Here is a 139,048-nt window from a genome sequence, read left to right as displayed (position 1 = left end):
CCAAAGCGACGTAATACCACTTAAAAGTATGACAGTATATTTATGGACACGGTGTATAATAATCATTATAATCATGATAATAATAATATTTATAATAACTATTATAATCGAATAAAAGAAACACAATTCATTACAAATTATTGTTGTTTTATAAATGGGGTGAATTTGCTACTCGATTCACCAGATGCCTCAATTCCTAGAAGAACTGTTTTTCATATAGTTAGTGTGTATATGCACAGTTTTGTTATTATTTTTAAGTAACCTCGTTCAAGAAAAGCTTGAAAAGTTAGGAGAAAATGTTATTTAATGCGTTTATATTGTTTTAATCTCTCACATAAAGCTCTAATTTCTGTAATTTTCAAAACAGTGGAACAATATGTGATAAAGAGTAATGTGGTTCCTGTATTACAGCGAGAAAAAAGAAAATAGATAAATAGAGAGAGAGAGAGAGAAAAAAGGAAATAGAGAAGGAGAACGCGATATGAACATTAGTGTACAAAAAGCCTCCCTGATGGCGCAGTGGTAGCGTCGTCGCCTTGTAATCAAGTGGTCTCGGGTTCGATACCCGGTGGAGTCACATAGTGGTTCGGATCACACTTTACGATTAGCCTAACTGTGCATAAAGTGGACTTGAAACACCAAGTTAATCACTCAATCAATTAGTGTACAAAAGTTATGTGTGACGCCATTTTAGGCGAGGCATGAATTCCCTACTCGTTTAAAATATTGGACGTCTGTGAAATTTCGTTACCTTACGCTGATGAAGTCATTAGACGAAACTGTATTAGGTAAAACGGGAAGTCATCAATAGAAGACAAAGAGTGAGAAATATAAAAAGTAAAAGAGAGAGACAAGAGAAGACAGAAATTGAGAGAGAGAGTAAAAAAAAACACGAGAACGGAATATCAGATAAAGATGGTGAAAGAAAGAATAAAGAAACAAGAGAATGAAATATCAGATAAAGCCCATTAAAGAGAGAAACGAGAAAACAGGATATGAGAACATAAGAAAAGGTAAAAATTAACGCTATAAATGCTATGAGAAAGAGAGAGTGGTCAGTCAATGTGACGTTCTATGAAGCCAGAGGTCCAAGTTCGAATCCTAGGCAAGGCATGGCTGTTTCATTGCGTTTGCCCCAGTAGCACCAACTTCTCACACACCACATAGATATGGGATATAAAAACCTAAAATAATTCAGGTGCCAGCCCCTTTTTCCCAAGAACCAACCATTTTGAGGGGGGCAAATACGGTCTAGGAAAGCCACCAATCCAACTAAAAAAAGCTACACATTTTGAAATATTATCTTAAAACATTTAATTTATTAATTAATACATTATTGGATTAAAAGTAATCACTTCTTGCGCCGGAGTGACCTTCCGAAAGAAGGTAATACCAAATCGCTGCAGGTTTTAAAAATTTGGATAGCCACAGTGCAAAAATTTATAAAGGCGTGTTTATTATTTTGATTTCATGATACACGTAATACAGAAGATACACAAATATAAAAAAAAAACATACTGTACTCGTTATTTTAAAGAGAGGTAATGGAAATTTCCTTAGACGAACTCGACACCTTAAAAAAATACATATTTCTTTAGGATTGAATTTGAAAATGCCGGTATTTTTCTACCCCTGTACACGCACGCACACGCACGCACACACACACACGCACCAGGAGCGTATACTCTAGGCTAGCTAGGTTATCTGCGAAGCCTGAAGTCTAGAGAATAAAATACAGGAGGAAAATCGATCAGAAATTGTAATTATTATTATTCATATCAGTGAAATGATGATGCTGATTTTGAAGTTGGCAACCTGATTTCTTTATGAGTTGGCAACCTGATTTCTTTATGAGTTGGCAACCTGATTTCTTATGAGTTGGCAACCTGATTTCTTATGAGTTGGCAACCTGATTTCTTAGGAGTTCTATTCATAGTCTAGGACCACGTGACATAGCGAGATATCCCAGATCTTGTAATCAGTATACGCCACTGACACACACACATATAGGGGGGAGAGATTAAGATAAACGATATTTGGGGTTGCTTTGTGTTCCATCGTCATTTCAGCACATCACAATGCATCCTCATCGTCACACTTAAAATTTCCGATGTAGAAAGATAGAATAGGAAACAGGGAAGATGGTAGTAGAAGGAAAATAAATGAAGAAAAATAGAGGAGAGAGAGATGAGAGTACAAGTAAGAGGAAGTGAAGGTTGAGAGACAAAAAAAAGAGAGAGAAAGAGCGATAAGTGAGAAAACATCAGAGAAAGAAAAGACAGAAGAAGGTGCAGAGAGAATGTGTAAAAAGTTAAAAGTAAAGTAGAATTAAGAAAACTATAAATAGATGGAAAAAGACCAAAGAAGTAAGGGAAAACTCGAAGGATGGAGGCAAAAGAGAGAGGAAGAGAAGTTGGAAGATGAACAAAACATGATGAGAAAGAAAGTGTAATGAGAGTCAAAGACTTACTTGTCTCAAGATAAAGTACTGAAAGATATAATCAGGAAAGGAAAGTTTTCCTAAAGCGAAACCTTCAAAGAAATCATATCTTAACTAGATAATAATTAAATGATAGAAAAATCACGTACTCAACGTGATGGCGAACGTCATCCCTATTTTCCTGCGGGAAATATGTGTCAGCAGAATAAGTTCAAGGTCCTGTAACAATAGACCAAGCAACGAGTGATTAAAGAAGCAGAATCATTGTGAGGCGTGTGTTTGCTTGCAAAACAGTTATAGATGCATGCATATATGCACTGCCAGTTGTTATTCTCATGATTTGCTTAATTGATTAAACTTTGGTTGGTAGATTATACACTACGCAGAGTGAAATGTTTCATTTTGAGAGATTAAAAATTGTACAGTAGACAAAACAGATTGGCATATTATCAATCTCCAATTATGATCTAACACACACACGTATACACTCACACATAACAAACACCCACGTTTATGTATACACGTGTGTTATATCATAATTACATATCAAACATACGCACACGCACACACACACATATATATATATACATATATATATAAATATATAAATATATATATATATATATATATATATATATATATATATATATATATATATTGTATGTATTGATTGATTGATAGAGGAATCAGGTTATATTTTTATATTCTACCACTTAATCCAAAGGCCTCCCCGATGGCGCAGTGGTAGCGTCGTCTCCTTGTAATCAAGGGATCCCGGGTTCGATCCCTGGTGGAGGCACATAGTGGTTCGGATCCCACTTTAGACTCTAGGTCCAGTCTCGATAAGCCTAACTGTGCATAAAGTGGACTTGAAACACCAAATCAATCAATCATTTAATTCAAAGAATAAATGGATCTACAGTTTCCAAAACTTATAGTTTTCTTTGTGAGAGCACTAAAAATCTTTTTTTGAACAATTGTGTAAAAGGTAATAACAAAATACAATAACTTCGATTTTCAGTACACTAACTGTACAACCTCTACTAATATTTCTGGCGACGCCCGTGTTTGTAAGGGATGAGCCTCCCCCTCCCGAAGTAAGATTCTGGCTACGGGCCTGCTCGTTAGTCTGCAAAGTGGACTCCATGGTGTACTACGTGGAATAAGGTTGGCATTGGGTGTCTTGAGAAAGTGTCACCCCTTACACCTCACATATATGTGTGGGAGGGGTTGTTAGGGGTGACCTTTTGTGAAGGCACCCACATGTCAAACCCCCTAACATGAAGTACATTCTGGACTGCATTTTGGAGACTGGCGAGGCTCTGGCGTCTTGACTCACAGCCAGTATAAAGAAGGAAAGACAAGAAAAGCAAGAAGAAAAGAACGAATACAAGACAAGATAGAAAAATGAGAGCTAGATAAGGCAGAGAAGGTATGGCATGATTTTATTCTCATATTTTTCACAAGAGCGGATCGTGTATTTTCCTTGAGCGATAAATATTTGTATGGCGAAGAACCTAACTTATTTTACAAAAGTTGTCCTTCCAACATCTCTTTTCTTTGTTACAGGTTTCTTGACGTCAATCCTGCCCTAGTTCTTAGAAGATCCATCTCATAAATAGCATCTTTACTTGCCGAGATCTCCAACTTATTGTTAGAAATGATTGTCAGAGAAGACCAATGGCCGATAATATGGTACGGGATTTGCTGATAAAAATGTCCTTCCATCCCTGGTTATCCACATTTTTATGTAAAGAGTGTTATCAGAACGATTACACTTCTATCATTAAATCTACTGCATCATTATCTGGTAAGGTTCAATGTAATATTATCAGGCAACAAAGAGGTCAACTCCTATAGAAAGATTAATTGTTTGTAATGGAACAAATGACCTTGATATCTGTATATAGAGCAGGAGACACGTTTTTGAGGGATGCTTCTGTGGAGCAATGCAGGGTGGTTCATATGTTTGGGAACACGCATTTTATACAAATCAATGCACGATATAGGGAAGGGATGGGGTATGTGATCAACATGGCGGCTATTTTGAAGTCCGCAAAGAATCCAAGAGAGAAAGAGATAAGTGATAGATAGTTATAGGGAAGAAAGGGGGAGAGAGAGAGGATAGGTAAAATAGAGTAAAAGTGAAGTAAGAGATCAAAATAGAAGAGGGAGTGAGAAGGAAATTGGAAGAAGAGCTTAATAAGAAGGAAATAAAATTAATGGGAAGTTGAAGGAGAGAGAGAGATGGATTGGATTTATGTTATTTGGACTTTCGGCTAATCGCGACGATAATTAACGTCCCTTCATCGATTTCATCATATCATCACTCATCCTCATCTTCGCGATTAGCCAAAAGTGGAAGAAAAGCGAAGTAAAATAAACCAAATCAATCAATCAGTCAATCAATCAATTATGAAATTGATGAAGAGACGCTCACCAAGTAGGTATTAGCACCCGGGACCCCTGGCGTTGTAGCGCGCTGTGCTAACCACCAGAGGCGTCTCGTGAACGCATGCGTCAATTGTGGGAAAAAGGACAACTTGCTCTGCGACGACATTCATGAGCATTTCTACATTCTAATTTCTTGATATATAAGAAGTATTTATTTTACACGAGAGCGCTGAACTAAGCTTATATTACACTTCATGGATCTGAAGTGACGCATGCATCAATTGTGGGAAAAGAATTATTACTTTCTTTCACTTCAGATCCAAGAAATGTAATAGAAGCTTAGTTCAGCGCTCTCGTGTAAAATAAATATTTCTCCTATATGAAGAAATTAGAATGTAGAAATGCTCATTAATTTCGTCGCAGAGCAAGCTGTCCTTTTCCCCACAATTTACGCATTCGTATCATGCACCGCATGCGTTCACGAGACGCCTCTGCTAACCACTCTGCCACGGAGGTCAACAGATCGAGAGAGAGAGAGTAAATGGTGAAGATAGATGGAAAGAGAACGGCAAAAATTCAGTCAAGTCGTGAGGAAAGGAGATTAGCAGAACATATTACCATGTGCAGTGCCTTTAGCAAGGGTATGTTGTTTTGCCTATAGATGGCATTGTTAAATGTAAGGGGCGTGACCATGACGTAAGATAAATGACGGAGGAGAGGGTAGTCAGTTCTGAATCTCTTCCGCCTACGAGTTTAAGAGGACTAGCGAAATAAGACAACGGTAAGGGAGTAGTGGTGTTTATAGTGGTTTCAAGTTTCTTAAAAAGAGTTGGGTAGTTTTGATAAGCATGCCAGTCTTTGTTCTATTCAGGCTAGGTCCGTTCTGGATAAAAATCCAAAGTGACCAGATGTGGTTGGCACAACTTTGGGCCAAAGATACATACATATTGGACAAACGTAATATCAAACTGTTGGTCGACGATAATCCGAGGTTTTTAGGTTGAGTCAGCGTAGTGAAAATGCAGATAGGCTCACTTGTTTATGTAGCATGAGTACTTATTGTGTTCGTTGCTCTAAAGTTACTAAATAAGCAGTTTATTTGCGCATAGTGACTGTAGAACTACCGTCAAACGGGGTAACTTTGTCTTTGAGGGTAACTTCGTCATAAGACCGATAGATGTAGGCATAGGCGCCGACCCCATGGGGCTTGGGGGTCTCGAGTCCCCCCAATGTTACCGATGTGGGGGCATAGCCCCCCAAATAATTTTGCTTAAGAGAATCTAATGTATTATTTTACTTCTCTTGTAAAGTTTACTCTGAATTGTGCGACATGAACTTAACTTTAAATACACATTTGAAATGTTCTAGACCATCAACTTTGGGGGGGGGGGCTATGACCAGAGACTATATACTAAGTATATAATTATGAGTATTGTTAACATTTTTACTAAAAAGAGTTTCAAAAGAAGATGTGCATAAACTAGGAGAGTGGATGGGACATTCGGACTACAAATGGCTCTCACATGACATTCAGAACGAGATAATTGATATATTAGGGAGATTTGTTTTGCGCTCCGTGGTAGCAGATATTAAAAGTCGGGAATATTTTGCTATTATGGTTGACGAAACTTGTGACATATCCATCCGCGAACAATTGACATTTTGCATTCGAACTGTAAATGAAAATTTTAATATTTTTGAGGAATTCATGGGCTTTTACGAGATTCCGAACACTGAGGCCAGAACTTAAAAAAGGGAGGGAGTGAGTCATTCATTAATTTATTTCAGTGATCAGAGGCCCCCCCCCAATAATTTTGACAAGTCGGCGCTCCTGGTAGGTAAGAGTCACATGCTGGTGGAACAAAGGGAGTGTGAAGCCACACACGAGCTGTTATGGAGCGGACATCACGGGAGGAAGTGCGTTGTGTGCAAGTGCATGTTTGCAGCATTTTCTCGTGCACGATGCCGAGGACATATACTATAAGAAGGTAGAACTACGTATACCTCCGATCAGGTGCAGGAGGCTTCACGACTGATCGGAAAGGGAAACACTGTCGCGGAAGCGTGACGATCTTACCTCTTCATGGGGGTAATTTTGACCTGCTAGGAACGTAAGCAGAGATGACGAAGTTACCCCATTTGCTGGGGTAACTTCGTCACGAAAATGCTGACGTATTTGTCTCCCCATATATTTTGGAATTTATTTGATATTCCTTCAGTACATTTATAAAGGACAAAGTGTTACCCGCTTATAATGTTCGTGTTGTCACTCGCCACGGATTTTGCAGGGCGCATTAGAATATGCCAAAATCTGTACGAAGTTTGACCCCGTACCCCGTTTGACGGTACATAAGGAAATTATATAACACAAAAAATTTGCATACAGAAAATGTAAGCATGATTATAAACTCGAATCACAGTGGCCGGCCTCCGTGGTGGACTAGCTACCACAGAGCGCTTCGACACCAAGGGTTCGAATCCCGACCATGGAACGGATGTTCTTTTGCGTGTGTCCCTTCATTTTCGCGATTAGCCAATAGTGGCAGAAAAGCTAAGTAAAATGAACAAACTCAATAAATCAATCGATAGAAATTCTGGCGAAAAACACTTATTTAAGCATTCGTAAATAGTTGAAGAAGTCAACGCTTTCTCTACTGTAATTCGATCTCCTTGCTTGATATTACCTTAAAATGATCCGAAACAAAATGGTTACTCTACATTCTGGCAGGGGTGCCCACAGGGAGGATTCATCAACCGCTTGCGTCATGGGAATTTTTTTGGGGGGGGGGGAATTTTATAGTTTAGCTACCATAACTTCACACAAAAATGGGCTGATCGTTTCGTTTGATTGCTTGTTAATTATTTTTAGTTATGGTTATTACATGTTCAGCATCTACTTCATGATTTAACAACATCCACAAGAACACTATTTCCTGTAGCAAACATGAAAATGAGCCGTGCTTTTTCTTTCTGAAGGGTTTCGGATGTCATGCACCTTTGATTGTTGGCATCTCGGCCAGTTGTAAACAATGCCTGGTGTTTTAATTGTTGTAGTTCCGAGTCGGCTAATAACGTCCGACATGTGGACGTCATTTTTAGTGTTGAATTATTTCAGACACGATTTGTTTCTTGTAAGCGTTTCCTTAGCTATGACTTACTGGATAATTGTAAAATACTGTCAGATTTCGTTGTGTAAAGCATAGGCGCTTTCTGCCCCCCCCCCCCAAATTCGCCGAGGGACAGATATGTATATTTACATATATCAAATATTGTTTATGCCAACCTTTGCCCCACCCCAATTTTTTTTAAAGTTGCTGCTTCTGGTGTAAAGCTTACGAATATCAAAATTTAATGTAAAGAAAAATCAAATTATCGACATTAAAATAAAAATCAATTACTGTGTGTTTATCCAAACTATATTTGTGTGTGTGTGGGGGGGGGTTGTGATGAACAGTTCCTTTGTGAGGGGATTTTGATGAACGACTTTGGGAGGATGCGTCTACAGCCTTGGGGGGGGGGGATGGGCACCTCTGCATTCTGGTACAGTATGTAACATTGTCATTCGTACACATAGAATTTCCGGGGAAAAAATTTCATATCTACTAGTAAATATAATCATTTTCATATGTACCTCGAAATTAATGTTAATGAAGGTTTCACCAACAAATGTCAAGAAAAATGTATGTTCAAAGTGTATAAAAAGAGCATATAATTTGTGTGAAAAGAGAAAAAAAACACGCTGTTTCATGCAACATTGTTATTCGTACAGGCAAGACTTTCAATCTTCCTCGCATACAGCACCACCGCTATTCGGGCGATTTCGTGCAGTTTGCAACTTCGTTACACGTTTGAACATGCATGCGCGCTCCCCGTCAAGCGGAATGCCTGCGTAGGTATTGTTGTAGGCATATTGTCTATCTATTAGTGTGTTCGAAATGGGCAAGGTGAAGGAACTTAGTTCCGATCTGAAGGATGTTATTATAAATTTGGCCCTTAGAGGTTATTCGCTAAGAAAAATTGGACAAACAGTCAATAAATCACACTTCACACAGAATGTGCCGAGAAAACCAAAAGAGAGACGGTTGAATAAACGTGATGAACGCTTTATTTTAAAAAGAGTGCGAGAAAACCCCCGACTAAGTGTTCCTCAGTTACGACCGTTAGTAGAAAATGTTGTTCGCAAGATGATGTCCGATCAAACTGTTCGACGTGCCTTGTGGAAGCATGGATATCATGGCAGAATACCACGAAAGAGGCCGTATGTAAATAAGGTGAATCGCAGGAATAGACTTTCATTCGCGAAAGAGCACATCCACAAGGACCAGGAATTTTGGGATAGTGTCATATGGTCAGACGAATCCAAGATTAATATATACGGGTCAGATGGCATAAATAGGACCTGGAGAAAATCAAATAAAGACAATGATCACATTAACAGTTCCAACAGTTAAACACAGTGGTGTGTCATTAATGATTTGGGGCTGTATGTCGTCCAAAGGTGTTGGTTGGTACCATCCAGTATATTGATGGTATCATGAATGCATATGTCTATTTGGACATATTGAAGAACAATGTAAAGCAGAGTGCAAAAAATGGACATGCCGCCTATCTACAGATTCCAACAAGACAATGACAGTAACCATAAGGCGCGAGTTAACATGAATTGGCTAATATGGAATGTGCCCAAACTACTACAAACACCAGCTCAAAGTCCAGACTTAAATCCCATTGGGCATTTATGGGCAATTTTGAAGAGGCGAGTTCATAAAGCAGGCGTCAAGTCCAAACAAGAGTTGAAAACTGTTGTGCAAGCCGAGTGGAATAAAATAAGCTCTGAAACATGTCGGAAAGTGGTTAATTCTATGAAGAACAGGTGTCAAGCAGTAATTAAAGCCAAAGGATACGCATCAAAGTATTAGAACTGTCAGTCAATTTGCTCTGAATATACTTTTTTCTTTTACATTATTATGTGTACGAATAGAAAAGTTGTACAAAAAATGGCATGTTTCTCTTTCAGTTTCATTTAATTTATTAATGTCATTGGTTATACAGAATTTGGGTAAGATTTTATGTTCCTAATGATATTAGTTATTGAATTGTAAAGAAACAATTTCAAAAGAGTGTATTTCCTTTCAGATATTAAAGCATTTTCTTTGAAAATCCGTGTCTACGAATAAGAATGTTACATACTGTATATTGTGGCAGTAGGCGACGCGAATGACATTGGGATGACAAAGCAATATGCACGCGGCCATATTGTCTTCCCTTTTAGACTCCGTCGTTAATTGGATCAGCAATGCAGAGGGAATTCTGGGAACGATCATCAACGCTTTCCTCGAACCGGAAAAGGGAGCAGGGATCGAAAATAACATCAAATGGCGATTCTTAGGAACACAAGAACATCGCCATAAATCAGCAGCTAGTATGCATCTGACCTGAATCAAAATCAATACGTCTCAACCTGCGAACGATATAGACGCATTTCCATCCTTCAGTCGTTTCAACGTACGTTCACAGTGCAAGCCGAAAAATATTGTCCACGTCCATAGCTACTTTGGCCCACTTTTATTCGATTGAGATTTCCTTTTGGCCCGACGAACGCTTTTCGCTTTACCCGGGCGGTTTTTTTAGCCGAAGGTTGAACGGTGGCGCCCTCCCAAGGTCGTCCCAGTGACTCAGGCCTCCGACCAATGACCTTGCGGCCAGGTCCTTCACACTGGATCGTCTATCACGTGACTCGACCAGCGCGCAATCGCCGCATTTACAAACAAAAACGCCGCCTCGGTTCCGCATTCGGGTTCAAATGCTAATGGTCGCCTTTTCGAGTTCTATTCGAGCCACTTCCGTCGGAATTCTTGTCTTCTCTCTTCCTTTCTTGGTTCTAAGTTAATGATTGCAATTACATTTGACTTTGCAGCCAGAGAAGATAAATAGAGAGCAAGCATGAGAGAAATTGAAACTATACGAGGTGTATGTAATGCTAGCGCTGAAGGTGGGCGTGTGCAGGGAGGTACAAAGGGGTCCTTGACCCCTTTCGAATTTTCTCTATTTTTTTCTCTGCATCTTCTTTCTCAGTTCGTCTTAGTACCTCTTTCTTCATGTTTACATTCTTCCTTCCATGATTATTTCTTCTTCTAGGTTTTCTCTCCCATTTTATGTTTCTTCTTTATTCATTCTCTTTATCGATCTTCTGCTTTTCCTCTCCCTACTCTCTCTCTCTTTCTGCCTGTCATTCTTCTCGTCGTCTCATATTTCTCGTTCTCCCACTAGCTTCCCTTTCTTTCTCTCTTCCCCCTTAATTTCTTTCTTTCTCATTTTCCCATTTCCTACTTCTTTCTCTCTTTCCTAGCTTATTTGTTTCTTTTTATGTCTGTCTCTCTCTTATGTTGTTCTTCTTATTCCTTCCCTCTCTCTGTCTCTTTAAATCTCTTCATTTTTACCGCTTTTTCTGTGGCGGAGTGGGAGATTTTTCAGCTTCAACTTCTGAATTGGACTTCATTTCTCGCTCTCCCCTCTGATTGGCTGCTGGAAAGTTATGGTTTGATAATATCTTGTTTTACTGTCGCTTGCGTTATGCAAGGCGATGTACGCGACTTATGCAAGTAGTACAGTATAGAGAAACTGATCTGTCTGTAGGCGCACTGTTCTGGGACCAGTCACGAAAATTGATTGCTGGGAGCCCTAAGAATATTCTAATAATATTTTCAGTATATTCCAGAAAGTTCCCTCGTGTAGCGAAGGTCAGTCCTCACCAAGGTCCTACCGTCAATTACCCCCACCTACGAGGACCAGCAGGTCGACGCGAAGGCCAAGGGAGACAATGCCAAAAGTTCCTGGTTGTTGAAAAGTTGAGGGCAGACAGACTGGCAGCTTGGTTCAAGGACATTTTCTGTCAATGTCTATGCTCTTGGGCACCTTTGCCACATGAAGGGAATTTTCCCTTTATGCAGGAAATTTTCCCTTTTTGCAGAAAAAATCCCTTCTTGCAGGAAAATATCCCTTTTCGCAGGACATTTTCCCTATTGTAGGGAAATTTGAACCGAATTTTAAGCGGAAAGGGGGGAAATGGGAAATTCTATGGAAAATACTTAAATTTCAGGGAAATTTGAAGACAGACTCAGTATTCATTTAGTACAGGTTATATTTTTACCTTCCGATTTCATATCCATTATTTTTTCTCTTCCTTATTATAATACTTTGACTACAACCCTATGTACACTTATTTATATTTTGCTTACTTTACATAATTTTTCTACATATTCGGTAAATAGAAACGATGAGAATGAATAACGAACTTATGAATTGGACAATGAACCTGACCGGGGTTAGGGACTGAGAAGTGTGGTCCATGTGATTAATTTTTTTATTAAACATTTTTCATGTAGGAGATATGGGTCAATGACTACTACTTACTATTATTTATCATTATTATTATTATGTGAGTTCTTATATGAAGGGAAAATTGTGCAAAAAAGTAAATTCAAGCTAAGCTGATTCCTTATTCCGTAATTCTTTAAATTTGTTGTAATAATATAAATATGTGAGGTAATTTCATCATACCATCACTCATACTCATCTTCGCGATTGGCCAAAAGTGGCAGAAAGTAAATTGAACCAAATTTATCCATCAATCAATAAATATACGAGAACAAACGTGCATTACGTACAGAAACATAAATAAACCACATGTAAGTCTTGATATATATACCTGTATATATGTTATTACAATTGAAGAGCTTGGGTGTAGAACATGGTGACATTTTGTTGATTTATGAGTTCATTAAGAAAAAAGGTTATTAGAAGCTATAGTGTAGATAAATTGTTTTCGTGTTGGGTTTACCGATTTTAGAAGGCTTCACTGAGACCAATGCAAATTGTATGACATGGCAATTTCACTCGAAAATTGAAGGATGGCACATTTTACTTTGTAACTCAAAAATTACCAAAATGCCACTTACCATGTTTTACACCAGAGCCCTTGAATTAATGACCAATCATTGTTCGCGCCCGTCATCCAACAAGAAACACTTTTCTTGTTTCGGCCGCTGTTTGTAGCAGTTCCAGGAAGGTAAGGGTGCTGTATGTAGACTAATACACATAAATGAGACACTCAATTACATCGAACTGATGTATTCGTCGCAAAATATACATCATTTGCAGCTAACCTGCAATACATCTCTTCCACAGCGTCGCTTCTCTCTTCACAGACTATTCACTCTCTCAATTTCAGTAGGCACTAGTATCCAGAGAATAACATGGAGGCCATCTTGGCTCCAAAAGCACAAGGTACGGAACAATCATTGATTGTTTGGAAGAACATTTTCAACAGAAAGTAACCGTAGTAAAAGTAACTTACAGTTACTTTTAAAGTTCCAGTAACTGTAACTCAGTTACTTAATAAAAAAAACTTTCCGAGCACTGCTCTATACAAGGCATTGTTGGCTAACAATAGGTTGTCATGTTTAATAATTTGCACAATATAGTCCTTATACCAGGTCTCCAAACTCATCGAGCCATTGAGATGCTTCCCACATTTGAAAATACATCCGGACAATTGCGATGACGAACAATTGCGATGACGGACAATTGCGATGAACACAGTTAGAAAGTGAAAGGACGGGTGGACAATTGCGATGACATTTTAAATCTTCTATCAAATTGAAGGGTGACTTAACATCCAGTACAATACCTCTTACAAGAGAATTATGTGAAATATTGATATTTTCGGCTGAGAATTTGGTTCAATCAAGTCTTTGAACATGGGCTAGAGCCAACAGACACCTTTTGAAGTCACCCGTTTCCTCATATGTGGGAATACACTTTCCAACTCTCTCCTCGATTTTAACGTCACGGTTCTTCCTTTTCTGACCTTCTAGATTAAGTTCCATCTAATGTTGGTGTCTTCTGCTTGGCTCTTGAGGCAGGCTAGAGCATCATGCATTTTTGGATGCGGTCTTCCAAAGCACCGATTATTTTGTTGTTCCAACCTTCTACAGCATTATTAGTTCTGTGGAGCCTTTGGTTAGGTTAGGTTAGGTTACGTTAGGTCCTGATCGTCGTAATTGTCCTACCATTAATTTGTGAAATGACCTTCACCGTCAAAGCTACCAAGCGTGGATTGAATTTCTTACGATCATCTGTTGGTTTATAACAACTTTTAAGATATATATAGTCAATTTTTACAGCACTAAGACGCCAGAGGCCACAGGTTCGTGGTAATTGCCCCCCCCCTTGCACTTTTTTTTTCCACTTTTGCGCCCGCACTATGCTAAACCTTACCTACGAGGGAAAGGTTCTTGCCCCCCCCCCCCCCCCCCAGGTTTGGCACTTTGCCTCACCAACCCCTAGTTTTGGAACCTAATCGCCGTCACTGCGTCTATATGCACCTAGTTTCTTTCCGTTTCCTACGTACATTTTTATGAAGATATTTAGCTTTATTTCCATACCCATATGCTAGTACGTATCATGAGTGCCAGAAAGAGAGTCCACGTCCCCTTCCCATACAAAATGAACGTCAAGCCACACATATAATTTCATCCCATCCACAGTATGCTAAATTACTACAAGGGCGTTGCAGAATATATTACCTTAGGAGTAATATAAACAAATGAAAATTATATTAAAGAGGAAATAAAAAGTAGGCTTAATTCAGGAAATGCATGTTACTTCTCTCTTCATAAACTTTTGTCTTCTCGTTTAATATCCAAGAAACTAAAAGTTAAAATATACAAAACCGTAATTTTGCCTGTAGTATTATATGGATGTGAAACTTGGTCCCTTACATTGAAAGAGGAACATAAATTGAGAGTATTTGAAAATAAGATCCTTAGGAAAATATTTGGACCTAAAAGCGATGAGGAGACAGGTGAGTGGAGAAGGTTACATAATTTAGAACTACATAATTTGTATTCATGTCCAGATATTATTAGAATAATTAAATGAAGAAGACTTAGGTGGGCAGGCCATGTGGCACGAATGGGAGAGGAAAGAGGAGTTTACAGGATTCTTGTTGGGAAACCTGATGGTAAGAGACCTGTAGGAAGGCCAAGACGAAGATGGAGGGACAACGTTGAGATGGACCTAAGGGAAATCGGTAGGGATGGAAAAGAGTATATAGATCTTGCTCAAGATAGGGAAAGATGGAAGGCCTGTGTTGCTGCAGCCATGAACCTTCGGGTTTAAGAAGGCTAGAGAGTTAGTTAGTTAGTTAGTTAGAACTGAAGGGGTGTTTTTGATTTGACTTGTTGTTTTAAGTCCACTTTATGCACAGAAAGGCTAATCGAGACTTGACCTACAGTTTCAAGTGGGAACCGAACCACTGTGAGATGTGCCTCCACCGAGTATCGAACCCGGGACTCCTTGATTACAAGGCGACGACGTTACAACTGCGGAGAGGGGGCCCAGGAATTTTTGAGGTGACAATGCCTAGTTTGCACCCCCGTCCTGGTAAAAAAAAAAGTACTTTGCTTGCCCTTACCTATATAAACCCCGTCCCAGCTAACTGTAGAGCAGGGCGGCGCATTTAGGCAGAGGAGGAGGAAATTCGAGTGGTGAAAGCGCAGCATTTCTAACTGCACGGTCCTGACCGTACATGTATGGAAATTTCATGTCATGTACGAACGTACGGTCCAGACCTTAGTGCGTATGTACGGCTTGTCAAACTTTGCTCTTGCAGTTTTATCCCTAATATTTCCCTAAGAAATTCTTAAACCAATCGTACGGACCTCTACACAAAAATACGGTCCGTTTGCCACGTGCGTTCGGTATTATCCTTTACAAAAGTTTGCAACGCTGCATAGCGAAGGAGGAAATCGGGTAACTCCCGTCGTCCGTTACACAACCCCGTTTCTCTCACTGTTCATTGGTGGAGCCGCGTCGCGTCACTACTTGCGCAGAGACTTGTTCTCGTTCACCTGGTCTACAGTTAGCTGGTACGGACTTTAGAAAAAATCCTGTGGACGTCATGTGCTCGTTGTGACTTGTGACTGTGTAATCATTTATTGTTGATTTCTTTGTGGTTTACTTTGCACCGTATGGAATAAAATCCTATCATAATAACATTATGTTAGCTTATCTTTGCCTGCCGTCACCAGAAAGAAGGTAATACGATAATTTTCATTTGTCTACTGCAATTCGGCTTTTAATTCCAATAAATTAGGAAAGAAAGTACAATGATGTTGCTTGAAATAAGATTGAATTTTGTTATTTAGCGTCGCGTTTTTCCACTTTTGGCTAATCGTGACGATGAGTGGTGATATGAAGAAATTGATGAAGGGACGCTTACAAAGAACACTCATGCCCAGGCCGGGATTCGAACCCTGGACTTCCAGCGTGCTGTACTAACCACTCCGCCACGGAGATGGACACATTGTAATAAGAATATTATCAGAGGTCTGGATAACGGATATCGGATTTCAAATTATTCTATATCCGTTCCGGATGTAACGGATAATCCGGATATCTGAACATCCGGATAAGCGGATAAGAAGAATATCCGGATAATCTAAATATCCGAAGAATTCGGATATCCTGATAGTACGGACATCCGGATAATCCGAATAATCGGATAATTTGGATATCCGGATAGAAGAGATATGAAGGATTTGTAGAAAATCCGTACAGTGAAATACAAAAACGACGAATGAAAGAATAGCCCGTAAAACAGGTAAACAAAAAAAAAGTCGGGATAATGTAAACATTCGGATAACCAGACATTTTGGAAAATCCGAATATACAGATAATCCGAATATAGGATATCCGGATAATTCGGATATCTGAATAATTCTGATATCCCGATAATCAGGATATTTGAAATCCGGATACAAATTTATCCGATATCCGATTTGGCTATCCCTTTATATTGAGTAGTGTCAAGACCAGGAGCGTATATTCTAGGCTAGCAAAGTCTAGAGAATGTAATACAGGAGAAAAATCGATCAGAAATTGTAATTAATATTATTCATATCAGTGAGATGATGATGCTGATTCTGAAGTTGGTCTCCTGATTTCCTATGAGTTGGCAACCTGAGTTCTTATGAGTTGGCAACCTGATTTCTTATGAGTTGGCAACCTGATTTCTTATGAGTTGGCAACCTGATTTCTTATGAGTTGGCAACCTGATTTCTTATGAGTTGGCACACTGATTTCTTAGGAGTTCTATTCATAGTCTAGGACTACGTGACATAGTGAGATATCCCAGATCTTGTAATCAGTACGCCACTCAAGACTCAATCCTTTGCAGAGCTTCCTTTCTCTTCATTAGCCGGCCTCCTTTGCGGAGTGGTAAGCACATCGTACTACGACGCCAGGGGTCTCTGGTCCGAATGCCGGTCTGGCATAGATGTTTCTGATTGTCCATTCATCAATTTCATCATATCATCACTCATCCCCATCTTCGCAATTAGTCAAAAGTGTCACAAAAGTGAAGCAAAATATATCAAATCAACTTTCTTTTCATTGGTCGCCTATACACGTACCCGTTATGCATCGACGCTTTCGTCACATATCAACTCCTTTTTGAAGCCACGTGGTATGATCGAAAGAGAAGAAGATGAGAGGAGGAGATCAATTATTTTTCAACATCAACGATCGTGATCCCGGGATTAGAGTCCTTAGTCCCGAAATCCCGGGATTATTCAATCTATACTCGTGATTGCGTTCCGTGTATTTGAAACCCATGTGCCCATACGAAGTGGGTGACAGAAGACAGGAAACGGAGAGTAGTGGAGACAAGGACAGCAGCACTTGAAGAAGGCAAGAAGAGGAGAGGAAAGATGAAAGCATATATTTGTAGAGTTGCGCAAACAGTAGATTGCTATGAGCTCAAACTGAACACATCTTCAAACAAATATGATAAAATGTGATTGAAGTTCATTCAACTCTAATATGTTTTCGTAAGAAGCCGAAATGTAGTGGCATACTGTATGTATCTTATATGATTACAGAATTACATCTCCGCTGAATTTTCGGGACTCGTTCAGTCCGGATTGTTAAGTAATTTTCCTTCCATTTGTTACATTTTGTGCAGAATTTAACTTCATTTATCTTCCACGTAACTCGTTACTTTCCGTTGGAATTTCCATACAGAATGTACCCATTTGATTCTCCATGATTTATACAGAGACTTTATAACCAATTTATTTATTCTCCATGATTTACCACACAGGCTTTAACTATAGTTTTTTCACATGACTTTTCATGACAGAGTTTAACTAGTCTTCCTCCATGACTACGACGCCAGGGATCCCGGGTTTGAATCCTGATCTGGGCATGGATGTTTGTGAGTGTCCATTCGTCAATTCCACTCATCCCCATCTTCGCAAATCAGACAAAAGTGGCACAAAAGCAAAGTAATAATAAAGCAAACAATCAAAGCAAAGCAAATTTCTCCATATTTTCCACCCACACCGTAACCAGTTTATTCTCCATGACTTTCCATAACAGTGTGTTACCAGTTTATTCTCTATGATTTTCCAACCAGTTTATTCTCCATGATTTTAACGTTTATTTATTCTCCTTGACTTTACTCACAGAGTTTAACCAGTTTGTCTCCATGCTTTTCCACGCAGACTTTAAACCAGTTTATTCTCCATCATTTTCCATAACAAAGATTAACCAGTTTATCTCTAGTGCTTTTCCATACAGAGTTTAACTAGTTTATTCTCCATGACTTTGCATACAGAGTTTAACTTTATTCTCTATTATTTTCCACACAGACTTTAACCAGTTTATTCTCATGACTTTCCATACAGAGTTTAACCAGTTTATTCTCCATCACGTTGCATGCAGAGTTTAACTTTATTCTCTATTATTTTCCACACAGACTTTAACAAGTTTATTCTCATGACTTTCCATACAGAGTTTTACCAGTTCATTCTCCATGACTTTGCATGCAGAATTTAACTTATTATTTTCCACACAGACTTTAACCAGTTTATTCTCATGACTTTCCATACAGAGTTTAACCAGTTTATTCTCCATCACGTTGCATGCAGAGTTTAACTTTATTCTCTATTATTTTCCACACAGACTTTAACCAGTTTATTCTCATGACTTTCCATACAGAGTTTAACCAGTTTATTCTCCATCACGTTGCATGCAGTTTAACTTTATTCTCTATTATTTTCCACACAGACTTTAACCAGTTTATTCTCATGACTTTCCATACAGAGTTTAACCAGTTTATTCTCCATCACGTTGCATGCAGTTTAACTTTATTCTCTATTATTTTCCACACAGACTTTAACCAGTTTATTCTCATGACTTTCCATACAGAGTTTAACCAGTTTATTCTCCATCACGTTGCATGCAGAGTTTAACTTTATTCTCTATTATTTTCCACACAGACTTTAACCAGTTTATTCTCATGACTTTCCATACAGAGTTTAACCAGTTTATTCTCCATCACGTTGCATGCAGTTTAACTTTATTCTCTATTATTTTCCACACAGACTTTAACCAGTTTATTCTCATGACTTTCCATACAGAGTTTAACCAGTTTATTCTCCATCACGTTGCATGCAGTTTAACTTTATTCTCTATTATTTTCCACACAGACTTTAACCAGTTTATTCTCATGACTTTCCATACAGAGTTTAACCAGTTTATTCTCCATCACGTTGCATGCAGAGTTTAACTTTATTCTCTATTATTTTCCACACAGACTTTAACCAGTTTATTCTCATGACTTTCCATACAGAGTTTAACCAGTTTATTCTCCATCACGTTGCATGCAGAGTTTAACTTTATTCTCTATTATTTTCCACACAGACTTTAACCAGTTTATTCTCATGACTTTCCATACAGAGTTTAACCAGTTTATTCTCCATCACGTTGCATGCAGAGTTTAACTTTATTCTCTATTCTTTTCCACACAGACTTTAACCAGATATAAAGATAATTGTTTACAAAAATGTAAAGAATTGAATTGTCGTATGGACTTCATCATCCTTGGCCCCTGCCTAGCTATAATGACCTGAATCCATAGAGGAGCACATAGTGAATTTTATAATTTCCTGCGATGGATTGAATCTCTGGTTGCATTCCACTCTCCTCACTACCGGTCTGGTGTAAGCTTTTTTTGCTCGCCTCTTGCGGACCGAACCAAACCACTCCTCCAACCAGGTATCCGCGAGACAAAGGAGTTCAAATCAGGTCAGTCACTTCGCAAAGCGCAGGTCATGGTTCTGCCATTATCACCTCGCGATATAGTTTTGTATATTGCTAATAGGTTGCAATAAATTTTATTTTGCAAAATTCAGTGATTCGCAAACAATGAAAGGTAGGGTTTCTTATTTTACGATTACAAGTTCTTTGCAAAATAATGTGATTTTAATAATCTATAGGCTATACTTAAGGCACGACTGGACCCTTTGGCTATTGCCAGAGCAGTTTTCGAAATTTCCTTTCCTCTCGAAAAATCCCCATCATATTCCAAAATCTGGAAAATTACAATTGCTCAGAATCTTCGTGTGGTTTGCTTGCACTGTAACGTAGATAATCGCGCACTTTCTATGTGACCTTCGTTACTCGCATGTTCAGATGGGGAACCTCAATGCTCGTTGTGACTTTGGAAATGTCGCCATGTATAGTAGTGATGCGATAGGGAAACATGTGAGTGCGTTCGCATGTTCGCAACATTATGTGTGTACGTGCTCTAATGCTGAACATATACTTCAAATAGGCCTATTATTGTCTACTTCTTAACAATAAACTGGATAAGTACCGCCTCTTTCACAATATATGTGTTATGTAAATGATTCCAAAGCGACACCTAAGCAGAAAACCAATAGGCTACATATTTCTTTCGTCAATTTCACATTTTGCACATATAATGCAAATAATTGTGTTGTTAATATGTATATTGTCCTCCTTCGTAGCCATGCGGTCTAAAGCGCTGTGCTTTGGGTTTATTGAGTTTATTGAGTTTATTGAGCAATTTTCACACCGATAGTACCCCTGGGGGCATTGGTGCATGTACATTACAAAAGACATGTTGACATCGCACATATATATATCTATACATCAATTTGGCAATTTTTTTTTAATAATAATATAACATAATATAATAGTAAAACACACAATGACAAATTAACATGTAAACATGTAAAAGTACATGTTATATAGTGTATACAATCTAAATTTATTTTATAAAGTTAGTTAATTCTTGAAATTCTTGAACTGAATATAATGTGTATTCCAATAACAATTCTTTCACTTTACTTTTAAAGATTGTGGTTCTCTCAAAATTTTTGTAACTTTTTGGTAATATTGTGTATAACTGGATGCCTGAGTAAAAAGGTCCCGTTTGGAATGCAGTTAGCCGCACTTTGGGAATGTGGAAGTTATCTTTTTGTCTGGTATTGTAATCGTGAGTGTCTATGTTCCTTGGATAGTTCGATTTTGTTTCGTGTATGAAAGTAAGTGTTTCAAGTATGTACAGACTTGGAAGTGTTAAGATACGGAATTTTTTGAAAAGCGGTTTACATGTATCAGTTTTATGTGCATTTGCCAAAATACGCAATGCTCTTTTTTGAATTTTAAAAATCCTCTGCGATTGAGCCGAGTTTCCCCAAAATTGGATACCGTACCTCAAAATACTTTCGAAGTTTGAGAAATAGATATTTAGCAAACATACTGTATTGAAACTATTTTTTAAGGTTCTTAATTGGTAACATACGGTGTTTAGCTTCTTGCATAAATGATCTATGTGAACTTTCCAGTTTAGACACTCGTCTATAAATATTCCAAGAAATTTTGTATTGTTAGTGGCTGTTATAACGGCATGCCCTACTGTGAAATTATATTGCTTAATAGAAGAGTTTTTGGCTCTAGATACACCAAATTTTATTATATTAGTTTTTTCGTTGTTCATAGAAAGTTTGTTTGCTGAAAACCATCTTTGTAGTTCAGTAAGAGCTTCTTCCGTTTTTTGAATTAATGTTACGTCGTTAACAGAATCTACCAAAGCCGTAGTATCATCAGCGAAAAGAGTAATTTGGGCGGTATCAACATTTGCTGGAAGGTCATTTATGAACAATAAAAACAACAGGGGTCCTAGTATCGATCCTTGGGGGATTCCAATAACCACATCTTTCAATTCGGAGTAATATGTTGTTTGCGTCCCATTATTGGATATGCTATTTATTGCAACGCTCTGTTTTCGCTCCGACTGTGGACGGCATGGGTTCGAGTTCGCCTGGGTTCAGTCTCTGGGTTCTCGGCTTGTGTAGAGGACCGGTGCACCATCGTGAGGAAATTGGGGAGCTACGAGTGAGTACCTTAACCCGGTCATGAAAATCTCCTATAACTGCTGGGGGGTCGACATGCTGACTCCACGCCACCCCAGTCGGGAGATAGGCCAAGGTCCTTACGGGCTGTAGAGCCAAGGGTTATTCATGTGTATATTAGCTTGTAGAATTCCGTAAATTCATACCTTGCCTCTGTAATAAATTCTGAGGTTCATATTTTGAAATGCGAAAATTCAAATATCACTCGCTTACCGTAGTCTTCGGGGTGAAAATACCCTTTTTGTAATGAAGAAGTTTTCTCGGGATTCCGGATATCACCTGGGTGATACCCCGAGAAAATTTCTTCATCATTCGCAGCCAGGAAAGCTTCAAGAATTAGCCTTTCTGTAAGTTCCTTAGCAACGTCCGTTTCCATGGTCAACAACAAACATGGCAAACACGAAAGTATTGTTGCATGTGTAAACATTTTTTTAAGAAACTACGATGGAGCTATTTCGGTATGGAGTTCTAAATTTGGAAAATTTTCGAGCATTCGGCGAAACGAATCGTTAGTACAAGTCAATTGAGTTCCAAAACCGGGGGAGGGAGGGGGGCAAAGTGCTAAAACTGGGGGTGGGCAAAGACAGTATATTTCCCTTTGTAGATAAGGTTTAGCATAGTGCGGGGGCAAAAGTGGCTAAACGTTGGGGGGGGGGGGGCAACCGCCCCCTCGCCGCCACTGGTAATTGAAGGAAAATATTAGGACAGGTATACTTGTATAAAAGAATTAACGGTGTATTAGATAATAGCTCTTCTTTCAGTCAAATACAAAATTGTAATCTACTCTGACATCTAAGAATTTAACTCAGAAATACGAGCTACAACCCACCAGTACTTAGATTTTTCATTTTCACTTGACAGATATGAAATAATATTAGACACGTGAACAGTGGCGTGTCCATTAATTTCGAAAGGGGTTACGTATACTTTTTTTTAGTAGTCATCATTTTGCCATCTTTTCCTGCCTTTGACGTTCTTTTTTCTTCTTCATTCTCTTTTCTTTCTTCTTTCTTATTATCTTCTTCCGCTTCTCCTTCGCCTTTGCTTTCTCATATTCATTCTCTTCCGTTCTGTTTCCACTTTCAGCTTAAAATCAAGTCATTTCCACTCTTCCTAATTCTTCTTCCCTATTCGTCATTCATTTTCTTCTATTTTCTTGCATTTTCCTCCCTTCTCGTTCTCTTTTGCACCTTCATCATCACTTTACCACCATTTCCCCTTCCTCTTCCTTTCTTCTTCTTTGTTCTGACCTCCGTGGCGGAGTGGTTAGCACATCGTGCTACGACGCCAGAGGTCCCGAGTACACATCCCGGCCTGCACATGGATGTTCTATTGTGAGTGCCTCTTCACAAATGCCATCATATCATTACTAATCCTCGTCGTCGCGATTAGGCAAAAATGGCGAAGTAAAATAAACCAAATTAATCTTCCTTGTTATATTTCTCTCATTTATTCCTTATTTGTCTTCTTTTCTTTTTCCTTTCAGAATTTCTGGATGGACTAAGGCGGGCCACACAGGAAAAATGGCGGTCCTGTTCTTCATGAAGAAAGTTACATTTTCCCAATGTTTAACATTGACTGTATTTCAACCAGGGTTGTTAAAGGTCCAAGAACCCCCATAAATTCTAATGGGTTCTATTGGGTTCCGCTGCAGGACCGGAAATTTTTTTCTCGCACAATTTAAATTCGGTACAAGTTGCGTATTGTTTCATTGAAAAAAGGTTCCAGGACCGTATTTAAATTGATGCGGGAAAAAATGTTCCTGGACCGAATTTAAAATCACCCGGAATGAAGGTTCCTGGACCGTATTTAAATTGACCATGGCAAAACTGTTCCTGGACCGAATTTAAATTCATTCTGGAAAAAAATGTTCCTGGACCGAATTTAAAATCACCCGGAATAAAGGTTCCTGGACCGTAATTAAATTGACCATGGAAAAATGTTCCTGGATCGAATTTAAATTCATTCTGGAAAAAATGTTCCTGGACCGAATTTAAAATCACCCAGAATAAAGGTTCCTGGACCGTATTTAAATTGACCATGAAAAAAAGGTCCTGGACCGAATTTAAAATCATTCTGGAAAAAAAATGTTCCTGGACCGAATTTAAAATCACCCGGAATGAAGGTTCCTGGACCGTATTTAAATTGACCATGGCAAAACTGTTCCTGGACCGAATTTAAATTCATTCTGGAAAAAAATGTTCCTGGACCGAATTTAAAATCACCCGGAATAAAGGTTCCTGGACCGTAATTAAATTGACCATGGAAAAATGTTCCTGGATCGAATTTAAATTCATTCTGGAAAAAATGTTCCTGGACCGAATTTAAAATCACCCAGAATAAAGGTTCCTGGACCGTATTTAAATTGACCATGAAAAAAAGGTCCTGGACCGAATTTAAAATCATTCTGGAAAAAAAATGTTCCTGGACCGAATTTAAAATCACCCGGAATGAAGGTTCCTGGACCGTATTTAAATTGACCATGGAAAAATGTTCCTGGACCGAATTTAAATTCATTCTGGAAAAAAATGTTCCTGGACCGAATTTAAAATCACCCGGAATAAAGGTTCCTGGACCGTAATTAAATTGACCATAGAAAAATGTTCCTGGACCGAATTTAAATTCATTCTGGAAAAAAATGTTCCTGGACCGAATTTAAAATCACCCGGAATAAAGGTTCCTGGACCGTAATTAAATTGACCATGGAAAAAAGGTCCTGGACCGAATTTAAATTCGTTAGGAAAAAATGTTCCTGGACCGAATTTAAAATCACCCTGAATGAAGGCTCCTGGACCGTAATTAAATTGACCATGGAAAAAAGGTCCTGGACCGAATTTAAATTCGTTTGGAAAAAATGTTCCTGGACCGAATTTAAAATCACCCTGAATGAAGGCTCCTGGACCGTAATTAAATTGACCATGGAAAAAAGGTCCTGGACCGAATTTAAATTCGTTAGGAAAAAATGTTCCTGGACCGAATTTAAAATCACCCTGAATGAAGGCTCCTGGACCGTAATTAAATTGACCATGGAAAAAAGGTCCTGGACCGAATTTAAATTCGTTTGGAAAAAATGTTCCTGGACCGAATTTAAAATCACCCTGAATGAAGGCTCCTGGACCGTAATTAAATTGACCATGGAAAAAAGGTCCTGGACCGAATTTAAATTCGTTAGGAAAAAATGTTCCTGGACCGAATTTAAAATCACCCTGAATGAAGGCTCCTGGACCGTAATTAAATTGACCATGGAAAAAAGGTCCTGGACCGAATTTAAATTCGTTAGGAAAAAATGTTCCTGGACCGAATTTAAAATCACCCTGAATGAAGGCTCCTGGACCGTAATTAAATTGACCATGGAAAAAAGGTCCTGGACCGAATTTAAATTCGTTAGGAAAAAATGTTCCTGGACCGAATTTAAAATCACCCTGAATGAAGGCTCCTGGACCGTAATTAAATTGACCATGGAAAAAAGGTCCTGGACCGAATTTAAATTCGTTAGGAAAAAATGTTCCTGGACCGAATTTAAAATCACCCTGAATGAAGGCTCCTGGACCGTAATTAAATTGACCATGGAAAAAAGGTCCTGGACCGAATTTAAATTCGTTAGGAAAAAATGTTCCTGGACCGAATTTAAAATCACCCTGAATGAAGGCTCCTGGACCGTAATTAAATTGACCATGGAAAAAAGGTCCTGGACCGAATTTAAATTCGTTAGGAAAAAATGTTCCTGGACCGAATTTAAAATCACCCGGAATGAAGGTTCCTGGACCGAATTGAAATTATTTACAGATAAAAGGGTTCTTTACGGTCCAGAAGCTATTTGCGCTTGTTGATTATAACTCTCCTGGACCGGAATTGAATTTATTTAAAATTCCTCGACCTTCAACATCCCTGATTTCAACGTATGGAATCATTGAGACCGAAGCGACGGGCGACAAGAGACACGTAGCAGAGTAACTTACCGACAGTGTGTCATTGAGTGTGTTTCATTTCAGTTACATTCCTAATATCGATTTGCTGTTTTGTGGATTGCACAACCCGCAAGTATACACTCAGTCTGACGTCAGTCAAGTGTGTTGATCCTTTACCAGAGATTTCGTTTTTTTTATTTATTTATGTGCAAGGTCCTTGCTGCCCTACGTAACGATTTTCTTTTCCTGCGTGTGTGCTGTCTGAAATTATCAGTGGTTGCTGGCCCAGGTAACTTTTCCACACTTGTGGGCCTCGTCGCTAGAGGTTTTGATAGCGTTAACCTTGGTCGTGTCACACTGTGCCTGATATAAACTTGGCCACGGCTTTCACGGCAGTGTTTCCAACTTCTGTTTCTATAATTTCCTGCAACTTGCCAAAAATTCCCTCTTGAACCTAAAATTTTCCCCTTCAATTAGTGATCAGATCACTCTTCATTCCGCACGGCCATATTTCTAGGGAAATAATGGGAGGTATTCAGATTTCAGTAATAAGTAAAAATTTAAATATCTGGAATATTAATAACAACTATTGATTATGGATATTATTCACTAATGATAAACCCGTTAACAATTACATTCTTATTGTCTTTAAATACTTGTGAATTAATAAAATGTTAATATCCAAATATATCTCTGTACCTATCGGCCTCCCTGATGGTGTAATGCTGTCGACCTACGTGGCGGTGTGGTTAGCGCAGCGCGCTACAATGCCAGGGGTCCCGTGTTCGAGTCCCGATTCGGACATGGATGTTTCTGTTTGTTCCAATGAGAATACAGAGAATGTTGAGAAAATTGATACATGTGAAAATTGAGAAACGTTGGAAAACGGGGGATACCACCGATTAGGGGTATTCCTTTGCACATCTATATATAAACTGATAACGTCGTCGCCTTGTAATCAAGAGGTCCCGTGTTCGATACCCGGTGGAGGCACTGCTTTTACTTTAAACTGTAGTTCGATTTGCACTAATTATATTAACAATAACAACATTATTTTTAATTTACTTTTATTTTTTTATTTTCTAATTTTTCAAGTTATATATTGAATACGTGTATATTTTACATTTTTTAAAAAAAATATACACAATTTTATTACCATTTAATGTTTATTTTTAACATAATGATTTCTGATACAGTTATTCTGAAGATATGAATAAAACCAAATTATGGTAGTTATGTCTGTGGACCACCTATGAACTATTAGTTATATTTTCAAAACGATATCATATATGATACTGATGAAATGTTGATGCGATTATTCAATTAATGTAAAATGTTTATCGAACAAAGGGATAGAGTTCGTACCCGTTAAACACCATCATTATGTTCGCACAAGCTTGCAGATCATGTATTCCTGTATAAAATAGCCAATGGCAACTTAGAAGGGACCGTCTTCTTCAGGACATTCACTTTCGAGTGCCGCCTCACACCACAAGAAGCACTTAACTTTTCGCTTGTCAGAAGCAAAGATCATGCCTTATCCAGCGTTCCCTGTTCCACAGACTAGCTAGCAAATACAATAATAGAGCAAATCAAGTAGACATTTTCGAAAATCAGGCACATTTTGGAAGTCTGTTGTGTAAAGATGTGGAAGTCATTTTGTCGCATATTATTTCCTCTTGTTATTATACATTCCAATATAAAATGTCTAATGCTGTTTGGAATCCTCTGTTAAATAAATGAATATGCGTGGGTGTCTGTCAGTTTCATCTCATCATCACTCACCCTCATCGTCATGATTGCCGAAAGAGGCAGAAAAGTGATATGTAATAAAAATCCATAAGGAATAGATATTTTCATACCCCCCCCCCCCCTCCGCCTCTTTCCAAGGATATAGAATGTTTGATGTTCTAAATAAAATGTCCTGTTTCATGTTTAAACTCAAATTCCAAAATTACGCAGAATTCCTCTTGTTTCTCACGAGGAAAAATATTCTTCCTCCTTTTCTCTTTTAGCGTGGGAATTTCCCCAAAAGTAGTGACATTTTCTTTGGTATGCAACACTTCTTTGAAGCGAAGTTCTCTGCCTTCCCCTCTCGACATTATCGACCGAATGAAGTCGATGACCGGAGGCAGGCTGTGCGCAGGCGCCCAACGCACACGCTCTCCCATCCTTCCTTCTACAAATAATACCCCCCCCAAAAAAAAGCCACATCCAGTTCTGGCACGATTTAGATATCCCCCACCCCCTCCTCCTCTCATGTTCCCGTATCTCCCCTTTGAACAACTGTTCCGATTCTATTTCGGAGCCGACTTCCACCAAACTCCTGCTGGCGGAGGTCAAGGACATTGGAACAGGATTAGTATTTCTATTGCCAGGTTTCTATTTGTTTTCTTCGTATATTAATTACTCACTTGTGTTTTATATAGTCAACACCTGGCAGTCAAGAACGTATTTAAGGGGGGGGGGCAGGGGGTCCGAAAGACTTACCAAGTACTGCAAATATACTCCTTTAGCATTTGTTGTACACTCGATACCTGTTACTTTTCCCTGAACGTATTAAAAGTCAAGGATTATATCGGGATCATACAGCTTTGAATGACATTACAAAGAAGATTTATGTACACTACTACTCATTAATATGCTTAAAATATTAATCAGAAACTTTACTTTTCTCCAACTGCATCTAACATCATTTTTGTTATTCAATAAATATTCAATTCTTCATCAATTTGACATTAATTTCATTGCCACTTGTTTTTATATGAATTATTTCGATCTTCACAACAGGTAAGATACATAATGAATATGCGCTGTTATATCTCTATTCCTTTACTGTCTTTTTACCTATTCGTGTAATAATAATACAATATTAATTAATATATTGTAATTAGTATTAATTTGGTTTAATGCAATTCTTTAATTTAAACATTATTATTATTATTATTATTATTATTATTATTATTATTATTATTATTATTATTATTATTGGGACACTTGGTTCGGACCCCCTCCCCCGAAACATACGTGCCTCATGGCAATGATATACAAAACTTAATACACGATCTATTCTCTTGGCAATATTATGAGCAGGGGTATGCAACACTGAAAATAATTCAAGCGCCAGCCCCTTTCTCTCAAGAGACAGCCAGCACTTGTTTTTAACATATGAGCTAAGAAAGCCACGAATCCAAGTAAGATAACAGCTACACGTTTTGAAATGTATGCTTAAAACATTTGATTTACTAAATAATTAATTGTTGGGCCAGAGTGGCATTCCAAAAGAAGGTTCTACCTGTAACAGTATAAATAACAATGCAATAGGTATTTTAAAATTCTGGTAGCAATAATAAAATATTTATATTAGCATGTTTATTATTTTTGATTTAATGATATACTTGACACAGAAAACACACAAACATGAAAAACATATACTGTACTATTTTTTTTTTTTTTAAGAAAAAGGTAATGAAAATTTCCATAATTGAACTTGAATTATTTAAAGAAAAATCTTCTTAGAACTGGATTTGAAAATTCAAGCGCGAGATTAAAATTTTCAGGCGCCATGGCGATCTCTGACCAAGATTTTCAAAATTGGAAGTTGGAAGAAAATGTATGAATATGAACATGTTATTGGAATATGCGAACTAAATTCCAACATGTTCTTGCGTATACGTTTCTTAAAAAACAATCTCTCTCTGGTTTTCTTTCTCTCACACTCGTTCATGTAGTCAGGAGCGTATATTCCAGGCTAGTTAGGCTATCTGCGAAGACTGAAGCACAGAAAGTAAAATACTGAAGAAAAATCGATTAGAAACTGTGAATTAACCTCATTTCAAAAAGAGGATAATGGCAATTCTGAAGTTGGCAACCTGAATTCTTAGGAGTTGGCAACCTGAATTCTTAGGAGTTGGCAACCTGAATTCTTTGGAGTTGGCAACCTGAATTCTTAGGAGTTGGCAACCTGAATTCTTTGGAGTTGGCAACCTGAATTCTTAGAAGTTGGCAACCTGAATGTTTACAAGTTTGCAACCTGACTACCGTTGGGATGGCAACGTGGCTTCCTTGAAGTCAAGAATGAGCCTAGTCTTTTCCCTCCCTCCATAACCTAGGACCAGGTGTCCAAGTGACCTGGTCCAGGTCTTAGACCCAGCATACGCCACTGCAGTATACCACTTAGTGACTTTAGACCCCATGAACAACCAGCGCTTAATTCTGTCTGTTTACAGTCTTATTCCCCAGCCTCTAATCTCTCTCTCAATCTGTCTCTCTCTCTCTCTCTCTCTGCCTCTACATTCCGTGGTGAACCTTGGCATTCTTCAGAATCAGCTTCCAATCCTGTATGTACACAATCATCCTTCTACAGTTTCCAATCTCTATCTCTGCCACCCCATCTATTGGTGTACCTTGGCATTCTTCAAATTAGCTTCCACTCCTCTGTGTAACATTCTTCCCTCTCTAGCGCCTAATCGCTACTTATTTCTCTGGCACCCCAGCCCTTGGTGAGTCTTTGTATCCTTTACAATCAGCTTCCGGTCCTCCATGTTCATAGTTTTCTTACTAAAGTTTCTAATCTTCCTATTTCCCTCTGCCACCATAGTCCTTGGTGAGTCTTGGAATTCTTTAGAATCAGCGTCCAGTCCTCTACGTTCACATTCTAACTTCTATAGCATCTAAATCTCTCTCTATCCCCTTACCACCGCAGCCCTTGGTGTGACTTGGAATTCTTCTTAATAAATTTCCAACCCATTATGTATATAATCTTCTTCCCATAGCTTCTAATCTCTCTCTCCTCTTCTGGCATCAGGGTCTGGTACGGGGCACACCCGGCTTCGACCAAACACCAAAACAAAATGTTAAAAGTGCTAAACCTTGCCCAAAGGATTGGACTGCAAAATTACTGTTGAATTTGTGCAGTGCACAGCTAATATACGTATGCAACAAGTAGAGCCAGTTAAAAATAATGTAGTTATAATTATGCAAAGGATTTCAAGGTGCAAAATTATGGTCGGGAAAGGGAAAGAAAGGTTCTGAAAATGTTTTCAAAAAGGTGCAAAAAAGGTGCTGATAAAATGCCTTTATGCAATGCTCTTTTTTCTGAGCCCTCTATATATAATGCGCGCGGACCGCGTAGAGAACTGTGTATATAATGAGCGCGGACCGCGTAGAGAACTGTGGTTCTGCCGAATAGGTTTTGTTGAAATTCGTGTTTTCTCTCGCGGGTTTTGCTCCATTATCTTGGGAACTATTCGCGATTAAAATTAACCGATATGCCATCTGGTGGTATTTCCAGGAAGTACTCTAAGTAGGATACGTTGTGTTGAAGTCGTTTAAAGCATGGGGAATATGCGAGAGAGTAAGGTCTACTGTTAAGGACTTTTTTTTTGCTCTAAGTCGTTTTATGGGTCAGAACAAATTAAAAGTTTTCATGTGTTTCCACCCTTTGGAATCAACAAAATGAACTTTGTTAATAAATCAGTGAAAACGTAATTGACAGAAGATTGGTGTGGGCGATATAACACTGTAATTCGGCAAGGAAATTACGAAGAATGCACGAGTCTGCTTACTTTATTTTTCGAGAGATAAATATATATTACCATGAAAGTAAAGTTTTAAAGCGTACTTTGTAAACAAAGCTTTTTTTCCTCGAAAAATCATGAAGCGTCTTACCCAATGCGTCCATGTATTACCGGTATTACGTAGGTGTGAAATTTGGAACAAGTGCTAGTCGATTAAGAGAGAAGATGAAAATACGCGTAGTTTGAGAATGAATTAATATCAAATGTAACCAGAAAAAAAGGTGGACATGATAATGTTGCTGTTTCATGCAGTACGATGTCCTTTTTCAGTGAGTACCTATAGCCTGGTCATGAAATCGTGAATATTATTATTAAACCAGCCTTTCTCTTTCGAGAAAGAACTGCAACGATTATGTTTGCAATTTTCTCCTGTCCCAGCTTTTCAAGTACAGGCCAATTTTAATTCCTTTATTTTCAAATAATTTCCGAGAACCCCAGTTACAACATGACGTGCAGATGATACAGCACTGCTTTGGACAACCAGTGCGTATACATAGTTTCGTCTGCATTTTCCGTGTTATTTTTGCCTATCATAATTAAATGCTTCGTTCTCAGTACAGCTTCACGTTTGTTACAGTACCTGGAATTCACATCGCATTCGCAATATTTAAAAATAATGCGTAATTTAAACGTTTCTCCTCCATAGCAGCCATGACAACACGCTGCTGTTTCGTACTACTACTGCTGAATGTAAACAAAGATTTATCCTACTTAGAGCGGCCATATTGGAAGCGACACTAGCGCTCAGGTGGTAATTTTAATCGCGAATTGGGGCTGCAACGATTATATTACACCATTTTATAGCTTTCGTTCTGCTCTACAAAATTAAACTATAGGATTGTATGTAGCTGCTCAAGAAGTGAAAATCATTTACTTTTCTGTCCAATTTTTTTTTTTAACAAAACATGAAAGAAAAGGAAGGGGAAAGGTGCTGAAGCATCAAAGAGGGGGTTAAAAGGGGATAAATGTGCAAATCTCACGAAAAGGTGCAACAAAGTGTGGTTATTTTACTTGATTTCATGTCTTGAAATACATATCTCACACGATCGGTAAGGAAATAGCTATATTTTTGTAAAGGTGCTGCACTTTAAAATCCATTCTCTAGTTATAATGTAGATTAAATTTAACCAATAGTTTTATATAGCCCACTTTAACACTTAATCCCTCCTTACCAATCACACAAGAAAGCCAAACATCAGTATCTTTTATTTTGAGACAAAGTTACGTCAGAACATAAGAGATCTGCAGGCTAAATATTGGCTTTGTTGTTTGGGGGGTCTTAAGCGGTCACGTGATACTTGACACAGTAATTGGCTTCAGCGATCTAAGCGACCCTTAATGGAAATGGAACTCGCAAACGATCATGTGAAGAGTTGGATAACAAGAATAGCTGGAAAGATTTCGACCATAACCTTCTCAAGTCTTACGCAAGATTTTTTTTTATTTTTTTTTTTTTTTTTTTATACACAACACCGTAAGGTATTGCGTTGCGTTCTTCTAAGGTTACACAAGATAATTTTTGGCTTTCTCTGTCGGCAGCAGAGGCGGATTGACAACACTCTCTCTTGAGGTGGGGGTAGATGACCTTTTTATAACTCTTTACTATACTAGGTTTATTGAAGGTAGTATTAGTTTTTATACGTCGTCTGCAAAGGTAAAATTTACTTATGTGCTAATTTACGATTGTTATAACTAGAGACCGGACTTTAAAGGGAAGTCGCTTTTTATTTTTCAACACGTATCATGGAATAAATAACAACAGTGTTGATAATTATCTTCCACCAACAAGATTACATGGTTTTGACTTCCCTTTCGCCCCCCCCCTTTTTCAGCCCATATTCTCTTTTTTCCCCTTTTTTTAAAACCATCTTCCTTGGTCCCTTTATTGACAAGGTATCAAATATTTTGTATGACTGTTTTTCCCTGAACAAAACATTCAACAATTGTCTATTTGGTGCAGTTTAGAGGAAAGAAAGAACGAGCGGCTTCCACCTTACCTTCCCTCATGAGTGTTGGGAGCACGTTGTAGCGATTGTTGAAACAATGCGATCTGGGTTTAAGCAGCAACAAACGCATTGTAAGCGGCATGCCTGTTGGGTTGAAAGTGTACTTATGTGCTAGATTTAAACTTTTATTGTGAAGTTTTTTTAGAATAGTCTTAACTTAACTGTGTGACAGTGACGACAGTATTGAGTGTCAGTGAAATGGCGAAGTGGTAGCAAGATATGGAATGCAGTAAGCTGTTTTGAAGGAAGATTTCATCGAAACGGATGGTAAGATTATTTGGTATATTTTACCTTTTAAAAATAAAGGACTATAGCTTATTTTTGCACTCCACTAAAAATATTATTTTAAATGAAAGCAGAATATATACCATTCACATATAAAATGGGATACATTAATATGCAATTTAATGTATCCCTTTTTATATATAAACTAGCTGATTATCTGGCGTTGCCCGGGTATTTATTTATCCTAATCTTCTATTAGACAGGAAAATAATGAATTCTAACTATAGTGTAAAATGTAACTAATTTTATTTCATCGTGAATATCACAAATTAGCTTAAGGACTCCAAGAACTATGGATTTGACTCTAATCTAGGTCATTTCCACCCCCTCTCACCCCCCCCCCATGCTGATAGGTGATGAACTTGGAGTTGAACGGCATTGGGAGTGTCACTATTCGTCTCAGCAACCCTGAAAACTATGTATTCCACACTAATATCGGTCGTTTTTGCATGTCGCCCCCTTCCCACCCCACCCCTAGGGGTGTCTTACCCCCACAGTATTTCTTTCCAGATTCTAAGTGATATGTGCACCAAGTTTGGTTCAATTGCTTTTATAGATTTACATAGCAATTTCGCACCTTCTGTGTAGACAACCAAATTCGCCGTGCTGTGTAGCAGCAAGCATAACTTGCAGGATATGACACACGAACATTAAATGCAACAGAATACTATTTTATGTCCCCTTCTCACCCCCACCCCTAGGGGTGTCTTCCCTCCACAGTATTTCTTTCCAGATTCTAAGTGATATGTGTACCAAGTTTGGTTGATATCGCTCCAGGCATTCGAGAGTTATGCCGGAACAAACATACACACACACACAAACATATATATATGTATGGTATATATTGCGCTTTCATTTAAAAGAGTACTTTTAGTAAAGTGCAAAAACACTATAGGCCTTTTCCCCCTTTTTTTGGCAATAATTTTCCCTTTTTTTGTTCTTTTTAGAGGGAAATTTTCCTCTTTAAAATCCGGTCTCTAGTTATAACTTATTTGTAAACGTTCAAGGATTGCCTCTTTGGACATCAAAGGGGGCGGGGAGGTTACTTCTGACGTTTCAGGGGATGATAGGTTGTATGGTATGGCGAGAAGATAAAAAAAAAATTGACATTGTCTTGGTCTCATCTCGAGTCTAAATGCTTGTTCCTGATATTCGGATGATGAGATTATATTGGTATTTTACTACGAATAATATTCTTTTCTGTGATTTGCAGGCTGTTAGTTACAGCAATTCACTGCCATGTCCAAATATACTTACAAGAGAACGTTTTCGCCAGAGAAATTAAAATTATGCTGACTGTCGTAACTAGATCGCTTGCGTACGCCGGAATTTCTTTCTGAAGGGGCTGGAGTTGTAAAGGCGAATATTACAATGTACATAATTGCCTTTCTAAGGCGCCAGGATACACTATAAAATATTTTGTAATCACCGTTCTTAATATTTGTTTTGCAAGTTGATCAAAAGATGGTAATCGGGGATCATCTTCACTATTTTTATTCGAAAATTTTTATTCTTCTCAAAATTTCGGGCAAGCAAACAAACTTTAACGTAACTTGAGAACTAACTTGCGGGGGCACAATTAAACTTGGGCCTAATGCTGATGGGGTAGAATCAAATTGGGCCTAATTTTGAGGTGACAGAATTAAACATGCGCCTAATTTCGAGGGGATAGAATCAAATTGGGTCTAATTTTGAGGGGCAGAATTAAACTTGGGCTTAATGTTGATGGGGTAGAATCAAATTGGACCTAATTTGGAGGAAACAGAATTAAACTTGGGCCTAATTTTGAGGGGGTGGAATGAAAGTGGGCCTAATTTTGAGGGGACAGAATTAAACTTGTGCCTAATTTTGATGGGGTAGAATGAAATTGGGCCTAATTGTGAGGGGCAGAGTTAAACTTGCGCCTAATGTTGAGGGGCAGAATCAGCCTTGGGGCCTAATTTTGAGTGGGTGGAATCAAGCCTGGGGAAAGAGAATCTAAAAAGTTTTCCATACCATAAAAACAGCATCCAGGATTATTTGCTAAATAACTGTGACGTTTGCAAAATCACAAATATTGCTCTTCTCAGGTCCCCTAACTTGTAAATTTTAATAAACAAAACTGAATTGTGTGTGTGGGGGGGGCAAGCGCCCCCGCCTATGAACATGATAACTTCAAACTGAAGGAGTCTTTTATTGGTGCGGTAACGTTATTATGAGTGAAATATACCTCGTTTGATCCCCCTCTGGAAAAAATGCCTTACTTGCCCCTCCCTGAGAAAGATCCGCGGACGTCCATGAGTGCGAGAGCAGGTCAAGGACTCTTGGAAAACAAAGTACAGTATGTTAAGCGTTGCGTCTTCTCAACATATCTGGCTTTGTTGACTTTGCCTCTGAACGATATCACCAGGAAAGGGTCAACAACCGACGGAGTACATAGTTCCCTATTCAAGGTGACATGCAACCAGACCTTTATTACGTGATTATGGAATTCTCTCCCCCCCCCCCTCTCACACGGCCTTCAGGCGCATGGTTCTTCATACATATACGGTATCGCATTGTACTGTACATAAACCGTGTGGTTAGGTTTGTTTAAAGAGCAAAAACAACTTTTCTCTATCAGACATGTTTGGATGTAAAGATATTACCTTGCTACTAAGGAGGACATATATTCAAGCTTACATACACAGTGTATGTTACCTATAAATTGCATACACACAAATAAAAAAAAGACCTCACAGAAGTGTGTACACGTGGAACTAAATATACACATATTGAAGAAGGTTAACTGTTATGATGGGGAAAGAAAGTGTAATGATAGAAAGAGACACATACACACAACGAGAGAGAGAGAGAGAAAGAGATAGACAGAGAGAGAGAGAGAGAGAGAGAGAGAGAGAGACAGAAACAGAATCAGAGATAGACAGAGACAGAGACAGAGACAAGAGACAAAGAAAGTCAAATAAAATCAGAGATAGAGCGAGACAGAGAAAATGAAAGTCAAATAAATCAGAGATAGAGCAAGATAGAGAGAGAAAGAGAGAAATAGATCCAGCGATAGAGCGAGACAAAGAGAGAAAGAGAGACAAATAGAACTGGAGATAGAGCGAGATAGAGAGATGAAGAGAGACAAATAGAACCAGATATAGAGCGAGTCAAAGAGAGAGAAAGAGAAACACTAGAACCATAGATAGCGCGAGACAGACAGAAAGACAAAAAGAACCAGAGAAAGAGCGAGACAGAGAGAAAGAGAGACACAACAAAATCAGAGATATTGGAAAACAGAGAACAATTTATTCCCCCCCAAATCGGGACTATTGCTGCGATTAACATAGAGCAATAGAAGAATGCCACAACCCAAAAATACACACAAAATTATATACTTCCTCTACACACTCAATTTCCTCTCTACCATAACTTGCTTCCTTAAACTATAGACTTGTACACAGTCTACGCACGTACGTACAAAGCAAGAGTAACAATGAGAAACCCTATTACTGATCATGACTACATTGTCAAAGGTCCTTCACCCTCTGACGCCCCCAAATTCACCTCATTATTTCGCAGTGGCACCTCCCAAGTGAAGATTGGTGTGGAGCGAATCCTGAAGCTAGACGCTCGTTACTTAGGATGGGGATTCCGTACAACTTCGTACAAGTTCGGCGAGATCAATGGGAGCGAACTAATTGAAACTACTCCCACTGGTAGCGACTTAGATTCTCCATTATCTGGCAACGGAAGACACGCAAGGGAAGGGATGGGGTCTTTAAAAATAGCTTAGTGACGTCACGTGGGGACTGGTAAGTGCAAGAGAAGGGCAAATACGCCCGTGGTTTATGCTGGCGTTCCGCGAGTCGGGGTATTTTTACAACCGACATGAGAATTAATGCAATGGGGGTCAATTTAAAGGGGGGGGGGTTGCATTTACCACTCTGGTTTTTCCAGAGTTTTTCGCTGCTCTTATTTGAAATAGTTGATTCCCGTCTGCGTACGCCAGTGTGAGGAGATGCTTGTATGGATGAACATGAGACAACGTGTAGATGCCTATGCTTCATGGAAATTTTCTTAACTGGGGGGGATAGCATCCCCCCGCGACCCTCCCACCACTTCCAGCAGTGCTCGTATCTAAAGCGCAGAATTGATTTTGCCACGTGGTCCTTCCAAATGGATGACTACGGGCCGATTGTATAAAACAGTTGATATTCGATTTGCCAGTAATTGACCTGCAGTCAATTAGACTTTGAACTCGCACCAACAATAGATGGCCGTATAGTATCTAATTTTACTAAATTTGCTGTATGCACGAATATTTACTCAAGCACCTCACATTTATTTTTAATTCAAGTATTAAATACATGCATGATCCGAAAATGTCTTTAAAACATTTGCTGTTCAGTGTTGGACAATATTGCTAACATCCCAGGAATACTAGCGATATGTCTACATTTATCAATAGTTACAATCGTTTTCCCACGTTGCCAAACGTATTTTTTTTTTGACCTAAGATCAGGATTTGAACTAAGATCGACAAATCGACGGTTAGCTTTATACAACATGATAGAAGCTTGAACTTAGTGCATTTCCTGATCGTAGATCAAATCTGATCTCCATTTATAGTGATGTTTATGCAACTGGCCCAAACTAATATAAAAAAATACTGTATAAATAGCATTGCAACGAAGAAGAAGACAATGTTCGATCAACTCTTTTCCAGACAGTAAAGGAATAAAATAAAGTTTAGCACAAATGCATTAATCGGGACTAGATTTAATGAAAATATGTTCCGGGGTTTGTTGGTTACAAGGCAATAACGTTTATTGGTTAACTGTGATGACGCCAGTGAGGTCATTCTTCTACGTGTTTTGTGATAGTTTTTCTGACGAAGTGAAATCTCAAGCTCAACTTTGTTAATACAAATAAAACATAAGAACGACTTCTATTTCAGAAAAGGCTAGGTTACTAATAGGACCATCTTATAATAGTGCACAGTGGTACGATTACACTTTGAAGATCCAGTTTATCTGACCACAAATCAAAACTTAAAATAAGCCCTCGTAACTGTTTTTATGTCAATAAAATCTGCGCATTGGGGCATTTCATGTGAAAATGCTCCTGAACCTTAATTTTAAAAATTAATTGCAATGCTGTAACTTTATCCTATCTTGTGAGTGAGCAATCTAAAATTGTCTTTTGTATAAAAATTCAAGTATTATACATAATTAAGTTAGAAAGTGGAAGGGATTTGACATATTTTTCGTTTATTTTAACGTTTTGATTTACTTGTGTGTTGTATTGTGTCCCACCCGTGACACAAAAACATATTTTTTTCTCCTTTAACTGTCATATTTGCCCCTCAACTTCACTAGAATATTCAAAGGTCAATTACCTTCCCTCTATGTCTTAAATAATTTATTTTTCATAATTTGACAATTTACAGAAATTCAAATAAATTTCTTATTAAGTGAAGAGGCAGTTCGTCTGTCCCACTCGCCACACCAAATTTTTCGCTGCAAATCTTGGAAAGTGTATTAAGGGTACTTATGTATAATCAACAGTGTTACATTTCATCGCACAGAAACTGTAAGGAAAATGTTGCTTAACTGTCCGTAGACCAGTTACTTTAATGTCAAAAATGTAGTCTGGGGGTACCACCCGTGACAATGGAAAGCCCCCCCCATTACATTTTCATTGTTACTTTGTACATTCTCACAGCATATTCTATGCCACTCCCAGCAAAATATATTCTGGATCCCCCCATTTGTCTGCACACATAAAATCCAATCCACTGCTGCTTGATTCCTTTTCCTAATTAATTTATGATCATGCGTTAACCCTGTACAGCGTACATGCGTTAGCTGTATTAACGTCTGAAGGTCATATAGAAACATTATCACAGTGACTCAGAAATTCGATTTTTTAAGCAGTCACGGAATAATCCCACTAGCATGCAACAATGGATGATTCAGGCATTGTAACAAAGGAGATCCATGAATCATCAAAAACAGGCAGGTAGCCTACCAATATGTAAACAGAAAACTACATGTATTTCCCCCCTCCCCCTCAAGCAAGTGTGACCGTCTTTAATATTCCTGAACTTCCTTTGAATACAGCTATTCTTATTTTCCAATAATAAATGGAGTGAAAAAAAAAATAGTATAATTACCCTCAAAAGTGCCTGTCGGCCAGTATCCTTAAAGAAGAGGAAACCTGAAATGACACTTCTGTAGCGGTATGCGTACACAATTAGGATATAAACATTTCATGACAAAAATATGACACTCACTGTACATTGTTACTTTTAGAAGCAAAGTAATGCTGACTGTAACGAGTTACTTTTAGAAGCAAAGTAACGGTGACTGTAAAGTGTTACTTTTAGAAGAAGAACGGTGGCTGTAACAAGTTAATCTTAGAAGCAAAGTTACGGTGGCTGTAACAAGTTAATTTTAGAAGCAAAGTAACGGTGGCTGTAACGAGTTACTTTTGGAAGCAAAGTAACGCTGACTGTGTTACTTTTAGAAGAAGAACTGTGGCTGTAACAAGTTAATTTTAGAAGCAAAGTTACAGTGGCTGTAACAAGTTACTTTTAGAAGCAAAGTAACGGTGGCTGTAACAAGTTACTTTTAGAAGAAAAGTAACGCTGGCTGTAACGAGTTACTTTCAGAAGAACGGTGGCTGTAACATTAATTTTAGAAGCAAAATTAACGCTGACTGTAAAGTGTTACTTTTAGAAGAACGGTGACTGTAACAAGTTAATTTTAGAAGCAAAGTAACGGTGAGTGTAAAGTGTTACTTTTAGAAAGAGAACGGCGACTGTAACAAGTTAATCTTAGAAGCAAAGTTACGGTGGCTGTAACAAGTTGCTTTTAGAAACAAAGTAACGGTGGCTGTAACGAGTTACTTTTAGAAGCAAATTAACGCTGACTGTAAAGTGTTACTTTTAGAAGAAGAACGGTGGCTGTAACAAGTTAATTTTAGAAGCAAAGTTACAGTGGCTGTAACAAGTTACTTTTAGAAGCAAAGTAACGCTGGCTGTAACGAGTTACTTTCAGAAGAACGGTGGCTGTAACAAGTTAATTTTAGAAGCAAAATTAACGCTGACTGTAAAGTGTTACTTTTAGAAGAACGGTGACTGTAATAAGTTAATTTTAGAAGCAAAGTAACGGTGAGTGTAAAGTGTTACTTTTAGAAAAAGAACGGCGACTGTAACAAGTTAATCTTAGAAGCAAAGTTACGGTGGCTGTAACAAGTTGCTTTTAGAAACAAAGTAACGGTGGCCGTAACGAGTTACTTTTAGAAGCAAATTAACGCTGACTGTAAAGTGTTACTTTTAGAAGAAGAACGGTGGCTGTAACAAGTTAATTTTAGAAGCAAAGTTACAGTGGCTGTAACAAGTTACTTTTAGAAGCAAAGTAACGAAGGCTGTAACGAGTTACTTTCAGAAGAACGGTGGCTGTAACAAGTTAATTTTAGAAGCAAAATTAACGCTGACTGTAAAGTGTTACTTTTAGAAGAACGGTGACTGTAATAAGTTAATTTTAGAAGCAAAGTAACGGTGAGTGTAAAGTGTTACTTTTAGAAAAAGAACGGCGACTGTAACAAGTTAATCTTAGAAGCAAAGTTACGGTGGCTGTAACAAGTTGCTTTTAGAAACAAAGTAACGGTGGCCGTAACGAGTTACTTTTAGAAGCAAATTAACGCTGACTGTAAAGTGTTACTTTTAGAAGAAGAACGGTGGCTGTAACAAGTTAATTTTAGAAGCAAAGTTACAGTGGCTGTAACAAGTTACTTTTAGAAGCAAAGTAACGAAGGCTGTAACGAGTTACTTTTACAAGAACGGTGGCTGTAACAAGTTAATTTTTGAAGCAAAGTAACGGTGGCTGTAACAAGTTACTTTTAGAAGAAAAGTAACGGTGGCTGTAACGATTTAATTTTAGAAGCAAAGTAACGGTGGCTGTAACGAGTTACTTTTAGAAGAACGGTGGCTGTAACAAGTTACTTTCAGACGCAAAGTAACGGTGCCTGTAACAAGTTACTTTTTCTTCAGAAACTAACCCAGCTCTGAGCTAGTTCACCTGTAAAACAGAAACAAGCTGCTCCAGAAACCACCCCGTTGGAGGGTGCGCTTTTACTCCCCCGAGGCAGGCTTCGATTTTTTAGGGGAGCTCACCCCTACGAGAGGGTTGAGACACGCACTCGGCTTTTAATTATTGAAAAGGGGTGGCTTTAAATAATGCAATATGCATTTTTTCCCTCGCTAGCCGCAATTCAATATTCCTTCCAACGTGAACAAAATAATGCATGTCCACAGAACGAAAGGATACGTGCATTTTTTCACAGCCAAGATCTTCTATTTACCAAAGCAGTGTATCATTTAATTTATAATGTTACTTTACAACTCGAAATGGATGCGATCATATTCTATTCAAACTCATCCATCGGGTCATCTAAGTAATGTATATAATTTAGCCCCTAGTTTAAATAATAAGCATACTAAGATTTCATATTTTGCCCCTCAGGCAGTGATGTTCCGTAGACTATAAGTTTACGTCTACATGCGTTGTCTACACGTAATCTACACGTAGATTACATTGGGTTGTAGTTTACATAGACTACGTAGATAATCTAAAGTGCATTAAAATTAATTTTCAAAGGTTTCATGAAAGGAAAGTGAAATTTTCAACTCTACTGGTTCCTGACGAAATGAAAAGAATCCTATTTCTATTATCAACTATGGAAGAAGATAAATAGTATGCAAAAAACAACAACAGATGGCAGTCGTGAGGCAAGAGTGGTCTTTTTCCCATAAAACACTAGAATATTTCCTATATTAGGTTTCTTCCTAGGTGAGAAATTGTTCGAATTTGGAAGAAAGAGTATGAAAAGTTCTCCTCACACATCTGCAACTGATACGCAGTATAATTTTCTTTTAATTCCACGGCGCTCGTAGCTAAGTTATCACCTTTCGCCGTGTTGTTTACATAGATTACGTAATCTACGTGTATAAAGTAGTCTACGTGTAGAATGTAGACTATCGTTGTTTACGCGTACACGCACATCACTGCCCTCAGGCTAAGAACTTGTATTTTACCTTTATTATTACTATTATAGCTGTGGTTGTGGTGGTTTTACAAATAAAATTGAAATTGAGAGAACATACTTTGGCGCTGTGGACAAATCAAACTTGAGTCCACTGTTAAAATATAATCTAGATTCTTCTTGCTTCCATAAACATCACTTTGTTGATGAACAAGTCTTTATCTTTTTGTATTTTTTCACGATGCAAAGATATCAAAGAGAACCACTTAATCTGCCCTTCTTCATGGCACCTATGATCCAAGTTTTTCGTGTCAAAGTGTACTTCACAAAAAAATAAAAAAAATAAAAAAAAAATAAATTACGGCTCGTGAATTATCAAGGTTAGATGCCGACTTGGGAAGTTATTTCTGACTTTTCGGGATTTCGAACAGTCGAGATTACATTTTTTGTGCGAAAAAGTATCTAAATTTTGTTAAAATTAATAATTGTATTCCAGAAGTGCAAGAACAATCACTCGGACAGGGAAGGAATAGTGTGTAAAATTCCAGATTTTCACCCGTCGGAAACTTTCGAAAGCTTCCCGTCCCGAAACTTATCCGGAAATGATAATTTTTACAGGATTATGTATATAGGATAAGTCCCGACCAAAAGTTTTCGTTCGGCACACCCCTTGTTAGAGCAGTCAAAATGATTCCAGTGTCTATTGTGAAAACATTATTTCGTCATTTTTTTAGACATATCAGTAATTGCTGTAACTTATAGCCTGCAAGTCACAGAAAGCAGTATTATGTGTAATTAAATATTACTATTCGAATTACATTGTCTTCTCCCAGATATCTCAGGGGGGCTTGGAATATAGACTAAGAAATACCGATTTAAATTTATACAATAGACTCTATATGTAGAACATAGACTTATAAATTGTCAAGAAGCAAGTATCATTTAGCAAGAATAACGTTAAGTCGTATTATGTCGGACTGTGCCATACAATTTTACGGCTGACATTCAAACAAATGAAGATATGTTTAATGCCTCACCAGTGGCACAGGAACATTCATGATTTGGCGGGATACAAAGTTCAATCTCCATATATTAATAAAAATTAATTTGCATGTGTCTATTATTTATATAAATATAGAATATATTCCATTTTAGAACAGGCCACACCACGTAACTTTAAATTTGCATAAATTTCAATGGCTACTTCCAATAAAATATTAATATTCACTGGAACAGATAAGTTCTACGCTGCATTACATTGTTTTTGCAGTAATTTTAGACAGTTTTTACTTTATATTCAGGGACGTGTCTACAGAAATATGTTTCGGGAAAGGTTCGAACCAAGTGTCTCACATGTAAATAATAATAATAATAGCGATAATAAAGTATATAATTATTTGATTGATTTATTGATTGGGCTAGTGTTTTAAGTCCACTTTATGCACAGTAAGGCTAATCGGGACTGGACTTACAGTTTAAAGTAGTGCCTTCTCCGGGTATCGAACACGAGACCCATTGATTGCAAGGCGACTAAAATTTATAATAAATATGCTAATAAGATTTATATGTCTATTAATAATATTGAAATAGACCAATTAATAATAATGATGATATTATTATTATTATTGTTATACGAACAGCTTAAGATGATGTAAGACTAGAGATACAACTGCATGTGTTAATTATCTAGCTTATGTCTTCTTAAGATCACTAAATATAAATTGCGTATAAAACAGCTGCCCTGTCACAAGAATTAATGTAACAGATTGAATGGATTATTTATTGAATACCAAAATGGTTATTATGTACAGTCAGGGTACGAAATCCTGGGGGGACGGGGGATTTCCCCTCACCAACAATCTTGGCCTCAAAAATCCACCCCACCAAAAATTTCCGGGGGGGAGAGTTTTTGTTACAACAAACAAAAGATAAGGAATTACTTTTAATTTCAAATATACTTTACGAAGAATAGTAATATCGAAAACATACTCAAATTAGTGTAGTTTTGAGGGTTCAATGTTTTCTCTCTCTCAAGAGATCATTAACGAATCTACATCAATACACACAATAAAAGTAAAACAATAATGCAAAACAATAATAACTATGAAACTAATTGATTTATATTAACACAAAACAAAAACTAAATGAAAACTTACACATAATAAAACATTCAACTATTTCATAATTTATTAACATCTTTAACCAGTTAGTAAAGTACGTAGTTTGCTACCTTATAATATCTGATATACATAAAAGTCACAAATTTATTTCTTTGTGTGTAATTAATAATAATACTATTTTTAATTTAGTAATTTAATTTATTAATTTACTTGTGCTTTTAATAACATTATAAATATGTATATCGTATATGGGGGAAGGGGAGGGGGTTTGTATATTAATATATTGCTCCCCCCAGTGTAAAATGATTTCGCACCCTGTAGTACAGTTGATGATTAGTAAAGTTTCTGTTTCTGGTCATTCTTTTTATTCGTATTGGACCCCAGTTCTAAATACGCCCTTGCTTCTGTTTACAAAATATTAAAAAATGTATATATATATATATATATATTCTTCAACATTTTATAGTCATTTTCAAGGTAGAAGAGATAAGTGATTGACACCATTCCATCGTTTTGCAGTTTTTCTTCCTCTTACTTATTGCTTTGTTTTCTGAGAGTACGTTTAGTTACTAAAAAGTCTCTTTGAACCAGCGGTGCCCATCCCCCCCCCCAAGGCCAATGGCGCATCCCCCCAAAATCATGTCATGCGCCCCCCAAATCATATCATTCGCGCCCTTAAACCATATAGTAATCCCCACAAAATAGTTAATTACGACAGCGTGTAATTTTTTTTTAGCTTTACTGAACATTATAACTGATCTGCCCCTCCTCCCTAAACAGTGGTGCCATCACTCAAGACCATACCTAAAGTCGTTCATCATAATCGATAATATCGCGTGGATCCCACTTAAAACTGTAAGTTCATTCCCGATTAGCCTTAGAGCGCATAAAGTGGACTTAAAACACTAAATCAATCAATCGAGAATATAGCTTGTCTTGTAATGCAGCTTTAGTATAAAAACTTCATATTCATGTCATTAAAGCGGCAAACACACATTGTAGCAACAAATTATTGCGAGCGAAGCGAGCAAGATAATTTTTACATCCATTTCTTTGCAGGCTTTGAAGAATATTAATTTAACGGGGTGTCAATACTTTCTTAAGATCCCGAGATATTTAGTCTTTTCCTTTTCCAGCTTTTCCTTTGGCACATTCGGGGTAGAAAACGTGTGGATGGATGCCTTATCGCTAAATACAGTCTCCAAAATGTAATGTTCGAATTCTCTCTCCACTACAGAAATCCCTTGACAATCTAAGATTTAACACTTTATCAACAGCTTTCTATCTCCCCCTTTAAATTTCATTCTCAATCCTACCACCAAAATTTATATGCCAATTTTAGACTTACTGTTAATATTGAAGCGTAGATATTGCCTCCTCCAAAAAATTAATTCTCAGTTTCCACACCACAATTTCCGCAACAGTCTAAGACAAGAATTGGATACCCCCTTCAATTTAATGCTAATCCCCCTCTAATTAAAGTACTCGCCATAATATAAGACCTAGAGTTGGATACTGCCCCCCCCCCCCACAGTTTAATTCAGAATCCCTCTCAGAACCCACGTGTCAATTAAGGTCTAATATGTACGAGTTCGATATCCCCCCCCCCCTTTCGATAATGCCCTAAACACTTTCATTTCTTCATCTAATGGATTAAATATGGTGTATTAAGGTGTAAAATTTTTACATATTTTTTGGAAAAGATATAAATGTTGAATTTTATATTATTTGAAGGGAAAAAATCCCCCCTAAAAATCTCGATGGCGCAACCTGCGCCATAAACCCCCCTGTGGGCACTCCTGCTTTGAACGACAGCAACTTCACAAGTAACGTATTGATGTCTCTTAAAGATAGTTTTAATCTCCATAACGCAGAAACGGTTTAAGGTGATGAATAAATAAACTAACAAACTATTACACTGTGTCCTGTGGTTTGTTAATTCTCAGTGCTTATTTTGATTTGCAGGAAATGGGCAAAAAGTGTGAAAAAGGATATAGAATATCATTTCGTGACCTTGCGAAAATGCCCGTTTGTTTGAAAGTCAACGCCCAACTATGCAGGTTAGGGTTTCTCGCCAATGTGTAGCGTCCTGCCATCTGTTGAGAGTCATTTCAACTACTTTCCCTCATTCACGTAACTTCCTGACATCTTTCGAGGATCACTGGAATCATTTGTAAATGGTAAAAATACGTTGCTTGCCTTTTGTATATTTTTGGACTGAATAGCGGTGGGGACAGATTCACATATAAATATGTGAAGCCTATGTTTTAATATTAGATAACTCACAGAAAACAGAATAAAAATGTATTTAATTAGCAGGTGTATTTGGCATCATGATCAGTTCTTATAATCCACCTTTGTCGAAAAAATTAAATATAATTAAAAAAGGAATCTATTAATAATAAATCATAAAATGAAAAACTGCAATGGAAATTATACTAAAAGTATAAAAGTGCTTCTCCGATGGCGCAGTGCTAACTCGTCACCTTATTTTCAAGGAGTTCTGGGTTCGATACTCGGTGGATCCCATTTTCACCTGTAAGTTTAGGTTGCTATTCCGGATTTTCCGGAACAGTCCCGGAATGGTATCATAAAAATGATTAAGATTATCCTTTCATGAAATTCATTATCGTCCACTGAGAATGCAAATATCCTTTGTATTCTCAGTGGAGGAATTACATTTCTATACGTAAATCTATTATGTAAGGTCCAAAATTCTTTTTCATGTGAAAATTCTTTTTAAGTTTTGATTTTTTGTGAATTTTGTTTAAAAAAAGCAGGTTTCAAGGCGGTGTTTTGATTTTCCTCCGCGTTTTTGAAAATCGTTTCTGAAATACCTTACCATCGTTGGAACCATACGGCAGTTTCAGTGTTTTGCCCCCACAATTCATTGCACCATCGGGCAAACACGTCAGGTCCTGCGTTGAAAACATGCCACGTAAGCATCTGCGAATGGTTTTTGCCGAAGTGGTTCAAGTTATGATTATCGCGATTGCATCAAGAATACCGGGTTCGATCCCCGGCCGGTTCAAATCCGGGAACTTTTCTAACGTTGGAATCGGCCCCGGCGCCCACCCAGCGTCGAATGACATGGGTACCTGTGGGGTAAAGGCGGCCAGGGGCGTGATGCTGATCACATCACCCTCACTCATGACCGGATCAAGAAAGTCTGGGGCGTTACCCCCACATTCCCTATACGCCTTCATGGCGTGGTGCTAAGCACAGGGGAACACTCTACCTTCTTTTTTTTATATGTACGCATAAAATATCGCAACTTTTCTCGCCATATGAAGGCTTCTCACATGCTTTCCTCAACAAACCGCTCGATTTCTTCCCAGAGTAACTGCATGTTGACGTCGATTTGAATATCATCCATTACGTCAGTTCAAAAAAATGTTTGTTCAACCCGCGCGAAATACAACATTTAAGAATTTGTAAACCTAGGTGATTTGTAATGTTGATTATGTGTATATTGGATTTATAAATACTGATATTTATTTATTTAGCAGTAAAAATGTTGAATGTGATTTGATATTCGTATTATTGTGCATACGTTGAATTTCAAAACATAAATATTACGTATTTAAGCATTGTGTCCTCCTCCGTAGCCGAGCGAGTTGTCGACCTCCGTGGCGAAGTGGTTAGCAGAGCGCGCTACAACGCCAGGGGTTCCGGGTTCGAGTCCCGGGTAAGGCATGGGTATTTGTGATTGTCTGTCCTGAAAAAGTCCTGAAATAGAAATGTGAATGAAATGATATGAGTGAATGTGAGGGGGGAAGCTTCCGCTTAGGGGGCTTTCGTTTAAAAAAAAAAAAAAGCGGGTTAAGGCGTTCACTCGTCTTGAGATCGTTCGCTGCGGGACGGCGTAGGTTCGAATCCGGCTCTGATCGGAATTTATTCGGCCGGTGGCAACCCACCATCGTGAGGAAATTGGGAAGCTCCGAGTGAGTGAGCATAACCCGATCGAGAAGACCTGCAACGGCTGGGGGCTCGTCGGGCTGATCCCCCGACACTCCAATACTGGTCTAACATCTCCACGCTACAACAGGTAACGGAGGAACAGTGTGGGAGGGAGACCAGCAGTCGGTAGGCAAGCCAAGGCCCTCACGGGCTGTAGAGCTATGGGTTATTATTATTATTATTATTATTATTTAAGCATTGTACCGAAAACAAAATTAATGTGTTTTTTTCAGTAATATTTAGTTATTTCAGTTATTTACCATTATGTGCACGATGGTAAAGATTGCGTGGAATAAGTATAATGCCCAGTCCCGTATCCAAAGGGGGGCATGTGGGACCATGCTACTGTACTTTTATCGCACGAAAGTCTCGGGCTGGATACATAAAAATTGGTCCGGGCACAAATAAAGTAGGTGAACCAAAGGTGGTCCTAGTTAAGCTTCTAGGGCAATTTACAAATCTCTAATGAGAGATAGAGTAAGGTGGGGTAAGACTGCGCGGCGCGTAAGACTGCGCACCGGTTTTTCGAGGTGAAAATCACACACAGTTGGCACCACTGCCCCACCGTTACTTCGTCCAAGATGGTAGCTAGCTGTGGACAGTGGTGAAGAAGATACGTTCGAAATTCGTTGTGCTGAGAGAGGTAAGTGAAAAGATTTTGAGGGTGTTTGCTATTTATTTTGGTACTACGTGTTTTGAGTACTACGTCACTGTGAATGTATACAATATTACGATGTTGATGGATAGAAGAAGCTGTATTAATGCCGAGTCCACCTGCGTATTAGTTTCCATTGCTTTGTGCAATAGCTGGGCAGCATCACGTGATTTGTTCAGGAATGCAGCACGGGGCACGACTGCGCACGTGCGCAGTTTTACCCCACAAGTGTGTGGCTTGCAAAGCCCAGCCATTAGATAGATCATTTTTTGGTCCACTGAAGTCGTTTTATTCATCTGAGTGTTATAAGTGGATGAGTAACCATCCGGGTCGCCCAATCACAGTTTTCCAAGTGGCATCCATTTTTACAAAGGCATATGGGAAGGCAGCTACAGTTGGGAATGCCATGAAGGGCTTTGAAGTGACTGGATTATGCCCTTTCAATCAAGACATCTTCACTGAGGACGAGTTTCTTCCCTCTACTGTGACAAATGTATCAGCTCCAACTCCAGGTGAGCAGTCTTCAACAAGTGGGGTTAACAATACTGGACCATTCACCAATGACGTGCCACAGCAGGCAAATGTGGCTCATGCATCAGCTGAAACTCCAGGTGAGGAGCCTTCAACAAGTGGGGTTAACAATACTGGACCATCCACCAATGACGTGCCACAGCAGGCAAATGTGGCTCATGTATCAGCTGAAACTCCAGGTGAGCAGCCTTCAACAAGTGGGGTTAACAATACTGGACCATCCACCAATGACGTGCCGCAGCAGGCAAATGTGGCTCATGCATCAGCTGAAACTCCAGGTGAGCAGCCTTAAACAAGTGGGGTTAACACTACTGGATCAAATGGGCACATTTCCGTTAACCAGATTCACCACTTCCACGTGCAGAGCATATTCAGCACTGCCGACGAAAGGGAAGGCAGTCTCAGGTGCTAATTGGATCTCCATTCAAAGTCAACTTGGAAGCTTCGTTGGCTGAGAAGAGTAAGAAGAAAGTTCAGGGGAAACAGAAACGGAACATTGTTGTTGAAGAAGATGTAGCAAGCAGAAAACGCCAGAAGAAAGAGTACAATTGCCCAGGTTGTAATGAGAAGTACAGCGATCCTCCAGTAGAGGATTGGATCCAGTGTTCCACATGTGACGAGTGGTGGCATGAAAATTGCACCTCGTATGAAACAGGAACCTTTCTTTGTGATTTGTGTTAGCGATTCCTAACCCAAGTGCAGGACGGGATTCACTATGCCTACTGTTAGAATGCCACGAGAAATGTATCCCATATGATAGAATAACGTTTTTAGATGATTTGTGTTTCTTTTTATACAAATGTGACTCTGTGTAGAAAGTGCGCATTCTTACCCGAACTTGATCGCAGTCTTACCCCGCGGTGCGGGTAAGACTACGCATTTGCATGGTCACGGTTTTGTAATTGTTTCATGCAGAAATATTGTTCATTCAGCTTTCGGAAATTTACTGTGAATCAGCAAAGGATAGTGCAATGTGTATTGCTTTTTTCATGTGTGTCAGTAGTTTCATAGCTTGAATATAAAATTATGAACTCAAACTGCGCAGTCTTGCCCCACCTTACTCTAAATTTCTGAAATTAAAAGAAATAACTCATATAACTAATTAACAGCCTGTACCAAATGGATATTTTATAACTTTGCTTGTAACTTAAAGTAACCAACGGTTTATAGTTGGCTTAGAAAATGATGCTTGCGCTCAAGAAAACATATTTAATCGTGTTTATTCACGTGTCTACATCTTATTAGTAGACCTCGGATTTTCAGGTTCTAAAAGGTCTTCCTAAAACAGGCTCTAAAAATCCTAAAATAGGTTCTAAAACCTTAAAATAGGTCCTAAAATTCTTAAGTTAGTCTCGAAAATTCTTGAAGTAGGTTTAAAAAACACTTAAAATACTTGAAAATTCCTGAAAAATTTTGATTAGCTAGTCACCGGCAATGAAAATGGGACACCTATATCCTGAAATACGCACTTTGCATCGTTATGTGTGTTGCCTAACCTTACGGCGATGACAGAACTTACCATTGGAAATTTGCTATTAAAATCCACTCTTCGCCGTGTAGTTTGGCAACATTTCTCTTTTTTTTTTTATGTTATTCACAGTCAAACTCAGCAATTTTGTCTGTGAGGATCATCTTAGATGCTGAAAATAATATTTCAACAAAAACCTAGTCATTGGTGTAAGCTTCAATGCTGAAATGTTAGTTTGCAAGGGGTGAATGCCACAAAGCACGGAAGTGACGTGAAAGTGAGCAAGACCACACAAATCAGACCACTTTGGATTGTACAGGTAACAATGGCACCAGACATTTTGCTTTGTTTAGAGCTTTGAAAAATCTCCATGGACTTCGAGGAAGAAAAATCGACAGAGAGTTTGTTTCAAACACGTTCGTCATTGAATCATTGAACCAGACAAAGCAAATGCCTCTGTGTGACATAAAAATTCTGTAAAACCTATAAAAATATATAAAAACCTAAAGAAAGGCTTGATTTAGGCACAAAACCTAAAATAGGTTCTAACAAGCGAAATAGGTTTCTTTAGGTCCTATAAAACGTCATCAGTTGTTGCGTTTTTTTTAACGAAACGCTGACATAACTTATTATTTCTTACATACCTGTAAAGGAAAAAATAGGTTAAAAACATAAAATCCGATGTCTACTTATTAGAGAAAATTGTTGGTGTCAAACTTTTGTTTGTTGAAATGCATCATATACAAGGTGGGCACAAAGTCGCTTTCCCCAAAACAAGTATTTTTTCATTTATTGGGGAAAGCGACTTTGTGCACACCCTGTATATTAACGACGAATAGCCAACCTCCGTGGAGGAGTGGTCTGCACAGCAGGGGCGGCGCCAGGGGGCGCACCCCCTATTCAAAACCAGCGCCCGAATGTTAGATATTGTACTGAGACCGCTGTTATTGAATATACGACAACAGCCAAGCATTGAAAGAGAAGCCGCATATATTTTCCTGTACTGCAGTCTCTATAAAGATCAGAGGCCACTGTCTTTTCATTCGTCAGTATTGCGACATTAGCCTACAACTCAGCGAGTTCTTTTTTTGGTATTGTTGTTAATTCGTGCTCGGGAAATTATTTAATCGAGTTGTATAGTGACGGGTAGTTTACCTGTTGGTGCGTTGGTACGTTATGCAAATAAAAATACATTTCGTATTTTTTTTTCGTAAATTCGTAAAAGTTCATAGCCGTAGCTAGGGGGCGGCGAACAATCTAAATTTAAACGTTATAAAAGAGAGAATGCGGTGTCTTATTAAATTAATATTGTTATCAGTTTGCATGGGCGTCCGGAAGGGGGGCAAGGGGGGGCCGTGACCCTCCCCTGGAAAATGAAAGTCAACCTAAAATGATGTATTTCACACATAATTTCATTTTAGCCACAATAATATGTGTTAATTATTGCATCACCATAAATTCAAATTTAAGCAATGTTTTTTTAGGGAACAGCACAATTTTTGGGGAAAATGTGCCTTGTTTGCCCCACCCCCACCTGGAAGAAAATACCTTCCTTGCTCCTCATGGAAAAAATCCTGCGGACGTCCATGTTAGTTTGCAATAATTAGGATCTAAAAATTTTCTTGCGAACGAGGCGAGCAATATCATTATTGTCTGTAGTGCATTGAAAATTACCAGAAAGAGAAGTAAGACCAACTATGTACTTCAGACTGTTACTAGTAAGCTGTTTGGTCTTAAATGCATGAACAATTGTTTGGATGAAAAGGAGCGCTCACATTTGAGAGATTTATATCACTTTTGTTGTTGGTTTGTTATGAAGTGGATGAATTGATTATGTAATGCATTTAAATAATGTTATATATGTGTATTAGGGTTAATGCCCAGAATATTTTTTTCCAGATATCTGTTTTATACTTGAATATAAGGTTATTGAGGGTGATATACAAAGTCTGTCGCAGAGAAGGTGAGACTGATTCCTGTATAGGAAAACAGCGACCTTCATTGGCTAGCAAATGTACTAGATTGAAAATTTGGTTCATTAGCTGCCGATTGAGATTAAAATGAGCGCAATAGGTCAAAAAGTCGTGACTGCGTAGCAGTTAAAAGACAAGCATGTACATGGACCCCTCCAAGAATCATTAAAATGAAACAAAAAAAATACAAACCACAATTTTTTTATTCAGAATCAGCCATATCGAGTAGACGTACATCTTTTTCAAAGTAGGCACCATTGACAGCTAAGCAAGCGTCCATACGCTCCTGCCACTTTGTGAATGTCTTTGAAAATTCGTCGTCAGGTAGCGAACTGAAGAAAACTTGCGCTGCGGTGATCACTTCTTTGTTCGTCATGAAATGACGACCACGTAAAGCGGCCTTTAAAAGTGGAAATAGCCAAAAGTCTCAGGCTGCAAGGTTCGGGATGTATGCTGGATGCGGGAAAATTTCTATTTTTCTCTTTGTCGCGTAATCCTGAAAAGCCCGCGCGGTATGTGGTGCAATCTGAAGGAGTTCTTCAAATGCGGCCCCTTTTTTGCTACGTGCCGGCGCAGAGTCTCAATGACTCCTAGGTAAAACTGTGGCTCTACTCAGTCTGTCTTGATCGGCATATGCCTGTTGAAACATTGCATATGTTTCCGCAGCACTTTTCCCTAAACGCCAACAAAATTTTATGGCATGTCGCTGTTCATCTTGAATACTCATCGCAAAAAGCAATGTTATGCACAAAAACCTGGAGGGGTAAACGAAACACGTTCCACGTAAATCAATACAGCTGCTCACTGCCGTGGTTTCGCAACATGTGACAACTTACTACAGAAACAGAATGAGTCATCCTACACCACGCGACTAATGCCGAAACCATAGGCAGTGTTGCCAAGCCAGGAAAAATCTGTCTCACCTTCTCTGCGACAGCCTCTGTATTATCAATTATGCTTAACTTCAGTTTCAATATGATATCTTTACTTGTGAAAGAGTGGAGGGGGTCCACAAATGTGGGCACTGGACACTAATGGATCTCTTGATACCGTGCGTTCATTTCGATCTTCGGCCGAGAGATCGGGAGAAGCGTGGCGGGCGGCGCTGACGGAGATGCCGACGTTTGCGGCCTGTAATGCCCGCTTATTTTTATGGACATATGCAGACATTTATATAAATATTGCAAAACGAGCACTAATCTTTGTTATAAGAGTACGGTTTTAATTTTTGTACCTTAGTGGCTGTATGTGCTGATGATTTTGACACGCCCATCTCCTGTGAAACACAGCGTAGAGGTTTGTTTGGAGAACGTTCTAACGCTGCACCAATTTCATCGAGTTTTGCTTCGGTTAGAATCACTCGTTTTTGCTTAGGTGTTTCAAAATTTAACGATCCAGTTTATCGTAATTTAAGGACAAGATGTCTAACCGTATCTCTATGTGGAGGTGAAACGCTTGGGAATTTATGTACAAATTGCCTACACACTTCCCGACACGAGTCTGTTTTCACGTGTCATACATAAAAATTCTTTGTTCTAAAGTGAAACTTGAGCTGGCATTCCAATCGTCTCACTGACACAACACACACACACACTGCAATAACACAAGTAACGACAAGTAACCAAGAATAACACTCTTGCGCACAGTACGAAATTAACACGCTCTTGGTATACATCTGCTCGCCACTATATTCACAGCTCTGTCTTAATCTAGTCGTGAAGGAACAAAAACTCGAGCTCGGAGATTTCGGATTGCAAGGAAGCTCACGAAAACCATTGACTTTTGACGGTTTCGTCTGCAGCGTAATCTTGATACAGTGTTGCACATTCGAAACCTCCAAGATCCCCATCGATACAAAACTTTTTCAAGGATATAAACTTAAGCAGGACGTTACTGGTCAAAACTATGATTAAAATGTTTTATTATCTGTGGCTCTTAACATCGTTTCTAAAGCGTATTTATTTGTGTGATGAATTACAGAAGAACTTTTGCGTGTTATAACACAGGTTAGTGCTCGTTTTGCAATATTTATATAAATGTCTGCATAGTCCATAAAAATAAGCGGGCATTACAGGCCGCAAATGTCGGCATCTCCGTCAGCGCCGCCCGCCACGCTTCTCCCGATCTCTCGGCTGCAGATCGAAATGAACGCACGGTATTTATAATGATAGAGCAATTATAATAAGTCACTCTTCTACAAGAGCTTTAAAGTAATTTATAATGCAAAGGTTCTAAATTTATTAAAGTACAGTTGGTATGTTAAACATTTTATGCACTGAGGTATTCTAGAATTTACATAATATCTCCTTGTATATATAATGGTAGAATTTTTTTTCTTAGTAAATCACTCCCAAAATATTTCGATTGAGCTTCAAAGAAATTTATAATGCAAATTTCTGGATTTAGAAAAGTATCTCTTCGATTTTTCAAAAATTTATTTGTGACTGTGAAACAGTTCAAAACATTTGATGTGACATCCCAAGTTGCACTTTCTGCACTATTTCCAAGTATTCTTGGCCTCCCCAATGGTTAAGTGGTAGCGTCAGGTTCGATTCCCAGTGGAGGCACACAGTGGTTCGGATCCTATCTTCTTGCACTCTCCACATCGTATTTGTGTTTTGTTGGTTTCTAAGATGTGAAGAGCACCATCTAGTCGAATATTATCGTCAACTCGTTTCTTCCGTTGTGGATACTTGTGACTACCTTGGACGCTCTTGTGTGTACCTAGACAAATAATTCTGAACTACAAAGTGGGTGAATGCGAGAAGATCTAGACTCTGCTGGTGCCCAATGGGTGTTAATCTGTACAGCTGCCAAGCATTATTCATTGTAACATTCAAAAAATAAGCAATGAGTTGCCAGTACCATTTTCGATTTCGAATTGTGATGCGGTAAGTAGATATGTTCCGATCCATTTGGTCTATTCCACCCATGTAAGTGTTGTACCTCGCAATGCAAGCTGGCTGATCTATAAAAATATGCTTCTTTTCTGCTCGACACCATCTTTTACTTTTCCCTAATGGATGCACACCACAGCTCGTCGATGCTACAGTTACAACGTTGTTGTCATTGTATTGCACCAAAGTTATTACAGATTTTGTGTCCGTGACCTGGTTATACGAACCACGGATTTCCTTCTTGAACACTTTGGAATTAATGAGAGGAGCATTTTCAACTCGATTTCCTGGAATTGTACCAACTGCATCATGTGGTTTTTGAAGTAACGAGTCAAACAATCTGAGGGACGTAAAAAAATTGTCCACGTACAGGCAATATGTAGTTTCAGGTGGCATTTTGTTAACCAGTTCCGTAACAACAGAACCACCTACTCCAAGTTCAGGAATGTATTACCTGTTGAGGCCCCCTGGTATGGTTCTGCTTGAATTAGATATCCTAAACGATTCGCAAGACACCACACCTTGTACCCGAAACGTATAGGTTTTCCATGAATGTGTTGTTTTGTGGGATGACGTCCATAATACGGCACCATGGAAAGATGTGCATCATTAGGAAAAAAAAACGTAGCAAACGTTCATTCATCAACAACAACAATGGTCGAACTTTGCAGAACGTGTCACTTTTGTCTAGCTTTGTATTATCACATACGTGGAAAAATCGTAAAATATCTTCAAAACGGTTTCGAGTGAATACCTTCGAAATTCATTCATGATGTGTGTCTTCAGCAGCTCTCCCAGTACATTCGTTTACGAGACACTGTGCAATAACCACTCAAAAACAATACTGCCACAAACAAACGAATGTCATCTCTTGAAACACGAAATGAATGATTACCACGCTCCAGAGCATAACCATTTGTACAGTCAACAATGTGTTGCAAAACTTCTTCATCGAAAAACATTTCAAACAGGTCTGTGGGACTGTAGTCATTTTGCAACCAGTCCGGCCTTGACCACTCTCGTTCAGACTTGTACGGTACGTCACAGGATGTCCATTTACGTGAAACTGCCAATTTTGGCTTATTACATTTTCTTCAAATTGGATGGGCTTCACGTTCTTCAAGAGGATCAGAACCTTCATCCCCTCCAATCCGGATCTCTGCAATTCCGTCTTGAGTTATTCTTTTAGCGATAACTTCGGCGCCACCTCCAAGCTGATTACCAGATAAATGTGTGATATCAAAATCTTCTTCAGAAGCGCTATCCTCATCGTTGGCCAATGCATTTTCAGGTGGTTGAATATACACATCCGCATGAAGTACGTCATCCTCTTCAAGAAGAGCTGATATTTCTTCAACATTTAGCCTGGAAAGAAAAATAAATGCTTGTATTTATCTGATACCATTAGATATCAACAAAATTTCATTCAACTTGAAAAGAAGGAACGGCAAGGAGGCATTAAATGACAGTATTTCCAAGCCTACATTTTATGCCCTTCCATTTAGAAAAAAAATCCGATGGCTATATAACAAAACATATATACACAAAGGAAATCCGTTTCCGCAATGAAGAAAACTCATAAACTTCAATCGTTTTGGTGCGATGTAGTAAATATTCTATGTTCCTTTTGCAATCAATTTTGTTGCGTAAACTACAATTCATGTGAAATATAGGCCTACTGCTCAACGTTAAAATAAAAATAGCTACGAAAACTGCTGTGGATGTTCACCCACCCCTCTTGTGCTCAGTGCCAACAAAAGTGGGCAGTAAAAATTAAACCCTTACTGTTACTATGCTATAAAGTTCGAAGAACCTTTTACTTTATAATAATAAACATAGATCATAGTAGTTTAAAATGACTCTAACAAATAATAGGTAGACCTGTTTAAAAACAATGAAAATATATCTTACCTACAGTTCGAATGCAAAATGTCAATTGTTCACGGATGGATATGTCACAAGTTTCGTCAACCACAATAGCAAAATATTCCCGACTTTTAATATCTGCTACCACGGAGCGCAAAACAGATCTCCCTAATATATCAATGATCTCGTTCTGAATGTCAAGTGAGAGCCATTTGTAGCCCGAAGGTCCCATCCACTCTCCTAGTTCATGGACATCTTCTTTTGAAACTCATTTTAGTAAAAATGTTAACAATACTCATAATTATATACTTAGTATATAGTGATAAGTCATGAGTTTTGCTGTCTCTGGACATATAACATTTCAAATGTGTAATGAAAGTTGAGTTCGAGTGGCACACTTCAGAGTAAACTTTACAAGAGAAGCAAATGTAATGGTATAGTGGGGTCTAGTTGTGATCGCACGCGATATTTATGAGGAAGCGGCTGCGCGGCAATCGCAACTTCAAGATAAGGTTGAATACCCACACTATATATCACAAATTACAATTTTGTGTCGCCCTTCTCGCACGACAATGCAGGAGTCAACAGGCAAAATCGAGGAGAAGCGCGAGACAAAGCCCTGTAAGAAATATACCCACAATATATATATATATATATAAATGTACGTATAAAGTCAAAGGGTCCAGCAATGAATAACACGCTGTGCCTTCTCCATTGCGTTTGTTTGTCCTAGTGAATTACTATATTATATGTCCAAGATTACCCAATTGTGCTTTTGATTTCAACTTATAGTTACCACGTAACGCGTATTTCAAATGTATGTTGACTTACTCACTATAGATTCCAGGTAAGGCAAAATTGCAATTTACGATGATCAATTATCAACAACAAATGCATTACTCAAATATCATATATTTCATAAACAACAAACAACTCGTAAAAGAGCCCAATATTAATAGGGTCGATATAAGTCAAACTACAGATTCACAAGAGACGTGCGTCCACGTCAAAAATTCCCAACACGTCCTGCGTGTATAAATTTAGTTTACATCAGTTAGTCAAGCACCATTAACAATACGTAACAAGTACGCGTACGCGTCATTCTCTCGACCCAATCAAACAATAAACATTTGACAATTAACAATACAACCCCACCTATCTTCTACATGCGTTTCATACACAGCAAGTCTTCGTTTATATCATGACGCTAATTTACTTTACAATAGCCGTTTTTCCCATTGAATTAATATTATCCCAATTCTCCCGATATTTAATGCTACCGTCAAAAATGGAAAGGTGCAAATGGAACAAAGGTCCCTAGTCAACTAATGAAGGAGAAGTGGAGGTTCGTAGATTTTTCCTTTTTGTAAGCGAGGACTTTAACCCGAAGCCCTTTTTGACCATCAGACCAAAACGTCAAACGTGAGTCGAAGAGTTACGTTACAAGATCGACGAAATACAATAAATACGTTCGTCCACTCAAAAGGGAGTTCACTTGTTAAGAGATCACTTACGTGAACAATAAATCTTTAGCGACGGAATAGTATTTTGAACCCAGAATCAAGTAAGAGTTAAGTAATTCTGTTCTCACTAATTTGGTGAATAGTTATCTTTCGTTAGTCCACTTAGTACATTCACTGCACCCAAAAAGGTGACACACAACAAGGGCAAAAGGGGGAAGCAAGAGTGCAAAAAAAAAAAAGGGATTTTTTTTTGTACGGCACCTTATGCGTAATAAAAGGGGCGACGTGGAACGTTGGCACGATGTTGTTAAGTCCCTATAGCACAGCAGAGAGTTTTACGTACCTAAACCAACAGTGTTCAGCCTCAATAGCCATGTAATGCCGCACTCTGGTTATCGTCCTTATTCTCTTAGTAGTGGCCCATTTCACGAGTGACAAACAAGCAAGGCTTCCGTCCACCAAGGCAGCACGCTAGGTACGTCTCCCGCCGGCTAGGTCGAGCCAAAGGGTTGTTGCCGTTCCGTTCCAGTCGATACAAGCGTCTCTGAAGCACTGCTGAGGTTTTACGCCCAGCCCGCTTGTACCAAGTCTGCCGCGAGAGGCAGCACTGGTCATTGAGCTATCGAGGACAACGGCCTCTGATGGCCGAAAATTGAACTAGGAATTTACGTGAAATGTTCAGCTTATATAAGGTTTATGGTATGTGGATATATAAAGAAAACGTTACACAAAGTAATACAATAGATTCTCTTAAGCAAAATTATTTGGGGCGCTCTGCCCCCACAACGATAACATGGGGGTCGAGCCCCCCAAGTCCCATGGAGTCGGCGCTATGATGGTAGCTATAGAAAGTGTAATATGTTCCTTGTGCAGAACGAGACGAAGGACACATAAATATGCTAATAGTGACAAATAAGAGAACAGTTGGGCCTCCCCGATGGCGCAGTGGTTGCGTCGTCGCCTTGTAATCAAGGGGTCCCGGGTTCGATTCCCGGTGGAGGCACATAGTGGTTCGGGGTGTAAGGGGTGCTCCTTCTACGTAGTGCACCCAATAGTCAACCTCATTTCCACATAGTACACCCTGGACTGCAGACTAACGAGGCTCTGGCGACTGACCCCATGGCCAGTATAATTCTGTGTCGTCTTGTGTTTTGTCCTTATTTAGCCTCAGCTTTTAACCAAGGTAAGGCAGTTTTAGTTTTCAGACACGCTTTTATTTTTGTTATGATAAGGGGCTGGACCCCGTATAGAGTAACGGGTGCAAAATAGCCTCAGTGCTGACGCACCCAAAAGAAATTCAATTAAAGAAATAATTCAAATTCACATAGTGGTTCGGATCCCAGTTTAAAAACTGTAGGTCCAGTCCCGATTAGCCTTACTGTGCATAAAGTGGACTTAAATCACCAAATCAATCCAATCCAATAAGAGAACAGTTGAAGCTAAAAAAAATGGTAATATCTCATTTTTTTTCCCCCGTGCTACTTCCTCCTGAAGCATAAAATGTGATGAAACACTAGTATTTAGAAGATGCGAGTCACAAGGATGGAAAATTTAAGGCTTTGCTAAGGTTTTTTGCGAAGACAGGGAACAACGCCCAATAGGATCATTTCCGAATCTGAGGGAATAACGCATCTTACTTCAGTCCAGTTGTCCTAAACGAAGTGATAAAAATCTTCTGGTGAGGTGATTTAAATAAATGCGTAGGAGAGAAATGAGTCAGTAGTTTACCGTATTGGGAGATGGAACTTTAGATGTGTCGGGAACGGAACAGTTTTCACTGTGCAATAGATTTGTTTCGCGACCCAACTATTTTGGAGAATACTTCCTTTGTTTCTTGCCGATATATGATATGACTTCTTAAGCCGTGACAGACAATTTTAAACACTTGTGAGTTCTTAGGCCTGAATATGAACAATTTAGTGGGTCTTGTCTTTGACGGAGCTGCAAAAATGGAGGTTACATTAGTGGTGTTAAGACTCGAATCAGGGAGAAGTACAGCTCACCGCTCAGGAGATGATCCCCAACGGAAGTGCAGTGACGTAGCAACAGGCGACTCCACTATTAGGGTTGGGGGAGTGCACCCTGAGTGATAAACATATGTGGGCTCGCTGTAACCGGTGCAGAGATACAAGTCGTTTAGGGTTACCAGACGTCCTGTTTTACCTGCACTAATCCTCTTTTTCGGGTCCTAAAAATGGTCCGCGCATATTTTTATGAAAATTTGGAAATGTTCTCTTTTCTGGGATAAAGTCAACTGCTTAACTTCAAGATTAATAACAAAATGTTATTTAATAATAATTGTTAATATTATTTCTGTCTTCAATTTCAAAGTAAAGAAATACGACACACTCAGTTGCAAGCGCAAAGCCAATAAATTGTTGGACTTTTGTGTCTCTCTGTTGTCGCCGCTCGTCGCGTAAGGTTTTGATTTCAAAGCTTTTGTGACATCTACCGCGGCTCATGATCAGCAAGTTTCTAACAGTAGATAAGAATATGCGATATGCCGCGGCTTTCTTTACCACTCGACTCAGATATATACAATAGTTTTTAACTGTTGTACTCTTAGTTGTTACATGGCAGTGGAGAAGTGAACTTGTGTGCATCAGCGATCTGAACCATGCCGAAACGCAAATGTGATTTTCGTAACGACTTACCTTACAAAAACGGTTTCCTGACTTTAGGCCTGGAAGAAACAACTCCAAGGCTGCAGAATGCCAATTTATGTTATTATTTTAAAGTAAGAGACCGAGTTTCACAACCGTATAATATTACGGGCCCTGTGAATAAATATTAGAATATTCAGGCATAGGCCTATAATGAAGCTTATTATTAGTTATACTGAAACGGTGTGAAATTGTTTTACAGGGCTGTGTGATCTATAATCTCACCAAAGCACCAGTAAGTACAAAACGTGCGTCAGAAGTGCTGTATCTTTGTCGAAAGTTGTTAACTTTTTGCAATCTAAAAATGTAATCTTTTTAAAAGTTTGTCATCTGGTACATAAAGTCGTTGCCGTATATTATTTTTAAAATTCTTTGAAATACAGTCTAGAGAATGCACAGGATAAGCAATACAATAGTATTCTGGCCACTGAAGGAAAAGCAGCAAACTGTTGCTGCGGACACGCTCTGCCTGATTGACGCAATCAACTCCCACGCACTTCGAAAAGGATACTAGACCGCAGTGGAAGGATTTCTGCTACCCCTAAAATCTGCAAATGGACCGGTCCTTCCCTTCATCCCCGCTCCTCGTGAGCGGTGAGCTTGTATCCCAACCCGAGAGCAGTGTACTTCCACTACGCCACCCAGCGTTTGAATCTCACGTTGTCGAGTGGATTATCCATCCCGTGCGTGGGTAATAGCATTGCAATAATGAGATACACTTGTTCCTTGTTTAGAAAGAACGCAATAGAACAGCTATAGCTGTAAGAATACTCAAAGACACTGCACGTGTTTTGATTTGATTTGATTTATTTTACTTCGGCTTTTGTCAGTGCCACTTTTGGCTAAGATGTGGATGAGTGATGATATGATGAAATGGATGAATGGACACTCACAAACATCCATGCCCAGGCCAGGATTCGAACCCTGGAGCACGTGTTTTGATGTCTAAAGAGAAAAAACGGCACCTTACTGAAGGCTGAATCCATCTCATTCTTTCATTATTCATCTTTCTTTTTTGTTCGCGCGCACACACACAAACACACACTCACACACACACACACACACGCACGTCGGTCTGAGAGAGTGGATAGCGACGCCAGAGGTCCCGGTTTCGAATCCCGGCTTAGGCATCGTGTTCTTTATGTGTCCCTTCATCAATTTCCTCACTCATCCTCATCTTCGCGATTAGCCAAAAGTGGGAGAAATGCAAAGTAAAATTAACCAAACCAAACCAATCCATCATTCAAACATTAGATGGGTTCGGCACACATTTTCCTTCATTACGCTAGAGGAGTCGAGTGGTAAAAAACATCCAGATTTCACGTGAGGTTCTTCTATAACCCTATAAAAAGGTGGTGTTTAGCCCCTCCTCCCCCAAAAATATTCAGTATACGTTCTTGTCCGCTGATATAATTTCGCGGGAAACATATAAGTGGCATTCTTTGTAAAATTATCGAATATTGCGACATGGAAGCTTTCCTGCATTTTACAGCAGAATACAGACGGATGTCTTAATGTCATACTTTGTTTTAGTTTGCATGGAAGTGAAGGAGCTGTACTCTCTCTCTGGTACTATTTACAATATCGACAGTTTATGCCTGCATCCAGTTTATTCCCCTTCCGTGCATTTTCCAGGGTGGGCGTGGGCCCCCTTGCCCCCCTTCAGAACGTTCATGACTACAGCCACAAATTGGTGTTACCAAAACATTGATGCAGTCTTTTGACTTCATCAATCCTTTTCTTGAGGCATCCCTTACGGAAGTCCCGGTATGGTAGATAGATGTCATTGAATTTTTACCGGACACCGATATATTTGGCATTTTGCTTCTATGCAATGTTGGAATTCATAGTGTAGCCGTTCCCCATGGCGGAGTGGTTAGCACACCGCGCTTCGACGCCAGGGGTCCCGGGTTCGAATCCCTGCCTGGGCATGGATGTTTGTGAGTGTCCATTCACCAATTTCATCATGAATGAGCCAAAATTGGCACAAACGCGAAGTAAAATCTGTGGTAAAATAAAGCAAATCAATCAATTCATAGCGTAGATTCAAATGGGCAAAATTAATACATAAACTGTTTCTTTTCCCTTTGCGTTGCTTAGCATTATGGTAAAAATCTGATATTCCCCGGACACCTATAAGTTCTTCGTTTTGTCAATTTTGGCATTTGTACTTACCTATCTGCTTCGCGGAACATTCTTTCACGTTTTTCGTCCCGGAATCAGTGGAAAATTTGAACAAAAAAATATTTTTGTTTGAAACTTTTGAGTCCAAATTTCCCACCGATTCCGGGCTCCGCCTCTGGGGTAATTGACCTACCACCCCCAACCGCTAACGCGGCCCCACCTCCGCTCCGGCTCCCTGGCTTTATCTATAGAGTCCCTGTTAAAGGCATGTTAGAAATTGGCCGGAGTCACCTGCCCCCAAAACTTTTAAATTTGAAGAAATCCGTTACATCACACAAAGCACCTTCCAGATGTTCGACAATGCTACAGGAACTTATTACCGTAAGCAGTTTCTTCTGTAAAAATGAAATCTGTCCGGGGAATATCAGATTAGTAATAAGTAATCTGAAATTAGATTTACAAGATTCAATACTTTTAATGCGTAAAATGCACATAAAAGCAAACCTTATCGCATTGTAGGGTCAACGAAGTTAGTAAAGGTGTGTTTTATAGTTACAGCGTATATTGACACACTTGTAGTTTGAATTGTATCTTCTGCAAATATGCTGTATAAAGAAACTCACTGCTGGAGTGTGAGTGTACCCGTGAATACCGTAAATGTTGCTACAAAACCCGAGCGTTCGTTTTGCTTGACGTGTACAATTGCTCATTATTATTTGTTATGACTGAAGAGGAAGAAGAGAAGGAAGATGAAGAAGACGTTAATTCGTGCGAGAACAAGCCCGCCATAACTACAGTGTCTTCATTTTTGATGCGAAAGTGTTTATGATAACCAAAGAAGATGTCGAATATTTCTATGGACAAAGACACGTTTTTCAGACGTATAAGAAGAATATATTCCGTGTGGAAGGTAAGCTTTTATGAATTTCACAATGTTAAATTTGGTTCTTTGTCTATACATGTAGTGAAAAATGTCTTCCAGAAATTCGTTCTGAAAAATGTGATTACCGGAACAATACGACAGTTACGGCTGTATGTATGTGCCGTTGTCTTGTTTTACTTGGTTATCACTGAACGAGGTCACTAGATAAGAACATTCTTATTAACAAAATAAATGGAAACAATTTTGCTTGCAAATCTTAGTTAACCATGTCAAAATCATAACAAAGACAGTTTTGACAATAAATGATGGTGATATGGTAGGGTTTATGTAGCCCGAAGCTTTAGATTGCTTAGAGGAAGCAATCTTGTTGGCATTTCGTACAAAATTATTTTATATGAATATTAAACAGTGTAAAAGGTTACCATAAAGTTCAAAAGAGATTTTACTATACACTTGTTCAATGACAGGTCAATTATTTATCCGTCCACCCATAATTTTCAACGTTTGTCAATTGTTTAATGAACAGCAGCCGTGTAGAAGTTTTCAGAATTCTATGAAGCATGGAAATGTACTTTTACTGAGCTACAGGAGTTGAAAAATATTCATTTAGGTTATGAATTGGGAGAAGCAAATGTGAAAATTTACATTTTACCCGCATATCTTGATTTTGGCCATTTAACATTATAACTGTAAGTGCATTAAAATATACATGACTGCCTATTTTGATCAACATCAAATGCTGTAGTTTGTAAGACATGCGAGTAGCTTATTTCTTGCAGTCCTTTCTATGTCTTTTCACTTGTAGAAAATTATATGCAGTAATTTGACTTGTTTAGTGTTTGTACTTGTTTGTTTCAGGACATCAAGTAAGATTTTGATACACAAACATGCTGATTGGTTACTTGGCTGCGTCGTGAAATCCTCCACCCTCGATTTTTAGCACATTTCAAATTTCTTTGTCCAAAATGAAGTTTCTTCGGTAAAAATTTACTATCCTTCGGACACCTCAAATTTTGTCGTTTCGTCAATTTTTGACATTCCTACTTACGTATCTGCTTTGCGGAACATTCCTGAAGGTGTATTGACGATGTTTTGATGAAAGTAAGAGCAATTTTTCACATTACCAGCACTTCTTTCTCCTAGTCTTTCCGCTTGCTCACATACAATATGGCGCATACACCTTCCTACATAATGACGCGTCGGGCTAGTCTTTTATCGATTTTCAATTGTTATGCAGTGTTTCAACCTTCGGAACCCAAGAAATGCCCGTGAACAAAGTTCATCAGATATATTTATTTTTCATTTTTTTTTTCGCGTTGTTTTACGGAGAAAATTCTAATCTTTCGTGGCGCTATCCGTGACTCCTTTTTGGGGCTATCCGTCTTGGAATGAGTGGGAAACATCTAGAAATTGCAAAATAAGTGAAAATTAGGAGTTAGTTTTTGGAATGGAAACTGTCGATTTTCGCGAATTTTTTTGTTTCACAACCAAATATATATATTCCTGATACTACCACAACACCAAATTTTAACAATGTTTACCTAACCTAACCTAACCACGCACGAATGGTTCGTGGGGCTAGCGCCAATGGTTCGCAATTATTTCCAATTTCTAGATCCTGATACTAACACGACACCAAATTTTAACTATGTTTCCTAACCTAACCACGTGCCAATGGTTCGTGGGGCTAGCGCCAATGGTTCACAATTATTTCTAATTTCTAGATCCTGATACTAACACGACACCAAATTTTAAGTATGTTTCCTAACCTAACCACGTGCCAATGGTTCGTGGGGCTAGTGGACACGTCATCCTTCTCACTCTCGTTGCAAACGCAGACAGTTCGAAATACTGGATACCCAATGAACATGAACAAAACACAATCACGACGCGTCATGATACAGTCACGACGCGTGATGGTGTACGTGCCAAACGCTATTCTCCGTCGGAGAATTAATTTTCAACAAACAACATGAATTTCAGCTATGAAACATTCCCACATCACACAAAACACCTTCCCGATGTTTGACAATGCTACAGGAACTTATTACGGTAAGTAGTTTCTTCTGTAAAAATAAATAAATGTGTCCGAAGGATAGTAAACAAGTACCGTCACATCTGGAAATTTGAAAATAAGCCGATTGAATTTTTATATATATATGCGTAGTTTTACGAACGAAAATGTAATCTGTCATTGTTTCCAACCACGCCTTTGTTTTACAAGAAAATGATTTATGATGTTCAATTTTAGTACAAACCCTTTTTTTTCCCCGATCAATTTAGGGGTGAAATGAATGCTAATGGAACCTAACCTAACCTCGTGTGAATGGTTCGTGGGGCTACCCGTGGATGGTTTTTGGGGCTAATGTCAATGATTTGTGGGGCTACCCGTAGGTTGGTTTTTGGGGCTAACGAACAATGTTTCATCAAAATGTACAATTTCCAGACGTGACCCCCAGTTTCTTACAACAGATTCGTGATTAGGAGGCCAAAATTAGTTAGTATACCAAAAATTAACAAAATTACAGACTTTCTCTATATTGTCAATTCTTACAGGAAATTTTTAGAGATCTACGTGCTACGAAACTGACATTTTTGTAATATTAAAATTACTTACCTATGTAACGTCATTACGGTTTTTCAGGGCAATAGTGTTGGGCAGGTTCTAACATGCCTTTAAAGGGACTAGAAAAAGGCAGGTAGCCGGAGCATAGTGGAGGGGAGGTGGGGTAGGGGTGGTAGGTCAATTACCCCAGGAACAGAGCCTGGAATTGGGGAGCAATAATATGAAATTTTTTGTTTAGCCTTGAAAAAGCTACTGTTATAGCCTATATCCATCGGTATGGGTGGCTGCTACGAAACTGACATGGCCGGAAGTAGACTTCCACCTTGCAACTTTAAATGGCTGTATCTCCACTTTAATCGGTTGTATACTTGTAAACATTTGTTTCCGTGCTTGAGAATTTTATTTTTCACAATTTGAAACACACAATCTTCCTAAAAGAATAATGGCAAAACTATCAGTCGGCAAATGTCTGTAACTCCTTTATTCTGTAATTGTTGCATTCGTACTTACCTATTCTGCATTTCGAAAGATTGTTTAACAAGGGATTTCGCTTTTCTTTAACGAAATTAGTATCTATTGTTGACATATCGAGTAATTATTGTTCGTTCTTTTCTCTCACTGAACATGCAAAATGGCGGGCAAATCTTGACTAGCGTTGTGTTTCAAATGGCAAAGCAGTGTTTCAACCTTCTTAACAGAAAAATTCCCGCATAGGCCCGAAAACCATTCCCGCATCGCCCCAAAAACCATTCGGGGTAGTATGACCATCCAGGAATAACCCCTAAAACCATTCCCGCATAGCTTCAAAAACCATTCATGATAGCCCCATGCACCATCACGGTAAGGTTAGGTTGCTTTAGGTTGGGCAATATAGTGAAAAAACTGTGTGTTTAGAAACGCTTACCGGGGATTACATCATCAGATGCTCGCAACAGCTTTCGTGCATCGGACAGACATTGTTACAGAACAAATACATGATTTAGCTGCCAAATACATTGAAAAATTGGAGAAAACACTTTACGACCTTCCGAAATTATACAGAAACTCAGTTCCGTAAGTACTTTCTCCTGTAAATTTGAAGAAATCCGTTTCCCGGCTTTGAAAGTTTTACCAAAATAATTTCCCTAGCGAAATAGAGGGTGGAGGATTTCACATTGGACCCGGTTACTTACCTGTGAATTTATTTTTCAGTACAAAGTTTGAAAATTGAATAAGTTATTAATTTATCGCTTGTATTACAGAATGCTGAAACAGCAAATGAAGATGGATTTTCAAAAATGGATGCACTTGTTTCTGCAGTTGGTGTGGACGAAGAAGTGGTGTACAGTAAATCAACTTCCTTACAGGTACAAATTAGTTCTTAATTATTTCCTGTAGACATTCTCAGAAGTACTTAAAATATAATGCAGGTTTTGCATTTTTTGGTAGAATATATAATATATCGGAGTGACTATTTTCACCAGATTTTAAAGTGCATGTGCATGATCTGCAACATGGCCTGGTCTGCCATTCTTTAGTTGTCGATGTGTGTGAAGCTTACGTTGGTGTGAATTTATTTTTGTGCAGGAGTCAAGTACTTGTTTTCTGCACATCATGCAGTTCAAAAAATACCACAAGGCGTTCCGATGTAGACTTGTGCTGCTAATATGTTGCATGACAAGTATGAATGGGTATTACGTTCCTAAATGCTTTCGTTGTTAGGTTAGGCAGGTTGTTTAGGGTTTTTAGTATTAAAATTACTTCAGTAAATACTTCCCAACACCTGATCATGTAATTTCTGGTCTTCAGCACTTTCTGTTATTCTCACTACCTGGTGACAGTAGTAGTCACACCTATTTTTAATTTAAAATAGTTCTTAGGCCAATGAATATTCTTGAAAGATACTTGGAATATTTTAAAACAATCTTGCAAAATACAGTGATGTGCGGGGACAGTGGTACTTCAATCCCCAGTTTGCATCTGTACCAAGGGATGCAAGAGCATGTTACTAAGAGCAGGTAAAAAGAAAGTTCTGGAGCATCATAATATTTAAAAAAACAACAAAAAAAAACATGATTCAAACTAAGATAAAGCTACACATTTTGAAATGTGACCCTAAAACATAATCTATTAAGTGGCCGCGGTGGCTCAGTCGGTAACGCTTCTGACTACCATGCTCAAGGTCCCGGGTTCGATCCCCGGCCGGTTCAAATCCGGGAACTTTTCTAACGGTGGAAGCGGCCCCGGCGCCTACCCAGCGTCGAATAACATGGGTACCTGGGGGAAACCCTGGGGGGTAAAGGCGGTCAGGGGCGTGATGCTGATCACATCACCCCCACTCACGACCGGATCAAGAAAGTGTGGGGCGTTACCCCCACACCCCCTATACGCCTTCATGGCGTGGTGCTATGCACAGGGGAACACTTTACCTTTTTTTTACCTTTATTAATTAACACAGTTTTTAAATTTTTAAACAGATATTGACCCAAGTAGCAACCAGCAAGCTCCCAGTCATCCTTACAAAATTGCTTTATGTGTGTGTATTTGATTTTCCACCATACGAAAACATTGCTATTTAGTGTCTCTTTGTGCTACTTTTGACTAATCACAACGTAGAGGATGAGTGATGATGTAATGACATTGTTGGAGGGATACTGACAAAGAATACCCATGCTCAGTCTGGGATTCGAATCTGGGACCCTGACTTTGTAATGCAGTATGCTAGCCACGGAAGTCGGCTACAGATTCTTGTTACTTACAAAGTTATCACTTATATGCGTTGTATTTTTTCTGTGTGTTTAGTGGAAAGTACATTTGGATTACAATGATGTAGCTGACATCATGTAGATATAAATACATGTTCATCCCAGACATTCTTACAAATTGGTGTATTTGGTTTTCCACCAAAATACAGAAAACACGCAAACAACAAAAATATGTACTGTAGTTGTTTTTTTTTTTAAAAAAAAGTAATGGGAATACAGGTCAGACACCCTAACCAACCACAATCAACCCATTGGCAAACAAACCCAGCCACAATCAGCCTCCAGCGGCAAATAAAAATGTTTGCCTTCCCCTACCATCCCATCACTTCCAACCGCATATCCAAAGCCCTTCTCCCTTATGGCATCAAAGTAGCGCACAAACCGAATTCCAAAATAGCTGATCAACTGAACAAACACTAACGGTACTTCCTCTCCCCCCTGATAACCCAGGTGTATACGATGCAGAGTGTGAATGCAAGGCACATTACATCGGCAGGTCCATCAGGTCTGTCAATGAAAGAATCCAACAGCACCTAGCAGATGCGAAAAAAGCCCAACCCACTACTGGTCTTTCTAAACATATCACATACAATAGCCATAAAATTCAAAAGGTTCAAGGAAACACGCGCCATAATACACTTCCCGCACAAGCTAAATATCGATAGCGGGCAAGCACACCACACTTGGATTCCCCTACTACAACAATTATCGCCCGGAAATAGCAAACAACACAGATCGATGCACAGTTAACAACAGCGCACCTAGCAGCAGCCAGAGAACTACAAGCAACAACAACAACAACAACAAGTTCCAACGAGGATGGTGGCAGTGGCCACTGGAATTAATCGAAAAAGAAAAAACAGCTTCTCAGATAAAAGAGTACTAGTTTCTCCGTATTTAAATTTGAATATTGAGCTCCCATGGTGACTAGGCATCCTGTCTTTGCCAGCCCATGATAAGGAGTGTGGAACTTCAAAAAAACTATAAATATGGTAATTTGAAACTCCCAAAAGCTGTAAGACTGAATGCTAGACTTGCTACTCTTCAATAACCCTTACATCCATATCTAATTTGTGCAATGAAAGAACTGTTCGATGTGAATACATGTTGTAAATTTACTAAGAAAGTGACTAGTTTAATCCAATATTTTCAGATGATTTTCCTGCAGGTATATTTCTATATTTTAAATTGATCTGTCATTTTAAATCTGTGCTTCCTTGAACATTAATATTTATAATATGGTAAAAAAAAAGTAAAGTGCTCCCCTGTGCATAGCACCACACCATGAAGGCATATAGGAAAAGTTCCCGGATTTGAACCGGCCGGGGATCGAACCCGGGACCTTTAGCATGGTAGTCAGACGCGTTACCGACTGAGCCATTTATAATATGGTGCACATAGTATTACTTTACGTTGTCCTAAGGTTGAAATGTAGAGTGGTTTACATACCTTGTTACTAAACTGAGGGTTGTGAGTTCGAATCTGCAGATTTAGGCACTATGCTCAGTCCACTGTAAGAGCAAAATTAATGTAATCAAAACCGTGTAACTAGAATAGATCTTTTTTTTGTGTGTTAGTTCTGGTGTTATTGTGTCCATTAACCCACTGTATCCCCTGGAGAATTATGCTGATTTTTTTTTATTTGAGAGATTTCGAAGAAGGTAACTGTTCAGTTTGTTTTATGATGTTTTCAAAATATATAGACTACTTATTGTAGAATTTTGGCAATCACTGTCACATGAGAGTTGAACCTTCCTTAAACTAATGAGCACTATTTGGATTTTGAAAAAAGTTATTTATGTTGGGGATAAAAACAACTTTAAAATTACCTTACGCAAGCATGTATGTTCCCCATGGACAAGGCATTATCCGTAGAAGCGACAATAAGTATCGTAGACAAGTGGGAACAAATGTAGAACACTTTTTTTAGAAAGCATTTAGGGATTTTATTTTAATGCTAAGAGAACTAAACATGGCCCACTTAACCACAAAAGAATTTAGGGTTATTATTAAAATGCTAAGGGAACTAAGCCTGACCTGCCAAACCTAACTGCGAAAGCATATATTGCACAAAATCTTCAAAACATTTTGGCGTAAGTAATTGCTAAACATAAATCAAAATCGAACCATGTAAAAATTGCATACGTGGCATGATGAAATCGTAATAAAACATAAGGAACTTGAGCCAACACAAATAAGAGAGATTGATCCCAAAGTATGCCCTGCGTAAATAAAAACCTGCTATCAAGAGTACTTTCGCCACTTTTTATTAGTAAAAACCATTTGTATGAACACTAAAATAGCGAAAGAACACGGCAGAAATTGCTATCAACTCCTAACCTAAGGACATTATATTATAGCTTCTGTTGTGGAATGTCATATTGGGTGCTATATTCACTTGCAGAAGCCTTGGGGCTCTTCTGCTTCATGGTAAAGTAACAGACATACTTTATTTCACAATAAGACATCTCCGAGAGCTAAAAAACGACGGAAAACCTTCATAAACCTTTCTTTTTCTTGAGGGGGTTACAGAGGGTCGAGGGTACCGTGCAATTTTTTATGAATATATTGCTTGTAGCTGTATGGCTTATAATATAGTCCTACAACTTCAATATATCACATTCACTATATTCCTATGTATAAGAATCCTGCATGGCTACCATTGGAATTATCAGTATGGTTTCTCACCGGCCATGTGTATTTGTTTATGTCAACTTTGTTCTTACGGTGGACAAAGTATATCTTTTTGTGGTTTATTTCAGCATTTGTTTATTTGTTTACAATGTTAACACATTGTTGTCCATGTATGTTGACATTTCAATATAAAAATAAGTATCATGGTCATTCTAACTATTAAAATTAATAATCATACCTGTCTGACGTAACCTACTCTTTATCATCATCATAGTTTTGCCAAATGGTGCCAGGATTTTGTAGCAGAAACTCCAAAAGATTCTACGTTCTCTTTTAATTGTGTAATAAAAACAAGACAAGTGATTGTTTTGTGATGTCTTTTTCTTTTTTTCCGTAGATGTGGCTCCTTGGCTATGAGCTTACCGATACAATAATGGTCCTAACTGAAGAGACCATATACTTTCTCGCCAGCAAGAAGAAGATTGAGTTCCTTAGGCAGGTGGGAAAGGATGAGAACAACGCACCTGCCGTCACTCTCCTCGTCAGAGACAGAGTAAGTTCTCAGCTGGGTGTTGGCCCCGCTCATGGTGTAGTGGTAATCTTGTAGTCATGGGATCCCAGGTCCAATCTCCAGAGTTGTACAGAGTTGGTCGTAAGTCACGTAACACTCCATTTATCTCATAAGTCACGTTACATCCCACGTGTAACCATAGAACAGGAAGTATATTGAATTTCACAACTGTTCTGTATAAAGTCCAATGCCTATCAATCTGGTAAAGTAGGGGAAAGGGAGTGACTAGTGTCGGGGTGTTAGCTGCTGAACTTCGGCTGCCGTCACACAAGCTAACTCAAGAAAGTTCAGCAACGTGTACATATTTAAGAAATTTCCCACTGCTTTGAGGCAGAGAGACCTTTTTGTAACTTTCGAAACAAATTGTAAAAAAAAAGCATCTACAGAAAGAACAATTGAATTAAAGTACATAGCTACTTTTGTATTTTTTGTACAAGAGAACATATTGTGTAACTCTCTATTTACAGGGAAGTAGCTTTCTTGTCCACCAATGCCAAGTTTCTAGGTGCTTTGCCTAAACCTAAAAACGAAACGAAAATATGTGACCAGAAAAGGGGAGGGGAGAGAAATTCCAGCATCTTTCGATAAATGAGGGGCTCGGGTGTATAGCTGTAGTCTTAAAAGCATTGTCAGTTCGTCATCTTGGACACAACCCCAGAGGAAGCCGACCGGACCCGTATCTGGTTTTGAGCCACCACAGTTTTTCTGTAAAGCGATGTTGTCAGTTTTGCCTGCAGTGTTTAGACATTCACTGTGACGTTATACTCCCAAGGTCTATATATTGTATAAAAAAATAGCACCACACACAACTTAGCAAAGATGAAGAACCGCAACCTCACATTAAGAAATCTCTAAAGAAACCGAATTAGCAACATCTCATTTACTCCACGTGGAGTTGACAAGAGCTGTCATTTCTTGGATGAACGCTATTGGTGGGAAAGGTTTCAGGGGACGATTTATTGGACTCCATGTGGACCTGACATGTGGTTGTTAGGGTGAAAACTGATTTTTCGGAACTTTCTGTGATGTAAAGTGGTCATCCAAAGCGGACAACAACTTTAAAACATGGTAAGTGACATTTGGTAATTTTTGAGACACAAAAAAAAAATGTACCATCCTTCAACTTTTGAGGGAAATTACCATGCCATACAATTTGCATTGGACTCAGTGAAGCCTTCTGAAATTGGTAAACACAACGCGAAAACAATTTATCTACAGTACAGCTTCTAGTAACCCTTTTTCTTAATGAACTCAGAAATGACAAAAATGTCACTTACCATGTTGTACACCCGAGCCCTTCAAATAACAGTTCCCATATTTTTTTTGGTCTTCAGCCTGTCTTGGCAGTCCATTTTAGGTGACTGTAAGCACTTTGCATCTCATTGATTAGAAAATATGACATCACATGAGCTACAAATTTCCTAAATCATGTTTCAGAGACCGAAAATATAGGAAAAAGGATCAAGATAGGAAAGAATTACCAAAGTGTGTTGTTTTATGTAAAGTAAATTACCAAATATGTAATATACTGGCAAATATGTAAAAATACATAACACAAAGGTTATGCAAGATCATGTCAGTTACATATTTCGTTGACATTTTCCTGTTCAAGGAATGTATCTAGAAAGGAATAGAATATGTAATTACATACAAATCTGAGCTCTACTTATGACCTGCTCTCTACCTCGGTTCAGATCCCACTTTTAACTGTAGGTTCAGTCCTGATTAGCCCATCTGAGTATACAGTGGACTTGAAAACAAAATTAGACAATTTAAAATGTTGTGTAAACTGAAAGAAAAACATTAAATTTTTCAGTCAAAATGACTACAATATTAACAGTAAAGATTTTATTTTATTTTGCAGAGCGATGAGGATAAGGGCAACTTCCAGAAGCTGATTGAGGCTGTTAAGAAGAGCAAGAAGGGGAAAACATTGGGTGTTTTTGCAAAGGATAACTTCCCTGGTGCCTTTATGGAGGCATGGAGGGCAGCACTGAAGAAGGAGCAGTTTGAAACTGTAAGTATAACATACTGAAGGTTTATGCTGACCTAGACAAGTCCAGGAAGATCGGCCTTTGAGTAAAAAGGTCTGAGAATTTCGTAAAAATATACAAAAAAGCTGATTTCTGTACTTGACAGTGCATACGTATAAACCGTAATTTTGTGCAACATGTGTTCATAATTGAAATGAACCATATTAGTGTTACGTCACCTCAAGTGAAAGCAAACCTGTCATGTGGTGTTCTGGCATCCAATCTTGGAACACGAGGCTGCTCGGCTCCCAGCAGCCACCACAGCAGTGATGTGGCACTTGAGCTTCGGAACTAGGATGGGCCTATTTTCTTCAAAAATGCATTTTCCTTTCTCTAGTTATTCTTTACCTTATCCTCTGTAAGGTATGTGCAATATACAGGGGATGGACAAAAATATGGAAACACCACGACATCGGAACTGGTGATATCGATGCAATTTTTCCACTTGAAATCGGACGTGGTGTGACATTCTTTGATTTTGCGCAGTGAGATAGGACCCTGTTGGACTGGTAGGAGTCAACAGTTGCACTGTAGATATCGTGCAGTGCAATTGATACTGAATCATGTCCGAGCTGACAGTGTTTCAAAGAAGGCAAATTGTCGGTGCCCACCTTGCAGGGGCCTCTGTTACCAAAGTAGCCATGTTATTTGGCGTATCGAGAGGGACTCTATCCAAGATCATGATGACATAATAGTGTGTCATGAAAGACATCAGATAATCTCCTGCGTGGACGAAAATGTACACTGAGTGACAGAGGCAGAAGGACACTGAGGAGGATTGTGATCATGTTTTGCATGAAGAATGGTGTAAGATCCCATTATCTACCATCCATTCCTCGGAGACAGCAGGCCGTTTTGGAAGCTAAGGGCGGTCCTACTCTTTAGTAGCTACAGCATTCCGGCTTTTCTTCGCAGGTGTTTCCATATTTTTGTCCATCCCCTGTATCTCCATAACGTATTCTCTGAAATCTCATGTTTACTTTGATGTACGATACACATCACAATTTTGTTTCATAACTGCTGTAACATTTTTAAAAGTTGCCTCTTGCAACAGAAAATCCACATGATTTTTACAATCTTGCTCAGTTGTCTGCTCGTGATGTCACCGCTAAATGGTCCTTTCAATACCTAAGCATACAGCATTTCTTGGAACAGGAGACATTACTTTAATATTTCCAATCAAAGAAATGCACAGTAAATTGAGTTTAAGTAAGCTAAAACATTACAGAATGGTCTGGAAATGCCTGTAAGACCTTTAGAAGACAAGGAATGTTTCTTGGTAAAATTAGTGAAAACCCAGGTTAATTGTATTTACCACTATCATAATAGAAATTCTAAACTAATGAATGGGTTTCTATTTAGCTTTTAATCTACAGAAGAGCCTGAAGTAACTTAACTAAAAGTGGTATAATATTTCTGTTGTTTCACATTGCTTTTCTACCTATTTGACTTATTGTGACAGTAAGGATGAGTGATGATTAGTTGAAATTGATGAATGCACGCTCACAAGTAACATAAATGTAAAGGCCGGACTGGCGAGGTCGAAAGTCATCTACTGAGCCGGTGCGAATTGTGGGCTGTACACTTTGACAATAGTCTGTGGATAGATTATGACATGTATACTATATCCAAAGGAAACAACCCTTTGTGAATTGTTGCCTGGTAACACAGTTGCCATGTATTAACCCCCCCCCCCCTTCCCTGCAGCGACCTTGAAGGGAAGGGAAGTGCCACCAAAAAGAAATCTATATATAGATGCAACCGCAAATTTGTGTAATCACAAATAATGAAAAAAACTAACTATAAAAAGATGAAAATAAACATTCCACATTAGGTAAGCTAGAAGGTAAAGTTCCCCCTCCATACAGCATCATGCCAGGAAGGCACATTTAGGGGATTTGGGAGTAGGACCCCACACCCTCACTACATATTCTCGATCTCAGCCATTTTGGAGGTGATGTGATCAGCCCCATGCTCTGGCTGCCTTTACCCTCCAGCTTGCCCCCAGTTACACATTGATTTGAGATTGCATGAGCCCCAGAACCACTTTATGCAGGGACTAGGCCGGTAAAATTCCAACTCAGAACACCTTTTACAGGAATCTAACCCGGGTCTTCTGCATGGCAGTCAGACACCCGACCAACTAGACCATATTGCAAAAAAAAAAAAAAATAGTTTTCATGCACTGAGAAAGCATCAACAATGGATTTTTTAAATTGTCAGTAGCCCACATAGGCTAATAATGGCACGAAATAATGGTGTCTATAAAAATGACATGCAATAATACAAGAACTGTTAATTTTCATATACCTTCTATATATAGATGCTCTGCAAAAAAGGTGCAATTTTAGAGAGTATATATATAGCTCCACCACAGGGAATGGGTTAAATGGTCCTGGGCCTCAACATTTCACCTGCGGCGATGATTGAGATGACATGCTAGGTAAGCTTTACTTTTTGAAAATGATGACCCTTGCCTGTAGGTGTGCACCATGTACTTTGTCTCATTTCTTCTTTGAGAAGTTGAAGGTTCAATTTGCAGTGGAGGCATGTAGTGGTCCAGATCCCACGTTAAACCTCGTGCCTAGACCAGATTAGCCTATCTGTGCATAAGGTGGACTTGAAACAAACTTTGGTATGACTTTGGGTGAATGCTCGCAGGAGGACATCAAAATTGGTGTGCAGTTAAAAGTAATTGCTCTTTTGCACAATCACTTCGTTTGCAGACAAATACAAAAATGTTATCTTGGTGCCAGAGTGTATTGAGATGTGAATTCGATCACATCACTGATATTTTCATTTTGAGTAGTTATTCACTCTCTTTATAATGGAGGGGTCATGGTTTGAATCCCAGGATGAGAGAGACATTGCACAGTGGTTCAGGTACTACTTTTAACTGTAGGCCAAGTCTCGATTAGTCTTTTCGAGCAGAAAATTACACTTTCAAAAAACAATTCTCTTCTTTAATTCTGTCTATATATCATGCTTGCCCATTTTCACAGCTAAAGATACAGATATAAAAAAATAAATTGTATTTATGTGTATAAAATTGTTTGGTATTTAAGCACAGCACAGCGTATGATCAGCACCATGCTCTGACTCCCTTAAACCCCCTCCTCCTCCTCCCAGTGTTCCATCCCAGGTACGTAGTTATAAGAGGCTGGGTGTACACCAGAGCTTCTCCATCAAAGTTCCTGCATTAAACCTATAGCAGATGGAGCCTCAAATCTATCCCATAATTTACAGTGGGAACAAAGGACTTCTTAACCTTCACTTGTTAATAATAGTATGGATATATTTATAATTGGAGTATGTAATACCTTTAGGGGTATACTAATAAACAAAAAAGACAGTAATGAAATATCATGTATAGTTTTCAAGAAATGGTGCATTAATTGCTGCCACGTGATTGAAAATCGGACACTTTGCCCCTGCATTCTCCTGGAACCCTTCATTGTCACACCTTGCTTAAAGTGTTGCTTTTTTACTCATTATTAGATACAAAATTTAAATTTAAAAAAAAAAGTGCAGTGGTTTAAGAGTTATAACAATTTTCATAAGTCAATCCCATTATTTACAGTTGAAAAAAATGACTTTTTCAATCTTCGCTTCATAATAATATTAATAATGATACTATATTGTTTTGAAATTCGACTATGTCATAGCTTCATATGTATACTAATAAATAGGGTTAGGAAGTTGATGGCAAATCATATTATTTTCTTGGCTTTGAAGACAACGCCAAACCTGATATAAGTCCGTATTTCTTCAGTTAAAACCAGGAAACATTGTTTTTATTTGCATTATTTTGCATTTTCCGCCCTTTTTATTTTTAGGTCATTTTTCAGTATTTTTTGTCTTTATTGCATTTTTTTTTCACTTCTGAAGTTTCTTTTTTCTCCTTCCCACTTGTTTCATGAATTTTAAATGCATTTGCGAGCATAATTCATATATTTAAATTCACTAACATGGTCCTTTAACAAGTGCGCCATTAATCGTAAATATGGCCAATGCAAAAACCACAATATTATATTTAACTGAAATCTTTGGATTTTGTGGAATTAATTGTGGTAAATTTACTTTCCTTCCAGTATACTCGAAATACTTTGGGTAAAGCCTACTTGGTGGCTGCTATTATCGCTTTAATCTGTGATTTGAAGTATTACGGAGTATATTATGTAACTTTGAAGTTAGACAGAACTGAAACATCTTGTGTAGTTTTCAAGAAGTCCCGTTACTTGCTACCATGTGGTGCTGGTGAAGCTACGATGTGCTGCTGGTCAAAATGTCGACCGTCCATTCTCAACGGAAATTGTCCTAAACAAAGTTCTTCCATGTGATAGTCAGACAAACTGCTGATTGTACCACCGCAACTTTTGTCGTACAGTCAAAGCTTTAAAAAATGAAATATAGTTAATATTAAATTATTTTTATTTGTTTATTGCAGGTGGATGTTAGTTCAACCATGGCATTCATCATGGCTCCAAAAGAGGACAGTGAAATCCTCACGATCAAGAAGGCATGTAATGTTTCAGTTGATGTATTCAACAAGTACCTGAAGGACCAGATCATGGAAATTATAGATTCTGATAAAGTAAGAAATCTTTCTCTTTCAAATAGTTACTAGGCAAGACTGTTTTTTTTTAAAATTAGTTAATGAGTTCTTTAGTAGAAATATGCAGCTAATTATCCTTTGACATATTCACAAAATTGAAAATAGGCTACTCTTGTGGACATCGATCAAGACACTTTTTAATTGTGTAGCATTCCGAAAAAAAGTGGTCCTACTTATGTAAATATCAAAATGAATTAATCTGAAATTTAATTCATTTTGGAAACAAACAAAATGTAGAAATTTGTTGACCAGTGTTATTAGTGTTTTTTATTGCATTAAGGTTTAAGTGTTTGTGAATGAATTTAATTTGCACATTTCACCAACAAAAATTCTTACCATCTGTAGCCTACATTCTTCACAGACAAATTAAATCAAATTTTGCTATATTTTTAAAGCGTCACATGGGTGAAACACATTTTTTTAATGCTTTACTTGCATTCAGGCTATGTCATCATACTAAAGTTTTTTTTTTTTATTTGTCAGCAGACATCACAAAGTACTTCAAATGAGGAATATTTTAGTTCAATCCCATGTCTAGAACCTTAGATTTTGTGTGTGAAATGTCACACATGTAATGCTCGAATGTCCCTTTTGAATTTTGTCAAATAGATCCATTTTTGTTATAAAAGTATTAGTTGTTTTCCCCTTAATGCATTTCTTTGTAACAATAGATAATACACATGCATGGGTTTTGATATTACAGTGTAAACTATGAATTTCATATCATGTTGAATTTGATTTGAGTTGAAACATCTAGATGGCAGTGTGATCGAATTTCTTGCCCAAGCATTGCTAACTTTCAACTGTTGCGTACCCAACCTACGATCAAGAAACCATAGTTTAATTTCACATTGAAAAGTGATGTTGGTTAAGGCTGAAGGCAGATTCCCAACTTTCAATTGGCTAAGCAAAAAATTTACCAGACTAAAAAGGTGACCCTTAGAGGGGGTGGGGGATTGCTGTAGTTTTTTAGTTCACTATTAGTCATTTCAGTAGTAGAGTGCGCTGGATACTCAGTTATTTTCTTTTCCTTCTTCCAGAAAGTGAAACATACAAAGTTAGCTGAAGGTGTGGAGACTGCCATAACAGACAAGAAGTACGTCACAGGAGTTGACACAAGCCAAGTAGACATGTGCTATCCTGCCATCATACAGAGTGGTGGAAATTATAACCTGAAGTTCAGTGTTGTGAGGTACTGCCGGTTTTGGTATTAAAACAATGTGTCTAAGTACCGTATATAATGCTCACCCTGGTTTTTGATAGAAAAAAGTGAGAAATCAATTATATCTGGTATATAATGCGTAGTATAATTCAGGTGCAAGAAATGGCTTTCTTAGTTGTAGGAGGTGCATGCATGAATTCCGCCACAACAGACTGCTTTTGTTGGTGTAGCAGAATATTACGTTACAAAGTAAAGAATTGTGGGACATGGCCTTTCGACTTTTATATGCAGTTTTGCTCATTTCCTCTTTACTTTTCTTAAGAAAAATCTTCAAAATATATACTTTTTCCGTGACTAACATAACATATATAGAGGCGCATTCAGGACCTTCAAATTAGCAGTTAGCAGCAAAATATTTCTTCCATTAATGCATTACACACTCCAAATATGTCATATTATTTGGCCAGTAATACATTTTAATTATTATTTTTTTTCTCCTTATCTTTTCGTTCATCCAAAGTACCATAAACATCAGAATGTTTCTTCATTTTGTGATGAGTTTATTTCAACTGCATTGCACATTAGTGTCACCATCTTGAATGGAATACTGTTGCCATATTCAGAAACTACAGGATTGAAGCTTTACAACGATATTTAACATGATAGGGTTCCGTAAACAGAAAAAATCAATGCAGGTGTCACAAAATCATGGAAACATGCGGTTTCATGTTTGCTGCTCGAATTATTCCGTGCATAATACGCACCACAGTTTTTGGTAACAAAAATTTTGGAAAAACTGAGCATTATACATGAGTAAATACGGTAATTTGGTTTTGGAGTTCATTATTTAAATATTCAGGAAATTTGTTATTCAAAATTAGCAGTCAGAAGTCATTGAGTGTGACAAGTTTTCTATAGCATCTAGAATCTAGACTCTGTCTCTGGAATCTCTGGAACAAGCGAACGAAAACAGGTTTCTGAGCAAGTAGTGACTCGAGAGGGTTCAACCAATGAACGCGTGAGAGTAGAAGTTTGAGCATGAAAAGGATTATGCAGCTGCAGCTACCAGCTGTTAGTAGCTGTTCATATTGCTTTGCTGTGGGATAGAGTATATCTTCAATTATAAAGATTATGCAATTTTTGCACAAAATCACATTATGTATATTTTCTTTAGCTTTTCAATGCACAAAATGTTAATTCGCCATCTTTTGAAACAAAATGTTCATGATGGTCTGTAATTTCTAGCAGCATGTTTCATAAAATCGGTTAAGATCATCATTGTTGCGCATTTTGAAATTTAGTTATATCCTATATGTCTGAAGGGATACTTTAGAAAGGAATTTTTATTTCTTTCAGCGACAAAAACATTCTTCATTTTGGAGCGATAGTGTGTTCATTAGGTGCCCGGTACAAGTTCTACTGTTCAAACATTGTGCGCACGCTTCTAGTAAATCCTACAAATGAAGTTCAGGTATGTATCATTATTTAGATGTCATGTCAAATCAACCAATATTAAAATAGTTGCTTGCATAACCATTTTAGGAAAATTTCATTTTTAGTACATAGGTTTGTACATGTTTCTAGATATCAAAACCAATTTTCAAAAAAATTTCCTGTCCTTGGTTCTTCTGTGGTGGCCATTTTTCCAACATAGTGCTTTTTTTTATTTTTAATCATGAAGCAGTTTTACAGAAACCTTAATATCTCAAAAATCAGTAGAGCCAGAGACCTGAATTTTATTTCATAGCTAATGAAGTATACTGTCTATGATATTTGAGTATGTTTTGCTGAAAAAGGCATCCTAAGTACGAAAATTATGGTGGAAATTTGGGTAACAATTGTTAAAAATTGGATTTTTTAGTTTAATTTTTTAATGAAGGGGTTTAGTCTAAGGCTTGAAAATTTTTTTTATGTGTAAATCTACCTGCAGGGTGTCTGCCACTTGCCAGAGTTCTGAACTAGCACAATGTTGCCAGTCTGCAAAGAAACTCCCACAGTTACTATTTTCCCAAGACAGTCAATTTTTTTTATTAAACTTGGAATTTCTATTCTGTATTTGTGGAAACCCTGTATTTTAAAATTACCTATACAACTATAAAACTTGCAAGAGTTAAGGAATTTGTTTTGCCAAATGTGTGGTATCTACCTCTACGTATGATCTTTGCAAGGTGCAAAGCACTGGAATATATTTATGTTTTAGGGGTGATGTTGTATGTGTGTCTTATGTTTCCTCCTTGAAAATGGGTGTGGACATAATTGATTCTTTTATGTTCTTAGGATAACTATGCCTTCCTGATCAACCTAGAGGAGGAGATAATGAAGACTCTTCAGGCAGGGACAAAATTGTGTGATGTTTACAATGCTGGTTTGGAGTTTGCCAAAAAGGAGAAACCAAATTTGGTGGACAATTTGACCAAAAATTTTGGGTAAATATAATCATTGGACTGCTACTTTTGTTTGATTTGTTTTACAATGTTTATCAAATGCAAAGTTTGAATTTTTCTATAGTCATGAAGTAGGAGCATTAATATATACAGTGGAACCCTGATTTTACATTTTTCCGCATTGTACATTCAATCTTGATGGTCCCAACGTAGCAGAATGTCTTAAAAATTTTCCTTGATTTTACATTTTCCCCCATTTTAAGTTTTATCAGCATAAAATCGAGGTTACACTGTATATAGGGGATTCATATAAAACTGACACATTTTAGTGTTGTTGTGGAACAGCAGTGTATAATGAAATTTCTCGTGAAGGAGGTGAAACCTGCTGAAATTTGGCGTAGACTGCAAGGTGCAAGGACAGTATGGTGAACAAACACTGTCACGTGCAAGAGTGTACGAATGGTGTCATAAGGGTTCCCCTCCAACCAAAGAAAGCAAAGCGCTACTGTCTGCCGGTAAGATTTTGGGAACTGTCTTCTGAGACATGCAAGGTGTTATCCATGTGATTTTTTTTGGAAAAGGATGCCACAATTAATGCCCATTATTACTCAACACTGCTTCACGGTGCTGTACGTTGAGCTGTTCAGAAGAAAAGACCTGGAATGTTGTCTTCTCCATGACAATGCCAGGCAACACATGGCCCATTTGACTCAAACAACACTGGCCAACTTGCACTGGGAGGTTTTACCACACAGTCCTTACAGTCCAGATTTAGCTCCCAGTAATTTCAATTTGTTTGGGGCTCTTAAAGAACATTTGGGCAGGATGCACTTCCAGACAGATGAGGAACTCAAGAACGCTGTGCTGCAGTGATTACGACAGAAACCTTCCACAATGGTGTCTGAATGTTAAGGGGAATACTTTGAGAAACTGACATGGTTTGGTGCTTCTATGTATGTATATTTCTGTCTAGAAATAAAAGTCTTAGTCAACTTTGAACGACCCTTGGAATATTGTGTGTCACTGCAATTATAAGCAACTGTTTAATAGAGTTTTTACTTAAAGATATTCAGGTATTACATCAGAGTATTAAAATATGTCATTTAATCAAGAATCCATTTTTCGCACAATACTGGTGCAAATTAAATGAAAACTCTTTCATTTGTATAAGTTCCTGAAAAGGTTTCATTCCATTATTCTGGACACTGCAAAATAGGGAAACTCCAGATAAGTATTGGCTAGTATTGTGAATAAAGGTTGACTGATCGACTGATATTGTTATTATCAAACTGATAATCAAAACTGATCTGTTAAGCTATTATTTTTATATTGCATCTTTTCTTTTCTGTTTGAAGCACTCTTTGACTTCTCATGTTACAGGTTTGCTATGGGGATAGAATTTCGAGAGAGCTCTTTGGTCATAGGACCTAAAACGGTGACTACTGCGAAGAAGGGGATGGTATTCAATGTGAACGTTGGCTTGTCAAATTTGGAGAACAAGGAAGCGCAAGACAAGGAAGGAAAGAAGTATGCCTTGTTTGTTGGAGATACTGTAGTAGTGAGTGAGGTACGATAAACTTTTTCCTTTATTTTTTTTGCTGTTTTTTGTTTATAATATGATAACGGCAGTGATTCGGCAAGAATTTTTTAATATTAAGATTCACACATATTTTTTATTGTAGCAGTAATGAAGCAGTTAAAATGGAAAAACGATAATTCTAGATTGCTTTCATTAAGTTTGTCTTGCGTAATGTAATGCAGTGAAATCTGCTTTATATGTTTCAGAAGGGATTTTTTTTTTTTTACTGAAGATGCCCTCCTCCACCCGCGTACATTCAGTGGTATGCGCTCCTTCCCCTAGCTTCTAATATGATATGCTAGAACAACTTATGAAGTTTTGTAGTTCCTAGAAGAACCTATTGTAGGTTTCTGTGCCTAAATCAAACATTTTTTTAAAAATCTTTATATTGTTTTAAGGGTTTACAGGATTTGTATGTCACACAGGTATTTCCTCTTTTTGGTGACTAAAAAATTCATTGACTAAACATAGTCTGTTGATATCCCTCCCTCCAAGTCCATGACATATTTTGAAAGCTTGAAACAAAGCAAAATGTTTGGCGCCACTGTTGCTGCCTGAGTCCGAAGTCCAAACTTCTGATCCATGTTTTAATTATCCTCACAGACATATAGCAGAGTTTGACTGTGGATAACATGCAAAAGGTTTGTTATGTATTGAGCAGCAAATTATACATAATTCATTTTTCATATCAACAAGTAACTTTTGCTAACAGCACAAGTATTAGTATTAAAATAATTAGTGTCAAATTTTGAAAATTATGTATACAAGTGAAAATTTGGTTGTTTTATGTACCTATTAAAATTTGTTATGGTTATTTTGAAATTTTGTTTTTAATGATTTTACCTAATCAGTATTTTTCAAGAATTTTGAACCATTTGAATTTTTTGTAGAACCCATTTTAGGATTTTTAAAGCTTAAAAATCTGAGGCCTAGTAATGGCTTGTGTACTTTTTGGGTATCCACTGCATTATTTATTCATAATCAAAGCACAAGGTATATGTTATGCTTTAATTTCATGTCATATAATCATGAAATGATACAATATTTGTGCAGAGTAAATTAAACTATGAAACTAGTGCATTTTGCAGGGCATATACCCGAGATTTAAATTTATATTAATATTTTCTGTTACTGATAACCAGCCATTATTGACTGATATTCATGCATCAGTCTTAAATAGTTGTTTAGTATCCATAAAATTTACATCTGCACTCTGAGGTATTGGTAAAATTTTCATATTGGTGTCTTCCATTGAAATGTTACTTTCTTTCAGGGACAACCAGCAACACTCTTGACCACATCAAAGAAGAAAATTAAGAACATTGGAATTTTTCTGAAAGACGAAGATGATGAGGATGAAGAAGAGGAAGAGAAGGAGAACGAACGGAAACCTCAGATTATGGGTAGAGGCAAGCGTACTGCCGTTCTGGAGTCAAAGTTAAGGGTGAGCAGTGTAGTTTCATTTTCATGTTACTTGAGAATCTGCCAGTTTAGTTTTTACACACAGTGCTCTTTCTTTTTAATGGGAAATGATTACTGCAATCAACTAAAGTAAATTAACTATGTCTTTTCATGAGTCGGAGCTGAGGTTGTCTAGTTAGTAGGGTGCCTGACTGCTGCATGGGATATTTGGGTTTGTGATCTAAAGTCGGAATTTTTCAGAGGGCTTGTCCCCACGTAAAGTGGCTCTGGGACTCGCCCAGCCTCAACTAAATGAATACCTGGGGGAGTAAAGGTTACCAAAGCATGGTGCTGATCACATCACCTCCCCCTACGTATGCATCATGTCATGGTGCAAAGTTCAAGAAGAACTTCGCCTTTTACTTTTCATGAATTGAAAACACTTAGCATAAGTCCACTTTATGCACAGATAGACATATAGAGACTGGACCCACAGTTTAAAGTGAGAATGAAATTGTTACATCCCTCAGCCTGGATAAATGTGGGATCACTTGATTACAAGGTGACAGTGTTACCACTACACCATCAGAATGCCTCATTGTAGACATTACTTCTACTTTAAATGTGTATCTTACCTAGCATGATAATATTTTTTCAGTAATTTTATGATTGTTTATTTTTATAAATGTTAATTAATTTACACTTGGCAATGATAAATTATAAGTTAGGCATTGATAAATTATAAGTTATCCTACCAACGTATATAATTTGAACAACCTGTGTCAATGAGAGAGTTATGCCCACTTTTGAATTACTTTTGGTACAGCCCATGTATAAATCTCTAGAACATTATCTGAGCTAAAGTCACCTTCAAAGTTATACCATATGCTGGAATATGCTATACACAAGTTTTCTTGATTTTTTTTGCACCTAAACGATCAAAAGTTTGCACCTCAAGATCCGGGATGTAATGATATCATGTATGGTTGGAAATTTTATCTTCTAAATGCTCTGGAAATTGAGATCGAAATTGAATAGAAGAATAGAAACCACTTTAAAAATAAGTATTACTGTAATATAAATTTCCAACTTACACTCAAACTGTTAACTTGTAACTCATGAGTCCTATGTTTGATTCCTGCTAAAAGTAATGTTTCACATGCTTGTATTTAATTACAGATTTACACTTTTGTTTGTTAAAGTTTTAAGTCCACTTTATGCGCAAACAAGTTGATTGTATCTAGGCTTACAGTTTAAAGTGAAATCTTAACCACTGACATTTGCCCCGACAGGGAATCAAACCCTATTTGTTTGTTCTTTACAGCAAGAACAGTCAGCGGAAGAGAAACGTAAGCAGCACCAACGTGAATTGGCAACTCAGTTGAATGAAATGGCCAAACAACGTCTGGCACAGCAGTCAGGTGGCCAGCAGCAAGAGAAGGTTAGGAAATCGAACGTGTCGTATAAAAATGTAGGTCAGATGCCCAGAGAGGCGGAAGTGACAGAGTTGAAGATTTTTGTAGGTAAGTTGAAATTATTTTATTTAATTTTATTTTTGGAATAAACCGATATGAAATGTTCATCTTTCATGTTTTGAAATGTGCAAGACATGTTTTCCTACAATATTTTGTCATGAAATGATGCAAAATAAAGGGCAAAATTGAATTACATACACAATTTTGAGTTTATTTACAGACACAACACTTTCTGAAGTCTGAATTATCCTGTGAACTGTGCAAAATTATTAGAGCCATATATTTTGGTGAATAAAAGATCAAGATTTTGGTAAAAAAAACTATATTTTGGGATGAAAAGCAGTGTATAAAATGGCATTTCTGTGTTAAATAGTGAATATGTTCCTAAATTTGATGTAAAAACTATACTTATTACACAGTATTAATATTTCACTTCTAACAGCACATTTGTATAATTATCAAGAGTATTAAGTTTATTCCTGTGCAAGGGAGTCCATTTTTACTTCTCAAATATTTACAACAGAATTAATAAATTTTTCTGTGATTTGCATGACTCACTGGATAATTTAGACTTCAGAAGTTGTTGTATCGGTAATTAAACCCTAAATTTCGTGGGTTTTTTTCTTTCACATTCTACACTTCATTTCACATCATTTTGTGACAAAACATGGTATTAAAATGCACCTCACACCTTTAAAAAACATGAAAATGTGTTATTTCACATTTTGTGTTTTTGTCAAAAATGAAATATGCATGACACTAAAAATTATTGAAAATGAATTAATTCTGCTGTAAAAATTTGAGAAGCAAAAATGGACTCCTTTACGCAGGAATAAACTTGAATACTCTGATAACTATATAAATGTGTTATTAGCAGAGGCATGAATGTTTGGTTTTTGACAAACACAAAATGTGAAGTAACATCCTGTAATGTTAATTTTTCATATTCCTGAAAGTGGTGAGGTGGATTTTCGTACCATGATGTGAAATGAACTGTAAAATGTGAAATAAACTCTTAAGCATGAAATTTAGGGTTTATTAACCAATGCGACAATTTCTAGTCTGAATTATCCTCCAAGTTATGCAATTTATGGAAAATTGATTGATTCTGCTGTCAATATTTGAGAAGCAAAAATTGACTCCTTTACACAGAAATAAACTTTAATATTCTGATAAGTATATAAATGTGCTATTAAAAGAGAAATGTTTATTTAAGTGTTGTTTTTAATTCAAATTTAGGGTTTTATTCATATTTTTTACACTGAAATGCTATTTTATAGAATGCTTTGATCCTGAAATGTGCTGTTTTTATACCGAAATATTGATATTTTATTTACCAAAAATATGTGGCCCTAGCTATTAGAAAGGAAATGTTTGTGTACTAGATGTACTTTTTTAATCAAATTTATGATTGTATTTGTTATTTGGTCATCAAAATGCCATTATGTATGTCATCAAAATGCCATTATGTATACCACTTTAAATCCAAAAATAACCCCATTTGTCTACCAAAATATTGATAATTTATTCACTATACATATGTGGCACTACTGATACTCTCACCGATTCCCACTGACACCTGTCCTGTTGCAAATTGTAACAGTTAAAAGTAATTCAGAACATACACCGATGAGTCATTACATTATGACCACCTATGTAATGAGCTATCACATTATGTCTGTAGTCCCTTGAGCAGCAGTATTTGAACTGGCTGTGAAATATTGTCCTGGTCACCACTGTTGTACCTGTGTGCAATTTCTCGTACAGTGGCGGCCCTTGCGGTTGCTCCGAACAGTGTGTGTCAGCCTTCGCTTTCCTCTGGCATCAATGAGCTGCTGTCGACACATGGCTGGCCGACATGTCGTTGTTTGCCCATCGTTGCACCACTTTCGATGCATGCTCACAACAGCAACACGAAAGCAGCGAACAAGCCAAAGCAGCACCGTGCCATCACAATTTGACCTCTTATCATACTGCGAGCGATTCCCATTCTGATGCTGGAGACAATACTAACAACGAGCCTGTAGACCTGCCCAATATATACCATGCCGCCAGCATGTCATGTGTTACTCTCGAATCTCCAGGCACACTAATTGTTCCCACGCTAATTGTTCCCGCGTCGGGATGGTCATAATGTAATGGCTCATCGGTGTAAAAAAAGAACGTGCAAGTTTTCCATAGGAACTATACCATAACAAACTACCAGTTTTTTTGCTTTAAAATATTCATAATTTAACATGAAAACTATTTAATCCCCAAAATGTATTTCTCCCCACAGCAAATATAATTAAAGTTAAGCATTTTCATATTTTTTAAGATCTTTAGACTGTGTGAAATTGTTGCGCAGCATTTTGGCAGACACTCGGAAGAAGTATCAGTTGGTATCAGTAACAAAATTCCAACTGGTACTTCCTGATATCGATACGTTGGTATTGACTCGGCTCTAGTTTATGTCCACAACAATAATAATAGAATAGGAGAACTTTGCACTCAATTGCAGGCTATTTATAGATATATCAGACATAAAATCTTGGCAATTAAACCTGCAAACCTGTACAGATATTTCTCTCTCTCTCTCTCTTTCTCTCTATCTCTCTCCCCCTCTACCTCCCTCTCTCTCCCTCCTCCTCCTCTACCTCCTCCCTCTCCTTTACCTCTCCCCCCTCTTCTTTTCCCTCTACCTCTCTCTCTCTCTCTCTCACTCACTCTCACTCTCACTCTCACTCAGAGAGACTGTGCATTCTCACATGAAATAACAAAATCTAACTCAATAGATATCTTTAAGAGAAGATGAAATTTTATGTAGTGGCGCTACATACTTTTATTCTGGTGTCTATTGCCAAATATAATATTTGTCGGGCCCTGCTATGTATATAGACCTATATTTATGTTTTGTGTATGTCTTTGAATTAATATTTTTACTGTGATTTGTTGTTGATCATTATTTTCAATGTTTTGTGTGAATCACATTAATAATGTGTATTATATTATGAACTTTTTGAATATGGTTAAATGTAAGAGAAGGCATAAGCTTTAATCTCCACCGTAAAGAAATAGAGGCAAATAATAATAATAATAGTAATAATAATATATTGCTTACGTGAAATTTAAAAGATTTCGTAATTCCACGTTGCACAATTTAATGGTTCAATCCTATTAATTTCGAAGATCCACTGTCTTCATTCACAAAAGGGTACGGCGTTTGAAGCGGAGATGGTACCGCGTCAGTACATTGTTTGTTCCCGGGCGGCGGTGGTTGCGATTTTTCCCGTTCGGCAGCACTGGCGCGCGCATCTTGGTTTGCGTCGTCTGCTTCCTGTTGTCCGGTGGCGTTGCAAGTTGGGGGTTGGGGGGCTGGGCTGTGTTGCTCGGTAATGTGCCGTTCCTGTTCCCCGCGTGGCTGGAGGGGGGTCGAGTATGCGTATAGCATCTTTTCTTTTTCAGGTCGGGGATCTTTCTGAGGACAGGGTGCCAAGTTGGGTGTGTCGGGTTTGTATTTTCCTGATGTTACGCTCGTATTCCCGCATTTCCTTCCGTATGAAAGGTGTAGAATTCATGGTGGTTGCGGTAAACGCGGTTTAAAATTACTTACGTGAAATTTAAAAGATTTCGTAATTCCGCGTTGCACAATTTAATGGTTCAATCCTATTAATTTCGAAGATCCACTGTCTTCATTCACAAAAGGGTACGGCGTTTGAAGCGGAGATGGTACCGCGTCAGTACATTGTTTGTTCCCGGGCGGCGGTGGTTGCGATTTTTCCCGTTCGGCAGCACTGGCGCGCGCATCTTGGTTTGCGTCGTCTGCTTCCTGTTGTCCGGTGGCGTTGCAAGTTGGGGGTTGGGGGGCTGGGCTGTGTTGCTCGGTAATGTGCCGTTCCTGTTCCCCGCGTGGCTGGAGGGGGGTCGAGTATGCGTATAGCATCTTTTCTTTTTCAGGTCGGGGAAAGAAAGATCCCCGACCTGAAAAAGAAAAGATGCTATACGCATACTCGACCCCCCTCCAGCCACGCGGGGAACAGGAACGGCACATTACCGAGCAACACAGCCCAGCCCCCCAACCCCCAACTTGCAACGCCACCGGACAACAGGAAGCAGACGACGCAAACCAAGATGCGCGCGCCAGTGCTGCCGAACGGGAAAAATCGCAACCACCGCCGCCCGGGAACAAACAATGTACTGACGCGGTACCATCTCCGCTTCAAACGCCGTACCCTTTTGTGAATGAAGACAGTGGATCTTCGAAATTAATAGGATTGAACCATTAAATTGTGCAACGCGGAATTACGAAATCTTTTAAATTTCACGTAAGTAATTTTAAACCGCGTTTACCGCAACCACCATGAATAATATATTGGCTGATATTGATAGAGTACCAGTTAATGTATTCCATTGCTTCTAATTTTATGAAATAAAATTTTCCACTTTTTATGTAAAACCTCTTCAGAATTGTACGATTTTTTTTTTTTTCCTTGCAGACAAGAAGTATGAAACCATTATTCTCCCGATCTTCGGAGTTCCTGTTCCATACCATATTTCCACAATCAAGAACATATCACAGTCAGTGGAAGGGGATTACACTTACCTTCGAGTTAACTTCTTCCATCCTGGTGCTACAATGGGTCGAAATGAAGGAGGTGTCTACCCGCAGCCAGATGCCACTTTTGTCAAGGAAGTGTGAGTGTCATATTACCCTTTTTGTTAGTCATCTTTTCTTCGTTTCTGCCGTCAAATCCTCCACGTACCAGAAGTTATTTCTGGTCCAGGAATCCTGGAAAAGTCTGTGAATTTACTTTCTCTGGAATTTTAGGGCCTCCCTGATGGCATAGTGGTAACGTCGTCACCTTGTAATCAAGTGATCTCTGGTTCAATACCTGGTGGAGGCACATTGCACAGTGGTTCAGATCCTGCTTTAAACTGTAGTTCCAGTCCCGATTAACCTATCTGTGCATAGAATGGACATAAAACCAGGGCTGAGCTGATACCACTTTGAACCGATACTGATGCCGGTACTCTTATTGATTCCCACCGATACCGATACTGATACTTGAAAACTGCAATAATCAAATTTTGTTCAAAATTTTGATCAATACTGGTGTGTAAATATCCTTCTCTAATTATATGCATGAATTTACCAATAAGTTTGCTTTAGAATATTTAAGAATTACATCAGAATATTAAAACAGATGTTATGGAAAAAGAAAGTTTTTCATGCAAATATTTTGGAAAATAAAAATAAAGTTAGATTTTTGCATAATTTCCAGAATAATTACACTCTGCGAAAATATCATGTGGCATTTTTGTGGATCCCGTGAAAGACCAATATGCCGGAAAAGTATTGGTTGGTAGCGGTAGATGAATTCTAACAAATACTTTCTGATACCGACACCATGGTTTTGGTCGATACTTCAGCCCTACTTAAAACAAACAAAAAAAATCAAATTTTCTGGAAATGTCATGGAAATTGACTGTTTTTCTGGAATAATCATCATTTTTGTAGTAGTACACTAAAGGTAGGTTTATGAACAAGCAAGAAATTTTAAATTTGTGACGAAACTACTTCAGTTTGATATGCTGAGTATTACCGGTAGTTACAGTAGACATTGTGAATTAAGCACTGTAGGAAAAAAGCATGTTTTGAACTATTATCATGTACTACTACAGTAAGTAGCTATTGAAATTTTTCACTTTCTTGTTGCAATTTTTGGGTTGTGTTTGGTAGATATTAGAATCAGTACAGATTTTATTACTAAATTAAACAATAATTATGTATTATTTATGCTATATTTGTTATTTTTTTTTATAAAAAGGAATTCTTTGTTAACCATACGTCAATCCTGCTGTTATCATTTTTACGTAAAGTGAGTACAGTATTCTAAAAAAATGGTTAAGTTGGATCCTACATGTGATTTTATTACTAAATTTTACACTAATTATGTATTATTTATGCTATATTATTTTTTTTTATATAAAAAGGAATTCTTTGTTAACCATATGCCAATCCTGCTGTTATCATTTTTACATGTGAAGTGAATACAGTATTCTAAAAAAAAAGGTTAAATTGGATCCTACATGTGCTGTTGGTCAAATTTTACACACATACCTTACGTACCTTCTTACACACACGTTTAAATATATTGCCCTGAAAATTTTGGTTCTTGGTTTGGAAAAGTTAGGGAATTTTGTTTTACGAAATTGTACACACCATGCTAGTGTCTAATTTCTAATGTATTAGCATCACTGCAGTATTGCTAGATGCATGCATATCGTTTTCAATGAAAACACGAAATGTGAAATAACACATTCTAATGTTAATTTTTCGTTTCTGAAAGGTGTGAGGTGCATTTTCCTACCCTGTTTTGTCATGAAATAATGCAAAATGAACTGCAAAATGTGAAATAGACTCTTAAAGACCAATTTTAGAGTTTTTTTTAACCAACTTGACACTTTCTGAAGTCACAATTATCCTGTGAGTTATGCAATTCACGGAAAATTAATTAATTCTGCTGTAAATATTTGAGAAGCAAAAATGGACTCCTTTATACAGGAATATAGTTAATATTCTGGTAATGACATAAATGTGCCATTAGAAGGGATATGTTTATTTTGTGTAGTAAGTGCAAGTTTTAAATCAAATTTGAGATAAATTCACATTTTTTAAAACCAAAGTGCAATTTTATATAGTGCTTTTTCACCACTATTACAGCAAAATTTTATTTCATTAACTGCTTTTGAACCCGAAATTGATTTGGTTTTTGTACTGAAATTTTACTTTTTTATTTACCACAAATATGTGCCTCTAAGTATCGCCCAACAGTATTTATAAATGCTCTTCCCAGAGAGGACTCTTACTCCTCTCAGGATGTAAAATCAACTATGCTAAGCCCTCTCAGGACTTGCATCAATTTCCACTTCAAGGGCTGAGTAAAGGAGCTTTCATAGTGAAGATAAAGGCAATTTGTGTCACTTGAAAACTAAACCTTAAGAAATAAAGTCAACTTTTTTTGTACCAAAATGACATGGCAAGCTGCACATGTCATTCGGACTGCGCCATTTTCTTAATATCATGAATAATGTTGCCTCGGTCTGTTGGTCGCACATGTACGAAAGGGACCCATTACCTTATGATTTAACACACACAGGACATGTACTATGTCAGGAGTAGAAAATGATTTTAACCTTTTACCTGAATTCTTAAATTCACTACTTAAAATATATTTTTTTAACGTTTCAATCTTGCGTATGGTTATTTCGATTACCTTTTTTTAAAACAATGAGTATACAATGTGTTTTTTATTGTTTGTGTGGTTTCTGTATCATGTGTATTATTAAATCAGAATAATAAACATGCCATTATAATAAATTTTGTAACTGTTACTAGCCAAATTTTAAAATCTGTTGCGATATGGTAGACTTGGCCATATATTAGAATGTATTGCATAGTTTTTCATGCTGTTACCAGTGGAGCCTTTCTTAGAAGAACCACTCTGGCAAAGGAATGAATTACTTTTAATCCTATCTTTAGAGGCATGCATATTTTGTTTTTGACGAAAACACGAAATGTGAAATAACACATTGTAATGTTTATTTTACAAGTTTCTGAAAGGTGTGAGGTGCATTTTCCTACCCTGTTTTGTCACGAAATGAATTGCAAAATGCTAAATCGACTCTTAAACATGAAATTTAGAGTTTATTTCCAACACGACACTTTCTGAAGTTTGAATTATCCTCTGAGTTATGCAATTCACAGAAAATTGATTAATTATGCTGTAAATATTTGAGAAGAAAACATGGACCCCTTTATACAGAAAAAAAACAATTTAATACTCTGGTAACTACATAAATGTGCTATTTGAAGGAATATGTTTATTTTGTGTAATAGGTGCAATTGTTAATTCAAATTTAGGATTATAGTCACAATTTTCAAACCAAAATGTCATTTTATATACTGATTTTGATCAATTTTTTCACCGCTATAACACCGAAATTTTATTTTATTTACCGCTTTTGACTGAAATTGACTGTTTTTGTACCGAAAATTTGCTTTTTTTATTTACCAAAAATATGTGCCTCTACCAATCTTGTAATAATTAATAAAATTCAATCTTTTAAGATCATATTTCAAATGTGTAGCTTTATCTTAGTTGATTCATGGCTTTCTTAGACCATATTTGCGAAAAGAAAAAAGAGTCTCTTGAGGAAAAGGGGGTAGCGCCTGAATTAGTTTTTTCTACCCCTGTACTATGTAGAAATTTTAACTAAAAATGCAGGCTTGACCAGGACTTGAACCTGGGTCTCTGGCACACTGTCTCTTTGCCCTACCTACCGAGCCAGCCCTGGCTTTTCTTGATTTTTTGCTTTTGCTGTTTTGCCTTTTCATTCAAAGTGGTATTGACTAAGCTGTAATGTATCCCAGTGTGTTACGTTATGGATGACTTGAAAGTTGAGAGAAGTTTAAGCCATAGTGGGTATTGTACTGGAGACTGGAAGTTCAGGCATTTCTTTTGGTTAAAATAGGCAAGCAGAAAAGGCATTTATAATGTGGAAAATAGGCACCGAAGCAAAAAATAGGAACAATAAAAGTAATAAAGTCGAAAATTACAAGTCACCTACCTACATCTGTAATTTCATTCTAAAAGTTAATGTCTACATGAAAATAAAATTTTAACTTTCCTTGGTTGCCTTGATTGCACATAACCACTTTCCCCCCTTTTTTTAAAGTTTTCGAAATTCATTCTGTCTGAATGCTTTTTCATAACAGAAAATGAGTTCTCTACTTCGACAGAAGTAATTGGAGCATACATGAAACAGGCTATTGTAGCTGGATTCATATTGCAAAGACAATAATTTCCACCTTGATGAATATCACAAATTGTTTTCAAATTTTCCGAGTCCACATTTGCACTTTCCTGCAACATCTAACCTCTTTTCTCTCGCACTTCAATCAGCTGCTGCGATTCCTTGAAGACACTCATGAATGTTATAAGTGTTTTCCGGCTTTGTGATTGTCTGTGGCAACATCATAATATGCTAATATATAAAGTTTCTTATAGAAAAGTAAGTTTTATACAATTTTTAAAAATAGCAACAAAATTTCAAAAAAATCATTGAAAATGGCGAAAAAGACATTAAAATTAGAAATAGGCAGTAGCGTACAAAATAAGCAAAAAGGAAAAAGCTTCTAAAACCGTAGCAACAACGTAAAGAATGTATATAAAAAAAATATTGATAAATGCTGCAGGAAAAAAGACAAAACATTTTGCCAAACTTCGGGCTCTAGTTGTAACCAAACAGATTGACTGCAGGTCTCAAACACAATCTTGCACCAACGGTCTTGGTCTTGCCACCTGTGTCACCTTCATCAATTTCATGCTAATTAATAAATTTAAAAAAAATGGAAACATGCTAAGTCCAATTATTTTATCTTTTTCCTGTAAATTAGGGATGGGACTGATTAATCGGTCTATCGGTATCGGCTGATATAGGCGTATCGGTTTATTGGTAAAATTACCTATTATTTTACCAATCCGATATATCAATAAATATCTTATAATTTAGTGCAAAATTGTGCCATTTTCTTGTAATTTTTATGGATAATCTCGATGCCCTACTTTCTAAAAAGTAATTGTCTAAATATTCAACTTCTTTTGCACTGTTGTCACCTCGAAACACACTTTTATTAAGGAGATCAATGAACATTTCAGGTCCTTCAAGGACCATTTCTAACTTTATATCGGATCGGTAGAATATCGGTTATCGGTATTGGTAAATTTTATATCTGTACTTTATCGGTATCGGCCAAAATTTCATATTGGCCCATCCCTACTGTAAATAGAATTTCATCTCTTTGACCTCAGATTTCTTTTCTCGTAGGACATACCGGAGTACAAATGTCAAGGAACCTGGTGAGCTCTCTGCCCCATCTTCAAATTTGAACACTGCCTTCAGGCTTATCAAAGAGGTGCAGAAGAAATTCAAGACTCGGGAAGCGGAAGAAAGGGAGAAGGAAGATCTGGTGAAGCAAGATACCCTCCTTCTCAGTCAGAACAAAGGAAATCCTAAACTGAAGGACTTGTACATAAGGCCGAACATTGTGTCGAAGCGAATGACAGGTAATATTTTAAAATCTGGGAATATAATCTAGGTTGCATGTAAATTTCCTGCACTGTAGCAGTCTGGTGTAAGGCATCATGCTTTGAGCTGCATGCAGGTTTGAGTCTGCCAGGGAAAGCATAACAACTTTTCTCCTGAGTTTTCGGCTTGTACTCGTATATGGAACCAGTGGCCACCCACCATCATGACGAAATTGGGGATCTATGAAGGAGTAGCGTAACCCGTTCATGAAAACCAACAACAACGACTGAGGGTTCGTCGTGCTGACCATACGTCACCCCGTAATTGTTTGCATGATCTCTCATCTCGGGTGAGAGAGAGCATAGAATCAGGTGGGAGTGAGGCCGGCAGTCTGTAGGTAGTCCCGTCCCCTCAATGGGCTGTTGCTCCACGGGTTGTTATTATTTACAAGCTGATTGCCCGTCGTTGCCTGGGTATTTATTTATCCCAATCTCCTATTAGACAGGAAAATAATGAATTCTAACTATAGTGTTACTTGCTCAAGGGTGGGTTCACCAAAGAATTTAGCGACTCCGAAAACTATGGATTCGGCACTAATGTAGGTCATTTTTGACATTTTATTTTTCACCCCCTCTCACCCCCCATGCCGATAGGTGATGAAGTTGGAGTTGAACGGCATTTGTAGTATCACAATTAATCTTAGCGGCCTTGAAAACTATGTATTCCACATTAATATCTGTCTTTTTCGATTATTTTTACATTCCACCCCCCCTTCCCACCCCCACCCCTAGAGTGCCAGGGGTGTCTTACCCCCACAGTATTTCTTTCCAGATTGCAAGTCACATGTGTACCAAGTTTGGTTGAAATTACTCCATTGGTTCGAGAGTTATGCGTACGTACATATATACACACATACATCCATTTTTATATACATAGGTTATTATAGCATATAACTAATTTTATTTCAATTATGTTATTTTAGTTACGATAAGGGGCTGGACCCTGTATAATGTGACGGGTGCAAAATAGCCTAAGTGCTGACACACCCAAAATTTTAAATTCAAATCAAATCAACTAATTTCATGTACTGTATACCTTTTTTTACTGCAGAATGAATAGTATATCTGGGGCATTTCAGCATTACGTGTGACATTTCACACACAAACTGAAAGGTTAAGGTTGGATTAAAATATTCATAATGAACTGATTTTATAGAATTATGAAGAATTTTTGAAGTGCCTGCTAACAAATGTAAAAAAACTTGAATATGATGACGTAGCTTGAATTCATGAAAAGCATTAACGAAAATGTGTTACGTATGTGATGCTTTAAAATGTAGCAAAATTGGACTTCATTTGTTATTTTTGTTGGTGTGCATTTGCAAACATTTAAACCTTAATGCAAATTAAAAACACAAATAATTTTCAGATTAATTCATTTTTGTTTTTTACATGGAGTAGGAAAGGGGAAACGTTGTAGAAGAGGATGAAGAAATGAGGAGAATGTGGAGAAATCATTTCGAGAAATTGCTGAATGTGAAAAAAGGAAGTGAAAATGAAAAAGTGAAAGGGAAAGAAAAATGAATCTCACATGGAGGAAGTGGAGGAAGCACTGTAGAGAATGAATAGAGGTAGAGCACCTGGAGTAGATGAAGTGCCAGTGAAAATGATACCACGAGCAGTAGTGATTGGTGTGCAGTGGCTGTACTGTGTGTTGAAAACAGTGTGGCGAGAGAGAGAGAGAGAGAGAAGTGCCAAGAGATTGGACAAGGGGACTAATAGTTCCCATATTCAAGAAGGGGGACAGAAAGGAATGTAAAAACTACAGAGGAATAACACTTATGTGCCACTCAACAAAAATGTATGAGAAAATATTAGATAAAAGAATAAGGGAAGTAACAGAGCTGAACATGAGAGAGGAACAGTATGGATTTAGAAGAGACAGATCAACAGTAGATCTGATATTCACCATTAGGCAAATGCAGGAAAGGCCCTATGAGTATGGAAATGATTTGATTATGGCATTCCTAGATATACAAAAGGCATACAATAGCATGGACAGAACAAAGATTTGGAAGGCTCTAAGAGAGAAAGTAGTCAAGGAAGAGATAGTGTGTAGTGTGCAGAGAACATACATGCCCAACCAGAGCTGTGTGAAGACACCAGTGGGAAGAACAGAGTGGTTCAGTATAAGAAATGGACTAAAACAGGGAAGTGTTCTTTCCCCACTGCTCTTAATAATTTTTATGGATGCAATTAACGAAGAGGTGGGGAAGAAGATAGGAGAGGAAGAGATAAAGGCCCTGTTGTTTGCTGATGGCTTAGTAATCTGGGGGAACAGGGAAGAAGTACATTGACAGCTTGATAGTTGGAATGAGGAAATCAGAAGAGTAGGAATGAAAATCAGTGTAGAAAAAAGTGAGGGGCAAATAACAAAGATTGAGAAATGAACCAAGAAAAAAAGATAGATGGACACTGAAGAATGGGAGGGTTGTGGAGAGCTTCAAATATCTAGAAAGCATAATTGAGAGATGTGGGAGAATAGATGAGGAGGTAAACAGAAGAGGACAAATGGGTGGTGGACTATATCACAGTCTTTGAAGATTAATATGGAACAGGGACGTAACTATGAAATGCAAGAAGGTAATATACAACGCATACTATGTGCCAATAATTATGTATGGAGCAGAGACTTGGACAAATGACAAGAGACAAAAGAAAGATGCAGGCATGGAGATGAAATATTTAAGGAGTATATTGAGGAAGACTAGCAGGGATAGAATAAGGAATGAGGAGATCCCACAAGCAGTGGGTGTGGTGAAGCTTTAGGACAGGATAGATCAGCCACAGTGAAGGTGGTTTGGACACATGAAGAGGATGGATGCGGAAAGACTACCAGTAAGATCTTACCATGCACAAGGAGTGGGAATAAGACCAAGGGGGAGACCAAGATATTTGTGAAAAGAGCAGATAGCGGAGAGTGTTAGGAGAAGAGGACAAGAGTGGAACACCGTGGAAAGGAAGGAGTGGTGGAAGACCAGGGAAAAATGGAGACGCTTGACTTCTATGCCACCTCGCCAGAGACAGGGAATGCTGAAGGATGGTGACAATTTTTTGTGGAATGCTTGGTGGTTATTTTGTTTTTGCTGATAGCTGGGAGATGTTAGTAACAGTTTTTTTTTTATGTGCTGATCATGAAATTCTCTCTCTCATTGAGACAAAATGAAATGTTGAGGAATTATTGTGCTAAGACGTTCAGAACATCATAAAGTTATGAACCAAGAAAAATTTCGTTAAAAATGCAATCCAACTTTGGGAGCTCTCAATCGAGGGAAGAAGTTTCATGGCTAAGGGAATTTGAGAGAAACTTTTACCTTGAATTAGGTAACTTACCCTAGGAAAAACTAAATTATGTGTGAATTTGGTCTTGTTGTTGGAGAAGTTACAGTCTTCTCTCGGTCCATAGGGCTTTTCGTTAAAGATAGAAATCTCACAAATTCGTTTGTTTATCTTTGCAGGATCTCTGGAAGCCCATATGAATGGGTTCCGCTACACATCTGTCCGTGGTGATAAAGTCGATATTTTGTACAACAACATTAGGAATGCTTTTTTCCAGCCATGTGATGGGGAGATGATTATTCTTCTACATTTCCACATGAAGGTATTTATTTGCAAAAATTCACCTTGATATTTGATATAATTTGTTTTAACCCCTTAAGTGTGCCATTTTATGGGCAACTCACTACTGGAAAATGGAGGGCTTTTTAAATAGCAAAATCGCATTTCATCACTCGCTTCTTCTTTTTCCAATTCAGATTCACTTTCACTGCTTTCAGAGGTCAACAACAAATGCAACTTCTCCCGATGGCATAGTGGTAACATCGTCATTTGTAATCAGAGGGTCCCAGGTTTGATACCCGGTGGAGGCACATTACCACCATGTCATCGGGGAGGGAAAAGTCACTTTGATAACCTGAAATTTTATTGGATTTTATCTGGGCCATGGGGTAGGCACCCTGTCATAGAGTACCAATTAATTGGTGCTATTATGACAATAAAATTAATACATTGTCATAATAACATTTGAAAATGGTTCGGCTAAGTTCAGAGTTCCACATTTGTGCAATAGTTATAATAATTTTGGTCATATGATTGCTCAAAATATATTCATATAATGCAATTAAGTGTCTGTAATTACTATTTAAAACTAATTTTACCTCAGTGGGTACCATAGAGGAGGAATAAAGATAGTTGGAGCATGGGGCTGATCACATCAACTCCAGCTGGGGTGGCAATCTAAAACGTGTGGAGCTCTGCCTTCATACGACCCCCCCTCCTCTCTCATGCCTTCAAGGCATGGCTAAGTCATGTACAGGTATGGGTTGTGATAATCCCATTAAAAGTCAATAAAGTTGTTAAACCCAGAAGTATCCATGACTACAAAATGCAGGGGGCTATTTGTTAAATAAACACAGTGCAAATTTTCTGAGAGTGTATTTTGTATCAGTTGTATGATTGAAAGTAACTCATGTCTATACATTGTTTGCAGCATGCTATCATGTTTGGGAAGAAGAAGCACTTGGATGTTCAATTCTATACAGAGGTTGGTGAAATTACAACAGATCTTGGGAAACATCAGCACATGCACGATCGAGATGATCTGGCTGCGGAACAATCAGAAAGGGAATTGAGACACAAACTTAAGACTGCTTTCAAGAGCTTCTGTGAGAAGGTATGCTCTCTTTTGCAAAATGTAAATTAATTTTGTCATGTGCATGTTGTAGCAATTACATGATGCAGCTGCCTTCATAGTCAAGCACGTTGGATGGCCCCAGGTTTGAGTCCTGGTGTGGGCGTGAGTTTTCCTTTGTGTATGTTCCTTCATTATTTTCATGTAATCATCATTCAACATTATTTTCATGTAATCATCATTCAACCTGATGGAGGCAGTCTGACCTCACGCAAGTAGTTAAATTAATCAGTTGTCAGATATTGCCTAATAAAGCTTACGAACAATGCTTATTTAGTTTGTATACTGCCGCTATTGTTGAATTGTGATATTTCCAACTTATGAACAGTCCAATATATTTCTGTATTAGGAAACATTTGACATTCCTTCAACAAAAGGTATCAATGTTCATTTTACCTCTTGCTTTCATTATCCTTTGTCTATTGTTAGATTGTGACCACCAATTTGTAAACATTGAATATATATTTGTGCATTACTTTCTTTTTCTCTTTTATGCAAATTTTCTTCTGTTTCATTTTGCTACTGCAAACAAAACTAGATACGCCAACTTGTAATACAGTGTTGGATTTACTTTGCCTGACATAACAACATAAGTCAAGATACGTCACTATGTCATACCAAATTCTTTAACAAATTGAGATACACCAAATTAAAAAAAAAATATCCATAAGTTCCTTATTAATTGGATTTGAGCTACTCCGCTTCGTCAGGTGATATAAGGCACCGGTATGACCACAAATATGTCAGTAACTCAATGTAGCAAAAAATTGAGTTACATCGTTATGTCATCCGACCGACAATATGTGTAGATTCATGTGAGATAGGCAGAATATGACAATAGCTGTTACGAAATTAAATCCACTTTTGGCACTTATGACACAGGCTATTCTCTGCATAATGAACGTATTGTGGCTAAACCATAACAATATGCCTATATTGACCAGCACCAATAGAGTTCCCACTGACCTCGATGGTGGAATGGTTTTCACAGCACACTATGATACCAGGAGTCCCAGGTTCGAAACCCCAGTCTTTGTGAGCGTTCATTCATAAATTTCATCATATCACCACTCATCCTCATCTTCACGATTAGCCAAACGTAGCAGAAAAGCAAAGTGAAAAACATAAACCTGACCAATAGAATTCCAGTTGATCTGTTTCTGCCAGTTTCAAAGCAGACGCTATTTTGATGCATCACCATCACCGTCTCTACAGGTTGGTCAATTCCAGAATGCTGAAATATGAATCATTGATGCATCTGCCTGCACATTGTTTGGATTCTGGAAAGTAGCGATAAGTGTTTAAGTGTGTGTCTTAAGTCTTCATTCTTCTCTTAATCAGGTGGAAACAATGACGAAGCAGGAGGTGGAATTTGACACTCCATTCAGAGAGCTGGGCTTCCCCGGTGCGCCTTTCAGAAGTACTGTGCTCTTGCAGCCAACCAGCGGTGCTCTCGTGAATCTCACAGAATGGGTAAGTTTTCCTCATCCTCAGGAAGCTTTCACACTAAAGTGACAAGCGACATGGGCCTTCCACTGTGTAAGATAGTATTCACTGGGCATGCATGAACAACAGACCATGGCATAACAATGCACGCAATTGAGAAAACTGTCCAGTCCAACATGCAAGTGACATGTGCAGCTTGTCATGTTGTTTCGGTTCAGAAGTTTGCAACGTTTGGTTCCAAGCAACACATGCCACTTGCCGCTTCAGTATGAAAGCTCCGTTAGACTAAGTTTAGTGTGCAGTTCTGTATTTTAACAAGAAAAATTATGGCTGTATGTCCAAAAGTCACAGTACAGCCTATTATTTCAGAAGTTGTAAGAAAAATGAAACATTTGAATACACCAATGTAAATTGGGTATGAGGGCCCATCTTTTGGGGGCATAACACAACAATGGCCACCATTTTGAATTGCCGTCCATTTTTTAAATGGGAAGGGGGTCATATGGGGTATCAAAACACATTAAAATTTTGCCAGGAATTCATTTCTGGAATCAGATTTCACATAACTGTTACGGTGTAGGCATTATTGGCATCCAAAGTTGACACTGGAGGGCTAAATAATGTGTTCAATATGCCGACCGTCTTGTTGAATGCATAACTCCAGTCGCGTAATCCAGTCAGCATACACTTGCAGAAGCACTTCTGGTGCGATTTCACTGCAGCACAGCGTAATTCTTTGTTGCAGATGGTGAACATCACGAATTTTCTGTGCGTAAACGAGTTGCTTCAAATGACCCCACAAATAAAAGTCCATAGGTGTGAGGTTGGGTGATCTTGGTGGCCATTCCACTGGGCCACGCCGATCAATCCATTGCCCAGGCAACTGGACATCGAGCCACTGACGAACAATTAGCCCATAGTGTGGCAGAACACAATCTTGTTGGAAAAAGGAAGGGTATGTACCATCTTCATTTAAAAGGGATGGATAGACAGTGTCTCTCAGCATGTCCAAGTACCGCTCTGAATTAAAGGTTCCATTGATGAAGATTGGTCCAACCACATTGTGCCCCATATCCCACACACCACCAAGATTTTAACATCTCCAACAACATTGGATGGGTCAATCCAGTGGGGATTTTCGTCACACCAATAACGGTGATTCTGCTGGTTCACTTCGACACTGACATAAAACATTGCCTCGTCACTGAATAGGATACTCTGTGGGAACGTAGGGTTGTTCTGATGTTGACGTAATGCCGACGTACGGAGATCGACACGTCTGTCTGGGTCATCCTCAGAAGGTTTTTTGCAGCATTTGGATCTTAAATGGGTGCCATTTGTTGCTATGAAGAATACGCATAATGGAGGAATGAATAACACCAATTTCACTTGCAAGACGCGACTGCTGCGTTGTGGGCTCTTCGCAAAGACAGCCAAGACCATCGTCAAGGTTTTCTCATCAAGTGGAAGATTTGGGACGCCCACTACGTAGCCTGTCGGACACATTTCCAGTTTCCTTGAATTTGGATAGGAGACATGCAACAGTGTTATGCGAAATCGGTGGTGTCTCTGGGTGGCACCTGTTGAAATCTGCTGCAACGACTCGACTGCTTCATTCCTCAGATATCAGGATCACCTCAATTCGCTCTCGCTTCGTCAATGTCATCGTATGTCACCTGCAATAGAATAAGGTTTTCAGACTTTTGGATGACAATAACGCCTACACTGTAACAGTTATGTGAAATCTGATTTCCAGAAAAGAATTCCTTACAAAATTTTAATGTGTTTTGATACCCCACATGACCCTCTTTCCATTTAAAAAAATGGACGGCAATTCAAAATGGCAGATTTCAAAATGGCGGCCATTGTTGTGTTATGCCCCAAAAGATGGGCCCTCATATCCAATTTATATTGGTGGATTCAAATGTTTAATTTTCCTTACAACTTCTGAAATAATAGGCTGTACTGCGACTTTTGGACCACTCTGTAGATTGTAGATATATGCAGGGGTAGAAAAAACTTGAAATAATTCAGGTGACAGCCCCTTTTTCTCAGAACCTTTTCTTTTTTTTGGGGCGAAAATGGTCTAAGAAAGTAATGAATCCATCTAACATAAAGGTTCATATTTTGAAATGTGATCTTCAACATTTAATTTAATTAATACAAGATTGGATTAAAAGTAATTAATTTTTGCATCGGAGTTACCTTCCTAACAAAGACTCTACAGGCAACAGCATGAATAACTATGCAGTACATTCTAATATATGGCCGACTACCATATCATTGTAGATTTTAAAATTCAACTAGCAACACTGCAAAAATTTATAATGGCATGTTTATTATTTTGATTGATGATACAGGTAATACGGAAAACACACAAACATTCAAAAACACATGTATACTAACTCTGATGCACTTACTATTCATTTTTCCGCGAAAGTTTTTTTCAGCGATCGATTTCGCCACTCGTCTGGTGGCTTCGTCAGGCATGAACTGAAGCCACCAGACGAGTGGCGAAATCGATCGCTGAAAAAAACTTTCGCGGAAAAATGAATATTAAGTGTATCAGAGTTAATTACCTATCTCCGCGAAACCTCCAAACTGATATCTTTAGATGCAACATGTGTACTAGTTTCTTTAAAAGAAGGTAATGAAAAATTTCATAAGCGAACTCAATGTATTTAAAATATATATATTTTTTTAGAACTGAATTTAAAAATTCATGCACCAGGTGAAAATTTCCAGGTGCCATGGCGACCGAGTGCTCTGTATTTTTCTAGCCCTGCATGTACGTATGATCATGTGCATCGGATTTGCGTGTGGAGGGGAGGGGTAGAGTGGAACATGCTTCCTTATGGCCCAAGTTGAACGATCGAGGGAAAGGTGCATGAAGGCTTTTGGCCAAAGTTTTTTTTTTGTTTGTTGTGTCTGTAACACATACCTTAAATTTGAAAAGGTAACCTCATAACCAGGGAACGTATTTCTATGTAGTAAAAATGTGCTAAATATGTAAATACATGTTTAGTTATTTTTGCCAAAATATGGAGTTAAATATGGACTTAAAATTGTAAAAATTTACATTTTTAATAATATAAAACACTACATTAGCTACATAAAACACAGTACACTTACATTTACATTAATTGAAAAAAAGAACACAAAATGTGTTTTCATTTTCTGTTTTCAAAACAATGAATAACAAAATTTTGTTGTAAGTGTTCAAACAGAAATTTTCTTCTGTTGTCTCTTAAGATGTATTTACATTGACTAAAACTGCTTTCAATATCGCAAGAGGTAATGGTAGTGCATATCAAATGTCAGTTACTCATAAGAAATTCACCCAACTCTTTCGGTCACAAGGGGACATGTAGAGTATATGTTGAGAAATGCCCTGAAATACAGAAATAATATGTAAAAATAACTAAAATATGTAAAATATGAACCAAAACCTAATATATGTACAAATATGGAAAATAAACACTGAATTTTTTTGAGTCTACATGCCATGATACACAAAGATAATGCGAAATATAACTGATTTCAGCTTCATACATAAATATGTATTTACATAATAAATCCGTTCTCTGATAACATTACCATAATTTGTGTACAGGGATGCAATACTAACACAGTTATTAAGAAAGTGTAATGCCACCAAGTAAAACAAGTTACTAGGCCACATTACTTTCCAACTCTGAATCTGAATGTTTTTTGGTGAAGTGTCTCTTTGTCAATTTCATCTAATCGTCCTTCATCCTAGTTGAAACTAGTAGTTTAAAGATGAAGAGACATAACACAAAATAATAAAGATATAAGTATAATATATGTTATATGTACAGTGTACTGAAACCACTCTCAAGCTATGGAGTATATTCTTTTCTTTTTAGCATCTCTGTAATTTCAAGGGAGAAAATGGTTTTAATTCAATCTCAAGAGTTTTAATGGAAATGATATGCTGAGCCGATACCAATGCTGATGCCAGTGGTATCGATATTGGAAAGTATCGGTTGCAATTTATTTGCCCATACTTTTCCGGCATTTTGATCTTTCACAGAGTCCTCAAAAATGCCACGCGACCATGTCGCGGAGTGTAATTATTGTGGAAATTATGCAAAATTTGAGTTCTTTTAATTTCACACCAGTTTTGTGTTTAAAAAACTAAATTTTGTCATAAAATATCATGTAATTTAATAACATATGGTGAAAAAAAAATGCACAAAAAAAAACGCTGTGGTCAAGGGCAAAAATGCACACATGTATTTCATGTGCTGGTTGGTATACAAGGGTGGTATCTGAACATCAATGAGCAAACACATTCACACTGAGTCTGCTGGCCTTGTGACAATTTGGGTCACTTTCTGCATAGATGGAGCAAATGTTGAAGTATCAACATCGCGCAAGCATCTGCAGATTCATTTGTTGAGGGTTGCAACGGTTCGTGGTTTATAATTATTGGCATACACCATCCGCTTTAAATTTGCCCAGAAATCTTCAATGGGCCACAGTTGGGGAACATTAGGGGGATTCTGTTCTTTAGATATGTAAGGGATACCTAAGTGCTCCATGGCCGCAGGACTTTGTGAAGCGTAATGGTAGCTGGCTAAACCTGGCCAAAAAACAACATTGTCCCCATGATGATATTCATTGATAAACTGCTTCACTTTAGGCAAACAGAACTTTACATACCGTTCCGCGTTGAGTGCAAGGCCAGCCTAGAAAAACAGGTTTCGACAGTCCTTTCTCACTCATGGCAAGCCATATCAACACCTTGTGTGGAAATTTGGTTTTGGCAGCAAAACGCACTGGATTGGGCAAAGCAGCAGTTCCAGGATCATAGTGACACAATATTATAAACCATACGACGGAAAAATCCAACACGTTTAAAATTTTTCACAAACTCGGACTTTTGAACATCACGATTCTCTGTCCAATATTACACGATCATTTTCCGATGGTTGTCTTCTTTCAGCTCCATACTGACTTGTTTTTACACGAACCTTCTCTTGCTCTTCACACTACATAACTGGTAGACATACGATCCTACACAGCTCAAATGGTGTGCCAGTGTTCAGTGTGTGCAATTTTTTAACCATATGTTATTATGATGTAATTCTAAAATATTTTGAAGCAAAAATCTTGGTAAATTGATTGATTTAAAATTTTTGGCAGCATCGACACGGGTGGCCATTCTGCACCCTTCAGCTCTTGGTAAATTGATTCATATAATTATGGAATAGTTACACACTAAGATTAAAATATATTTTGAATAACTTAATTATTACAGTTTTCAAGCATCGGTGGGAATCGTTGAGAGTATACGACATTGGTATCGGTTCAAAGTGGTATCGGCTCTGCCCTAATGTATACACTAAGGTTTTTAAAAGTTAATTGAAGTAATATGTATTAAATATGGCAAATGAGTATCTCAATTTTGCATTCTGACAGCCTCCATTCTGTATCGCTTTGGAAGAAGTTGAATTGGTCCACTTTGAACGTGTTCAGTTCCATTTGAAGAACTTCGACATGGTGTTTGTCTTCAAGGAGTACAGCAAGAAGGTGGCCATGGTGAATGCCATACCTATGAATATGCTGGACCATGTTAAGGAATGGTTAAAGTGAGTATCAAATTATAATAATAGTAATTTAACAGTTTCTAGTTGACAAGCTTGTTGGAATTTTGAGGAGGTGTAAATACACTAATATATACTTCCCTTTTCAATATTTAATTTATCTCCAATAGATGGGGACAGTCTTTTTTATGTGAAGTGTTAATTTTTTTTAGGTTTTTGAAAGATGTGAGCAACATTTTCCTCCCGTATTTTGTCACAGAACTGTGCAAAAATCAAGTACGAAAAGCAAAGTAAACTCCTTAAGACATGAAATTTAGATTTTATTTTCTAACAGAACAATTTCTCCAGACAGAATTATGCTATCAGTTATGCAAAATTCTGGAACATTGATTAAATCTGCAAAATTTGAGATGGAAAATCAACGTGCACAGGGATAAATTTAAATGAAGGGTGTTAAACATGTTAAATGCAGGTTTCGAAATATTGAAGGTTGATGTTTCAAAAAAATCTGAGCTACAAATTAAAATAAATGTCTAAACTATTTACAGCATATATGATTCACTTTTATGTTTACTACCCTACGAACACAATATTTCATTCTAATTATTTTTTTTCTGTGGTGCTACATGCGATTTGTTTGAGGGTTGTTCAAAGAATTGTTGTAGCGTACTTTACATGCAACCACATTATCAAAATAAGTGATCAGATACCACTTTATTCAAGCTGATTTATGATGCCCGTTCAATAATATTTTGACAAGACTTTTTATCGCAACCTTAACAATTTGTAATAAAAAAATGAAAGTCTTTAATAATTTTATTCAATGAACTATAACGTCAGCTACTTTCCTCTGACACACGTTGCATCTCGGTAACCTCCGTTTTGCTGCCAACTTTGCTACTTACTGTACTTTACATGAAACAACTTGTAGATACCATAACTTGCAACACGTCTAGCTCTGTCATCTGTTGATGAAGCAAAACACTACGAGTACAATTAGACTCCATTTACGATTGACTACACGATGCACTTTCTAACTCAAAAATGATGAAAATGTCACTTACCATGTTTTACACCAGATCCCTTCAAATAATACTTCAATAATTACATTCTTGTGCTATTAGATGGAAATTTTTATTTTCTGTACTTGTAGTACATAAGTATAGTTTTAAAATTAAATTTGGAATTTTATTCACTATTTTAACACCAAAATGCCATTTTATATACCACCTTTGTTCCTGAAATATGACCAGTATTTGTACCGAAATCTTGATTTTTCAATCAACCATAAACGTGTGTCAATGTGGCCATTCTAAGGATATTGAAAATGCATATCTCTAGCTGTGAACGAGTGACAAATATGTGGTTCACACTGTACTACTCAAAATTCAACCCTAATCCATATCAACTGGTCTTTTGGTTACCCAGTGGTAGACATACCATCAGATAAGGAAACTTCCACATGTTGGGGCTGAGAGATGTATGTCCTGGCAATTCCTGGCTAGCAAAATGTTTGGGAAGTGCAAGAACATTTGTTTGGAGAAAAAACATTTCCAAGACGTCCTGATAAGAAGTGGGGTCAACATTCAGACATGCTCAGGCTAATTTATTTGGGGGTTCCTGAAGGGGAGTTTCAATTGCCTATCAGGACGATGTTAGCCTAATTGTCATAATTTCATATACCTTTTCCACAGAAAGTATTAGGTATAGGAAGATGAAATTTTAACATTATAGTGTCTGGGTATTTGTTATCACTTTTGGAACAGGTTTTCTATCATGACGATATTTATATTATTTAAATAAAGAAAGTAGGGATGGGCCAATGTGAAATTTTGGCCAATACCGATATAAAATTTATTCCAAATGAAATTAAATAGCTTACTTTTTTAAACATGGATATTATTTTCATTATTTTAATGATAGTTTGTACATTTTATATTTTTTGAAAACACATTCGGGGGTGCCCAGCACTCCTTGTGTTCACGTCTGTCAACAGACCCAGACAATGATTTGTATAAAGATCGCACCTGTATTTACTGGGAATGAGACTCAAATAATACAAGATATGAAGGTGAAAAGAAAAACATGAGGAGAGTACTGGATATTAATAATAAAAATTTGTACACACAGAAGCAATCATAATAGATGATTCAATTTAAAGTAGTTCTTTCATTACAGAAAGATGACACTAGTTGTTTCATATCTAAGCAAGTTGATACCTGTAATGGGGAGAGATTGCACATAGATCCAAGTAGTAAATCTGGGATGCCAGAGGTTTACCTTATAGCTTAGTGTTAGAGAATTTACATGGAATGCCAAAGGCTCAGGCTTGACACCTATTTGAGCCTCAAATTTTCACTAACCTTTCAATAGATTTTGCAACACTTGTTTTTTAAAAATATAATAAGTTTATATAATAATATTTGTGAAGTAACTGACTGTATTTTGATTCATATATGGTTGATGAAATGGCATTTTGGTGTTGTTATATTAAATAAATTTGCTTTTCATTTTTAAAAAAATAATGCCAGAATATGCAAGATATTGTAAAATATTCGTAAGAGTCATTTATATGATTACTGTAATGTTCAAGTGAATCTTGTAATGAAGTTCAGTCCCATTTCTCATTTAAACACGGAATTACTAAAAATTTATACATTTTGAAAAAAATAACAGCTTATTATCTGAGCCAAATATTTATTTCACATTTTGCTTGTAGTTCTGTATGATTACAGGGCATTACCTTTTTTTGTCTAGATAACACTTAAGTTAAAAGCACAATTTTGTAAAGGTCATATGATACATATATTTACTCATCATTTACCAATATTTTTTTTCAGTTCATGTGATATTCGATATACGGAAGGTATACAATCTCTAAACTGGACCAAAATTATGAAGACAATTACAGATGACCCAGAAGGATTTTTCGAAAGTGGAGGATGGTCATTTTTGGATCCTGAGTCAGACGAAGAGAATGTTGCTGATGAAGAAGATGAAGATGAAGAGGATGATGCTTATGAGGTTTGAAACGTACACATGTTCTCGCACATTCAGTCTGCTTCAAAATATCTGAAAACAAGAATACCGTGTCGGTGTATACGAAAAGTTAGACTGGCCTGGTTTTAAAATATGTCTATAATTGCATGTTGTCCTCCTCCATGGCTGTGGAGTCTAAGGGGCTGTGCTTTGGCCTCCGACTGCGGGACAGCATGGGTTTGAGTCCTCCTGGGTTCAGTCTAGGTTTTTGGCCTGTGTATAGTACCGATGGCAACCCACCATCGTGAGGAAATTGGGGAGCTATGAATGAGTAGCGTAACCCTGTCGGAAATCTCCTATAATTACTGGGGGTTCAACGTGCTGACCCCACATCACCCCATTACTGGTTGAAGATCTCCACATCTCTAGGTACGATTGTGAGAGGGAGACTGGCAGTTGAGACAGGCCTAGGGCTGTCAAGCTATGGGCTATTATTATTTTATTATAATTGCATGTTAAATTTGAAAGCACATTAACATTACCTCAATTCACATTTTGAGAGTTGGAGCTGAGGTTTGAGCAATGGAGCTGCGACTTCCTCGATGGCATAGTGATAATGTCATCACCTTTTAATTGAAGTGGTTCCAGGTTCGATACCTGGTGGAGGCACATTGCACAGTTTTTCAGATTCCAGTTTAAACTGTAAGTACATTCCTGTTTACCCTATCTGTGCATGAAGTGGACTTAAAGACACGAGGAACACTTTCCATGAGCAGCCCCATGAGAGGACCCTAAACTGTCCCTCCCCCACCAACCTTTACCTGCTGCAAAGAAAGAGAGGTCTGTGCGCTGAATGGTTATAGGAGGAGGAGAAACTTAACATTATGCTCATGGGAGTATTATTTTATTAGTTCTCTTGGGAATATCAAACTTCCAATGGTGTAGAAAAACACATGAACCGAAAGAGGATAGGAAGATTTTGTTTGCGTTCGGGAAAGTCTAAATTTGAATTTAATTAGCTGTAACTTGAAGTTATTTGTCCATAAGGAATACATGGATTTCTGTAAATATTTATTAATCATATTTTTTTACAGATCGTATATAGATTAATACACAAATTTTAAAAAAATGCTTCCACTTGCAACTGTTTTGTTTTTCAGTAGCAGTGTCCATTCCGATGGTATTCAAATTAATGCATACCTGATACAAAACTCTCTCTCTTTGCTGTAAATGAACGATTCAAACGAAAAAACATATGCCGATACAATTGGTGTGAGAGTCTGTTCAAATGAATCTACTGATACTGGCCGATACTTTGCCAGAGGCCAGTGATCTTGTGGGGTCCGTAACAATGCCATGCAACACTTTTTGGGAGTCTTAATATCCTGAAAATTATCCAATATGTATTGTGGGGAGACATTGGTTTTGTGATTAAAGAATTACTTTGTGTGAAAATTCGAATATGTTAAGCAAAACTAGTAGATTGATATGCTATAGCTCAAATTAGAAACTTATATATTAAAAATTATAAATATTTGGAATAGGGATGGGTCGATATGCAATTTTAGCCAATATTGATAAAGTACTGATATAAAATTTACTGATACCGCAATATTCTACCGATCCAATATAAAATCCCAAATGGTTCATTCACCTCCTTAATAAATGTGTTTTAGCAGAAAACTTCAATGCAAAAGAAGCTGCATATTAGCAATTTACTTTTAAGAAAGGTAGGGCATATAGACTGTATGTTTATATTCATATAAATTATAACAAAATGGCAGAATATTGTACTAAATTTAAAGATACTTATAGATATATATCGGATCGTTAAAATTATCTGTAATTTTACCAGTAAACTGATACATCGATATGCCTATATCAGCTGATACTGGTAGAATACTGATTAATCTGTTCCATCACTAATTTTGAAGTACTTCAAATTGTTTGTTTCCAAGTATGGGCATCTGTATTGGTGGGAGTATTGTAATTGGTCCATGTGAGTATCCTTTCAGATCAACTGGACCTCTGTAGCTCATCATTAGAGGCACATATTTTTGGTAAATAAAAAGGCAAAATTTCGGTACAAAAACTGGGTCAATTTCGGGTTCAAAAGCGGTAAATAAAATAAAATATCGGTGTTATAGCGGTGAAAAAATGGATGAAAAGTGGTATATAAAAAGACATATTGGTTTTAAAATTGTGAAAATAATCCTAAATTTGATTTAAAAACTACACTTATTCCACAGAATTAACATTTCACTTCTAATAGCACATTTATGTAGTTATCAGAGTATTAAGTTTATTTCTGTGTAAAGGAGTCCATTTTTGCTTCTCCAATATTAACAGCAGAATTAATCAATTTTCCGGGATTTGCATAACTCTCAGGATAATTCAGACCTCGGAAGGTGTCGCGTCGGTGAATAAACCCTGAATTTCGTGTTTGAGTTAATTTCGCTTTTTGCAGTTCATTTCGCATTATTTCGTGACAAAATATGGTCACAAAATGCACCTCACACCTTTCAAAAACATGAAAAATTAACACTACAATGTGTTTTTTCAAATTTCGTTTTTTCGTCAATAACGAAATATGCATGCCCCTACTCATCATCATAGCATGTGCATCTTTGATATTCATGACAACACATTTCAGTGCTTATCAAAATTACAGTACTCTCCCCAGGTGCTGAAAACTTTTGTCTTAATTATATACTTTTTATGATTTCGTACTGTACCTCTCATTTCACGAGTTACACTTACCTTTGTAGAAGGTAGGGAATAGGAAAGAATGCATATACTTCAGCAAAATGCATTTCCAGCTACAGGAGAGGTAAAGTGGAATGAGGAGAAGAAAGTAGGTGGAGTCTGGGTTTGGAAGGATACAAGTTCGATCTTGGACGACAGAGTCGGTCTTCAGTTTGGAAAGTGAACGTTGGTTTGAAAAGTTGTTTGGGGGGAGTAGTACAGAGACGATGAGCGACAGTTTAAGAGACAGATGTGAGTGTGTGTGTGTGTGTGAGAGTTAACTTTGGAACTTTTATTGATCATCACTTCGAACACGAGACAGGTAATATCCTTTTCTCTCGAACGCTAACCTTGCCGATGCAGTTTTAGTCATTTATCCTAAAATGTGTGAGTTGCCATTCATTTAAGAGTTGTATAGATTAAGTTTTATCTAGGTACCTCCGCATATGAAGATACAGCATAAGCGAGTAGCTTGAGCTAACTACACCCCCTATTAAGATCCCGACACCAAGGGTTTTATATGATTTGTTGATTGACTAGGGCTCCCAGGTAACCAAATGGTTACTATTCTCGACTTTAGACTCAATTTACTGAATGTATGCTACCCAATGATAAGCCATCTCAGAGTGCTGTTGTGCGGTGGAGTTAGTTTACACAAGCTGCACATGTTCGATAGAAAGGAAGAGAGCCCCCCTGATGTCATACTGGTAATGTAATTGCCTTGTAATCAAGAGGTCCCAGGTTCGATACCCTGCGGAGGCACATAGTGGTTCAGATTCAACTTTAAACTGTAGGTCCAGTCCCAGTTAGCCTATCTGTGCATATAGGGAATGAAACAAACTTCAACCAATCAACTTTGAGAGAAAGGGGCCGAGTTTTGGCAGAAGCCTAGCCTGTTTGTTTTTGGAGACCCTGCTCTCTCCCTCTCTGTGACAGACATTCTCTTTGCAGTAATATTAAAGGGAAGAAATAGAGAAGTAATAATAACCTCCCAAACTAGTTCCTTCATAGCTGAATGGTTAACACTCTAATTTTGGTTCTCTGGTTTGATTCCTGGTAAATAACCCATGCTGAGGACCAGTGCCTACCGATTGCTGGCCTCCCCCCCCCCCCCCCCGGGAGATCATCTATTGAGTTATAGGGTGACCTTTGGTCACATGACGAACCCTCAGATTCAACTTTAAACTGTAGGTCCAGTCCCAGTTAGCCTATCTGTGCATATAGGGAATGAAACAAACTTCAACCAATCAACTTTGAGAGAAAGAGGCAGAGTTTTGGGAGAAGCCTGGCCTGTTTGTTTGTGGAGACCCTTCTCTCTCCCTCTCTGTGACGGACATTCTCTTTGCAGTAATATTAAAGGGAAGAAATAGAGAAGTAATAATAACCTCCCAAACTAGTTCCTTCATAGCTGAATGGTTAACACTCTAATTTTGGTTCTCTGGTTTGATTCCTGGTAAATAACCCATGCTGAGGACCAGTGCCTACCGACTGCTGGCCTCCCACCCGTGAGATCATCTAACGAGTTACGGGGTGACCTTTGGTCACATGACAAACCCTCAGTAGTATTTTTAGGTCTCCATGACCGGGTTACACTACTCATTCATAGCTCCCCAATTTCCTCATGATGGTGGGTGGCCACCGGTCCCAAATACTGGCCAAAATCACAGGAGAAAAGCTGTTATGCTTGCACCCCAGGAGACCGAACCTGTGTGCATCCTGTAGCCAGAACCCAAAGCCTTACATCTTAGACTGAACGGCCAAGAGGGAGCTGGATCCCTGGTGGGAGCTCCAAAATGTTGATGTTAACCCATAACCATGAGGACAATTGGGGATGGTTTTGTGAGCCAGTGGTGATGAGACATGATGCATTGTCACCCAATGAAAACATGCTTGACAGACCTGGCTCTGAAAGTGCCATTATGTTTGAGAGTTTCGTTTTATTGCATGTTGTAGCATAAGTAGACATCATTTTTTTATATTTTTAAAATAGTAATTAACATTTCTATGTATTTTTCAGCCCACGGATGTAGAGGAGGACGAAGAATCTGAAAGTGGCTCAGAGTACTCAGAATATTCAGAAGATAGCGATGAGAGTGAAGGTAGGAGTTCCTTCTCTGATCCTTATAATAATATCAGAGTATTAAAAAAAAAAAAAATTATGCTGTAGAACTATCATTTTCACAGAAACTCTCCGTTAACATAACTGTAGCATCTGTATAAACTTGGAGATAACCATTAAGATGTGCAACATCATTTGGAAATTCTATGCTCCCTTTTGTGGCGGTGACATGTATTGCAACTCTGGCATCCTTAAACTGAAGCTCTATTGTTACAGTAAAAGAAATCTTTAATTTGTTTCGTACTTTGACAGTACCAGTCCAATCTTCCCTCTTTATTGTGACCTTCTTAGTCCTCTTGCAGGCCTTCAGGTTTTCGAAACAATTATTCTATACCTATAAACTCTTTTCTCTCACATGCGTGCCATATGGTCCACCTAACAAAGTCTTCTTGATTTCATATCGATGAATGGAAATGTGCAGTACACAATTATGTAACATTCTCCAGCCAACAGTTCCTTCATATCAATTAGGTCCCAATATTTTTGTAAGAATTTTATTTTTTTAAAAAAGCAATTTATGTTCCTCTTTTAACTAAGGAACCATTCATGTTTGAGGAATATAAGGCATGATACTACAGAGTGTCCGAAAAGTCACGCAACCCGGTGTTTACGACCGTATAACGGAATAGCGAAACGGAATGAGAAGAAACGCTTTCTGCCAAGAGAATGCCCTGTATATTGGGAAAATTTAGAGAGACAAACATATGTAAGAACATACATGTTTTAATAACAAATAAGCAAAGTGTTGCCAAAGGCGGAAAAAAAATATTTGCAAATCGTGTGTATTGATACACAGAACTCATTGAGGTAAATTATTGCAACATTTCACAATACCAACGAACAATTTGGATGGCCATCTATTGAATTTGACAGAAAAAGAACTTTGACGAAGTTTCAAAAACATTGCAGAAGGGAATAAATGGGCTGTTCCAAAAATCGATGTTTTTACAATATTACGCAGGACACTGGCAACACTGTTGGTGTCACGTGTCACTAACAGACGTGTTTCACCTCAGGCTATCACACTAAGGCACTTTTAACGACAAAGGAGAAAGTTTGTTATTCTTGAACATATGCAATAAATTACATACACCTTGCAACCCTGAAATGTGGGTATCTCTATTGTCCATTTTTTTCCACTACGAAGTGGATGTAAACAAAAGCAGGTGTTCTAGAGAAAGCCAGTGCAGCCCTATTGGTGGATTCTGGCAGTAGTCCCTCCGCAGACCTTTTGCACCCTGATAGATAGTCCATTCAATGCCGTCTTGAAACTAGAGTAATACAGCATTGTATGCTGTTCAAATCATTTACTAACCTTATCCTTGCTTATGAATTCATAATCATTCTTTAGTAAAGCACCTACGGTGACATTCACTCATTCAAATTAACGAAATTCCAGCTACTTGTCCGTCACTCTGTGTTGTGCAGTGTTGCAAATTCGCAATATTAAGTAAAGTCTATAATCTTGAAACACCGGACTAGACAGAATCAGAAAACATGATTTAGACTGACAGTGACTGACATGGGAATCTCTAGATTACACACATGTTGATGTATATAACACAAACACGCACACACTATTTCAACTTCATGCGTTTTATCTAGAATGGTAAAATCAACACACTGCAAAAGATTGTAGGGAAACCTTTGAGAAAGCCAAAGTGGTTGGTGCAAATACAACCAGTGATGCTTAAAATCGTATGGAATGTTACTTTAGCATTTATTAAATTATCCACCTACGCTTCCTTTCCTTTACTTCCCACATAAAACATGCTCAGATTTCAGGAACCTCAATCCCCCCAGCTTGTCAAAGAAAAATGCCAGATGCATACACTGGCAACTGCTTCCAAGAAGGAATTTGTAGAGGGCGGGGACACAAGCCATTCAGTGTTGCTACCCAACCTTTATAGAAACATCGTTACAATTCGGTAATATTCCAAAGATGTTATCGTATCTAATTGCTATATAGCCAATTTCGCAACTACAAAGTTTTATTAATGTTCCAACACGGGTGTGCGTAATAAGACCTTCACATTTCTTGTATATAAACTCCAACTGTAAATAACACAGTTGGAGACACTACTTCTCGTGGTCAAGAATCTTCCGAAACACTGTTACCCTCAAGCACACGGCTATTTATAGCTTTCCTTCCCTCGACCCTGCAAAACCTGCCCTCCTCTCCCTTGCCGTGTGGTGGTTCTCGAGATTTTGCGTAGTGTTTATAAGTTGTAAATATCATTGAATGTTGATGTGGCTTCAACAGAAAGTGTTACAAAACATCTACATTTGAAACTTCGAACAAGTGGAGATACCAAAATTGCGGTGGATCTAGAGTATTGTGTTGAATCGTTAACTTCTGAACAGGTGTCTTAAAAACAAGCATTTATGCGGTCCGCAAGGAAATTCAGCCGAACAAAAACGCGGATGGCACATTTTAGCCGATTTTGGACTTGCTGACGTTAGCAGGAAAGTGGATGTTTTTTTTTTTCATGGATATGAGTTTGTCTACGCTGGTTAAATTATTGCATGATTCATTTAGTTTATTTTACTTCGCATTTCTGGGTTAATCGCGAGGATGAGTGATGATATGGTGAAATTGATGAAATAACACTCACAAAGAACATCCATGCCCAGGCCAAGATTCAAACTCGGGACTCCTGGCGTCGTAGCGCAGTGATAACTACTCCGCTACAACGGACAGCTGTGTGAATTCTTCTTACATGGTATATTACCACTGATGAGAACTGACATCGTTGGTAAGTGTTTACCTCTATTTTATTATATTTTCTTCATCTCTCGTATTTACAACAGTGTTCATTTTAAAAACTAATATTTGAACATTTTTAAATGTCACTCTAGTTTCGAAACATTGTGGAAAATACTGACACTGAAGCTAACACGTGCGCTGGGAAGGAGAAAGCTGGAAACAGAATAAATGCTTCTCTTACGCAAGAATATGACGATGTTCGGATATATTCTTCAACAATAAACACTCTTTCCTGTGTAGATATGGCATTTTAAAAACACACACAGGACGTCAGCATAAGTAGACACAATCTGGAATGCCGTTCGCGGCAAACAGCAACCACCTAAGGCACAGAAAACATAACAATTGATACACGTTCTTCTGTACCCACATTTCAAGGTTGCAAGGTGTATGTAATTTATTGCATATGTTCGAGAATAACAAACTTTCTCCTTTGTCGTTAAAAGTGCCTTAGTGTGATAGCCTGAGGTGAAACACGTCTGTTAGTGACACGTGGCACCAACAGTGTTGCCAGTGTCCTGCGTAATATTGTAAAAACATCGATTTTTGGAACAGCCCATTTATTCCCTTCTGCAATGTTTTTGAAACTTCGTCAAAGTTCTTTTTCTGTCAAATTCAATAGATGGCCATCCAAATTGTTCGTTGGTATTGTGAAATGTTGCAATAATTTACCTCAATGAGTTCTGTGTATCAATACACACGATTTGCAAATATTTTTTTTCCGCCTTTGGCAACACTTTTCTTATTTGTTATTAAAACATGTATGTTCTTACATATGTTTGTCTCTCTAAATTTTCCCAATATACAGGGCATTCTCTTGGCAGAAAGCGTTTCTTCTAATTCCGTTTCGCTATTCCGTTATACGGTCGTAAACATCGGGTTGCGTGACTTTTCGGACACTCTGTATAATAAATACATGTAAGAATCGAATTACTAACTTTATCTGCAAGACTTTTAATGTTTCTATGAGTAAAACAAGTTCCCAAGTGTCACCAGGGGTCACCAAAATTAATGAAACCATTACAAGTAAGTCTCGCAGCTAAGGTTAGTAATTTGCTTACTTGTACTTAAGAAACCATGTTGTACAGCCAACAGCAAATTATTCATTGCTCTCGTTATTCCTTTTTATTCTACATTGTTTTTAAGGAATGTATTCCTTTTTTTCTACATTGTTCTAAGGAATGGAATTTCGTTGATGGGAATGTAATGTTCTTTGCTTAGTGATGTATTTATTTCAAGTCATGGTCAACGTGTTGTGGGAAACATACTGAATGAAAATGATAATGGACTACTTTTACTTTTGCTCTTGGGTATACATCTGTAAAGTCACGATCTTTCCACTGAAAGGTCCAGGTTTGAATTCCAACCTGAGTGTGTTTGTTGCTCTGAGTCCCCTTTCTTCAGTGTACTTGTCATTCTTCTTTTTGCAATTAGCCAAGAGTAGCAGAAAAGCAGTGCAAAAACAAGAAATATGCAAAGTTACAGTATGCATCCATACAACACCAAAAAAAAAAGTGCAATATGTACTAAGGATGGACCTATATGAAATTTTTGCCAATTGGCTGCGGTGGCTCGGTCGGTAACGTGTCTGACTACCATGCTCAAGGTCCCGGGTTCGATCCCTGGCCGGTTCAAATCCGGGAACTTTTCTAACGGAAGCGGCTGCGGTGCCCATCCAGCGTCGAATGACATGGGTACCTGGGGGGTAAAGTAATCAGGGGTGTGGTGCTGATCACATCACCTCCACTCATGACCGGATCAAGAAAGTGTGGGGCGTTACCCCCACACCCCTTATACGCCTTCATGGCATGGTGCTAAGCACAGGGGAACACTTTCCTTTTTTTTTACCTTTACCGGTGAAGCACTGATAAAAAAATTACCAATATTCTACTGGTCCAATATAAAATTTCAACTCTTCCCTGACGAATCTGTATGGTCTACAATAATTAATACATATATGTATATACGAGGATCACTCTTTATATTTTGAGCCTTGGCAACACTGATTGAAGTTAGGCTCGATTTGACGTTTGCACGGAATCGTCTGGCATTATTGACCATAACGTACTTCAAATGTTTTGTCAATAGCTTCATTTGTGTTGTTTATGTTGCCTTGGAGATTGCGCGACAACAATAAAATGGAATTAACTCGTGAACATTTTCGTGCGATGATTTTTTACGATTTTCGACGTGGATTATCAAGACAAGAGTGCATCGATCAACTTACTTCCACATTTGGCGAGGAAGCCCCATCCTTTGCCACTGTGAAATGCTGGTATAACGAATTTAATCGTGGCCGCCATTCGCTCACCGACGAGATTTGCAAAGGTCGTCCAAAATCAGTTGTTGTTCAAGAAAACATTGATGCTGTGCAAAACCTAATACTGCAAGATCGTCATGTGACGTACTGTGACATTGAGGCAACCATAGGCATTAGTTCCACCAGCATATATAAAATATTACATGATCATTTAGCTGCGAGAAAGGTATGTTCTCGTTGGATCCCACACAATTTCACAAAACCTCAAAAAGACGCTCGCATCAATTGGTGCAAACAAATGCTCAATAAATACAATCGTGGTGCTTCAAGAGACGTATATAAGATTGTAACAGGTGACGAATCATGGATATATGCATATGAGCCGGAACGTAAACAGCAGTCGACTGTATGGGTGTTTCAAGATGAACCCAATCCAACAAAAGTTGTTTGCGCTTGAAGCACATCGAAACAAATGGTCGCCTGTTTTTTCGGGAAAAATGGTCATGTGGCAACTGTGCCTTTAGAGGAACGTAGAACGGTCAACTCTGAATGGTACACAACAATTTGTTTGCCAGAGGTCTTCGGTCAAATACGGAAAACAAACAAACGCCGTCGGATCATTCTTCATCAAGACAATGCCAGCTGTCACACATCTCGTCTAACAACTGACTTTATGAACAGTCAAAAAATCGAATTGATGGGTCATCCGCCATACAGTCCTGATTTGGCACCCAATGACTTCTTCTTGTTCCCAAATGTCAAGAATAAATTGCGTGGACAACGATTTTCGTCGGCGGAAGATGCCGTTGATGCTTTCAAAAACCATATTATGGAGGTGTCTCAAGAAGATTGGAAAAACTGCTTTGACAAATGGTTCGAACGAATCCAAAAGTGTATTGACCATAAAGGAGAATACTTCGAAAAACAATAAAGCAGTTTTCAATGCCAAATTCCTGTTTTTTCATTGTTAGGCTCAAAATATAAATAGTGACCCTCGTATATATATAATTGATTAGTATAATTCAAGCATGTGAGTGGATTTTGAATTAATCTATGTTATTTTATGTAGCTAATTTACTGTTATACATGCCTCAATGGCATTGTTTCAGAACTGGGTAGTTCGGAAGAATCTGGGAAGGACTGGTCTGATTTGGAACGAGAAGCTGCTGCTGCCGACAAGGAGAGGGAGGACTTCGAGGACGAATACACAAAGATAAAACCTGGTGCAAAGCGCCCGAGCGGTCACGATAGGCATTCAGGCAAAAAGATGAAATCCTCCAAGGATAAGGATCGGTATGTTCTTTATTTACTTTTTGACCTCCTACTCATTCTTTTCAGTACTTTGTGAATACCGAAACATAGCCATACTTTTTATAGTAGCAGTGTTCTGTGTAGAGAGTATTGTTTCTAAAATTTGTGTTTTGGTTGGAAATAACTATTCATATAGTAGGAATTCCTTGATTTTTAGAAATTATGTAGGACTTATTGGTTTGGTGTTAGAGTATACTTCCATGCAGGTTTTCATCACAGAACATTCGTAGATATAAATTTACCCCATTATTGGGGTAAGAAATTAGTTCACCAGAAGAATAAAGGATGGAAGTAAATGATGTCTCATACAGTCTGAAACACACACACTTGAAAAGGTCTTATTAAGATGGCATGTTAATAAAGAACCAATGTTAACAATATACAGGATGCCCCTCGTATATAAACTTTCAGAAGCTGTTATGAACAGAATGTTCCTGTTTTGATGTTTGGTTAGCTAAATCAGGTACCTATAATTGCTTGCATTAAATTTCTAATACCTACATACCCTTTTCGTCAGCAATAATGTTATAACTGCATGTTGTCAGTTTCACAGTACTTCACTTGAATATTTGAATATACTGTACTGAAGCAGACATTCCATTGATAATGTAAAGAAATATGCCACTTTCTTTTGTACAATTGAATTGTTTCACTTATATGCAAGAGTTAAGTTGTTTGCTTTACAGAGCAGAGAGAAGTAGCTTTATGCATCGAAAAATGAGTCCGCACTCATGGTTCTTGCAAGCAGAGGGTTCCAAACCTCAGTGGAAATATCAACATATAATACCGAGAATGGATAAGGAGACTGATAAATTACAAAATGTATTTCTTAGTCACTCTTCACTCTAATCTCATTTAGTCGTAACTTTTAATATAATCAAGTATTTTATTTTAAACTTATTGCGTATGATAAAATTCCATAATCCGTCCCTAGCTTGTGAATTGTAAAAATTTTCCAAATTCACTATTTTGCAGTTTGAATTGAAATCATAGAGAATAGAGAAATTAAGTCAATTTCATAGAAGATAATATTGGAACTTAACAAATCCATACCTGGATCTGTATGAATTTATTATTTCCATTTGCAAAAACATCGATTTAGTTTAGTTTGTAGTTGTCAGGGAAAAGTGTAATTTTTGTCCTGGAAAAGTCAGGGAATTTCATTTCTGCTTCTTTGTAAGTGATAAAGATTTTTCCTAAAAAATGTGTTAAGAAAAAGGGGGTGCCTGGGATGGAGACACCGGTCTGTCTTATGTGCCGGCAAATATGGTAATTTTTGTTTGTTTTTTTCAATTAATTTTGAAGTACCACACCTTCATTAACAAGGTAACGGTGCTGGGATGGAGATGGTAGTGTGTCATTGCTTTGTTTCTTTCAAATTAATTCAATTAATTTCGAAGGACCACTGCATTCAGTAACAGAGGTTACGGAGTGATGGCAGCAGTTGCAATTTTTCCCATCTGATGGCACTACCATCTTCATCGGAAAAAGCAATTAAATTTGTATTGCGGAAATATGAAACTTCACCTATGTAATATTATATCTGTGTTTATCATGCACACCATGAACTATAAGCTAGCTTTATCATAGTGGTTTTATTCCTCCTTTACCAGCTTCTGAAGCAGTACTGTAGTTTATTTATTTAAATGTAAACAGTGTACCTGTTTATTTAATAATGCACCATTCTTTATCATCCTAAAGTGTTTAGGTTTAATAATCAAAAATACAATTACAGTGGAATCAGATTTTACATTTTCTTATACATTTTCTGGTCCCAATAAAGCAAAGTGGTTCCCTGAAGAACAACTGGTCAAAAGTCCCCTGTATTTTTTCTTAGATAACAGTAGGAGAACAGTGTATGCAAGAACTAAACTCACTCCAATATATGAACTAAGGGAAGTCCTTTTGTACCAAAATTATATTTCAATTGATGCTAGAGTAGCTGTCGTATTTAGTAGCCGATGGAAACTTTGTGTGTCTTAATTTTTGGGGTGAATTATACCATGAACGAAATTGCTTGTCTATCTGGAAATGGCTGAACATCTATCTGGAAGCTAAATATCCCTCTATACGATGGCTGGAATTGTAATAGTTGCAACACTTGGCAGAATAACAGTGAAACACAAAAAGTTCATTCCACTTACACCACATAAGAGTATGATACCTAGCATACCTGAGAGCAAATGGACACTGCTTCTGCACTGCATGCAGCTGCACAGTAATAAGGACGTGTGCCATTGCAAAATCCAGTCATCTGGTTACAAACATTAATAATGGAGGTTAATGAAGGGACATTTGCAACTTTACATTGGATTGGTATTGTCTAAGTTTATTAGTAGTTGATCGGTATTGACAAAAATCTTATCATTATTAAATATGCTGGCCATTATTAAAAATTCTCTAAGATCATGTTAATTAAAAATCTTCCTAAGAGTACACACACATGAATTTTCTATCTTCTATTTTCCTCAGCACTTGTCGTAATCAGCATTCTATCAAAAGTTTGGGGATAAAAACTTGGATATGCATCTGTATTTTTAAGAAAATCTTTTAATGGTTTGACATGAGGCTTGATAAAGCAAATTGAACAATATATATGTAAAAAAAACAACATTACTTTCACTGCATTTATGTTTTTCATTCTCCATGACCATTTATTTTAATCTGTTTGGAGTTTAAAAAACATTGAAACCTTACGTAAGTTGCAGTTAATAATTCGAGTGAAATTATTATTGAATATGGTTTTTGCTTTCTTTCAGACATTCTTCATCCAAACATAAGCATCATAGTTCAAGTAGTAAGGACCATCACAGAGATAAATCCCACAGCAAACACAGGTATCTATGGGTGAAATATAATACAACAGATTTGTTTGTAATGAATGTAATTTTTATTCGTTTAAATCCCCACGTAAAACTATTGATTTTCTTTACGTCAAAGTTCACAAAACTAATTTAATTTTAAGACCTTGTCTTCAATTATAAATTCTTCGTAGTAAATCATTTAGTAACTGATAGTAACTTAAATATTTTTTGGTAAAATTGAACAAGAACCCATGCTTAATTTTATTTTTTTATTTTGCACCTCCTATTTTTGTAAGCTTCACACATTTTTAATACAAATTACTGACTAAACGAGAGAAATTAGTTTGTCATGCATTTTATTCTGAGCTTAATTCTTGATTTTATAATCTTTTCTTCAACCTTGAAAGTAACTTGCACTAATATGCTTACGCTTGCCATTTTTTCCCCATTTCTTGCGCATCTCATTAATTTCACTTGTATTTAATTGATGACATGGGAGCTACACATATGATGCGTGCAGTTAGTGTAGTTTTACGTCATAGCCTGGGACGGAGGTGATTAGTGGTTCGAATTCCACTTTAAACTGTAGTTCCAGTCCTGATTAGCATATATGTGCATAAATTGGACTTATAATTAAATCACAGATCTCTCATAGCCTGCTGTATGATCAAATAGCGAGAACCCTAAAATAAATTGTCTAACAATTCTCGGGTTGTGCACAAAAAAGTGTTAAGTCAACCAAAAATGGAGACCAAATTGTTTCATTTAGAATGCCCAAACATTTTCTGACATATTTTCTGCATGTGTTCTGTCATACTTACTACGCACATATGCAACGCGTCTCGGGACTTCAACCCCTTTGGGTATGCTATAAAGGGACCACAAACAAAAGAACCTTCGACAAGAAGTCTTTGCTGGTCTTCCCTTCCTATTCAGCTCAGGCCACTCACTACCCCTCCAACTGTCATTCACTTGTTTCCCTGCACACTGATGTGCAACATTATAAATTATTACATGTAGTGAAATGACATTAAAATACCACACACATGCTTAAGAAAGCACACCTATTACATACATGCGAAACGTTGTGTGAATAACCTGAAGTTGTGCATTGCTTGTGGGGAAGTTACACCACTCTACCCCTTGTTCCCTCCATGTTCGAAGTTGCTGAGTGCAGGTTCTTTTTTTTTGGTGGTCCCACTATACCTGGAAAAGAACTGTAATGGACTCCAATTCTGAAAGCCAGGTAGTAGCTAGGATGAGACTTGATGGGCTGACAACAGCTTTTCTTTTTGCCTGCTTTCTTGTATGCTTCCTTCTAACTTCCAAAGTGATCTCCCTAATTTTATTTCACTCCGAGAACTCCAGTTTAGATACCCAATGGGGACTTACATTGTATTAACTTATACATTTCACATTTGCATGCCGTTTAATGTAATGTTACTCTTGATTTAAGAAAGTCAACGAATGTGTTGCGAATTTTGGAAATATAATTCCACACATGCTAAAATACCATAAGTTTATTTTACAGTAGAATTGAAATAAGTTATGCAAGTTTCTGTATTCTACGATGGCATTTTGGTAAACTAAATATATACATTCTTCTGAAATTCTGTAACTCATGTCTGTCAATGGGTTATATATGAGTAAAATATTTCAGTCTTCTGTTTCTGCAGCACGGACAGTAGTGAGCCCTGTATTTGTATATCAATTTATAAAGCCTACATTTGTTGTTTTTCCTTTACATACCAGTGATAAAAAATTTATAAATTGTGCACGAGTATAATGGAAGTACAGCAAGGCAGGGTTGCATATGACAAGACTCCCTACCGCACTTTGCAAACTTTCCTGAGTATGTGGTTTTGTACATGCAAACAATTTGTCTCGTGAAGTGAAAGATATACATTATCTTCCTCACTGCAATGTCTTGATGTGTGATTAACATGAAATGACCGTTGATCCCACACAATTCGAAAAATTAAATGTAAGCTGTGCAATGGATGTTGTGTGCACTTTTTTTGTCATGTTTTGACTAAACCCTTAACACGGCAGCAGCATCTGACAGCATTAATTTACAATCACATTACAATATTGAACAAAGGTAAAATTACTCGTGCTTATTGCTATGTGCCATGAAAGCACATATGGGGATGTGGAAGTAGTGCCACAAACGTTCACGATATTGGGCATTTATTTTGGAGGTGATGTGATCAGCACCATGCTATAGCTGCCCTCTTTCCCAGCGTTGCACCCAGGTACTCATTTATGAAAGGCTGGGAGAACCCCAGAGATACTTTACACAGAGGTCGAACTGGGTCTCGCATGTGACAGATGCTCTATGAACTGGACCACCTCAGCTCTGTATTAAACAGAGACATTTGTATTTATTTATTTTTTTAAATAACACAGAAAACAATTTTTAGTTTTGGAGCCATTATGAAACAAAGTGAGAGTTATTCACAACAGCACTATGATAATGCAGCATTGAACAGCTTTGAACGGCAATATGTGGAAGGACTTCTGTACAGGCCATATATGCGATCTATATACTGTGACACCTGTATTTTAGTTCTATATAATCCATTCAGAAAAAAGCATTTACAGATATCCAGAAGAACGCATGCACTCAGGATATCAGTTGAGATAAAATGTACCATTGACAGAAGTTATTTTAAAAAAAACTACTCTTATAATTGGAACTGTGATAATGTAGGCATACACTATGAACTCGCATGCAGTGATAATTTAGTGTGCTTGATCTTTTGGTACAATTATTATGCTAAAGTGTAGTACATGTTTTTCACATGGTATATACATACTTAATAAGTTTCTTACTCCCATTTCCTCCTTGTGTGAAACTTCAGACCTAGGATACCCATGCGGTAAGCTTTTGTGTGTTTTCACAGTTGTAGAGGGCATGAAATAGTTAATGTACTCTTCCAGTGTCATGTTCAGTTTATTATATTGGTGTAACTTAGCATGATTAATATCTCCTTTGCTTTCCAAAAACAAAACATTAGAAATGTATTGTGTGTAGTTATATCTGTGTGTTTGTGTGTCTAAAATATGCTAGAAAATTATATTATCTTGCAAGTTTAACCTTTAGTGGACGGATGTATTCTGTATATAGCCATCACGTGTATTTGTTAGGGGCGGATGGGATACATACATCCCAGCACCATGTGACAGCAATTACTTGAAAACTACACATGATATTTCCGTTCGGTCTTTTTTGTTCATTAGCATACATATAAGGAATAATATACTTGAATTACAAAATAATATATCCATTATTACTATTGAAATTCTGAAAATTGTTTCTGTAAGCTGGCAACACTGCCACTCTTAAATATTATTATTATTATTTTATATAAGAGGTTTCAGTCAGTTTTCAACTAAACTTTGCATGGTTGTAGGAATATACCGCTGCAACATACTACATTATTTTCATTCACTTCGGTCTATTGTGGGGGCCATAGGGGCATGCTACATGCCAATTTATTTGAAAAATTTCAATTATCTTCTTCTACTTCAACACTAATTATTGGGAGGCACAATGTATAAATTTCATGTGTGCTGAAAGCTCTGTCTTTCCAAAGAAAAACAAAACCAATTTCATCTCTCTACAACAATTAGTTCTGAAGTTACAAACTTTTGTGCATCGCACGAAGTTTGAAAAGCACGTACTTGAAAAGGTCCAGAGAGGGTTTACTGGCACGCAAGGCTTCTGTCTGCTAAAGGTAAATCCAATATTATGTAGACTGTCTGATGTTTTCAGAGATACTGTATATGTGTTTGACTTTTTTTTTTTTTTTTAATGTATCTACTCAATTTGAAGAGCTCTATTTGGGAGTGGAGTCATGTATTTCCAATGTACTAATTTTTGTTAGATACGTTGATCAGACTCAAATGGAGCATTTCAAAGTAAGTAGATACATTCCTCTGGTTCTCGTACGATGAATTATGACCTTAATACGCTATATTGATAGTGGTAAGTGTATTATCATTGTCAGGACAATATTGTTGTTACTATTATTATTACTAAAATTGATATTCCTTATTTACTGTAGTACCTTGCACACTTTTGTTTGTTTCATTTTTTACTAAAAGTGTGGGAGGAAGTCAGTTTGGGCAGCTTATACAGGGAAGGAATCAATTGATAGCACTGTGTGAAATTTGCGGGAAAAAAAATCTTATCTTCTATGCAGATAACTTCCCTTGGATTTTTGAAATGTCATCTGACACTACTTAATAAAAGGATGAAAAGGAAATGTAATTATGTGAATTGGTGATTGCAAAGTGCTGTAAAAAAACTTCTACTATGAAATTCAATTAGTATGCATGAACAATGTTGTATCCAACAAAAATCAAATACCACAGAAACAGCAAAACAATCATCAATTTTTACACATTTTTTTCTTAAACAGGAAGTTCCACAGTGCAGAAATCTCTTCCATCTGTCCATAATATGTACCACTACTATATTCTACAGTGTATTCATTTTGTCTTGGGGCTGAGATAGTGCATGACTGCAGACGGCATATGCCGTCATTTTTTATCATAATGTTCCACTTATATTTATGCAATATATATACACACAGCGTGTCCACAATGAGACTCCAACATTTTGAAAGTCTATAACTTTTTCATTTTAAATTGTACAGCTGTGATTCCGGAAGCAGCAGAAGCAGAAACTCAAAAAGTTTATGTGGTAACGTTTTAGTGCGCGCAATAGCCGTAGTGGCGCTGCAGCACTCGATTGTTTGAAAATGGAGATTCTAAACTAGCGTGCACAGGTTCATTCGAAAGGAGTCCACAGATGTCAGTAAGACAAGCAGTGAAGAACTGTGTGAACTGTTGACCGTTTCATACAAAGTTCTCTCGCTGCTTGTCTTACTGACGTCTGTGGACTCCTTTCGAATGACCTCCGCACATTTTCTACAACCTGTTCCTGGATTCTGGGTTTACCACCACAGTGTCCTTTCAAAACATTGCCGGTCGCCAAAAACTGATCACACCACTTCTTTATAGTCGTGAATGTCGGAGGATCCTTATTGTACACACGACGAAAGTTTCGTTGCACTTGAATAAGTGATTTCGTTTCTGCACACCACCACACAACCTGTGCACGCTCGTTTGGAATCTCAATTTTCAAACAATCGATTGCTGCAGCGCCACTACGGCTATTGCGCGCACTAAAACGTTACCACATAAACTTTTTGAGTTTCTGCTTCTGCTGCTTCCGGAATCACAGCTGTACAATTTAAAATGAAAAAGTTATAGACTTTCAAAATGTTGGAGTCTCATTGTGGACACGCTGTATATAATTGTCTGCATGCTAGAGATATGTGCTTAAAAATAAGAGAGACGTTACAGATCGAAAATGCCATTCTCTGCACCATGTCTTGTTGTCTACATTCACGTGCTATCAGCCCAAAGCCAAACTGAATGTACTGTACTGTAGAAGCTAAAGACAATTTTTCTCCAATTTAATGTCTGTTGGAAAAAGTGTTGGTAGCAATGTTGTTCGTGTGATCGATTCAATTATAAAAGATGATCCTATTTCTTCCTTCAAAATTTTGGTTCATTACTTATTCAAAAGTGCATGGTACTCAAGTACAGTATAAGTAAATAAAGTATATGGTGTGCCTTCCATAGAGAATAGTGGCTAATTCTGTTGTCTTGTAATAAATGCTTTCTCTGTTTGACCACAGGTAAAGGTACATTTAAGTAGACCAGAAACTTAGTCCAAAAGTACTAAATTTGCATATCTGTGCATAAATTGGACTATATATGTATGTCTTCTTTGTGCATTGCACTGTGGCATGAATACAGGGTATGTGGAAGTTGGGATCTACACATTCTCGGTCTTGGCCATATTGGAGGTGATGTCATCAGCACCATGCTCTGCTCTGGCTGCCTTTACCTCCAGGTATATGTTGACTGGAGGCTTGGTGAACCCCAGTGTCACTTTATGCAGGAACATTGTGAGAAAAATCTCTGTACCCTTGTCTAAAATATCATCTGGTATCATAAGCTGAATAAAACACATTTTTCTTCTCACAAAATACAAGGATGGATCTAAGAATCACATCATACACTTTGAACTTTTTTCTGGTGTAAATTTTATGTTCATATTTTGACTTTACATTAAAATTGTAAAACTACCACAGTGAAACCATGATTTTATGTTATCAATTTTTACATTTTTCCACATTTGAAGTTCCTGGAAAAATTATGTGCATAATATGGTTATATTGACAATAGGAAATTAATTTTATATTTTTTTCAGCTCTCCATCCAAGGGTAAAGATAAGCATAAGGACAAGCACAAGTCATCATCGAGTGACAAAAAGAGGTCCCGTGAGGAGAGTAAAGACCGACACAGGAGCCCGAAAAAGTCAAGGTAAAGTGTTATATAGAAAGTTAATCTGAAAATAGAAAGTTATTAATATCACCATATATAACAGTTGATGACCACATGCAGGTAATGGTCCAGGAGACAGACTAGCTACGTCGCCAGATTTCCTGGTGGCCATGGCTGCAATAGAAGCAGCAATACCAGTGATATGATTGGCTGACACACTACTGCGTACCAATCACGTTAGTCCGTCAGCTGTTGTATATGGCAAGCTGTATAGTTTGTAAACAAGTTGGAATAGTTGTCCATAATATCGTGGAATGTCGGTCGGTGCAGGTATGAGTCTCAACTCAAACGTGATGAGAAGGGAATTCCACAGGTAAATGTCCGATCACTGCTGGAGTGAATGTGGTGCGGTTGCGGAATACGCACAGGACAAAATGGGATGGCACTGATCGGATTTACCTGTGAATTACCTATAAACATATTTTGTTTTGGTTATTTAATTTTGATCTGGTCAGGTCTGTACCTCATCGCAGTCCTTTGGGGGAACGTAAATAAGAGAGTGCTAAGCCATTAAGGCTTCAACACTGTAGGCGTAAAATTTTATCAGTTTTGCTTAAAGAAAATTCAATATTTATATTGGAATATTAACTTTTGGTGGACAAACAGGAAGGTTCTTCCCATTGATTGTAAACCTGTTGAGTATGGATGTGAAACCGACCCTCCCAACACCATGTGGCAGCAATTAACGTGCCATTCATGAAAAGTACACACACAATATTTCAGTCCTGTCTTTTTTTTGTTCATTAGCATACATGAAGGTATGACATACTCAATTCATAAAACAATATATCCGTTGTTACTATTATTAACAAGCAGAGTTTGAAATGAGTCCTTTGTTTCCCTCTTAGTATCATTGGATAGACCTTAGAAAATGGGCTATCAACTGAACCACCAAATTTTTTCTGATATACAGTGAAACCCCGTTAATCCAAATTAATGGGGAGGATAAGTTTACCGGTTTAACGAAAGTCCGGATTAACTGAAATAACCTAAAAGATCAGTAGAAAATGCATTAAAACTCTGTTTATAGCAACAAAACACGTTTATTATGTTGTATTTCAAGGGCATAGGCCTAAATACACTATACAGTACAGTAAAATGTAAAGCAATGCAGTACGTACAACGAATGCGATTGTTGACTTCTAGCCACATTTAAAACCTTGCATACTGCTTTTTTTTTTCCTTTTGCCTGTCTGGATTAAGCGAAGTCCAGCTTATTGGGGTCCGGATTAATGAGGTTTTACTGTATTTAACTTTTACGTGTAATAATGAGAATAAAAGAACAAGTATCGTGGGAGTCAGTGAGAATAACACCATTGGTATCTGTTCAGCCCTATTGGCTCATCTGCAGGCTTCAGTGTTGGTACTTTACAGATTCCAAGGTAAGTTAATTCATCACGTTCCAAAGTAACGTATCTGTCTGTCAAGTGGTGTGAATTATCAACACTAATAAGATGGTTGTGCAAATGTTGTAGTGTATTCAAAATTCGCACACATCAAACTAATCAGCTCTCCTGCAAATTCAGTGCATATGAATGTAGGACAAAATAGTATTCAGCCAGCGATATGTCAGTTTTCATATTCATGTCATGGCTTTGTCGCATCTCTATTAAATTGCCTTAAATGTACTAATTGTTCACTACATATGTTTCATTTTCTTCTTTGTAGGAAGTAAGATGCACACTCGGAAGCTGGAGTTTGATCTTAGTGAGCTGACTGGGTATCTTCAAAGGAAGTTTAAAAAAATGAATGTACCTATACAAAAACTCATTTGTTGAAATTATACAGTAGGACTTGAGTTAATTTTTAAAAAAAAATTCTGTCAAGGAAAAGTAACATTCAGCACATATTACTCGATTCAAGGACAAAAAAAGTGTGGAGTATTATCTTACGTATGCTTGTGTTGCGTGTTAAGTGAATGTGTGTGCATGTGTCGATGTGTGTGCACCAATATGTGATGATCCAAACAGGAACAAGATGAAACACTTAAGTGTACAAATCCTTATATTTTAGAAACAAATGTTAAGAAAAAAATAAATTGGGATCAATGTTTGCTGGATTCTGCATATACATTCTTGGTTACTTGTCACATTTAATGTTCTCTACATAAGCGTTCCATTGAATGGTAATGGAACATGTGCAGTGTCATATGTTATTGTTTTTCTGTAGCAGTAGTAGGGATGTGTGCTTGTGAGCGCAGTTTGGTTTCCGATTACTGTTGTTTGCACATTTGTTCCCTTGTATGAATGAATAACGTATGTTAGCTGTAAAACCTCATTAAAATGTTCAACCGAATGTAGATTTTGTTTATGTAGATCATAGTCTTTGTGTTGTGGGGACCATTTATTTTCATGTAAAGAGGTAGTTTCAATAGTGGATTTTTGTAACATCTAGCTTAAATGCACCAAAAAAAATGCTTTTAGGTATATATTTTATGGCTCTTAAGTTTTAAATGCCTAGGATGTATAACTATTTACATGCTGCAATAATGTAAGTCATTAAATTTACACTATATTTATTCTAATAAGAAAAGTACAGTATAAACAACAGATTGCTGCAACGATTTATCTGTCCAACTTATTTTCCACCAAAAACAAATTCCAATTGCTAGATAAGAAAAAAAAAATGTCACATTAACTTACATTCTAACATTGTTTCTGGATTATTGGTATTCTGCCTCAGTATAATGAAAATTAGTTCAACACGCCATTATAAAAATATATTTCAATTTTTTTTTTCTATCAACTGCCCCATATTTTTCATTGGTTTGTCCCAAGACCATCAAGTGATTTTTTTTAAAGATTTTTGTTTTTAAATAGTGCTGAAAATCTGTCCATCTGTAGCAATCTAACCTCTAATTATTAGTCTCCTGTAATAATTTATACAGCCATTTGCCTTTGAAATGGAATTTCATGCATCTCATCACAAAAGTATCATGGAACTTTTTTTTTTTTTTTTCCGATTGTACTTTTTTTGTTCTCTCCATTTCAAGTGTCCGAATATTTGTATTCACACAGTGGAATCGTTAAGAACAAGAAAGGGCAGTTTGAAAAAAATGTGTCTTTATGGTATTATTATTAACATGTTAATTGTAACCTTTTTTGTGTTGAAATTATGAAATGTAATGAATGTTCAGCTTATTTTGAAAATTAACTTTCGTAAAATAATATATCCCATTTTTTTAAAAAAAATTTTGAACTAACATTACAATATATAACATGCACATTCTTAATAAATAGTAAAATAACATTTGCAAGTAAATATGATAGTTATATGATTAATATATTGTTTATCTAAGCAATGTTGTTAAATACCATGGAGTACGATCTTGCACTGATTGTATTCTAGTGTGCTCTCCTATTATCACTGTCATATTGTTTGCTATATGCACACATAATCTTATGTTTTTTTTAAAAAAAGTCATGTGATGTTCTTGCTATTATTATTTTGGAACATGTAACAATAATTTGTTAGTGAATATTTCTACCTCCAAACCCCTTGTATTTCATGTATTTATAATATTTAATTTACCACTTGTTACTGTAGCAGGTCTGGATACTGTACATAACATGGATTAGTGATGTAGACAACAAGACATTGGTGCATAGTTGTTTATTCATTTTGGTTCCCAGTGAATTTATCATTATAGAATGAACTTATTTGACATTTTTTTTAGCACAATGATATTTGTACAGTCACTGACACTTCTGGGTTGTAACAATTCCATTGAAAATTTATGGAATTATTACAACCCAGAAGTGTCAGTGACTGTAGATTTTGAAAGATCTGCACTACTGCTTTAGATTTTTTTACCCATACTTTGTGGCCAACATTAATTGGAAATTTGAGATAGGTACATGAATTGTTTGCACATTTCGGGAAGGAAAAGAGCTTGCAATTTCCATGTTGACTGTTTCTTTCTGCATTTGTAGGTGATGCATTTTTTTTTTCTGTAATGAAATGCTTACAAGGAAATTGTAAGTTTATTTAATTTTGATCCAGGCAACATGTAGAACAAAGGAATTCCATTAGTTATGTAGGTGATTGTTGATTTCATCTGGAATTATGCAGATGACCAAGAGACCGGAACATTAAATGTGCACAAATAATCTGAGGAAGTTCACTAGTGAAACAGAGATCATTTTTTAATAATAAAAATGGTATGTTAACATCCACGATTAGAAAACTTAATTGTGCTTATGAATCTTACTACAATGTTTGTCTTTTTTTGTATTTGCCTGTTCTGTCTTAATATAAAAAGAAATGAACAATAATGATATAATTCTGTGCTTTATTACTACTAATACATATTTTCTCACATCCTGTTTCCATTCTTCCCAGTTAATTTTGTTATTCTAACTTACTTTCATTTTCTCTCTACCTTAGCCGGACCCTGTGGTGGAGTGGTTAGCACATCGTGCTAAGACACTAGGGATCCTAGGTTTGAATCCTGGCCTGAACATTGATGTTTCTGAGTGTCCATTCATCAATATCATCCCTCATTCCCATCTTTGCAAATTACCCAAAAGTGGCACAAAATGTGAAGTAAAATAAAGCAAATTGCCTTTACCTTACTTTCTCTGTCCCACCTTTATCTTTGCTCCCTCTCTTCCCCATCTGTAGGGCCTCCCCGATGCCATAGTGGTACCATTGTCACCTTGTAATGAAGGGATCCTGGGTTTGATTCCTGGTGGGGAGGCACATAGTGGTTCGGATCCCACTTTAAACTGTAGGTCCAGTCTCGATTAGCCTTACTGTGCATAAAGTGGACTTAAAACACCAATAGTTGAAATTTAACTACTATTCCTAACAGCTTCAGTGTTATGCTTTATAAATAAGCTATATAAACATTCATATAAATTATTAACAAACATACTCAAGCAGAGTAAAAAAAAAGCAACCAACACTTAAATCCAATACCATTTACTATAAGGAAGCATAAGCCCATTCTTGAATCCTAAAATCAATGCACTTTCCTGCCAGTATAGTAATTATTACTATTCATTGTATTCTATATAATATAAACATTTGGTCCTTTCGTACAAAAGCGTTTACAACACTAGGAGATATAAGAATTATAGATTATTGACAAAATCAAATAAAAGGTTAAAATGTAAT

At 37.5% G+C, this 139,048-nt stretch overlaps 1 protein-coding gene across 2 annotated transcripts; it reads left to right on the top strand.

Moving 5' to 3' along the window:
• Positions 1–65,386: 65,386 nt before the first annotated feature.
• Positions 65,387–138,197, top strand: dre4 (SPT16 homolog, facilitates chromatin remodeling subunit dre4). 2 transcript variants are annotated; one of them, XM_083129728.1, is made up of 24 exons: positions 65,387–65,545; positions 69,326–69,430; positions 73,860–74,015; positions 75,898–76,050; positions 80,514–80,660; positions 81,722–81,873; positions 83,200–83,314; positions 84,121–84,269; positions 85,608–85,794; positions 87,080–87,250; positions 88,532–88,730; positions 93,158–93,356; positions 98,553–98,791; positions 102,271–102,413; positions 103,302–103,484; positions 104,844–104,975; positions 110,394–110,563; positions 113,359–113,542; positions 118,260–118,341; positions 124,498–124,681; positions 127,459–127,536; positions 130,368–130,385; positions 133,796–133,909; positions 135,599–138,197. In XM_083129728.1, the coding sequence occupies exons 1-24, from the start codon at positions 65,477–65,479 to the stop codon at positions 135,603–135,605; spliced, it is 3,336 nt and encodes a 1,111-aa protein (XP_082985854.1). In that variant the 5' UTR covers positions 65,387–65,476; the 3' UTR covers positions 135,606–138,197. The 2 variants fall into 2 exon arrangements, with proteins under 2 accessions (XP_082985854.1, XP_082985859.1); XM_083129733.1 differs by lacking the exon at positions 130,368–130,385.
• The last annotated feature ends 851 nt before the right edge of the window (positions 138,198–139,048 follow it).

This window comes from Lepisma saccharinum, chromosome 1 (assembly GCF_977018435.1).
Source record: "Lepisma saccharinum chromosome 1, izLepSacc3.1, whole genome shotgun sequence".
Classification (NCBI taxonomy): Eukaryota; Metazoa; Arthropoda; class Insecta; order Zygentoma; family Lepismatidae; genus Lepisma; species Lepisma saccharinum.
Note: the sequence above shows the minus strand (reverse complement) of the source record. Positions and strands in the feature narration are given on the sequence as shown.

Excerpts from the sequence above, each read along its gene's own strand:
- dre4 (XM_083129728.1), top strand. The coding sequence starts at position 65,477 with ATGTCGAATATTTCTATGGACAAAGACACGTTTTTCAGACGTATAAGA. Across the intron at positions 83,315-84,120 it reads ATCCTACAAATGAAGTTCAG|GATAACTATGCCTTCCTGAT; the intron begins GTATGTATCATT and ends TTATGTTCTTAG. Across the intron at positions 104,976-110,393 it reads TCGTGAATCTCACAGAATGG|CCTCCATTCTGTATCGCTTT; the intron begins GTAAGTTTTCCT and ends GCATTCTGACAG.